The sequence below is a fragment of the Erpetoichthys calabaricus genome, chromosome 2 (assembly GCF_900747795.2).
Source record: "Erpetoichthys calabaricus chromosome 2, fErpCal1.3, whole genome shotgun sequence".
Lineage (NCBI taxonomy): Eukaryota > Metazoa > Chordata > Cladistia > Polypteriformes > Polypteridae > Erpetoichthys > Erpetoichthys calabaricus.
This window is the reverse complement of record NC_041395.2, coordinates 87373839-87518017: the sequence shown is the minus strand read 5'-3', so window position 1 is coordinate 87518017 and position 144179 is coordinate 87373839. Positions and strand designations below refer to the sequence as shown.

Here is a 144179-nt window from a genome sequence, read left to right as displayed (position 1 = left end):
GATAGATAGATAGATAGATAGATAGATAGATAGATAGATAGATAGATAGATAGATAGATAGATAGATACTTTATTAATCCCAAGGGGAAATTCACATTCACTAATGATCTAGATGAGTATTCCTATGTTCCGGGAAGCAGCATGTCTCAATTTCTCAGAACTACCTCACTTCTAATGGCAATGCAACAGGCTCACATTGACCGCTTTCTGCAAAGCAGACAAATGAGTGATTTTGATTGATGGCCTAAAGAAACATTTCTGTAGGTCAAGTGATTCTACTGCATCTCTAAGTGCAACACACTGAATCCTTAGTTCTGTTAACATAAGGACACAATCAAAAGAATTTGCTTCATTTCATGTTTGCAAGTCAAAAGAAGATGGAAGAAAATACAGAAAAAGATTTCATTTCAAGTCAACATTTGCATTTTAGTTCTGCATTCTAGGTGTGATCTTTTCAGGAGCTTAATAATAAAGTGCAGAGAGGCCAGAGGTTACTTTCATAACTGGGAGCAGTTATCAGGCCAGAAATAAAAGTTGAAAGAGTGGAGGAGGCCTGCTGCGGCCTAGTGAAGCAGCCTGTCATATTGTGTAAACAGGCAAGGTTGCCAGGCAACGCATGTTCTTTGTTGGCAGGGAAATCTTGCACACAAACAACAGGCCCAACTTAGCTTGATCAGAAACCACAAAGCCAAAACGTTTCCATGGCAAACTGAAATCATCAAGGGTTTGGTTTTTTTGAGACTTTTTGTATTGAGGATGTTGCTTAGAAGTGCCAATCCAAACAAAATTAGTGCTTGAGCTTTGAAACAGACATTGCTAAGCAATGAGTCAAGTAGAAAAGGAGTTGATTTCAGTAATAACCTCTGTTTTAAATATGAAGCTGAATTTTAACTCATTTAACATGTTTAAAAAGGGTTTACTTTGTAACTAAGACTGCAATTTTGTTTAGCATTCAGCACAGGTCATCAATGCTACAGTATATCGGTCATACTGTAACCAAAAACAAAATCACTCTCAGCACTAAGCTGAGTGGCTCAAATCACATTATGCTGTACGGTCAGCCCTCACCATGGCTCAAACCACATTACATAATAACTAAGGTTGAATTTGTTCTTACTGTAATTCATCCCTCACTATACTAAAGATGACATAGGATTCAGCCTTAGCACTATAAAGATCATGCCCACAGGGCCTTTAGTACTCAGCATGGCTCATCCCCTGCCAGACTGGAGCCAAGATTAGATTATGCCTTTGCACCCAGGACAGTTGCACCTCTGACGATATTGTAAATGAGATCAGGTTTACACATAGCTCCCATGATGGCTCAGCCCCTACTATACTGTAATCAAGATCAGATATGCCTTTAATGCCTTGTATAGTTAATCCTTCACCCTTGGCATCTGGCACAGCTCATCCCCAACTGCATTGCAGCAGATTATATTCATTCTTACTGAGCTATGGCTCATGGACTATGTAGAATCAAGCTCCAGCCATTCTGCTCATTTCTTGTACTGACAATAAACACAAGTGATCTGTGTGGCCAAATAAAAGAAAAATTTCATGCAGTTACAATGTAACACCAAGAGGAAGTCAAAACCTTCAAAAAAAACCCTCTAAAAGTCATATACACCAAAATAAAAATTTCATTTACGCATTCATTCGATATTAAAGAAAGAAGTAAATAATCTATAAACAATTCAGCAAAAATTAGAAGCAGGTAATAAATCAAAAATTAAAATAAAGAAAGTAAAGAATACAGTCATATGAAAAAGTCTGGGAGCCCCTCTCAGCCTGCATAATAATTGACTCTACTTTCAAAAAAAAAGATAACAGTGGTATGTCTTTCATTTCGTAGGAACATCGGAGTACTGGGGTGTTTTCTGAAGAAAGATTTTTAGTGAAGCAGTATTTAGTTGTATGAAATTAAATCAAATGTGATCAAATGTAATCCCATCTATGGGAGGGGCCAAGGAGGTCAGGTGCAGTGAGAGTTGGGTGGTGGCCGAAGGTGGGGACCTGGGCGGTCCGATCCTCGGCTATAGAAGCTGGCTCTTGGGACGTGGAATGTCACCGCTCTGAAGGGAAAGGAGCCTGAGCTAGTGCGCGAGGTTGAGAGGTACCGGCTAGATATAGTCGGACTCACCTTGACGCACAGATTGGACTCTGGAACCAATCTCCTTGAGAGGGGCTGGACTCTCTACCACTCTGGAGTTGCCCCCGGTGAGAGGCGCCAAGCGGGTGTAGGTATACTTATTGTCCCCCGACTTGGAGCCTGTTCATTGGGGTTTACCCCAGTGGACGAGAGGGTAGCCTCCCTCCGCCTTCGGGTGGGGGGACAGGTCCTAACTGTTGTTTGTGTGTATGCACCGAACAGCAGTTCGGAGTACCCACCCTTTTTGGAGTCCCTGGAGGGGGTGCTAGAGGGCATACCTTCTGGGGACTCCCTCGTTCTGCTGGGAGACTTCAATGCTCACGTGGGCAATGACAGTGACACCTGGAAGGGCGTGATTGGGAGGAATGGCCCCCCCGATCTGAACCCGAGTGGTGTTTTGTTATTGGACTTCTGTGCTCGTCACGGATTGTCCATAACGAACACCATGTTCAAGCATAGGGGTGTTCATATGTGCACTTGGCACCAGGACACCCTAGGCCTCAGTTCAATGATCGACTTTGTGGTCGTGTCGTCGGACTTGCGGCCACATGTCTTGGACACTTGGGTGAAGAGAGGGGCGGAGCTGTCAACTGATCACCACCTGGTGGTGAGTTGGCTTCGATGGTGGGGGAGGATGCCGGTCAGGCCTGGTAGGCCCAAACTTGTTGTGAGAGTCTGCTAGGAACGTCTGGCAAAGCCCCCTGTCAGAAGCAGCTTCAACTCCCACCTCCGGCAGAACTTCGACCACATCCTGAGGGAGGTGGGGGACATTGAGTCCGAATGGGCCATGTTCCGTGCCTCTATTGTTGAGGCAGGTGACCAGAGCTGTGGCTGTAAGGTGGTCGGTACCTGTAGTGGCGGCAATCTCCGAACCCGTTGGTGGACACCGGCGGTGAGGGATGCCGTCAAGCTGAAGAAGGAGTCCTACCCTTTTGTCCTGTGGGACTCTGGAGGCAGCTGATAGGTACCGGCAGGCCAAGCGGAATGCGGCTTTGGTGGTTGCTGAGGCAAAAACTCGGGCGTGGGAGGAGTTTGGGGAGGCCATGGAGAACGACTTTCGGACGGCTTCGAGGAAATTGTGGTCCACCATCCGGCGTCTCAGGAAGGGGAAGCAGTGCAGTGTCAACACTGTATATGGTGGGGATGGTGCGCTGCTGACCTCGACTCGGGACGTTGTGGGTCGGTGGGGGGAGTACTTCGAAGACCTCCTCAATCCCACTAACATGTCTTCCAACGAGGAAGCAGAGCCTGGGGACTCAGAGGTGGGCTCCCCCATCTCTGGGACTGAGGTCACCGAGGTGGTCAAAAAACTCCTTGGTGGCAGGGACCCGGGGGTGGATAAGATACGCCCGGAGTTCCTCAAGGCTCTGGATGTTGTAGGACTGTCTTGGTTGACACACCTCTGCAACATCGCATGGACATCAGGGACAGTGCCTCTGGATTGGCAGACCGGGGTGGTGGTCCCCCTCTTTAAGAAAGGGGACCGGAGGGTGTGTTCCAACTACAGAGGATCACACTCCTCAGCCTCCCTGGAAAAGTCTATTCGGGGGGTCCTAGAGAGGAGGGTTTGTCAGAGAGTCAAGCCCGGATTTAGGAGGAACAGTGTGGTTTTCGTCCTGGTCGCGGAACAGTGGACCAGCTCTACACCCTTAGCAGGGTCCTGGAGGGTGCATGGGAGTTTGCCCAACCAGTCTACATGTGTTTTGTGGACTTGGAAAAGGCATTCAACCGTGTCCCTCAGGGAATCCTGTAGGGGGTACTCCGAGAGTATGGGGTACCGGGCTCCCTGTTAAGGGCTGTTCGGTCCCTGTACGATCGGTGCCAGAGGTTGGTCCGCATTGCCGGCAGTAAATCGAACCCGTTTCCAGTGAGAGTTGGACTCTGCCAGGGCTGCCCTTTGTCACCGATTCTGTTCATAACTTTTATGGACAGAATTTCTAGGCGCAGCCAGGGCGTTGAGGGGGGTCCGGTTTGGTGGACTCAGGATTGGGTCACTGATTTTTGCAGATGATGTTGTCCTGTTTGCTGCATCAGGCCGTGATCTTCAGCTCTCTCTGGATTGGTTCGCAGCCGAGTATGAAGCGGCTGGGATGGGAATCAGCACCTCCAAATCCGAGACCATGGTCCTCAGCCGGAAAAGGGTGGATTGCCCTCTCAGGGTTGGTAGCGAGATCCTGCCTCAAGTAGAGGAGTTCAAGTATCTCGGGGTTTTGTTCACGAGTAAGGGAAGAATGGAGTGTGAGATAGACAGGCAGATCGGTGCGGCATCCACAGTAATGCGGGCTCTGCATTGGTCTGTCGTGGTGAAAAAGGAGCTGAGCCGTAAGGCGAAGCTCTCAATTTACCAGTCGATCTATGTTCCTACCCTCACCTATGGTCATGGGTAGTGACCGAAACAACGAGATCGTGAATACAAGTGGCTGAAATGAGTTTCCTCCGCAGAGTGTCTGGGCTTTCCCTTAAAGATAGGGTGAGAAGCTCAGTCATCCGGGAGGGGCTCAGAGTAGAGCTGCTGCTCCTCCGCATCGAGAGGAGTCAGATGAGGTGGCTCGGGCATCTGATCAGGATGCCTCCTGGACGCCTCCCTGGTGAGGTGTTCCGGGCACGTCTAACCGGGAGGAGGCCCCGGGGAAGACCCAGGACACGCTGGAGGGACTATGTCTCTCGGCTGGCATGGGAACACCTTGGGATTCTCCCGGAAGAACTAGAAGAAGTGGCCAGGGAGAGGGAAGTCTGAACATCTCTGCTCAAGCTGCTGCCCCCGCAACCCGACCTCGGATAAGCGGAAGAGGATGGATGGATGGAAATCAAATGTGAAAAACTGGCTGTGCAGAAATGTGGGTCCCCTTATAATTTTGCTGATTTGAATGCATGTAACTACTCAATACGGATTACTTACAACACCAAATTGGTTGGATTACCTCGTTAAGCCTTGAACTTCATAGACAGGTGTGTCCAATCATGAGAAAGGGTATTTAAGGTGGTCAGTTTCAAGTTGTGCTTCCCTTTGACTCTTCTCTGAAGAGTGACAGCGTAGGATCCTCAAAGCAACTCTCAAAACATCTGAAAGCAAAGATTGTTCAGTATCAAGGTTTAGGGGAAGGCTACCAAAAACTATCTCAGAGGTTAAAACTGTCAGTTTCAACTGTAAGGAATATAATCAGGAAATGGAATGCCACAGGCACAGTTGCTGTTAAACCCAGGTCTGGCAGGCCAAGAAAAATACAGGAGCGGCATATGCGCAGGATTGTGAGAATGGTTACAGACAACCCACAGATCACCTCCAAAGACATCTTGCTGCAGAAGGTGTATCTGTACATCGTTCTACAATTCAGTGCAATTTGCACAAAGAACATCTGTATGACAGGGTGATGAGAAAGAAGCCCTTTCTGCACTCACACCACAAACAGAGTCGCTTGTTGTATGCAACTGCTCATTTAGACAAGCCAGATTCATTTTGGAACAAAGTGCTTTGGACTGATGAGACAAAAATTGAGTTATTTGGTCATAACAAAAAAGTGCTTTGCATGGTGGAAGAACAACACCGCATTCCAAGAAAAACACCTGCTACCTACTGTCAAATTTGGTGGAGGTTCCATCATGCTGTGGGGCTGTGTGGCTAGTTCAGGGACTGGGGCCCTTGTTAAAGTCGAGGGTCGGATGAATTCAACCCAATATCAACAAATTCTTCAGGATAATGTTCAAGCATCAGTCACAAAGTTGAAGTTACGCAGGGGTTGGATATTCCAACAAGACAATGACCCAAAACACAGTTGGAAATCTACAAAGGCATTCATGCAGAGGGAGAAGTACAATGTTCTGGAATGGCCGTCACAGTCCCCTGACTTGAATATCATTGAAAATCTATGGAATGATTTGAAGCAGGCTGTCCATGCTCGGCAGCCTTCAAATTTAACTGACCTGGAGAGATTTTGTATGGAAAAATGGTCAAAAATACCTCCATCCAGAATCTAGACAGTCATCAAAGGAGGCGTCTAGAGGCTGTTATATTTGCAAAAGTAAGCTCAACTAAGTATTGATGTAATATCTCTGTTGGGGTGCCCAAATTTATGCACCTGTCTAATTTTGTTATGATGCATATTGCATATTTTCTGTTAATCCAATAAACTTAATGTCACTGCTGAAATACTACTGTTTCCATAAGGCATGTCATATATTAAAAGGAAGTTGCTACTTTGAAAGCTCAGCCAATGATAAACAAAAATCCAAAGAATTAAGAGGGGTTCCCAAACCTTTCATATGACTGTAGCTCAGTAAAGACTGAAACTAGCAAAAGAAACAAACAGCTTAATTGACAAAAAAGTCAAAGTCTATAAAAGGGCAAACAAGACTTTTAACAACTTCTAAACTGTTGAGCTCAGAAGTCAAAATATCAAAATCCAAAGGGTTTCAGCAATTCATAATCAAACAACAAGCCAAAGTCAAACCACTAAAACACTAAGAAAATGAAATGCTTAAGATTTACTTAGGACCAACAGAGGGTAATGCCAAAGCACAAAGGTGCAGCCAAGGCTGGTCCTCTTATTTCCCTCAGGTCACTGCGCTTCTAAGTGCCACTGAGCATTATGATCTCCAGCTGTGTTGTTGTCAAGGGGGCTTCAGTTGTTAAGCCTCTGATCTTTCAATTTCAGCCCAGGATCTTCAAGAGCCCCTCCATGTCCCCAACCTTCTCTTTAATCTGACATATATGTATAACTCCAGGCAAAACCTAAGGAGGGAAACCTGTTATTTGATCTTACATCCCTGTAAAACTCACATAAAACCAGAAGGGGTCCTTACCTTGCTCTTCAATCTGACATACTTTTATGTACAACACACATGAAAATTAGGAGGCGGTGGGCCTGAGCCCATGATATTGCTAATACGAACAACACACCTGATCTCCAATAATGGTGCATTTTTTGTGCTCGCTCTAGCATTTGTTTGGGGATATTATAGATCTATTATGGGGTTATAAAGTACAGAGAATCTGAATCTGTGATGTGCTTTTGTGTTGTTTGCCTCCTGGCAAAGTTAAATATCTCTTTATGTTCTATTGTGACACCATTTTGTTTTCATCCCTGGCACTATCACTCTTAGGTTGATTGTTTCCAAGGAATTCTGCCTCAGAATTCTCTGGGGCATACTTCTTAGTGACATCAAACAAGTAATGGTATAAATGTCATTCTCTTTAATTCTGGGTAACAAACCTATTTCTGGCGACAATCTCCATTTATCATTTGAATTCCTTGTTACAATCTCATGTTTTAACTCTGAATTTTGGATTAATGTTTTTTACTTTGTTCAAAGATCTCTCTGATTTCTAGTTTTGACCTTGACTATTGTATCTTCTGGTCATTTTCACTTTTTGCCCTCTGTCTCTTTTAAACAGAACACTGAGGGAAACTGGCCAACAAAAAGTCCCACCTGTATATTAAGTAAACTAAACAGGGAAACAAGTAAAGACATAAAGGGGTGATCATTAATGGGGACTGAATCAAACCATGACGCAGGCTCAGTCTAGCTACCTGTATTGTTGCAGGCACATATGTTAAACTCTTTTGCTAAGCTTTATGTCTGAGAGTGTATATAAAGATACAGAAAGTCTCGAGCAACCTATAAGCTCGACAGCTTTGTGGACAAGGGGAAATTGAAGTACCTCTTTGGTGGACGTTCTGGAGCAATCTCCTGTAGTGCTTCTGTGGACACAAACCCGATGAAAGCCCTGTTTCCTTTCCCAAGAGTTCACTCGTGTAGCCTCTGATCTCTCTGCATTGCTGCAACCCCACAACAAAATTCAAGAGTCAACCATTCCTAAGAGTGGAAGTGGCCCCTTTCCTTTAGAAAACGGCCATCAGGTGCATATCATCTTGCCACACTGACAAGGGCCAAAGAATGTAAAGCCCAGTCTCCCAGTATCGTCTCTCCAGCAGACAGAAAGAAGCAGGAAGACTGTGATGTAACATACTGCTCATTAAGTGCAAGTAACTGCATGCACCAAAGTGATACAATAGATTGGTATGAATAAACAATAGCAGCAGCAAAGTCATTGTAAGTCAAAAGAGATATTTATATAAGTGTGTAATCCAAAAATCAGGCACGGTTTAAACATAAAATAACAGGTGAAAAAGTCACTAAATCCAGCAAGGGCCAAACCAGATAGAATATTTAAAATAAGCAGGCAATAGGACAAAAATATGAATAAAACAAGATCTAAAACTCCACCAAATTTAAAAATTCAAAGACAGAAGCCAAACGGTTAGAAGACACTAAACGCTGGAAGGACTAAATTACAAATCACTAAACAACGTTGTTGAAGGTATGAAGCACATTGCTTAACCAAAAGCACATTCTGAGTTTCTATAATTTACATTCATATGAAAAAGTTTGGGAACCCCTCTTAATTCTTTGGATTTTTGTTTATCATTGGCTGAGCTTTCAAAGTAGCAACGTCCTTTAAATATATGACATGCCTTATGGAAACAGTAGTATTTCAGCAGTGACATTAAGTTTATTGGATTAACAGAAAATATGCAATATGCATCATAACAAAATTAGATAGGTGCATAAATTTCGGAACCCCAACAGTGATATTACATCAATACTTAGTTGAGCCTCCTTTTGCAAATATAACAGCCTCTAGACGCCTCCTATAGCCTTTGATGAGTGTCTGGATTCTGGATGAGGTATTTTTGACCATTCTTCCATACTAAATCTCTCCAGTTCAGTTAAATTTGATAGCCGCATGGCAGCATGGACAGCCTGCTTCAAATCATCCCATAGATTTTCAATGATATTCAAGTCAGGGGACTGTGATGGCCATTCCAGAACATTGTACTTCTCCCTCTGCATGAATGCCTTTGTAGATTTCCAACTGTGTTTTGGGTCATTGTCTTGTTGGAATATCCAACCCCTGCGTAACTTCAACTTTGTGACTGATGCTTGAACATTATCCTGAAGAATTTGTTGATATTGGGTTGAATTCATCCGACCCTCGACTTTAACAAGGGCCCCAGTCCCTGAACTAGCCACACAGCCCCACAGCATGATGGAACCTCCACCAAATTTGACAGTAGGTAGCAGGTGTTTTTCTTGGAATGCGGTGTTCTTCTTCCGCCATGCAAAGCGATTTTTGTTTAGATCAGATAACTCAATTTTTGTCTCATCAGTCCAAAGCACTTTGTTCCAAAATGAATCTGGCTTGTCTAAATGAGCATTTGCATACAACAAGCGACTCTGTTTGTGGTGTGAGTGCAGAAAGGTCTTCTTTCTCATCACCCTGCCGTACAGATGTTCTTTGTGCAAATTGTGCTGAATTGTAGAACGATGTACAGATACACCATCTGCAGCAAGATGTTCTTGCAGGTCTTTGGAGGTGATCTGTGGGTTGTCTGTAACCATTCTCACAATCCTGTGCATATGCCGCTCCTGTATTTCTCTTGACCTGCCAGACCTGGGTTTAACAGCAACTGTGCCTGTGGCCTTCCATTTCCTGATTACATTCCTTGCAGTTGAAACTGACAGTTTAAACCTCTGAGATAGCTTTTTGTAGCCTTCCCCTAAACCATGATACTGAACAAACTTTGTTTTCAGATCTTTTGAGAGTTGCTTTGAGGATCCCATGCTGTCACTCTTCAGAGGAGAGTCAAAGGGAAGCACAACTTGCAGTTGACCACCTTAAGTACCCTTTCTCATGATTGGACATACCTGCCTATGAAGTTCAAGGCTTAACGAGCTAATCCAACCAATTTGGTGTTGCAAGTAATCAGTAGTAAGCAGTTACATGCATTCAGATCAGCAAAATTACAAGGGGACCCAAATTTTTGCACAGCCAGTTTTTCACATTTGATTTCATTTCATACAACTAAATACTGCTTCACTAAAAATCTTTGTTTGGAAAACACCCCAGTACTCAGATGTTCCTAGGAAATGAAAGACATACCACTGTTATCTTTCTGGTTGAAAGTAAATTATTATGCAGGCTGAGAGGGGTTCCCAAACTTTTTCATATGACTGTGTGTCCCTCCCATCGTGTGATCGCTCTACAAAAGTGCTGCATAGCAACAGATATTGATTGGATGACATAGAGCACACAATATACAAAAAAGGAAGAGCAGAGGATGGCGCAGCAGCCCATTCCTGACACCCCCAGAAGGACCCCAGCTGTTCATAAAGGGGCATTCTTGTTGTGAATTCTGGCTTACAATCCCAAAAAGAGGCTTCAAACCACAAAGTAGGCTTAGCACTGAAAATCCAATTCAGGCTTGTGACCTGCACACAAAAAGACCAAGCTTACATTATCAACAATAATATTACAGTTTACTCATAAAAGAGCCATAAATAGTAGAACAACATACCGTTTCCTCAAATTAGGGAACTCAAAAAATGACCAAATCCAAAAGAAAACCCTTTCATAAAAGCAGAAACTCAAAAAATGAGAGAATCAAAAGTTAGAAATTGCAAAATCCAAAATGGCAACCAAATAACATAAGTAAGAGTTAAAGCCTCAGCACAAGGATGAGACACTTCAAGCCTTAAATAAGCCAAAGGAGTCACAAGTGCAGCATCATAATCTAAGAAACAAGGAAAATAATTCATGCAAGTAACGTTAAGAACACAAAGCAAAACTAATAAACAAGAAAATACTATTTAAAGCACAATGCAATGCAAAAAATAAGGAAATAGAAATATATTCAACAAAAGAATTTATTAAAAGACAAAAAAAAAAGAAAACAGGAAAGAAACTATGACATGTCTTCAGCCACCCAATGGCTTGGTGAAAATCTCCTAAACATCGCTTGTCCTCAATAACTTTTACAACAGCCCATAGAGTAGTAACTCTGGGGCAAACTGCCATCCTGTGTCTGTCTACGCACATCCCACTTTAAGACTCAGGTGGATTCTTCGGGGTCTTCCCAGTAATATAACAATGTTTTTACAAAAATATTATTTGTTATTTTCTCTCAAAAGCCAAGCAATCCAATAACAGATCATAATTATATCACAACTGAAGATTATCTGTATTCTTTTTTAATATTCCAAATCTTTATAGTCTCCTTCCCCCCTTAACAAATAGCAAATTAAGAAAGAAAAATGAGAAGAGAGTAGTTTGAGATCTAATATTGGCTTTATGTAAGTTGCCTTATTTCTTTCTAGTGTAGTCTCCATGATTTGACAGTGGAAGAGGTAAGCTGTTTCATTGCACATTCTGATGGAATTAATCCATTTGATATCTGCATTCTAATCCCCATTTGTCAATGCATGACTAGTGAACACTCCCTTCTTTATTTATTAGCTTTACACAGTGTTGAAATCTTTTGCTCTCAGCATGCCCATGTTTTGTTGCAGCATGTCATATGCAGTGAAATTAACAGCCCAACAGCAGAACACAAGGTAGAGGAGTTCAATCGTAAATTAACGTACTCACACAAGTATGTCCACATTCTTGTTTTAGGTATGTCTGGATAAATAAAAAATTCTATTAATGACAGAGTCAGGAATCATTTGGCCCTTTTTATTATTACTTTTTGTGAAAAACACATCACATTACATGACATCTTGCCTGAAGAAGGGGCCTGAGTTGCCTCGAAAGCTTGCATATTATAATCATTTTAGTTAGCCAATAAAAGGTGTCATTTTGCTTGACTTCTCACTACATCCATAATGGCTAACATGGTACAACACCCTAGTACTTCTAAATATTTATAAATTAATGTTCAATAGTTATTCTTCTCCCTTCATCACAATCCATAATCATATCAATACAAACATAAAACTAAGTGAAACAGCTTTTGAACCTGGCCCATGTATGTAGTTTGTCAAAATAATATTTTTGCTCAATTTTTTACATGTATGTTTCTTATTTCATTTATTTTTATGAACCCCCTAAAACAGTTCTTGGGTTTGATATTAAAATCACACCTGAAATAGGATGGAATAGAATTGTGAAAAGCCAAATTTTAATTGATGACTGACTATAAATGTCTAACTGCAAATGATTTTCTACATTTTGTGTCTATTTTCTAAATTTATATTTTTTTGTTCTGATTTGTTTCTGCAATCGTAAATACAATACAATACAATACAATACAGTTTATTTTTGTATAGCCCAAAATCACACAGGAAGTGCCGCAACAGGCTTTAACAGGCCCTGCCTCTTGATAGCCCCCCAGCCTTGACTCTCTAAGAAGACAAGGAAAAACTCCCAAAAAAACCTTGTTGGGAAAAAATGGAAGAAACCTTGGGAAAGGCAGTTCAAAGAGAGACCCCTTTCCAGGTAGGTTGGGCGTGCAGTGGGTGTCAAAAGAAGGGGGTCAATACAATACAATGCAGTACACAGAACAGAACAATTCCTCAATATAGTAAGAAATAAAAAATATAAATTTTAGAAGTACAGAGCAGAATTTAACAGTAGATGATATATCCCATAATAAGATTTGGATTTGTGTAGAGACCTGGAGACCTCATCCTTCAAGCTGCCTCCCCCATTTGGCCATTCCACGGCTGAAACAGTGCTGGGCCAGCCAATCCGATGAAAGGACCCCTCTTTCCCACGATTCCTGCGATCCTCCATCTGGGATGACTTTTCCTTAGGCAGGCAAAACAACTTGGCAGGTGGGCCGTGGCACCAAGTGCCACATTTGAGTACCGAGAAGTAAAACAGAATAAGTGAGGGTTATTATACAATTATAACTGTCATGTTACTTATGTTTAAGTGCTAATGACTAACAACAGAGATGCAGTCTGTACAGTTAATCAGCAGCTCTAGTCAGGATATGCTAAACTGAAGTAGTGAGTCTTCAGCCGGGATTTAAAAGCTGAGACCGAAGGGGCATCTCTTATAGTAGCAGGCAGACCATTCCACAGTTTAGGGGCCCTGTAACTAAAAGCTCGACCTCCCATTGTTATTTTATTAATCCTTGGAACCATAAGCAGACCAGCATCTTGAGATCTTAATGTGCGCTCTGGTTTGTAAGTCATGATAAGTTCAGACAAGTAAGCTGGACCTCGACCATTTAATGCTTTATATGTTAAAAGAAGGATTTTGAAATTTGCCCTAAACTTAACCGGGAGCCAGTGTAAGGATTTAAGAACTGGAGTTATGTGTTTGTATTTTCTTGTTCTTGTAATAATTCTCGCAGCCGCATTTTGGATTAACTGGAGGCTGTATAGAGAACAGTTTGAACATCCAGTGAACACCGCATTGCAGTAGTCAATCCTACTAGAGATAAATGCATGAATTAGTTTATCAGAATCCTGTTTATTTAAAAAGCACCTTAATTTCCTAACATTTTTAAGATGGAAGAAACATGTTTTGGACAACTTTGTAATATGCGCTTTAAATAACATGTTAGAGTCAAAGATAACTCCTAGATTGCGGGCTGATTCACTATAATTAATTGGGATTCCAACTGAGTTAAATGATGACAAAATATTGTTGTGATCAGCATCATTCCCTCCAACAATTAACATCTCTGTTTTATCTGTATTTAAAGACAAGTAGTTCTCATTCATCCACTGCTTTAATTCGCTAACACAACTAATTAAAGACAACATTGGAGAAACTTCATTTGATTTAAATGAAAGGTATAACTGGGTGTCATCTGCATACGAGTGAAAATTAACATTATGTTTCCTAATGAGAGATCCCAGTGGAAGCATCACCGAATCAGTGCATTGTACAGTAATTGTAGAATATTAATGACAGTGTTAACCCAGTGTCACACATGTGTGCTTGAGAGACAGTTTATGGACTTAAAAACCTCCATATTCCCGCCAGAGCAGGGGTTGGCCCTCTTTCTCCTCTTTCCCTGCAGACCAGCCGACAAACCCTAAATCCACTTCCAGTCCTCAGAAGACAGCCAACGTCACTTCTTCTTCCAGTCCTCAAGATCCCACCTCCATCTGATGTCATTTCCAGTTCCCAGAATTCCACCAACCCACTGCATCACTTCTACCAGCTATAGTATATATGGCACCCATGATCTCTTTTTCCCTGCTTTGAATTCACGTCTGTCAAGACCTACCATACCAACCTTTTTTCCAAGTATACTGGGTGGATCCCCAGACCTTTCACTTTGTTTTCTGCCTTCTTTTACACCAACTTTTGTGAAGTGTTGTAAGTCTGAGTGTCCCACCCTGATGCTTTAGATGACCTGTTTGCAGCCACCTTGCATCCCTCCACAACCACAGCATGCAGAAATATATGCCACTGTTTGTCAGCTTTATTTGAAACACTTTAACAAGTTTTGAACATTCAAGCCCAAATCACATTAAGTCTTGCTTTTTACTTGAGTAAAACTGAAAGGCAATCAATAAGAAGGCCAAGAGTACTCCGCATTTTCTACCCTGATTATACTGCTTTACGCAGCTTCGGTGGTTGCTAAGGCAAAAACTCGGGCATGGGAGGAGTTTGGGGAGGCCATGGAGAACGACTTTCGGACGGCTTCGAGGAGATTCTGGTCTACCGTCCGGCGTCTCAGGAGGGTGAAGCAGTGCAGTGTCAACACTGTATATGGTGGGGATGGTGCGCTGCTGACCTCGAATCGGGACGTTGTGGGTCGGTGGGGGGAGTACTTCGAAGACCTCCTCAATCCCAATAACATGCCTTCCAATGAGGAAGCAGAGCCTGGGGACTCGGAGGTGGGCTCCCCCATCTCTGGGACTGAGGTCACCGAAGTGGTCAAAAAACTCCTTGGTGGCAGGGCCCCGGGGGTGGATGAGATATGCCCGGAGTTCCTAAAGGCTCTGGATGTTGTAGGGCTGTCTTGGTTGACACGTCTCTACAACATCGCATGGACATCAGGGACAGTGCCACTGGATTGGCAGACTGGGGTGGTGGTCCCCCTCTTTAAGAAGGGGGACCGGAAGGTGTGTTCCAACTACAGAGGGATCACACTCCTCAGCCTCCCTGGAAAAGTCTATTCAGGGGTTCTGGAGAGGAGGGTCCATCAGATAGTTGAACCTCGGATTCAGGAGGAACAGTGTGGTTTTCGTCCTGGTCGCAGAACAGTGGACCAGCTCTACACCCTTAGCAGGGTTCTGTAGGGTGCATGGGAGTTCGCCCAACCAGTGTACATGTGTTTGGTGGACTTGGAAAAGGCGTTCGACCGTGTCCCTCGGGGAATCCTGTGGGGGGTGCTCCGGGAGTATGGAGTACCGGACCCCCTGATAAGGGCAGTTCGGTCCCTGTACAACCGGTGTCAGAGCTTGGTCCGCATTGCCGGCAGTAAGTCGAACCCGTTTCCAGTGAGAGTTGGACTCCTCCAGGGCTGCCCATTGTCACCGATTCTGTTCATAACTTTTATGGACAGAATTTCTAGGCGCAGCCAGGGTGTTGAGGGGGTCCGGTTTGGTGGACTCAGGATTGGGTCACTGCTTTTTGCAGATGATGTTGTCCTGTTTGCTTCATCAGGCCGTGATCTTCAGCTCTCTCTGGATCGGTTCGCAGCTGAGTGTGAAGCGGCTGGGATGGGAATCAGCACCTCCAAATCCGAGACCATGGTCCTCAGACGGAAAAGGGTGGAGTGCCCTCTCAGGGTTGGGAGTGAGATCCTGCCTCAAGTGGAGGAGTTCAAGTATCTTGGGGTCTTGTTCACGAGTGAGGGAAGAATGGAGCGTGAGATCGACAGGCGGATCGGTGCGGTGTCCGCAGTGATGCGGGCTCTGCATCGGTCTGTCGTGGTGAAAAAGGAGCTGAGCTGTAAGGCAAAGCTCTCAATTTACCGGTCGATCTATGTTCCTACCCTCACCTATGGTCATGAGCTATGGGTAGTGACCGAAAGAACGAGATCGCAAATACAAGTGGCTGAAATGAGTTTCCTCTGCAGAGTGCCTGGGCTTTCCCTTAAAGATAGGGTGAGAATCTCAGTCATCCTGGAGGGGCACAGAGTAGAGCCGCTGCTCCTCCGCATCGAGAGGAGTCAGATGAGGTGGCTCGGGCATCTGATCAGGATGCCTCCTGGACGCCTCCCTGGTGAGGTGTTCCGGGCACGTCCAACCGGGAGGAGGCCCCGGGGAAGACCCAGGACCCGCTGGAGGGACTATATTTCCCGGCTGGCCTGGGAACGCCTCGGGATTCTCCAGGAAGAGCTAGAAGAAGTGGCCGGGGTGAGGGAAGTCTGGGCATCTCTGCTCAAGCTGCTGCCCCCGCTACCCGACCTCGGATAAGCGGAAGAAAATGGATGGATGGATGGACTTCCCCTCTGCTGTTTGGTTATTTGTCAGAACTGTAACACACTTACTTTACCATTTGCATTCCTCCTTTAAATGTTAAAGTATTTAAGGTGCTTCAAGACCTGAAATGCAGGACTAAATTAAATAGTCAACAACTGGAGACCTGCTTTCATATATAATGTGGTCATGTTTAACAATAATTTATAAGGGCGGGGTCTCCATTTGCTTATACTTTGTCACTGTTTCGCAGAAAATATTACAAAAAAACTCCCAAAAGTGTAGATTTTCACTTTTTTCTCAGGACATAAACTTGCTTGGCAAAATGTTTTAGCTTTACTTCAGACATAATATCTTGGCTGTTTTTTTTTACCACACTATGTATTATTAAACTAGATATCATATACTATTTAGATGTAATGTACATGACTTTTCTAATAATAGCCTACACAAAAAAGTCTACGACCCATCATACATAAATGTGTCTTTTTCCACAATCAGTGCTAGCATTTTTATTTTTAAATTTCAGGATGTATCATTTTAAAATTGGATACAATGTAAATATCATACATTTGTACAGAAAATAATGGTGCATCCTGATAATAGTTTGGTTTTATCTCACAGCTGTGGAGTACAATTTCAATTCTAGTCCCATGTTTTTGTGGCTTTCCTCTAAAGCTTGGATTAGTGACTCTGATCTAGTCAAGTGTGAATGAATGCCAGTGCTGTCTTATAATGGAGTAGAATCCCATCTATGGCCAATTTTCCCAGAACAGGCTTTGGGCACACTGGGTTCAGAAAGTGGATGAATGAATCAACTGAAATACAACAACATAGTAATCTACATGCATGTTAGGTTAACAGGTGAGTTTTAATTGACCCTGCATACAGGAATGATGCCACCATTAAGGAGAGTTAGACATTCACTTAGGGTGCAGATCATAGTGGGGGGGGCAGCCGCAGAGTTTAGCTACTGAACAGTTGGTTGGTGCACTAATAAGCTTGGCCTAGGGCGCAAAATAACCTAGCACCGGCACTGACTGTATGTGTAACTGTGAGTGCGTCTTGTGATGGATTGGCATTCCAACTAGTGACGCAAATATAGGTGGTGTGGATAGGGCCATTACACCATTGCAGGTTCAGAAAGTGGATGAATGAATCAACGGAAACACTTCAGCATAGTAATCTACCATATAATAAAAAACTAAGATCTGTGTGTCCAGTCCCTCCAAGCAATCTGATTGGTCAGTTTGGCTTTGTTGTGAATGGTCAGTTTAGCTCTGAGAGACTCACGAGGAGGAGTTAAGGCGCACACTTAGACAGCTGCCTGCAAAAATGGAAAGTATAAAACTAAACAGGAGGTGAGAAAGGCACTTTGAAAATAATAACAGATTCTGAGAAGCAGGCTTTACGGAAACACGCTTGAGAAAAGGAACTTCAGTGAAGAGAAGTTCAGACACACGTGAATACAAAGGAAAGGCGCTGAAAGTGCACACAGTGCAAAAGATAGTAAATATACTGCTCAAAAAATTAAGGGAACACTTACCCATGACAGTCTAACATCAAGTCAATTAAACCTCAGGGATATCAGTCTGTCCTGTTAGGAAGCATAAGCGATTGTGAATCAATATCACCTGCTTTGGTGCAAATGAAAGTAACAACAAGTGCACTGGAGAGGCAACAGAAGGACAATCCCCAAAAAAGGAACAGTATTGAAGGTGGTGATCACAGACAATTACTCTCTCCTTACCCTTCCTGAATGATGTTTCTCTAGTTTTGCATTTTGCTAGTGTTCTTGTCACTACTGGTAGCATGAGGCAGGTAGTCCAGCTCCTCCAGGATGGCACATCCATACGTGCCATTACAAGAAGTTTTGGTGTATCTCCCAGTGTAGTCCCAAGAGCACGGAGGAGATGCCCGGAGATGGGCCATTACACGAGAAGTGCTTGACAGGGACGTAGAAGGGCATCAACCCAGCAGCAGGACCTTTTTGGGGTTGTCTTGCTGTTGCCTCTCCAGTGCACTGTTGTCACTTTCATTTGTACCAAACCAAGTGATGTTGATTCACAATCACTTATGCCTCCTAGCTGGACAGATTGATACCTCTGACTTGCTGTTAGACTGTGACAATTAAGCGTTAATTTTTTTGAGCAGTGTACTTTTAAAAATTAGTATTAGCTGCATTGGACAGGTACCATGGCTAGTTATTAATAGCAGAGTCTGGCACCCTGGTTACCATTGCTTCTTCACATCTCCAGTCTCATGGACATGAATTCTGGCCCAGGTGCTGTCTGTGTGGGGTTTGCATGTTCTCCCCATGGCTGCATGCCTTTCCCTGGATAATCCAGTTATCCTGCCACATCCTGAAGACATGCATGTTAGGTCAACTGGTGTGTTTTAATTGACCCTGTATACAGGGCCGACGCCAGCATTAAGGACAATTAGGCATTTGCCTAGGGTGCAGATTATAAGGGAGGGGAAAAACCCAGCTACCGAACAGTCGGTTATTGCACTAATAAGTTTGGCTTAGGGTGCAAAATAACCTAGCACCGACACTGCCTGTATATGTAATTGTGAGTGCGTCTTGTGATGGATTGGCATTCCAACTACTGTAGTGGCATAAATATAAGTGGTGTGGACAGGGCCATTGCACTGGGGTCCATGGGGTTTTCTCCCAAGACTTTTGATTTACATCCTTCTTGATATTAGAGTGTAAAGTTTAATGGTGTTATTCACACAACTTCATAAAGCTTAATCAGGACTGTTAACCTCTACAGTGCTTCAAATATTACATTGATGGTGATTAATTTTTCTCTGGATTCAATTTAATTTCACATGAGGGGCCCTCGTTTATTTTTTTGCACTCAAGCAAGATGTATGAAGGGGCCTGAGTTGCCTCGAAAGCTTGCATATTGTAATCTTTTTAGTTAGCCAATAAAAGTTGTCATTTTGCTTGACTTTCCACTACACTCAGGCTCATTAAATTCTAGTTATACCACTGGTTCCAGTCATGGTTCATTCCCCCTGGAACAGTCTCTGCCCCCTCCCATAACTTCAGTCACAAAAAGCTGGGCTAAGAAAATGTTAGATGTATTGAAAGCGTTTCAGGAAAGTAACCATTTCAGATAATGTAATCTAGCTAATATGTGGCACCTTAGCTAGTGATAGACCCTGGAGTGACTGAGCACCAGAATGTTTTATATAGTTTGTACATTCCCTCGGTTTTTTTTCTGGGTACTTGGGATTTCACCCTCAGTCCCCGCTGCAGTTTGTCCAGATGTTACCAATATCCATCATCAAGAAACACAGCAATTTTAGAAAAAACGATTAATAAACATAATACTCCATGTGTATTGATTCAAGGACTTCCTATTTAGTAATGCATAACTTGTTCCATATGCCACCAACAATTAATACCTGAGGTTCTGCTGCTCCTTCCTTTTAATTGACCATGAAACTGAAGATGACTTTGAAAAGGACTGTGCAGTTCCAACAAACAAGATATCAGCTGTTAAATTCAAGTGACAACAGCACAGAAACGTGACAAGTTAAGTAAACAACATTTAAGGACAGTAATTGATCATTGTGCTTGTACCTGGATTTTGTATGACTTTTTCTCGGACCATCTTACACTTTATCGGGGTGGATTTCCCATCATTTTTGACTCAGATGAGACAAGGGCTATCAGTGTAATTGCCTCGTCATTGACAGCAGACACTGTAATGCAGATAAAAAATAGTGCTTTTACAGTTCACTTAATACAACTTGTAATATTTAATTTTTACGTTTATTTTGTGTGTTTTATTTAAGATTATTTAGGTAGATGCGAATAAACTGTGTGCCCAGAGCTCATACAGGAAAGCTAGCATTAGCTCCTAAATCATCAGGGATCTAGAGAACTAAGGATTCGTAGGATGTTTTTCAAGAGAAATAAAATATGGGAAGGATAATGTGTTTTGCTAGAAGTCACCGGGCAGGCAGAAGACTTTGAGAAGCCATCAAAGGTCTGGGTTGAATATTATTCATTCAGTCACTCATTTTTATAACCTGCTTATCCAGGACAGGGTCAAGGAGCAGCTAAGCAGTCATCTGGCCAGTCCATTGCAGGGTCACCTTGTTGAGAGGCAGCAGTGCTACCACTGCATCACCGTGCTGCACGGTGAATATCATATTCCAAAGAAACAGTTAGATTCCAGTTTATAACAGTATGGATCTGCTTTAAGATTTCTTCTATACTTCCATTTCATTTAAAGCTAATCTAAAAAGTACTGACAAGCACATGAAGCCCATAGAGCCTTGTCTTTCCCATAGCAATAACAGCAGGATTATAAGACTTGCCTGGGGCAGGTTGAAACGTGACAAGCTGAACAGCAGAAAGCAAAGCAAAGCATCTGTAAATCCTGATCTCAGCTGCACCGAAGCACAGCTGACTGGAACAGTAGGAATATAAACATGAAGAAAATCGATTTAGAAGAAAAGGCAAATTATCAAAGACTATGAAGGTAAGAAAGCTGTACAATATATTAGATGGACATCAAATTCCAGGTAATGTTAGATGCCATAAATGCTTCTAACCACTGAGAAGAGGAATGTAAAGCTTTGCTAAAGAAGTTGTAGCACAACTGAGCTGATACTAGAAAGCTGGTGGTTACTTTGAATACCTCTAAAGACATTTCAGATAGAACAAAGATTTAACAAACTTAATGTTTTGTTCAGTGCAATAAGGTTTTTAACTCCTCCTTAAGGAAGAGTTGAAACTTGGCTTAGCATCTCAGATTAGTGAAAAGTCAAGCAAAATGACACCTTTTATTGGCTAACTAAAAAGATTGCAATATGCAAGCTTTCGAGGCAACTCAGGGCCCTTCTTCAGGCAAGATGTACAGTAAGAAGGGGCCTGAGGTGCCTCAAAAGCTTGCATATTGCAATCTTTTTAGTTAGCCAATAAAAGGTGTCACTTTGCTTGACTTTTCACTACATTCATAATGGCTAACATGGTACAACACCCTAGTACTACATCTCAGATTACAAACTCAAACCCAAAAAGACTTAAGGATGCCATCTGCTGGACCAACAGTCTTACTGTTAACATTGTTGCCAAGTGATAAATGTGTGGTGGATTTCTGTTTTTCAGTAAACTTCCTGTCTCTCTCTTTCTGCCAAGTATTCAAATGGCACAATAGTGTGTTATTGATTTTTTTTCTTGCATTGTACTTTGTTATCTTGCTGCTTTGTAGATGGTAGGCTCTATGAAAGCATACTATATTAAATAAAGATTGACTGAATACATGGAGAAGCCTTTAGACCTGGGATTGAAGAATAAAGATTGGGTGACAGCACAATGGTGTGTTGGGGCAACAATAAAATGGTGTTGTCTCACAGATTCAAATTTTCAATCCTGTTACTCCCTGTAAGGAATTGCATGTTTTCCACCCATATCCTGAAGATGTGCATGACAGTCTGGTGTTGGCATGTAGGTTTGTGCCATGTCATGGACTGGTGCCTCTTTCCACATTAGCTCTTGTCTTATGCTTGATGTGTTTTATTTTTGTGCAGCACCCTGCACTGGCATGTTATCAACTGATGTGGTTGAAGTAGGCAGTGGCATGAAGTCACGCAACTTCAGCAGGCATACCTGATTGGTCACCTCCAGTTTGTTGGGTGAGCCTTTAATTTTGAGTAGACTACCCATACCTTACTTTATGGTCTTTGCACATTTTTGGAACCCTCTATCTGGTAAAGAGGGCCCCTTGACTATCTGGGTGGCCTTTATTAAAGTAGGGGATGTTTTTTCCTGACATCCTTTTGCCCTGTACAAGCAAGTGCTACTCGGGTTCCCTTTAATATTGTCCAGGACCCTTTTGCACTGCGTCCCTATTTCAATATCCATTCAGACTTCACTAGTCTGGGTAACAGCCTCCATGACTCAAGGTCCGACCATGGGGAACCATTTTTCTAAATTTGTCGAATCTAATGTTACTTGATTCTCCCCATTGTTTTCAGGGATCACTTCACACTGCGTTCCTTTATTCCTTACCCTCCTGGAAATGCTTACCTCTATGGTCAAATCTGCTCCTGGCAAGCAATCCAATGCTTGAAAGCTGTAGATCCGGCATTTTGACCGTCTATTCAACCCCTTTCACCACAACTCCTAGAGTATTTATTACGGATTAAAGTACCATTACTGGTTTTAAAAATTTCCACATTTCCTGGAGGTCGATATGGCTTTCAGCCCGGTTAAAAAGGAGAAACTTTCACCTGGTCTGGTCATTAAGGATACTTGAGTGATGGCTCCGGCAATCTGGGTTTTCAAAAATAATGACCTCATAACTCCAGTCTTTGTATGCCTTTCAACCTTCCAGTCAGGATGTTGAAACACATAACAGATGGCCTGCTACAAGCTTGCTGTTTTCACATTTAGAGACTGCAAGATTTTCCACAACACTTTTAAGTGATTTTTGACCACTCAATGGCATGTGACTTGTTATTGTTTGTAGTGAGCAGTGCTCCTTTGAAGAGGCCATTCGGCATGCCTCCAGCAAGGTACTCCTCCTGCAAGTACAGCTCCCAGTCTTGGACCCAGTATATTGGTCAGCTGTCTTCTTACATCATGGAGCTTCCTGATAGTGACTGTCTCTGTCACTTCCCCATCTGCCAACTTTTCTGGTGGTTCTTTGTCCAATTTCTGGTCCTAGGTGTCGGCGCTAGATTTTTAGAATTAAGGTCTAGGTATCAGTTACAATGCACTTTTTAGGGCCCTGCCAACTGATGGCCAGGAAATCCAGCTGACTACTCCAATTATAACCATAAGGGAGAACCACTGAGCCCCAGGCTTCAGACACAATAATGCAGGAAAACAATTCCAGTTCAGATAAAGGATTTTATTAATCACAAACACCTTCTTCATAAGAATACCAGCAAAATACAGCAATTCACAATTCTCTTCTTCCACCGCCAAGAGTGTTGCCCACTATCTGCTGACTCTGACTCATTATTTTAAATTTGACCCAGGAAATTCTTCCAGTCTCTTGCCCCGTTCATCTGGAATATTTCTGGGTCATGCTGAAACCAGGGAAGTCCTATGGCAGTGTCCAAAAATCCTGAAAGGGCTGTGTTTCTCGACTCCAACTCTCATGTCACCCTGCGGGTGTCTGGATCTGGTCCTGCCTTGAGGAACACTGCCACCTGTTGTGTGAAGGGATGCACTGCTCCTGGTAAGCCCATTCTCCCAGTCCATTCATTATGACCTCCAGGCCGGGTATGAATCCATCCTTTATTCTGGCCAGAATGCCTGTAATTTCTCTCTGGCACCTACACAATTTTAATTCAAAGAAAACTGAAATGAAAAGTGTGGTGTTATTAATGTTAGATCACTAACGGTGCATCGTCCACAACCAGGCCTGCACAGTATGGAAACTAGTTGTTATGTTGTAAAATCTCAGACAGCAGCATTAATGTTAAAGGTTTTCCAATGGCTACTAGACTACAGTCAATTAAACTGCTGGGTTTAGAAATCTTGGAAATTGTGACAATTTCAATAAGTGACAGTACCAATGATCTGAAACAGCATCACAGCTCACGGGCCAATAGAAGACTTTAAAAGCCTTTCTCACATCCCCTCCAGTCAAAGTACACAAAAAAAATTGTTCACATTCACCGTCCTAAGATCCACCATAGCAAGATTAATTGGGTGACTTGATATTAAACTACCGGAAGTCAAAAATTAAATTAAAACCATTTACTTCACTGGTGAAGAGTTTGTGTCATCTGGCAGCTTTGCCTTCATCTTAGTCTATTCCATTTATTTACATTTTTGTACATTTATTTGCTTAGCAGATGCTTTTACCCAAAGTGATTTACAGAAGAGTCCAACATAATCGAGTAAACGTCAATCAGGGGAAATCCTTGGAAGTTTTACAGAACAAGTTTACATAAGTGAAAAGCTCAGAACAAAATACAATTTGTAGGTTACAAAAACCAAACAGTTTGAGAGAGAGAGACTTTGGAGGTGGGCAGCTCATTCCATCAGCTAGGAGTTACACATGAACTATCCATCCATCCATTTTCCAACCCGCTGAATCCAAACACAGGGGTCTGCTGGAGCCAATCCCAGGGCACAAGGCAGGAACCAATCCCGGGCAGGGTGCCAACCCACCGCAGGACACACACAAACACACCCGGGCCAAGAAGAACATGCAAACTCCACGCAGGGAGGACCCGGGAAGCGAACCCAGGTCTCCCAACTGCGAGGCAGCAGCGCTACCCACTGCGCCACCATGCCACCCACACATGAACTATTAGCTTACAAACCTTCTCTGCCTTACAAGTGTCACCATCATTAACCCACATCTTGGGTTGCTCTTAATACAGTATGTCATTTAATTTTGTTAAACTAATTTGTTAATCTCTTTTCTGCAATTGCTCCCTTTCAAGGAACTCTGCTTCCACGTGAGCATGTTTCCCAAGTAAAACTTTTCTTATCTTTTGTAGTTTGTGTGTGCCCTGATGGTTTTCTTATCACTAATCATGAAGTCACAGAGGCTTGTGTGCTTAGGGGTCTTGTAAGTGTTTGACAAGACATTAAAATCACTACTAGATCTGTGTTATGCTGTCCCTTGTCCAGGTCCATGTTTTTCTTGCAACTGGTTTCTCTTGTCCCCTTTCTGTTTTCAGTTCAGTGCTACATTTTTAAGACATTATATAAATTCAAGATGAAGGCGCCACATTTCTTTCAAAATATTCTAGCTACCCACTATTCCATTTCAAGGCCACAGGAGCTGGAGCCTATCCTTAAAGGATCCAACTCTGAATATCGTTCCAGTCCATTGCATGGCAGACTCATACACACACTTAAAATGAGCAAATTCAGAGTTGTCAATTAATCTAACATGCATATCTTTATAATGGAAAACCAGAATACTCACAGAAAAGCTCTTATGTACTTAGGGGGAACATGCAGAATCCACATAAAGAGTGTCCAGTCTGGGTTTCAAACCCAGGCTCCTGGTGACATGAGCCAGCATTGTAACCGCCCCACTCACAAATATCAGTGATCATTACTTAATCTTAGCTCCTGAAACCCAAATTCAAGCTGTTTATATCATTTAATTCCTTAACCTTGGCAATTCGGCTGTCTGCATAGAGTCTCATATTCTCCACAAGATGTTTTTGTGACTCCAATTTCATTATATCAGTTACACAATTTGGCTGTGCAGTAACATGTTCTTTCTTTTTTGTGATCATGGAAAACTACCAATTGTTCTGTCATTTTATAACTTCCGTCAAAAAAAAAAAAAAAACATAGGACAATGAATCACAAAAAAGGAGGAAACCACTCAGAGTTACTTGGCTTGTCTGGGCAAAGCTAAATATCAAGGGACCTCAATTTTATATGAAAGTGGAAACTGGCTGATGACCTTCTAACCAAGTGCTTATTTTAAGCAAGAAATATTGTTAATTTAAATTTTAAACAAATCCATTGTACAGCAGGGGGACTTGATTAAGAAATAAGAAAATCCCAAAACTTCAAAAAGAGTTAGAAACATATTGCAGTCTGACATTTTCAATACAATGATAATTATAAATTTTTAGAACTTCCATGATTCATGCTATTTTATGAATTTGTGCACTTGTATTTATTACTGTTTAATTTATTAGACCGTTATTCTGTTGACACAATTTTGTATTCTGTTTTATGGATGGTAACCCCTATCTTGTTACAATTTTTGCATGGTCACGAACATATTTTTCATGATCGATATGTCCATTTGATTTTCTCATGATACTGAAATCACAGGACACTGAAATCACATGACAAGTTATGTCATCATGGCCAACCTATAAATGATGGCGGCTCACAGCTTCTGATATAAGGGTATTTGTCCTTCCTAAAAATAAACTTTACAGTAGTGTTAGTTAGAGGAAAAAAACCAAGTTAGTGCTAAAACTCCTGGATTGAAATCTTAGTTTTTTGACATCATTCTTGTTCTTGTACACTGGTTTTGATATATCAGCTTAGTTTGGTCTCTTTCGGCCTTTGGGCTTCTTGCCTGTCCTTGCTTGTATTTTGCCTGTTCTTCTCTATTCCTTTTCTGTTTGCTCAACAAATATAACTGAATACCTGTATGTTTTATGGTTTTCACAACAAAAAGCATGCTTTACAGACATGTGATAGGTTGATTTTACTGGGTTTTTTATTTATGAAAGCTATTTTAATGCTCTAATTTCTTCCATATCAAGAGTTTAAAGTAAAATTCTAAACATTCTCTGCATATAAATAAACCCTTCTTTTGTGATCAACTTTATATTGTAAAGACAAAAAAATAGAATAAAGTTACATAAACAATTTTTGACCAATAAAATACCCAAACCAAAAAAAATCTCCTGTGGGTGCAGCCATTTTGTGATCTAGATATCTAGATAATGCTGTGAGGTCATCTTGTTCTTAAAACAAGAAATCACAGAGGAACAGTTCTGAATATTTATTGAGGTTCCATTGATTCACATGGCTGATAATTCAAGATGCAAAAGTTTATAAAAGGAGAAATCCCCGTATTCAGAGATAAAGAAACCACCTCTCTTCAGCAATATGCAAGGGATAAATAAACGTTTAAAGAAAAAATGGTATATTTATCCTCTTCACTTCCATCTTCTTTTTTCGGTTTGTTGTCTTCAAATTGAAAGCCAGTGGCCCTTATATGAAATTTTTTTAAAGATCTCTACCATTATTCTTATTATGGCAACATGACCTTTCTTCTTCGCCCTCCCCATCTCATGAAAAAGTATATTTAACAACATCCCTATGTCAGCATGTTTAGTTAAAGTTTGCCTGTACCTTACCTCTCATGTTTGACAGTTGATCCCATTTGTTACTTGTGTCCCTGGTACTTTTATTCCTGTATTTTTGGATTGTTGACCACTTTCTGCTTTTTGGTCTGCTGTGTCTTACTGCTTGTCTTCTTTGTTGTCAGTTAACATTCCATGTCTGCCTCACATTCCTTCTCTTGGACCTCTGTAGCCTAATCTTTATTTTTATCTAGCACAGACAATTTTGTATGAGTACAATTGCAAAGCTAAATCTGTAAACTTCTGGAAATCCTCTTCATTTAATTCAGTCTTGAATTTTCAGTGGCACGGATCATCTAGCTGCAATATTAGGAAGTGGCAGTCTGTCATGCGTTTGATTGATAGTTGGTAGACCTGCAGTTGACGTCCTGTCCCCAGTCTTGGTTTCAGATTTCTCTTTTTTATGCCTCTTCTCTGCTTTCGGGCTATCTGCATCTGTCAGTCCTCTCTCCCTGGTTTGCATGAGTATGAATGACATATGATCTTTTCTGGACCCTTTTTACAGGACAGTTGTGGGTAGGATAGATGGGGAGCTGGTGCCATGGAGGTATTACTACTTACCCTGATTGTTTGTGCTTGGTTTAAATGGATTTTTAAGTTTGTTGTACTCTTTTTGTGCTTCAGTAAAAAATGTCATCACAAAAAAAGAATAACTGATATACAGGAAATATTAAAAGAATTCACCCCTTTGGAAGTTTTCACATTTTATTATTTTACAACATTGAATTACAATGGATTTAATCAAGCTTTTCTATCATTGATTAAAAGAAAAAGACTCTTGAATGTCAAAGTGTAATCAGATCTCTGCAAAGTGGCCTAAATTAATTACAACTATAATAGACAGAATAATGGATTATACAGTATAAATATTCACCCCCTTTAATATGATACATGTAAATCATCACTGATGCAGGGAATTGGTTTAAGAAGTCACATAATAAGTTCAATGGAGATCATCTGCCTATTTGGGGTTGTCATATAAATCCACCTTATCTGGAAGGTCCAACCTGCAGTGAGTCAGTATTGGGACCTAACTTTATACAATGAAAATTCAAAAACAACACTCCAAGCAACTCTTGGAAAAAATGATTGAAAAGCACAAGTCAGGGGATGAAGACAAAAAAAATATCCAAGTCACTGAATATCCCTTGGAGTCCAGTTAAATCAATCGTTAAGAAACAGAAAGTGTATGGCACAACCATTAATCTATCTAGAGCAATCGTGGAAGAAGAAGACTAGTGAGGGGAGCCACCATAAGACCTATGAGGACTCTAAACAAGTGAAAAACTACAATGGAGGAGATTGGAGAGACTGTGAATACAACAACTGTTGACCAGGTGCTTCACCAGTCTCAGCTTTCTGGCAGAGTGGCAAAGAGAAAGCCACTATTAGAAAAAAATGCACTTCTCTCAGTTAAGAGTATGCCAGAAGGCACATGGGAAAAATCAGCTGAAATGTTTTGCCCATTGGGCTAAACTCCATGTTTGGTATAAGCCAAACACTGCACTTTATCAATGCCACATCCTCCCCGCTGTGAAGTGTGGTGGTGACAGCATTATACTTTGCGGATGCAACAGGCTCCGGAAGGCTTATGAAGGCAAAATGAAAATACCAAAATGCAAAGAATTCTTGGAGTAAAAGCTGACGCAGTCTGCAATGAATCTGCACCAAAGGTGCATTTACTAAATACTAACTTAAACGTGATGAATTATTTTTGTGTTTTATATTTGTAATTACTGCGGTGGGCTGGCGCCCTGCCCGGGGTTTGTTTCCTGCCTTGCGTCCTGTGTTAGCTGGGATTGGCTCCAGCAGACCCCCGTGACCCTGTAGTTAGGATATAGCGGGCTGGATAATGGATGGATGGATATTTGTAATTAATTCAGATTGTTTTTCCAAGAGCTGTTTTCACTTTGATATTAAAGAGTCTTTCTAATGATCAGTGTCAAAAAAGCCAGAGTAAATCCTTTGTGATTCAATGTTGAATAACGATAAAATATGAAAACTTCCAAGGGGTGAGTTCTTTTTATTGGTACTATATAGCAAAGGTGGCCAGTGGAAGGATAGCACTGGTCACACAATAACTCCATATTCACTCTGTACAATATCCACAAGATCAGACGAAATTGGACAGAACATGAAGTACAACCCCTGATCCAGGCTCTGGTCTTGTCATGGCTGGACTAATGCAAGTCTCTGTTGACAGGAGCACCGACATGTGTCACCAAGCTACTATAGATGATTTGAAATGCTGCAGCATATACGGTATTCAACCAGCCGAGGTGGCACATGTCACTCCTCTTTTCAGAGCAGGGGTCGCCAACTCTAGTCCTGAAAGACCACTGTAGCTGCAGGTTTTCATTCTACCCCTTTTCTTAATGAGTGACCTGTTTTTGCTGCTAATTAACTTCATTTGAACTAATTTGAATTGACTTGCTCTTGAAGACTCAGGCCCCTTAATTGTTTCTTTTTCCTTAATTAGCAGCCAAACAATAAGGAGATACAAAATGAGCCAAAACAACTGGTGTCCATCACACAATATCTGAAAATAAAAAAAGATGAAGGTCTCAGGAATGTCGATCTGCTCAGCTCCACAAAACATTTTAAGAGTGTGCTCTTAGAAAAGAGAAAATCAACAGTTTCGTAAATGTCTGCTATTGCACCACAAGACTAGCAACAAGCCACAGAATTAAAGCACGGGTTTGATTAACGACAAGAATCGGCACCTCATTAAGCAGCTGGTTGGAGTGAAATTGGTTGGACTTACTTGGTCTTCTGTTGGCTCCCTCACTTCACATTTCATTTCTCTTTGGGTGCCCTTTAAGGAAAGAAATGAAGCAATTTGGAGGAACAATGAAGAAATTCAGGGGAACAAATCTTAAAAAACAAGTCAATTAAAATTAATTCATAAGACGTTAATTAACAGCACAAACAGGGCACTTATTAAAAAAAGTGTTAGAATGAAAACCTGCAGCCAAGGTGGTCCTCCAGGACTGGAGTTGGCGACCCCTGCTTCAGAGCACTACACTGGCTTCCTGTAGCAGTACATATTAAGTTCAACTCATTGGTGTTTGCCTACAGAGTAGTAAGTGGATCTACCCCTGTATATGTGGAAATAATTGTGAAGTCTTATGCTCCTTCTCGACCCCTTAGGTCTGCTGTTGAATGATGTCTAGTGATGCCACCTCTGCTTAGTGACAAATCTTAGTCCAGCTTCTTTTCATATATCTGCTGATGGAACAATCTGTCCTCCTCCGTTTGAAACTCTGACTTCCTCAGTATATTTGAAATCTGTGTCGTTTGGTGAATTTCAATCTAAGTGATATTAGCTGTTTTTTGTAAATCTGGGAATTGTAACTCGCTTATATTTTTTTCTATGCTTTTCATTTATGGTAATCAATTTTGTAGCCTTGTCCTGTAACACTTTTTCTCAAACAGTCCCCAGGCTGATGTTACACAATTATGTTGACCTCTTTTAAAAGTCGCTTGGGATAGAAGTGCCTGGTAAGAAAATAAATGTAAATGTAACTGTTATGCCCTTTTGAGATTTTTGTGTGGTACTCAATCTACCCAGCCTACTAGCAGACATTCTGCATTTCCACAGCTCTCCACTAGATGCTGCTGTCCAGACTCTGCACTGATACATACTGTAGATTCACTCTTAATCCTTCTCAATTGGTCTCATTTGCACTTGGAAAACTCGAACACTGAATGAAAGTACACACTGCAAAAAAGGTAAATTATTTGTTAAAAAAGTGAAACTCTCTTTGTTTTTTCTGAATGGATGTAGAAATGTGTGCTGCAGTGTTACATAAAAGAAATAAACTTGCTGAAGAACAGGACCTGCCCTCGCACTCCACCAAAATGAATAAATTAACGATATATTAATGTGGTAGAAAATTCCAAGTACAATACATGCCATAATTAAACATAATTAGACACTTCCCTTAGAAGGGGAGACATACATATAGCGACATCAGTTTAGTGAGTCAGACTCACCAATTAATCTATCTATAGCAAAACTATTGTACCCCTTGAAAAGAATGAATGAGTTAATATTCCATGTTGTTCAACATATTATTAACAACTGAGCTTGTCATGAAATGAAAGTGCCTTTCTGTAAGTCAGGCTGCAAAAACACATACAGATAACCTATGTTTTATTTTTTAACAGCTGAAACTGGGAAGGTTGTGATCTCCTTGCTTAATGCGCTTAATAATAAAGTAAATATTGCTTTCAGAAACTTTGTTTCTCTGTCATTCTGGAAGATCTGGTGTAATCCTGTAAGCACCTATCATCGTATCTTCTGTGTGGCCATTTTATGCACAAGAAAAGAAAGTAGGAGCCCCAGAATGTAATAACTGTTTATCATGTGGAAATATTGCTAAAATGTCAACTATCCTTGAGAGAAACCATAACTTAAAATATTTGTTTAGCAATATGAAAGATTAAAAATATAAACTAAATAGTTACCAAAGTCAGAAATCTTGGCTGATACTATAAACTTTAAGGATTAAGTAACAGAGCATGCATTTCAGTGGTTGAATTATTTTGCTAATTAGATTTCTTTGGTTCCTTGTGATGGTAACAAAGCACCTTTAAGCACCTTATTATTATACTGTACATTTTATTTCTGGCTGCTATATTAGTTTATTACTACCTAGTCATAATGGAACAGTGTGGTTAATACTACTACCTCATGTTTCAAGAGTCCTGGGTTGAGTCCGGCTTCTGGTCTCTGATAGCATACGGTTTAGCTCTGGGTACTCCAGGTATCCCTTCAGATCCTGAGGATGTCCTAATCAGGTTAACTGATAATTCTAAATTGGACCTGTGTGGGTGAAGCCTGCAATGGTCTAGCACCATGCCGAGCATTGATTCTTGCCTTGTGCTCTGTCCCGCCATATATATATACTTGGGTTATGTCATCAGGTCATTAAGCGTAATTTAATGTGCATTCTTTCAAAGCTTTACAGACAAAGATTTAATTCATCATCAACTAACATTACTGTATTACATTAGAGTCACCTTCATTACTAAAGCAGTTAAGACAAATAATTACCTGTATTTAGCCTACATTTTTCATATCTCTCTATTATATAAAAAAATCCTTTTTGTAAGATTTTTTCAAGTCCCACGAGTCAAGACTTTGGCCATGAGATGTTTTCAAGTCACACCCTCCTCTAAACCATATTCAGCTACGCTTTCAGTACTCTCACCTCTCATTTGTGTGAATGCTTTTGACAGACACAGTTCTTGCTCTCTTAGCTCTTATAAATTTTTATGTTTTCCTCACTTTAAGTTCCCAATTAAAGAAGACATATTATGTCCAAATCTTATTGAAGAATTTCATCACGAAGGGTTATCAACCGTAACAATGAGTACACAGGCAATCCTAGCACCGAGAAATGATGAAGTCAAACGAATTAACGCCAAAAATGTCCATCGGTTACCTGGCAAATTGGTTAAATGTGTATCAATAGACTATGCTGAAACAGTTGTTGGTGATCATGTGGAAAATGAAAACATCAACTTACAATATCTACAATCTTTAACACAGGCCGGTCTTCTGCCGCACGAATTACTGTAGAAAGAAGGATGTATCCAAGAAAGGGGATAACATTAGGCAACAAAGGAGAACTTGCTATGCCATTCATACTAAGACGTTAACATTTTCCTGTTAGAATAGCTTTTGCAAAGACAATTAACAAATCTCAGAGCCAAACATTCGAAAAAGTAATTTTATTTAATAGAGAGAAAGAAACGAAATTCAATCACGGGCAGTTAAATGTTGCGTTGTCATGATGAAAGTCCAAACACAGAATCAAAAGTCAATGCGAAATTGACGAAAATGTAATTAAAAAATGTTTTTACTGAAGTTTTACAGTAAAAGTGTAAGTTTAAAAAGTTTTTGCGTGTTAATTTCAAAGCCAAACAGAACAAAATCGTATTACGCAACGAATTACTTGATAATAATAATAAACATAATTTACTTTCAAATTATTACGTTTTACTATTTTTTACTAATTACTCACTGTAATGTAAAATAGTTAGTAAATTGTACATCCCCATATGAGAGCTGCAGAACCACAAAGAGGCTAGGCACGGGAGTTTGTTCTTACTGTAGAAATTCTGTAACTTCTTAAGTACTATTTTACTTTTTCTCTTAAATATCCCTATTATATATGACTTGTCAATTATTCATCTTACCCCAATCTGCATTGTAAAATATGATTTTCCTTTGCTTAGTTTCACTCTTCACAGATCTACTCATAACTTTATTGAGTGTCATTTTCATTTTCAGGGACTGCTAACAGAAACACCGAGAAACAAAGAGATAGAGAGACAGAGAAAGAGAGATCACAGTGTACAACTATCAATGTCACCAAAACCGCCTGCATGTGCTCAATGACCTTGTCTCACATAGACTCTCTCAAAGTATTTCAGTTCAGCTGAGTTCAAGTTTTTATTTCTCATTCCAGCCATATCTAAAGCACAGTGGGATGAAATTGCTTACTTAAGACCAGAAAATGTGGGAAAAGGGAAAGGGGAAAAAAACACAAAAAAACTAAACCAAGACAGTGTTGAATTCAAAAAGTCCAACCAATATATGTAAAATAGTCAATTAGATAGATAGATAGATAGATAGATAGATAGATAGATAGATAGATAGATAGATAGATAGATAGATAGATAGATAGATAGATAGATAGATAGATAGATAGATAGATAGATAGATAGATAGATAGATACTTTATTATCTATTAAATACTACAGGTAACAATAAATAATTACGTGTATAAAAACTGCCTTGTTATGTGCATGTTACAGACAGTTTAGCAGTCTTATTATCCGTGGAAAGAAGTTATTGCACATTCTGGTTGTTCTTGATTTTATTGAGCAATATCTACTACCAGATGGCAAGAGATCGAACAGTCCATGAGTGGGGTGTGAGGAGTCTTGCACAATGCAGTAGGCTTTCTTCTTGCATCTAAACTTAAACGTGTCCTCAGTGGAGGGGAGAGAGAGACTCTGATAACCCTCTCAGCCATTCTCACCATACGTTGCAGAGTCTTCCTGTCAGACACACTGCAGTTTCATTACAAAAATGTAATGCCATTCATCAGGACACTCTCAATAGTGCCCCAATAGAAGATGGTGGGGACAGGTGGTGGGATTCTTACTCGCTCCAGCCTCCTAAGGAAATGCATCCTCTGCCGAGCTTTCTTGGCCTGGTGTGCTTTTGAGATTCCAGGAGAGATCCTCATTGATGCAGACTTCCAAGAATTTTGTGCTGCTGACCTTTCTCCACAGGGAAGCCACTGATAAGCAGTGAGGGATGTACAGCCTTTCTTCTGAAGTCCACAATCAATACTTTTGTCTTGTTGACATTAAGGGACAGATTGTTGTCCCCACACCAGCTCAATAACTGTCAAACCTCTGCTCTGTAAGATATTTCATCTATATTACTGATAAGTTCTACTACTGTTGTATCATCAGCAAATTTAATGAGTTGATTTGTGCTGGATTTGGCAGTACAGTCACGTGTTAGCAGAGTAAAGAGCAATGGACTGAGGACACAACCGTAAGTGGCGCCCGTAAATAGTTTGATGGTGCGTGATGTTTAAGTGCCAACATGTACTGTCTGTTGTCTTTCTGACAAGAAGTCCAAGACCAAGTTACAAAGTGAGGTGTTCAATCCAAACATAGAAAGTTTCACTATTAACTGCTGTCGGACGATTGTATTAAAGGCTGAGCTGAAGTCAGAAAACAAAATCCTGGCATAGCTGTTCTTTTTCTCCAGATGGAATAGTACGGTGTGTAGGACAAGTGGGATGCTGTCATCTGTGGACCGATTGGCACAATATGTAAACTGTAAGGAGTCCAGTGAAGGTGGGAGGCTAGCTTTAATGTGACCCATGACTAGTCATTTGAAGCATTTCATTAAGAAAGAGGTTAGTACCACAGGCTGGTAGTCATTGAGGCAGGTTGCAGTTGTTTTCTTGGGCATAGAGATGATGGTGGCAGTCTTAAACTGTTTAGGCTTGACAGACTGATGGTGGGAGATGTTAAAGATGTCTGTATAAACACCTGCTAAGTCAGCAGCACAGTCTCTTAACACCTGACCTGGTATGTTGTCAGGTCCCGCAGTATTGTGTGGATTGATGCTGCTCAGTGTCCTCCTCACATCATCTATACACCGTCTAAGCACCTGCATCCCCATCAAGGAGGGTGTTTTTCTTCTCTGGCATATAATTCAGTGTCTCAAACCTACCATAGAACTCATTCAGCCTGTCAGAAAGAGAAACATCGATGACCTCAACCTGTGGTGTTATTTTATAGTGTGCTGTGGCCTAAATCCCCTGCCACATGCATCTTGTGTCTCTGGAGTCACAAACGTTTTGTAAATTTTGGCTGTGCACTCCAGCTTAGCCTACTTGATGGCAAAGGAGAGGTTGGTTCTTGCCAGTCTGAGGGTTACTTTGTTCCCCATTCTGAAGGCAGCGTCCCTGATTTTCTATCCTTCTCCGGACCTCTGATGTTATCCACAGTTTCTGATTCACCCAAGTTGTGAAGGTTTTGATGACTGTGACATCACCCATGCATTTTTCTATATTGCCAAGATCAGAATCATTGTACTAGTTAATCAGTGTATTATTTACTAAGTAACCAAACCAGATACATTTAGCATGATTATTTTACTCAAACTGTTTGCTAACAAATACATATAATGTGGACACTAGTACCTAAGTTACTATTGGAAGACTGTGCAAGTCAGTGGTGGGTATTGAATTGCTTATTGTCCAAGGCTTTAGCTAGTAGGCCATCTACTGTATGTGCCCATACATGGCTGTATAATGTATCAAAGATCCCCAAGTCTAATATCAGAAGAGGATCTGATGTCTTACTGTAATGCAATATCACAAAATGTATGAGAATATCATTTCAGCAAATTCACAACCCCAACTCAGAAGAAGTTTGTACAGTATGGAAAATGCAAATATTACAGAAAGCAGTGACTAGTAAATGATAGTAAATGATCTTTAAACTGAAAACAATATAACAAGCCCATTATTTGATGTTACAACTTATAAATCCAATTGCTTTTTTTAAAAAGCAAATACTTATTTTGATTTTGATACTTGTGAAATATTCCAAAAAAGTTAGCATAGTAAAGAATTTTTACCACTATGTAAAGTTCCCTTTCCTTCTCACTTAATAAATGTTTAGCTGCTGAAGACACCAATTTATTGAGCATTTCTTCTTGCAAGCAAGTCTTGAGGTGTGCAACAGAATGGGATCTTCCTTGTTGAATTTTGCATTTCAAAATGCTCCCCACATCCACAACTGGGTACCGGTCAGGAATGTAGGCAGGCCAGTCGAGCACATCCTCTTTCTATACAGCCATACCATTATAATGCATGCTGAACGTGGTTTTGCATTGTTTTGTTTAAATATACATGGCCGTCCATGGACATGATGTTGTCTTCAAAGCAGCATATATTGCTCCAAAATCTGTATGTACTTTTTGGCATTAATGGTGCCTTCACAGAAGTGCAAGTAACCCTTGCCCAGGACACTGACACAATCCAATACCATGACAGATGCTGTCTACTGGACATTCAGATGGTAACAATCTTCATGGACATTTTTTTCTTTGGTCCATAGGACACAACATGCATTTCTTCCAAAAAAGACCTGAAATATTGATTCATCCAACATCAATACATGTTTCCACTGTGTGATGATCCATCCAAGATACCTCCGAGCCCAGAGAAGTTGACAGCACTTATCCATCCATCCATTTTCCAACCCGCTGAATCCAAACACAGGGTCACGGGGGTCTGCTGGAGCCAATCCCAGCCAACACAGGGCACAAGGCAGGAACCAATCCCGGGCAGGGTGCCAACCCACCGCAGGACAGCACTTATAGATACTATTAATATACAGCTTCCTTTTTGCATGGAATACATTTATAATCATGTGAAGGTATTTTGTGGTAGGCTGTGTCTCTGGTTTGGGACTCTACGGTGCATATAAATATGCTATTAAATATGCAATTTTAAAAAATGTCAAGATAGTGTATTCTAACCAGTTCAACCATTAGGCAGAAATACAGCCTTGGAGTATTCCTTAAATATTACCAGATTTAATAAACAGCATATAAATGATCTTTCTAAAACTGCTGGTAATGACAATGCATTGTGCTCAAAATATACGAAAAGAAACAGAAAGAAAAATATATGCATGATTCCAAAATCCACATCAACCCAATGTTGAAATAAGGATTGAAAATAAGATAAAGAACAAAGTTGCTGAAAGAAAAAAGTGATAAAGCAAAAGTAAGATTGTTAGATTAAAAATCTAAGTGTTTGTGAGTCTGGATCTTTACTGTTTAAAAAATGCCTAATTTTTTCACTTAAAGTGACAGCCAAGTTTCTCTAAATATCAGAGTCAGCCCTGGTCTTATTTGAACCTGGGAAGTTAAGAGCTGGAAAGCAATAATGTTGCCAATACAGTGTAACCAATCAACTTGATTACATGTTTTTGGACTGTGCAACGAAACCAAGCTACTGTGCATTTTATCATGAGAAAACAATGAAATACTTTATGTGCAATGGTGATGTTAAGAAGAAAATCAGTTACAAAAGTAATGAAGCAATCAATGATGTCAAAATCTGCACACAACCAAAAAAAAAAAGAACAGAAGCCTTTCAAACAAAGAGAATGTTCTTGCTCCCTGATGAATTCACTTCAATATTTTCTGCTTTGTGGGAGGACAGGGGATTTGGGGGTCCTGGCCTTTAGGGGTTGATGTGTCACGATAAAAATCTAAAGTAATAACCTATTCAGCCATTCGTCTTCAAATCCACTTACTCAGTTGAGGGTAGCAGAAAGCATTTGGAGAATCAGGCCATTATCTGACACACTTACAGGTAACATACTCACTCTGAAAGGGCCAGTCTCCAGACAGACACCAAAGAACCCGCGCTTGAAGAGCTGTAAAACAGCACCACCCTAACATGACAAATCAGCGCTGATGATCATGCATTAATTAGTCATTCAAGCTAGTGAACTTTATGAACAATAAACTTGAAGCCCATTCCATTTTGATTTTCTGTTGACGTTAAGAATAACAAACATGACAATAAATCTAAACGTTAACTTGCATGGTGCAAACACAATATCGTGTTACAGATTTCTTTTTTTAATACCCGGGATTTTCCTTGTTCGTTGTTTATTCCTGCAGGTGTGATCATTTTGCAAAATCCCTAAAGACTGTACGCAGCGATGTTTGCATCTGGGAGCACAAGAGTAGTCATCGCAAGCGGGCTTGTGACAGACATTGCACTGGGGACGAGGGAAGCTGAGCCGGAGTCGCTTTGCTGGGAGGGGGTGTGGGTGGGGGGGGAGAGAAAGAGAAAGAGAGAGAGAGAGAGATGGTGAGTGCGCGGTCCACACCTCCTTCTCTTGTGAGCGCGCTTCCAGACGACGTGCGCGCCGCTCCAGATGCGCCACCGCAGGAACGTCAGCGCAGACTCCAGCTTTCCGTCTTGCATGGAACTAGCATACGAGCATCTTTAACCAGCTCGGCGACAGACTGGGGGAAATAGAAGAAAAAAAAAAAAAAAAGCCGAGCAGAAACATTGCTTTTGCCGGCGTGTTGAATGAGGAATGGCAGAAGCAGAGGATTTCCAGACATTCACCTCAATAATGGATGCCCTCGTCAGAATAAGTGTAAGAATTCAGTATTTTATCAACACCTTGGTTATAATCATTCTCCGTTGGGTGGCGTGTATAGGTGACGGGGGATTTAGTACGGGGGGGTTGGGTTTGAGGGTTGTTTTCATATAGGTGCCTAGTCCAATAAATTAAAGATGCACGGAAGAATGCTAATGTTTTATTTCATAATAAAATAATGGAGTTACTATTAATAGAAAATAAAGCTAATTCAGGTTTACATAATGCATAATGCTCGGTGAAAAATTACACGCTATAAAAAAAGCACGTATAACGGTAAAAACAAAAAGGCCGTGTTTCCATACAGTAGAATGGTATATATAACAGAAGGGGCACTTTTCTTTTTAATTGCTTTATGGGTTAACAACATATATTATTGCAATAATCGCATTTCACAATTACAACAATGCTAATTTGAAGTGTATTCCTAAAATCTGGGGCGTTTAATTAAAGGACAGTATGTGGCCCAGACCTGTCAGCACCGAGTGCCTATCCGTCTTCCTTTGCCAGTCAGGGGCCACGTTCGGCCTGCGTGGCTCGCTGTCTCGTTCTTGCGCGGGGCCTCCCACGAGTTGCTTAGAAACGCCGCGCTACGCCCGAGCCCGCGCCCGCGCCGTGCTTCCGGACGTGTGCCTTTCACTGTGCAGGTTTTTCTCAGGTGCGAGCGCGGTGTCTGTTTATTTCAGCACTCACGAGCCAGAGAATGCGGTGTAAGGGACTCGTTATTTTTAATTAATGACCGTCATTGCGAGATTCCTGCGACCTGTACTGATTAATTAAAGGGTGCTAATTTACCAGCAATCCCAATCTACCTCCCAGCCAGTCATTTCTAACCCCTTTAATCCAGTTCAGTGCCCATTATAGGGTATAAAGAAGGAACACATCCAGGACGTCAACCGCACTCTTACTCACACTACCTCCCATACATCTACTCAACTCGACCAGTTTGTGGCTGGCAGGTTCAGTTAAATGTTGATTCTCTGAGACAATAATTATTGTTGGCAAATTAGAGCTAAATAAATAATAAGTGATGAAATCAAGGAACCCAAACTCATCTCAATCTGATTTCTATGCTGGCAGCACAAGGGTGCAAGTAAGAGCCAACCCTGAATGGGATGATGTCCGTGGTAAACTATAGTGTTTCACTCCAATTTAACATTTCCAATCAAATTGACAACAAATATTTGAACTGTGGAGGGAAATCCACCAGATAATAATGTAAACTCTCCATCCAGACAGTAAGTAAGTGAAAACAGATTCTCGCACTGCAAGGCAAAACACTGCTGCACCTTAATACCAACTAATAACTGTGGACCTCTACTACAAAATAATAGTATTGCATTGAATTCATAAAGATTTTGATGCATTATTTTTAAAACAGAATGCTAAGTTGCTCATGGTTAAAATCTCAACTCTTCACTGTGTTTGCAATGTGGCTGTGTGTTAGACTGCTCGATCTTTTCATCACATTTGCCTGAGTGGAGCACATTGTGTATTTGAGGGTAAAATATTTGGATCAAGGTAGAACATAAGAAGACAAGAAATTTGACAATCAAGATGAAACCATTCAATTCATTGGGCACATTTCTTTAGCTATAATAGCTAAGCTGTTTCAGTCATGGGTGTCTAACAGTAATAAGTGGCATACATCAACACAGTTAGATTTATTCTTTTTGAAAGTATCTGTGGTTAATGTTTCTGTTTCATAAGTGTCTTTTTCATTTGCACCCAGAGAAGCAGAAGGCATTGTTTAGATATGATTTCATAATTGATATCAATTATCTATCCTTTTTGGTAAACCTAGTATACCAATACAAGGTGACAGTCACAGATTATTCTAAGAGGAATGGGAACAAAGCAGGAACCACATTCTTGTACACAATACCTTTCTACAAAAATAGAGTTGCCAATCACTCTGATGGCAGGTCTGCAGATTGTGAGAGGAAACCAACAAATACACAAGGAGAATATGGAAACTAAGCACAGAAGTCACCACAGCTGGTTATCACATCATTTTGAGACTGTTATTAATAAATACATCTTTTCATACATCACACCTTTTAGAGTCAGAGTTATCAAAAATACTTTACAATCCAAATAAGAAGAATACTGGAAAAACACGAAGAGTGAAGCCATGAGATATGCAAACAGAGGAGTTGTGAGCCTAAGCATAAGACTGTAGGACCAAACATCAGAATTCTGGTAACCCTGCAGTGCTGCTGGACGTACAAGGGGACTTGACACTCAGGGGAGGACCTTGAAACAGACATACTGCTCTTTTTGAGGGGCATCTAGATAGGGTGCCCATTGCCACTGTCTTCTAGGAATTCACCCAGGAATGGCCATGGGAAAGATGGCCCAGACATTCCCTAGGAGATACATTCTAAATTAGTGTTTGGAATGTCTCTTTCTTGTTATGTAATTATTTTATTTAGTAGTGTGATTATTTTATGACCAGCATCTTGTCCAGTGTTGGCTCTTACCTTGCGCCCAATGTTGCCAGTGTTTCCGGGATAGGCTCTGATCCCCCTCAACCCTGATTTAGATTAAATGGATTTGAGGATATTATGTTTTCTTTTTGGTTTTAATAGATGGTCAAAATATTTTTCTTGTGTGAGTATTTCTGTGTTTATTATTTTACTATAATGATTGATTTCTAACATGGGTTTGCATTTTTAGAATGGCCACTTTCATCAGTCCCTGGGGAGGACCTGGTATTTGTTGCTAATATATGAAACATTTGTAATACCCAGCATATTACCACTATCACCCTTGCCAACATAAGCAGTATGTAAAATGAAGAGGTTGCAGAGCAAAACATTACAGAGTACTAAATCAAAACAGTTGAGCACAGTTTCAAATATGGTTTCTCTTAGTGAGAGAGATAGTTTTTGGGTATAGCAGAGAGGATATGAGTTTTACATTTGTATCTTACCTACTAAACACTGCATCAGCTTTGTCCTCATTGTTTTCAGATTCTGACTTTCCATCACATTTTTTTATATTGGAAATTACATTTTGTCTGATAATATTAGCCAACAGTGTCAATAAATATTATGTTCAGCATAAAGAATTTAAATTTGATTTGGATAAAACAGAAATAGCGGTAGTCATTGTAGTAGTAGTATTGTCACATAATACAGATAAGTTTTCAGTTGTATGTCTAATCAAGTTGCAATATATCACCTCTCTCTAGCACCATGATAAATACATGTTGTATCAACATGAATTCTTGGCACACAAATTTTTCTAAAGTTACCAAGAAATTTATAAACATATAACTTATCACAAATAATTAATGTAACACTTAATATTTGTAAAGTAATATTTTGTAAAAGACTCTTAATACAGATGTCAAGTGTCATCCAGTGCAGTGATTGGCCCAAAACAGCAAGGGTCCTGGAATGGTGGCTCTCACTCTTGATCAATGTCTCAGTCTGTCATCTTTTCTTCATTTAGGTTGGCAGTCTTATATACCTTTATGCCATATCTGAGAGTAGAAATCTGGTCCCACATTGTTAGTAGAAAATATCTTGGCGTAACAGATGTTTGAGTTAAGCAAGCATTGAGCAGGTGAAGTATTGGTGTCAACTGGCTCTGTGACTGCTACTATAAAGTATTAGGCATTACACATGTTACATTCGTGATTCAAAATTGAATTATGCAGGTACATTAAATGGATGGGTGGATTTACAAGCCATCTTTATTCAGTATTATTCATAATATAAGCATCAAAATGAAATAATTAGGAGGAACAATTAGTGTTAACAAGAATTGTTTGTACACTTTGATCATCTGAGAAGCTCCATATGTCTAGTAGACATTTTGTGTGTTATTTTTTTACCTGCTCCACATTCAATAACTGGCACTTACTTGTACTTTCAGCTGTGCTCATTGAAGAGCACTATACAAAAAAACATTGAATTGAATTGAATCTGACAAGACCCTTTCTTGATTTGCTTTTATGAGCGATTTGTCCATCCAGAATTGGTACATGTTTCAGTGGTTATTTTCCAAAAGGCTCTTTCTCTGAATTTTGATACAGAGCAGATTTAATGTGTGGTGTGTGTTTGTTTGCTTTAGTGACCTACAAATAAATACTGAGAACCACCCTATTACAGACACAATTATTACATGACTATCTTGGTTGCTTATGAAGGTTCTACTTTTCTAAAGGATGTTTTCATAAGTGTGCAATTAATAACCTATGTAACACTAGATGGAGCTATACCAGCACTTAACCCGGCACACAGACACTGACGACATGTTTTTAAAACACCAAGAAGTATTTTAATTTCTTTTGCCTTCTTGTATTGTGCCTTCAAAGCACCACAGCCACAATAAACAGAAATAAATCAAAACAAAAACACAATTCTTCTCTTCAGTATACCTCCCAGCAAGCTCCATCACACTCCTCCCTACTCCGGCTAAATTGCTGGTTGTCCATAAGTCTTTTATATAGTCCTCAACTTGGAAGTACTTCTTTCCTACCATCCATGTTATTCGTCGGCACTTCCAGGTCAGATAGAGAATTAAATTTTTCTTCAGCCCAGAAGTACTTTGGGATTCCCATCTTTGTGACTGGGGAGTACTTCCGGGCTATATATCTGGTACGAGTCCTTATGTCGTTTTTCAACTCCCCCTGGCGGCACCCAAGGCACCCAACAGGGCTGCGCAACCGAAGTCCAAGATCCAGAATGCCCTGTGGGAATCTGGGGCACCTCCAGATCCCAGGGATGCTGTCATTTAGCGTTTTGGGGGAGGCAGTGACCAGGAAAAGCTGCCTCCCCCCATCTTTCCATCAAAGGGGCGTCCTGGCCGGTATGAGCTACTGGCCATTCACCACATTGCCCCTTCCTCAGTTCAGCACTGTTGGGTGAAGCATTCAGTCCCGTGAGGGTTGGCCTTCTCCAGCAGGTGCTGTCTGCTGTGGCTGAAGTGTGGTTTCGTCCCGGAAAACATGAGCAAGAGAACGAGGGTGAGAAACTACTCCATAATCTATGATTATAGTCGTCGGCTCTCCTCGGACATTTCCTTCACAAATGACCTGGCTGGCGGCATTCATAACATAACCACCTCCCTCCTGATATTTGTGCCCTGCGAGACTGAAAGCAAGCAGGGAAAGTTTGCTCTACCCCTCTAACAGATGAAGGAAGACTGTCTCCCCGTGCTTGCGGAGAATGATCATCCGAGGTAAGGGAGCATGCCGCTTCACGCACTGTTGTATCAGGAGACCCCTGTTTTCTTTTTGGAATCTCCTTTTTAATCTGGAGCTTCTTGTCAGTCTGGATCTCTTTATGAGCAACAGAGAGACCCTTTACTGTCTGCACCCCTTTAGATTTACGGATGACCAATGCCGATGTTTCAAGGGACGAAATAAACCGGAAGTCAGCACTACCCAGACACACCGACTTATCTAACCCTTCCACCAAGCACTTGGTCATCACCCCTTTATCATTTGTAGGACAGAAGGTTACTTGGCAGCCAATATTAATCGATCGAGTTGCCCCTTCACTCTGCGTCCCCTTTTCATGTACGGTATCGGTTGCACTCATATGTAGTGCTGAATTCATTTTCTGTAGAAGCTCCCGACCAAGCCACTGCAGGTATTCCCTTACTCCTATCAATGGTGCCTCAGCTGTCGTCGTCAGTTCCTCCACTAGCTTCTTCATAGTGTTCATAACCTGTATGAAGCTTTGTATGGGCTGGATCAGCTTTTCCAGCTCCCGCGTGTCAATATTATAACATGAATTGGCCGGAGGTGGGCTCGAGCCATCATCAGCCCCACCTCCCAGCTGTGTGCCAGGAAACATGCCCATCTCAGGCGCATTAGTCGTCGGGTCACACAAGGACAGCTGCGAATTTGAGTTCCGGAGTTCAGCTAATGGCCGACTGCGATCCGCTTGTTTCAATTTATCAGTGGATCGTTCAGTCACATCCCGGAACTCCTTACCTTGTAATGTGGCAAGCGGTGTCTCGTTTGCCTCCCCCTTTCCTTTCAGGGAGTGCAACTCCGTCTGGGAACTGATGACCTCACTGACGGGATGACGCCGACCTTCTCCTTTCCCCAATTCCTCGGGGCAGGTCACGTGTCCCACTTCAGAAAGCTGTGGACAAACATCCTCATAGCTCAGACGCCAGTCGGAAAGGCCATCCTTGTCTTCAGGATTATTCCAGGCTTCGTGCCAGTCTTCCGGATCATCTTCATCTGTGAGGTATGCGGATGGGCCAACATTTATTAACTCGTATAAGTTATCAAGTTGCTCCCTGGCACGTACATTCTTCTGGACGGTGATATCCAGAAGATCTTTTCCCTGAAGACAAGTGTCTCTTCTTTATAGATGCCAACATCCTTGAGCACTTGTTTTTCCACCACGTTGCCAATCTGCCTTGTCTTCTTTTTTCACTATGACGTCTCGATGTAAAAGGGAAGGCTTTTTTTGTATCTCAGTGCTGTTTTGTCTAGTTGTGTTACAAATTTATAAATCAGGTTTCTGCCAAATGGACGGCCAGAAATCCTGCCAACTACGCCAATGTAACACTAGATGGCGCTATACCAGCACTTAACCTGGCACACAGACACTGACGACACGTTTTTAAAACACCAAGAAGTATTTTAATTTCTTTTGCCTTCTTGTATTGTGCCTTCAAAGCACCACAGCCACAATAAACACAATTAAATCAAAACAAAAACACAATTCTTCTCTCCACTACATCTCCCAGCAAGCTCCGTCACACACCTCCCAACTCCAGTTCCCTTTCTGGGTCTCCATCAGTCCTTTACTGTATATAGTCCTCGACTCGGAAGTGCTTCTTTCCTTCCATCCACGTGACTTGTTGGCACTTCCGGGTCAGATGGAGAATTATATTTTTCTTCAGCCCAGAAGTACTTCAGGATCCCTGTCCTCATGACTTGGGAGTACTTCCGGGCTATAAATCTGGTACGAGTCCTTCTGTCCTTTTCCAGCTTCCCCTGGCAGCACCGATGGCACCCAACAGGGCTGCGCAACTGAACTTCAAGATCCAGAATGTCCTGTGGGAATCTGGGGCACCGCCAGATCCGAGTGAAGCTGCCATCTAGAGTTTTGGAGGAGGCAGTGACCAGGAAAAGCTGCCTTTCACCATCCTTCCATCACAGGGGCGTCCCGGCCAGGAGGAGCTGACGGCCGTCTGCCATACCTAATTCTAGGTGACATGGTGCCACAGTGGCTTCAGCTGCTGTCTCAGGGATCCAATTACTTATGGAGTTTGCATGTTCTCCCCATATCAGCAGTGCATTTCTTAAATGTAGTCTGAGTGTCTTCACACATATCCAAACATTTGAGCATAAAGCTGACCTAAACTCTAAAATGGTCCAATGTGAGTGCGTGTTGCAGTGAGTCCTGAAATGGAATAGTATCCTATCCACAGTTGTTTCCTGCTTTGTGCCTAAAACTTTCAAGATAGGCTTTAGCTCCCAGTAATTCTGGACTGAACTGAAGGATTTTGGGAATGTTATGTTATCTTCATCCTTTGATTCAGTGTGGACTCATAACTTTCCACATGCTGACACTTATCAGAAGTAATTAGAATAGAAAATAGGATTTAGTTCTGTAATTAACCTTATGTAGTTATGGTTTGTTTATTGCAAGAATGATATGACTCTGCCAGGTAGAAAGTGCAGAGGTACATCTGGAGGAGTTGAATCAGACACAAGGAAAGTATTCAAAATTGTACAATGAATATCTATATGTTTTCACTAAGTCCATTGGGATACAACTAAACACTGAGTACATGTTCTTAAAAAATATTAGCAAACAACTTACTCAGTTATACATCCACTTTTTAAATTTGCTTACTCTGTTTTTGTGGTGATGGCAACAAACACCAATATTGTTTTCATCAGACGCATAGAAAGAATAAGACATGGATGAGACTTTTGCCCTTTGCAGAACACATTCATCTACATGCCGTCACAGAGTTGACAGACAGTCTGATCAGAATGATTATGAGATATTGGAGGAAACCAGAGAACCAAAATAAATATATTGTGGACACAAAGATGAGAAGAAAACGCTACACAATGAACAAGCTGAGGATTCTGGGGCTCTGAGTTTTAAAGGAGCCATTCCCATTAAAGCTATCCTCTGTGTTATTGAGAATTGGACTGTGAAGGTGGGACATGAAGCAAAACTGGACAGAATGGAAATGAGAACGATCAAGTGGATATGTGACTGCATCATTTAGTGAGAGGAAGATCAATGGTGAGTTAAGAGAAAGACTTCCTGTGGAAGCTTTAGGAGCTGTGCTGAGGAGATGAACAGTACACTGTATTGGAGGTGGAGGAGATGAGGCCAAGAAGGAGGTCAAAAAAGTCATGGTTGGAAGTGTTATTGGCTAATATGAAAAGAATGCCCAGGACTGTAGTAAACTGAATGAATTTGGTAAATGGATGTTAAATTGGTGATGATGTAATAATGACTCCACAGCTCTAAGGCAGCAGTGTTAAACACAGTGTCATGCGAGCCACTACAGCCCTCCTTATTCATATATATTATTGCAATTATATGAAGCACCTTACTCTGCATCTCAAGTAAAAACAACTCCTTGGTGCCTTTTAAGTTCTGAAACTTACACACCAAGTCAATAGAACTCAATGAACTAGGGTGCCCTCTGCAGGGCTGAAATGCTCTTTCTTATCAAAATAAAGCAGATTATCATCAGCAAGCTGTCTACATGCAATATCTGTTATTGGATGAGAAAGACTACGGTCATAATTTTAACTAGTCAAAAATATAACATTATCATGGCAGTTGCCATTGCACTGTGTGCCTTTTAATGTGGAAATAATGTAAATTAGATTATTTTATAAAGCACTGCACAGGAAGACGCATAAGAAGCATAACACAATTTACAAAGGACAGTAGACCAGTCTATCCACTTCATTTGATTATCTAAACTGAATTGCCTCAATGTCTTATTACTGAGAAAAAATCCTATATAAATGTAATGAATTATTTTCATTTTTATTTTAAAACCTGTGAAGGCTTCCATTTAAACTAGAGAACAGTAGTTTGTTCCATTTGTGTGAAGTTGTGCTTCCTGTCTCCCTTATTAAATGCACTTCTCATTAATTTCTGGCTTTGTTCTCACTATTTAAATTAAGAATGTTTCTGGATCAGCTTGATCAGTCACTCTGAGAATTATGATGACCTACGTTAGGTATGCAGTTAGGCATCTTTGTTTAAGACTGAAGACTTTAAATTCCCTTAGCTTTTCAGAGTCAGACAGGCCATTTAGTTCTAGAATATACCTGTTTTTTCTTCTCTGCATGTCTTTGAGTGATACCATGTCTTTTGTAGTGTGGTGACCAGGAGTCTCATTTATAAAACTTTGTATGGATTTGAGCATAGAAATATACACACATTAAAAAAACAGGAAAATGCGTACTGCAAAAAAAAAACAGATTTATAAAACCTGAGATATACGCACATTTCTACACAATGTGCGAGTAGCCACAATCACCTTGCACATGTAATGTGACGTGATTGCTGATACAATAATTAGTACAGCCCATATGAAACACTGAAGGTTCAACCAGTTACCTTACCAACAAGCTATTGACCACATGCAGTACTGTCATGTCTGCCAAAACTATTTTGCCTCAGAATAAATGAATCACAGGTCGATCCAGGACACTGAGACACAATGCTTATCAGCCACATTATGGTATCACAGATGACTTGTGCATTAATGAAATGCAACTGCTCACAGTTAACAAAAGCAGCTTCATTCTCTCTAGGTGCCTTTGTTGCAATATTAGTGCAGTACAGTTGCCCTGATTACATTAGGTGAGCTGCACATGCAGCAAAAATGCCTTTTTATGTTTTATGTATGTGTACCCAAGCCATAAGGAAACTGAATGTGGTGACTCGCCGGTCAGTTAATAGCTTCTAGCATAGCGGGCATGGTGGAGTGAAGCTTGGCTGAGATATTCTTTACGTGTCTGCCAGTTTCCTGATTAGTGACAACAAGTAGCCAATATAAACTGACAAAAAGCCAGAAATGTTCTTTAGCGCAAATATGCAGCATTGGCCCTCTTAAAAAAACTAAAATACAGTCTGTGCATCATATTCATTGTTATTGAGGTGTAACATGTTTGTCATGTCAACGCACATTATAATAACGGCTCAGTGCTGTGAATTATTTTATGTACGAACTTCGTTTACCTAGTTTGGTTGCATTTCCCTACTTGAGTCAAGGGTGTTGTCATTTCCCAGTTTTTCTGAAATGTTCTGTACACTAGGGTCATAGTTGTACAAAAACTGCATATTCACCCATCAACTTTTTTTTACATAAATTTTGATGTTTCTCTGGAAAGCTGCATACACACATTTCAAGCCTCTTGTTGTACATGAGGTCCCAGAACTACTGATACTCCACATACAGTCCCATGCATTATAGAGTCTCTAATGGACCATTAATTACTTTCAATAGCTTTTAACGTGGAACTTAGTATTTTATTTATATTTTTAATTACAGTACTCCTAGCATTGTTGTGTCAACATAAACCTCTTAAATCTTTTTTCAGGTGTTGCTTGTATATATAATCAATGTGCTTTTGCCTGCATATAACACTTTGCACTTGTCTATATTAAACTTCATTTTCAATGTGTTTAAAAATGTATGTAAATTCTTCAAGACTTTTAAAATTGCTTTTGCTTGCTCCTCATTATTTAGAATTCCTATAAATTTGGCTTCATCTGAAACTATCACATGTTTACTAGCTGTATTATAATTAACATTATTAATATAAATTAGAAAGAGTGAGGGCTAGAGGACAGATCCCTGACAGACTCCACTGATAAGGAAGTTTAACTTATTTGTACTCTTTGACACAAGCTATTAACCAGCTTAAAAATGCAATTTTGTAAGTTAACTATGGATTACTGTATATGCCCTAAATTAATCTTTGATGTAAAACTGTATAAAGGGCTTTTTGCCTTTTAATTCATTTCTGATTTTACTTTTGTTCATTTTATATGGGAACAATGTACATCTGATTGGTGTATAATTTCATGTGATCCACATTTGTACCATTGTATTCATCATGAACTTTCTCAGTTCTCTTTTTATTTTATGATGATTTTCTTAGTACATTTCTAAGGCTTTTTAAATTGTTTTTCAATATTTTCTTTTATTAGAGGGGTACAGGAAATATGTTTTTCTACTTCTCTTGGCTTACATTACAGTTTGCTTTGCGTGTGTTCTCTTTAGCGTACACGGTCTTTTTTGATCTCTGGTTGCAAATTCTGGTATTTCTCAAGGTTTATATATTTTTGCACTTTCCTGATATTTATATTGAGTCATCTTTTCAGTCTTGGCTTTTTAATAATGTCTACTTTCCTCCATTTGCATTCTGTTTTTAATTGGAATTGTTTTTGGAATACAATTATAATTATATATAATTATAATTATCTATCTATCTATCTATCTATTTAATTACTTTAATCATGAATTGCAGCATAAGTAACATAACGTATTGTTCATGATGTTTTGATTTTCCAGTTCCCCTTTGTGGACATTATGTTGGTGTGTTGGTATGCATCTGTGTGTTTTCAAAGACAATTTTAGACTTAAGCACATTGTGGATACTGTTGTTTCTGTTTTTATTGCTTTGTAATTAGGGAAGATGAGGTTTATTCAAAGATTGTTTTGGACCTGAGACAAACTGGGTGAGGAAGAAATCATTTGTCATTTCAGCATAATTTCAGTTTCCTTTTCAATATTTCCAAGTAAGGTCACCTACTTAGTAATTGGAAGGCTGAATGTACGTATGAGCATATGTTCTTTGTGGCATAAAATTAAAATTAATAAATATGCTATTGTCTAAGTATTAAAATTTTGTAGGCTGTACCAAACTGAAATCACTAAATATATTGTCAAGTCCAAGTCAAGTCCATTTGACTTTCATTTTATTGACTTAACAAGCATTTATTCAGATATTTCTTTTCTTTGTATTAATCAATTGATCGTGACATATACTGCCACATCTCTTCCTCTTGCACCTTGTTTTTCTGAAGTAGATAGAGCCACTAATATGACATTCTTCTCAACCACTTTTATTTAGCTGTGATTGTGTAACTCCAACGATATCATAATTCCACCATAACACTGTTGCTTCTAATTCACATACATCATAGAAGCAGGGAATGCTTAATAGAAATAAGAAAGTGCTTTACCATGTCATGTTGTGCTGGCTCAAGTTAGGTTAGCTGTCTTCTGATTTCTCTGGAAGTGGATAGATCTGCATGACTGATCTTGTCAGTTTTATAAAGGGTCTTGTGATGTTCATCTCTGGGAAAGTGTAGCATGAAATGGTGTTTGCTTGATTGAGTTTCTATAGTGTGCAGGTAGACTGAGCACTATATAGGCTTTAACATGATTACACATCTACTGTGATGAACTAGTGTCATGTTCAAGGCTGTTTCTCACCTTGTGTTCAGTTCTACTGGTTTTGTCCCCCACTGACCCTGAATTTGATTAAATGGATTTGAGAATGTCTGTATGATCAAACAGAGCTGAAGAGCACAACATGCACATTAAGTACTTTCACTTAATAGTGGCCACCCACGTCAGCCAGAAAAAAATTAAAGTTAGTCTGAATGTGGTTTATGTTTTAAAGAAGCCTTAAGAGCAGTTAACAGAAAACAAAGAAGTGCTCACACATATTATCATTTTAATTTTAATCAAATGTTCTTTGACACATGCTTTTCACTTTTATTTTTCTTTCCTTTGATTTACATTCTAAAACAAAGAACAATTTGGGCAGTAGTGCAGTCCAGAGGAGCGGTCATTATGAGGCTTTGCATATTTTTATTCAACAACAATAACCCAATTGTTAAATTTCATGGATCATGCTCATTAGACACAGATTTATGAAAACTAGAAAAATTTCCCATGATTCATATGCATGCAAAAGTAATGCATTCATCTATGGAAAGAACTTTTTTTTAGAAAAAGATAGATACAGTTGTGATCTTTATTTATTTTTAAGTCTTTGTAACTAACAGTAAATCATTACATAAGATTTACATTTGAAATCCATTTGTCCTAATGGTTCCTATTAGAGTTTGATTTTTGGTTTCTGGTTAAATTATTGAAGCCTATAAGTTTAATTTTCCAAAGTTTAGCATGTAGAGTTGTTTTATCGTGTAAAAGTGTTCATAAAAGGTACTTTAACTTCTAAAGTTTCTTTTTTTTTACATTGATGGACAATTTAATGATGGAAAGGCCTAAATTATTAACCTTCATTTACGTGGACACTCTTCAATACTTACACTTTCTAATTGATATTCACTCATCACTCATTCTCATCATAGAAAACAGTGGCTGAGGATGGCTACCTCACCTTCAATAACTTAGGAAGTGGCAGAAATAACTCCACTCACAAGCCACACATCTGTTGGGGACTCCTAAATTGCTAGCCCTAAAAAGGCTACATTTTCAAACTACTTCAGCAATGGCCAAGAGCCACTTCAAGAGCTGCATTACTGCCGAGATGAACAATTGTAGTGTTCCATTTTCAGAATTATTACCTTTAAAAGGCCTCACAAACCAAGAGCTACAATACCTTAGCAGAGACCAGAGAGATGTCTATATCCTTCAGCTCAGTCATTGTTAACCCTGAAAGGGCTGCACAGTTCTAATAGAAAGAGCCCAGCTCACACCTAAACAAACATGCAAGACATATTGTATATTCTAACAGAAGCCAGGAGGTTCTGGTTACCTTTATCTTTTGGTACTCTGATTGCCATCTTTGAAAGAACTAAACAAATGATGAATCAAATTCAATAAACAAGGAAACTTCATTAAGATAATATTCAAACTTTAATTTAAACTAGGGGGCTTTGCTGCTCGCTTCACTCGTCCACCCATCCCACGCTACATGCCAACCACTTCGTGTCTCTGCTGGCTGCTCGTATTGTGAAGAGGTTGGCTGAACGCATTCCAAGGAGATGCGATTGCTTCTCTGACACAACCTCTTAAACGGTGATACAATTGAAAACACATACAGTTTTTTTTTACCTCCTCTTTGCTCGATCAGCTGCTGGCTTGCTGCTGCTGCCGCGCCGTGTGATCTGCATTTCACGTGACGCACTTCTGTCATATTACCTATGTCCATATATTCAATCTCTTTTCGCTTTTACCTTTTCATCAATATCACACTGAATTTTGATTCCGTGCTTGGAATTACATCGTGACAACGCAACGTATAACTGCCCGTAAGTGAATATCGTTTCTTTCTCTCTGCAAGAAATGTGTCTGGCATAACCACGCAGGACTTTTCCAAATCTCTTTGCATAAGCTCTTGTCTCACAGGGCTTCCAGCCTTGGGCGTGGTTACATTGCTTAGTATGAAGATTCATCTCGCGGGACATGAAAGTGTCTCTGAGACAATCACGTCTCGTCTCCTTCCGAGATTTTTTTTTATAATAGAGAGACATTACTTATGTTTATTTGCAGAGAAAACTTTCAACCTGAATAATTCAAATCAATGTCCATGAAGAAAGCTTCAGCATAGTATAACCAAAAGAGAGAGATGTCTGTGTAAATTAAACAGTCCATTCTTCTTAGCACAACTAAGGCATTCTTTAAAAGTATGCACTGCCATGGCGCAACCTTTGTCCTGTCCTTCACATTTTCATTTTGTAGGTGGCACTGTATTTTCTTCCTTGGACAGCATGATGTTTTGGTGTGTCTTCAGAACTGCACAGAACATGCCTAAACTATTTAGTTTCTATACATTTTCAGGTTCTTCCATGTCTAAGTGGAGTTTTCCCCAGGTATTCCAGTATCCTCCTGTATTATAGATTGACCTATGTCTTAGGTTAATTGTTGGATTAAAACTGGCCTTGTAAGACTCAAGTGTGGGTGTTGCCCTGTGGTTGGTTGACACCCTATCCAGAGCTTGTCTAATGACGAATGAATGAGTGTATGTATACATAACATTCTCACACCAATTTAGTCCACTTTATGGTCAGGGAGGGCTAGAGACCATCCTAACAGTACCAGATGCAAAACATGAACCAGACCTGGACAGGGCACCAGTCCATTGCAGGGACCACTCTTGGATACTCTTATGCTAACACACAGTCACTTAAAAATGAGCAATTATCCTAAAATGCACAGCTTTGGGAATGTGGAAGGAATGGCAGGTAACACCAAGAAAAATGCACACAAACAATAGGAAAATGCACAAATTTGTGTTTAAAAAGGGTATATTTACAAGATTTCAATTTCAGGCTGGGTTCTGCCTTATTTGTTATGATTCCCTACAACAATTTAATTAAAAAGAGGGGTTTTATTTTTTGCATTAATCTTTCATGATACAGTATATAAAACAGACACTCACTGTGATTTAAATTGGAAAAACCCATATACAGTACCTAATGTGATTTTCAGCCTACAGCTCCTGCGCATAATACTAATGATATAAATCAGTTAACATTACACTCTCAAATCTGCTTCATCCACTTCAGGGTCATGGGGGACTGAGACCAATCGTGCCAGCACTGGACACAAAGCATTAAGTTACTCTGTATCAAGGTTTTATAGGGCTCATAAATGCACTGGCCCATACGGGCCCAATTTACTCACCAGTTAACCTTCCCTGTAGGGAATGTGGGAGGAAAACCAGATGACCAGAACAGAAACCTCTGCAGAAACAAGAAAAATGTGCAGACTCCACACAAGCAGTGAGTGAGTGCGCTTTTAGTCCAGGAAGATGAACCTATGAGGCAGCTTCATTAACCACTTTACATCTGTGCTTCTCTCAAAAGCAGGTGGCAGTCTCATACTTACATCATTCATTTCATTAATTATTTTATTATTTCACCTGATATATTTACTATCACGTTTCCTGTCCTTACAGCAAAATTACAATACATTACAGCAGAGGTTCTTAGCATGGGTCCTGCCTTACTTGAACAAGTTCCTGGATGTTACTGGCATGCAATCCCAAATCATTTGCATTGGTCATTCCTCAGCATGTTTATGTTTATTGCAAACTTAACACCACATTATATGAAAAGGCTTGTAATCGTCTAGTAAGCAGTGTGTCTGTCAGATTATTTTTTGAGAATTTTACACTTCAAGAGTGCTTCTAAAAGGGTATGCTTCCCTTACATACTGTACCATAAAATGCAAATGGCAGACAATGAGGAGGCAATGAGGTGATGGCAGTCAAGAGTTGGTGCATTCTACTCTCATCTAATCAGCATCAGAAAGCTCACTAATATATGCATTTGTTATCCATCTATCCATCCATTATCCAACCCGCTATATCCTAACTATAGGGTCACGGGGGTCTGCTGGAGCCAATCCCAGCCCACCGCAGGGCACACACACACACAAACACACTAGGGACAATTTAGAATCGCCAATGCACCTAACCTGCATGTCTTTGGACTGTGGGAGGAAACCAGAGCACCCAGAGGAAACCCACGCAGACACGGGGAGAACATGCAAACTCCACGCAGGGAGGACCTGGGAAGCGAACCCGGGTCTCCTAACTGCGAGGCAGCAGCAATACCCACTGCGCCACCGTGCCACCCTGCATTTGTTATTTATAAGAAATTAACAATTTTATTTAGAAAGCTTTTGAAGTAAATTGTAGAAGTTATTTTTAATCATTAATTAACTAAGCAGGGCTGTGGTTGGATTTCTTTTTACTAATTATAAAACAGTGTTCTAGCTTCTCTTTGTTCAGTGCTCTTCTCCATTGCATTTGTTTTTCATAATGATTTGATCTCAAGAAACTTAAACAAATATTGCTGTCATTACCAGGTAAAGATATATAAGAAAGTCTAACATAATGTCCTTTTCAAGAAAATATGTTGATTTCTTAGCTTGTTGATGACTAGAGCTGCAGCCCTCAGTAAAAAAGGTTGAGAACCACTGCATTGCAGTTATCAGCAGACAGGTTAAAATATAATCATGCAGCCTAGGGCAGAGGGCAACTTATAAAAATACAGTACATAGACCCTTGGAAGAAAAAGGATGACAGAACATTGTTATGCAGTGATGACCATGTGAGTAACAAGCAGTAGCTGGTGTCGTACCTTTTTAAGGCAGTGGTTTTTAAAATGGTGCTAACTTAAAATCTTTTTGGGAAGCTGTAGACCTATTTGGTTGCTTGCTGTTTTTACATCAAGTATCTTTGCATCACCAATCATTTAAATCATATCTAAGGTAATGCCTTTCATAGTCAACATAATCACTTGGTCTTTTTACAAAGTAAGCAATTTTGCCTTTCAAAGGAATCAAAAATGTCCAGATAGACTAGAAGGAGTAAATTACTGGAGGTACTGTTGGCACTGTTGTCTATATATTCAGAGTCCTAGGTTCAGATCCTGGCCATCTTGCTACCTTTGTTGATGCATGTTCTTTCCATATCGTGGGTCTTTGGGTTTTTCTGCTCCCTTGAATAACCCCAGTAGTACTAGAGTGTTGTACCATGTTAGTCATTATGGATGTAATGAGGAGTCAAGCAAAATGACATCTTTTATTGGCTAACTAAAAAGATTACTATATGCAAGCTTTCGAGGCAACTCAGGCCCCTTCTTCAGGCAAGATGTTATCAATTACATCTGAATTGCCTCAAAAGCTTGCATATTATAATCTTTTTAGTTAGCCAATAAGAGGTGTAATTTGGGCATGTCCCCAAAATGTTTGTGTTAGGTTAATAAGTTACCCTAAATTGACCTAAAATTAGTGAGTAGTGTTTTTTGTTTAAGTTGTACTTGCAATGGCACCCTGCCCATCTTTTGTACAAGATACAATAAGACCATGGCTTAACTGGATTAGGCTGGTTTAAAAACAGATGGATGGATCGATGGATGGATACAACCAGAGCAACACATTTTTTTCTTGCCTTCTGGGCTAGACATCACAGTATATATTTTCAAGGTGGAGGAAACTCCATAAAATAGAGTCTGCATAGCGCCACTGAGGTTTTCAGGCTAGGGGAACGATGCATTTGACCCTTGGTCTGCATTCTGCTGTGGTAACATAATGGAGTGTCGCATGGGGGGTGCATAAATTCACAAAATAAATAGGACAAACTGATGCTTACTCTTCCATATGTTATAAGTAAATGGCTGTGTCCTGCTAGAGAAACACAAACTTGGAGAAGGAGTGAGGAACAAACATTGATGTGAGATGAGAGAAGAAAAGGCATTTGTAGGGCAAAATGATGGCATACACTTTGTAGTTGGGGTAGACTGTAATAGTAAAGGCCAAGTTTGGGAGTCACATAATTATTATTATGAATTAATTATTCTTTGTAGATTCACTATTGTTACAAAATAAAACACTTATTTATGGTGTGTTTACAGGTTATTCAAAGTCCTGGTAGGTGACGACTGTTAGTTTTATGATAATAATAAAATAGCAAGGATATATTAAGACAAAATTATCTAAAACTGTAAAATTTGCCTTTGCAAATAAAATGTAGGATACGAATTTACTCTGACAGAAAAAATAAGCTGAACATCTTTGCTTAAAATGTATGCGTTGTGTGATGGGCAGTTAAGGCGCCAACAACAAGCAGTTGGGTCTTTCTAAGCCCTTTGAGAGTGACAGTAGTGAGGGGCATTGTCATTGGTGACACACATTGTTGGGACAGTGCAGGAGGACGTTTGGTGCGGTGCCAGTGAGCATTGACCCTTGTAAATATACCAGATGACTTGGAAAGGCTAAAGGCTGCATCAGGGAGGTAACAACACAGGTCAGAACAGGCCATCCATCTCAGTGTAACTGATCAATCCTTATTCACCTAGCTCTGAAAGATATCATCAAGTCGAGTAATACTATCTCACTAACTATATCTATATAGTTGAGTACTCTATTCTCTGAGGGTGAAGAATTATTTTCTAACATTCGTAAAAAATTTTACTTTAATCAGCTCCTTCAACTTCTGTGTACTGAATAAAAATGTATTTTAAAGTAATAGTTATGATTTACCCATCTAATTTGCTTCATAATACAAAACACTTCAATCAATGTCACCTCTTAATCTCCATTTGCTTAAGCTGAAAAGTTTCAGCTCCTTCAATACTTCCTAGTAGTGTATACTCCACATTTTAATCACCCTAGATTCTGTTCTTTGCACATTCTATAGGAGACAGTATTTCAGATTAAACTATCTGAGGTGTTATTATGTGGCTATTATGGTTTTCCTGTGTATCTCTTAAATAAACAGCCATACATGGTAACTGTTTTCTTAATAAGAAATAATGCACACAATATATTAGATGAGCTTTCACAAGAGTGTTGTATCGCCTAAGAATTATCTCCCTTGATTTGCAGTCGACACTGTGCTATGTAACCAAATATCCTAATAGCCTTCCTAATCACTGCAGTACATTTTTGGGATGTGGATCCTTCTCATAAAGTGTTTATTTATTTCCATCCATCCATTTTCCAACCCGCTGAATCCGAACACAGGGTCACAGGGGTCTGCTGCAGCCAATCCCAGCCAACACAGGGCACAAGGCAGGAACCAATCCAGGGCAGGGTGCCAACCCACCGCAGTGTTTATTTATTTTCTTTTCATCAATTAATTAAATTGTTCTTTTTTGTAGAAATTACCTCTGTTGAGTGATTAGGTTAAGTTTTATCATTTTAGTTTGGATGGCTTGGACGCCACAGCCTAACTCTGACAGCTTTGTACTGCAGTAGTGGTAGTACTCATAGTAGTAGTAGTATTGTCACATGTACTATAGAGTATAGTAAAATTCTTACTTGCATGTTCGACCAACATACAACATGCAATCACTTTCTTGCACCATTATAAAGAACAATACATTAGAATACATACATTTATTTTAACTTAATACAAAAACACTAATCAGTTTACCTGATGTACTTCATACTCCTGCTTCTATGCTTCCATTTCCTGAAATTGGTGTCTTTGTCCACCCATATTATTATGTTACATAGATATCGAACAGGTTGGCTCAAACAGCCTTTTGAAAATGATTAAATACCTAAATGCTTTACTTGATCCCAATGAGGTCACTTACCAGCTGTGGAAATTACATCATCTTGGTGCATGATGTTCAGGTTTTTTTTATCTCAGAATTTATAATCTTTATACTTTGGCTGAAGTCACTCGAACATAAACACTCTTACAACTCCTCTAAATAACTATGACATAGCTGAAGCAGCATACTTATTATATTATACATAACATCATTTTCTTACAGGATGTTCTAAATAAGGGGTTTCTAACTCCAACCCTGGAAGACTGCAATGGCTGCTGGGGTTCTTTTGCCACTTTCTTAATCACTGATCAATTTCTGTTGTTAATTGACTTCTTTTCCCTTTATTATAAATGCTGTGTTTTTTAAGACTCAAATGTCTTAGCTGATTCTTTTTTTCCTTAAATGGCAGCCAAACAGAAATGAGAAATAAAGTGAACTGACAGATGACCAGCTAAGATGGGGTCTTAAACTCCAACCAATTTCACTTCAACCAGTACCATAATTAGAAGTCGATTCTTATTGATAATTAAACTTGTTATTTATTTCCATGGCTTGTTGCTTCTCTCATGCAGCCACGGCAGACATTTCCAAAACTGTCTTCTTTTTTTCTAAGAGCACTGTCACAATGTTTTGATGACCTGAGCAGATCATTACTGAGACCTTCAATAGCCTTTATTATCAGCTGTTGTATGATGGACTCAAGTGGCTGGTCATATGTTGACTTGTTTTTGTATCTCATTATTGTTTGGCTGGAAATTACGGAAAAAATAAATGATTAAAGGGTCTGAATCTTAAATACCAAGTCAATTAAAATGAAGGCAAAAGAAGTTAAATAGCAACAAAAAACTGGTCACTAATTAAGAAAAGAAAATGAAAACCTGAAGCCACTGCAGCTTCAAAGGGCTGGAGTTGGGACACCCCTGTTTTAATTGTTTGCTTAGGCGAAAGCAATGCAGAATAGAGCTGAAGTTTAAAAATTAATGCCTTTGATAGAGTCTGGTATCTCTGATTGAGTCTGGTATCTCTGCAACCCAGAGTGTCCACCTTGGAGCTCCAGGTAGGTGGAGTTAACTTAATTGACAGTACTTGCCATTTTTTGAATAAGATAACCCTGCCACCATCCTAATCTTAACCATAGTGTAGGTCTGGAGGTTTGCAGCTAGACTCTATTGGCACCTGATGGAGCCAACTCTACCTACTTGGACTGCCCATTGGAATCAACTCCACCAACTTTGTGCTCCAGGGTGGATGCTTCTTACTGCAGATAGATACTTGCTTTGATTTAGTGTGTTTGATATATAATATATTCTCACCGAACAAATTAATAGGACCACTATACCTATACTGGGTAGTGCATCCTTTTGCTCTCAAAACAGTCTCAGTTCTTCATGGTATGGATTCCACAAGATGTTGGAAGCATTCCTTTGAGATTCTGTTCCATGTTGACATGATTGCATTATGCAATTTCTACAGATTTGGTAGGTACACTTCCGCGTTGCAAATCTCCCATTCTACCACATCCCCAAGGTGTTCTGTTGGATTTAGATCTGGAAACTGGAAAGGCCACTAAAGAACAATGAGTTGGTTGTCATGTTCACTAAACCAAATTGAGATTAATTTTGCTTTGTGGCATTATGCATTATCATACAGAAAGTAGCCATTAGAAGATGGGTAAATTGTGGCCATAAAGGGATGCACTTGGTCAGCAACAATACTCAATTAGGCCATGGCATTCAAACAAAGAGTGATTGATATTAACAGGCCCAAAGTGCCCCAAGAAAACATTCCCTTACATCACCACCACCAGCCTGATCTGTTGACACAAGACAGGTTGGCTGCATGGATTGATGCTGCTGGTGCCAAATTCTGACTCTACTATCCATGGGCCTCAGAACAAATAGAGATTAATCTAACCAGTCTATGTTTTTCTAGTCATCAACTGGCCAGTTTTGATGAGCCTGTGTCCACTTCAAACTCAGCTTTCTGTTTTTGGTTAACAGTGGAACCCAACGTGGTCTTCAACATGTTGTGCATTATGAGATGCTCTTCTGCTCACCACAGTTGTACAGAGCGGTTATTACAGTTACCGTAGACTTTCTGTCAGCTCTAGTGTTTTACCTGTATCTGCATAATTTTATGCATTGTGCTTCAACCACATTGGTTTTGTAGTGTGAAAGTATCCAGGAAAGGCACTTTAACCTCTGAGGTTCGTTTTATATTGGTGTGCGTTAATACTGGAAATGCCTAAACTGTTAGCCTTGACTCACATATACTGTATGTCCTACAAAACTTAACCTATTCAACATTCACTCAGCACAAATAAGCTCAAATACAAACCTAGAATATCTCAACATTGGCTGAGGCTAGCTACCTCAAATTCAACCTTACCAGGACCTAGAAGCCATTCTGCTCACGAGGCATCCCTGTCGGTATTCACTTATGTGTCGATCCGTCTTCAGGTTGCTTCCCCTGAAAGAGCTACACTTCAGAATACCCTAGCAAAAGCCAAGAACAGCTACTCCCATCAGGCTTTTGTATCCTGATGACTACCGTTGAAAGGGCAACACAATGTAACAGAAGCCAAGAGCTAATCACTTCCCCAGTACGTAACCTAAATGGACACATTTTATTTTATTAACTATCATTGATCATTGCTAAATGTCAGTAAATAAAAGGACAACTTTAACGAAGCAATACTCAAAACTATTTCAATCATTAATTATGTTAATTTGAAGGAGAAACCAGGTGTAAAAGTTAGATATATAAACATACAACCTGAATGATTCAAATCAAGGTCACACAGTAAGCTTCATTTCAGGTGGCTATACAGTAGCTTTGATTGTGGTAGTCTTTGTTTTCTTAAACCAGGCGTGATGCTTAGGACTGAAAGGGTAGGTGGCAAAGTCTGACTGCGAGGTCTTCTCTTTGGCAGTTATTTCACTCTCTCCCTTCCTAGTCCTGGTAGTTATGATGTCTATCTGGCTGTGCCTTTTACAGTCCTTTGAATTTATAGTGTCTTGCTTTTAGCCTTATGCAAGATATTGCATCAGTCAAAAATTTTGGACATCCAATAAGTTCCTGTGGTCTGGCTGATTGTTGATATTTGGCTAGACATGAAACATGTTACTGTTAAAGTCCCAAGCCTCCATTTCACATATTCTTTCATGCACACACACACTAGTCACTTTATCTAAGCTTAAATATATAAATCATAATCAACAATGACACTCTTTTAACAGGCAGCAGGGTGGCGCTGCTGCCTCGCAGTAAGAAGACTTCGGTTCGCTTCCCGGGTTTTTCCCCTGTCTGCGTGGGTTTCCTTTGGGTACTCCAGTTTCCTCCCACAGTCCAAAGACATGCAGGTTAGGTGTATTGGCGATTCTAAATTGTCGCTAGTGTGTGCTTGGTGTGTGGGTGGGTGTGTGTGTGCGCCCTGCGGTGAGCTGGCGCCCTGCCCGGGATTTGTTCCTGCCTTGTGCCCTGTGCTGGCTGGGATTGGCTCCAGCAGATCCCTGTGACCCTGTGTTAGGATATAGCGCGTTGGATAATGACTGACTGACTCTTTTAACAAATTATACTGTACTTATTTTCCCAGAATTCTTGTCGATGTCTATTTTGCATACAGCCCAGAATTTTATCTACTTCCAAAATCTGACACGTTTGAAAAAATACCTCATGAATATTAATGATCTAAAGAGGTCATTTGTACCTGCCTGCCATTTCAGTTACAGAACATTTCCCACATGAGCTCTGAGCCCATAACTTAAGAGTCATTTTCTAAATAATTCAGAAATAAAAGCACAGTAAAATACACAAATTAAACATTACAAATTGTATTTAGAATACTTTAAAAGCACAGTTTTCCAACAGCATTACACACATGATTGGCTGTTTAGATAATTGCATGGATAAGTAGCTGTTCATGTGTTTCTAATTATTTTCTCCATGTGTGTATATTTTTACGCATGTACTGTAGAAACACAAAAACAAAATGCAACTTGAAAACTTTAAACTTGAAAACCTCAAACATTTGTAAGATTAACTGTAGCTTTCTGAACATATTAGTACAGTAGAAAGTGGTGAGAATCCCATCTCACAGCGATAAATCCAAGAACCGAAAACATATCAAATTGTGATGCAGTCATTCCAGGGTACCATTTTAGTGCAGACATGGACAGCATGTGTTTATTTCTTTATGCAAGTATGTATATGCATTCGCTGCTTCACAGCTTTTTGGTACCCAGGTTTGAACCTCAAATGCTTTTCTGTTAATTCAACCAGCCAATCATTATCTTGCACAGAGATATTGAGAGAATGCCTTGTCATTCAGGAGAGCTTCATTCCACAATAATACCAAATTTACACAATAATCATTATTTACATTGAAACTAAAAAGGACTAACGCAATAAAAAATTAAAATTCATGACTAAGAGACTCCTGGAAGAGCAACTGCATTAGTCACATCGTTTAATGCACGACGCTGTGTTACATCTTCTGATCGAAAGGCATGTTAGGTCAATCGATATGGATGTGTGCCTGACAGCACCGTGCACTCTAAGTAGTTCATTCATACCGAGACAGTACACGGCTTCTTAAGACCCAAAGCGAATTAAGAGGATGGGTTACTATTTTGATTGAAAACACATTCCGCTGTAATGCAAAGTACTATAATAACAAACAGAAACGGGAAAGGTATACATTTGCTGTTGCCCCTTTTTGAACAATGTACAGTATATGCATGTTCAGTAAGAGGTAACCGCGGGAGTCTCGCTTTGCGTCGCTATGGTAACAGCAGCCACTGCCCGAAGAAGCTCGCTCCAGTGTTTGGCGCCGGCGCGCACGCAGAGCTCGTGCAGCACCTTTTGTTGCACTGGTGGCGGGGTTGCGCGTGAGCCGCACTTTAGATATTTATAACCTCGTTTTCTCTAAATCTTAAGTGTTAAATAAACTTACAGTGTAATCGTAATTTTAATAAGCATCCCCACAGACATTTGCACCACAGATAGCATTTTCAAAAAGTAGGACATACTAATTATAAGAAAGATAATTATTAAATATATAAATGCAAGCGCAAATCAGCGTGCACTTCTGCAGAAGAAGTACGGTAGTGATATGGCGCCCAAAAAGCCGTTTAAGGTGAGTGAGCAATGACAATGAGGGCCGTCTTGTTTTAGTATACATTTATGTTGACGATATTGGCCAGACTGGAAGAGAACGGTCGGTTTGATATGCGTGCTGATTACTGTACATTAATCGTTGCTGTTCTCCGGCTTTTTCGTGCATGATTCGTGCAGCCCACGAGCAGTAGCGATTCTCCTTGATTTTTTTACGGGCCTGCCGGTGCCGTATTTACCCTTGTAGCCTTAATATTCTGAGCGGCGGGCGCGATGAGATGTCGGTGCCGAAGTCTGCGTGGAGTGTGGCGTGGCCGGTATGCCTGTGAATCAACGCCACAGTGTTGGAGCTGACTTACTGCTTTTTGTAATTTACTATCCTGACTCCAGTATTCTCGATCAATGTTCAATTAAGAACATTATGTAGATAACAGTAATAAAATGAAACGGAAAAAAAGCTTGACAATTATGAGGGCGCTTAATTGAAATCGCTGAGCGGGGAATTGTTATAACATGCTAAATTGTGACTTTGATGAGGACGCCCCATGTCTGTGGATTAAATGTTACTAGAAAGTCCCATGTACCGCTCATAATAACGCCCCTGCTCCTAAAATAATGAAAAGCCTGGGAAAAGAAAACAAAAATTGTGTAACAGGAGCCTTTCTGTCAGGTGTTCTCTCACAGGCGCAGAGTTCAGTCAGCAAAGCTGTGACATCCCTATTTTATTACGTACGGCTTAAGTAATATACCTGTTATGGCTGTGTGCAATGTAAGGAAATTGTGGTAGCATAGCATATTTTAAGTTGACTCAGACAAACGTTTATGGCTTTTAATGCAGTGGTTCTCGTACCCAGTGGTCAAGGTCATTTGGCTGTGTTGCTTTTCTTTCAGGCCTATTTGACTAGGATCAGTCAAATAAAACAAAATAGAACATTAGTTGCTAAAATAAGCCTATCCAAAAATAAATGATGGTAAATCATAAATAGTTTAGCAAGACAGGGTGCAGTTTGGGCATGTTATCATTTGTTGTTTTTTATGTTTATTTAGCAGATACCTTTACCCATAGTGACTTACAAAAAACATACATAATAAATGCAATTTGATTGATTGTAAGGGGCAAAGTTAATAAATAATAAAATAATGTTCTCAAACCAATCCAATTAAGGGTCACATGGGGCCAGATCCTGTCCCAGCAGTACTGGGAACCAAAGCAGGAAACATCTCTGAAAAATGTGCCAAGCCATCGCAGGGGTCAATTTAACAATTAATGAAGAACAACAATTCTAAACCCAAGAAGTTCAGTACCACAGTTAGTCTGCAACTTAAGAAGGGCTAACTGGAACTCACTGTTAAGACTGCTTGGCAGTTAATTAACTCAGCACAAAGGCCGACATCCATGTGAACATCCAAGTAGTGCCAGGATGCACTGTAGAGAGATTTGTCTTCATGAGGCACCCGGACATATTGAAGGTTACGAGAAGTTCGGATATTCATGCAAACAGTTTAGGGTCCTGTTGTGACCCTTGGGAAAGTGTTAAAAATAAAATATTGTTGTACAACCATTGCTCATTAGATACACTCCAGTTATACTCACACTAAATTACAGGGTGATTCAAAAAGATTAATCTGGTTTCAAAATGATTTATTTCACTTGTATATAATTACAGAACAATGCAGTAAATTATAAACGGTATAGGTGAGCATAAAGTTTATTATGCAATTTCACAAGTGCTCAATATGACCTCCTCTAACTGTATGAGCAATATCAATGCAACAGTCAAATTCATCCCATTCTCGATTGAGCATGCCATGTGTCACTGTACTCCCAGCCCTTTCAATGCGATTTCGGAGATCATCCAGTGTTGTTGGGACTGGTGGCACATAAACAGAATCCTTAACATATACCCCCCCCCCACCCCCCCCAAAAAAAAGTCACATGGTGTGAAATCTGGTGATCTTGGGGGCCATAGGTGGATTGCCAAATTGTTGGCTCCAGCAATGAGGGAGCTCGTTGTTGAAAAATGCGCAGAGTGAAGGGAGTGATCTTCCGGTGACAGTCAGAAACTCTGTGATCCCCTCTTTCAGTTGGTATGTGATTGGTTTCTAGGCGCTTCACGGTTGGAAAAATATGGCACTTTGAGATCGGATGAATCTTTTTGAATCACGCTGTATTTTCCTGTTAGGAGCACATCAGGTTAACAAATGAATGAATGATTTATAGCTTTATGTTTACATAAAGAGTAGTAATATAATATAAAACATGCTTTGCCAGTAATGTTTCGATTTTGTAATATAAATGCAGTATTTACAGACAATACTGGAAAGACAATGTTGTTTTCTAAAGTAAAATTGTATCCTTGGTGTAGGAAGCAGCACCAGGCAGAAACAAATAATTCCAATAACGGAACTGTACCAGATAAAATTACCCACATAAAATACACTGTGCAATAGATGGAGTAAGTAAAACATATCCTCAGTATATAATAAAGAAAATTAATACACCAGCAATGCAAAAAAAAAGTGCTTGGACAATTGTTCTAAGGATATACCTTGAGTAAAATAAACTAATTTAGCTTATGGATTTTGGAAAAATGGCAGCCTCTTAAGGTAAAATGAAAATCTTTTTAGATATAAAATATGTTCTACTTAGTTACTGCTGTGTTTAGCTATGTAGCAGAAACCATGCCTTCTTCTGGTAATTAATAATTTCATATTTTCTCTTTAAAAAAACAAGCTTTTTATTAGTGTTTATAATGAGGGAGAAAACTGTTTCTTTAAAGTAATGTAACAGTTCTCCCAAATTAGCAGTAATTTGATGTGGATAGATACTATGTAAAAAGGAATTATCTGGTTAAAAGGAAATTGAGGATGTTTCTTCCTTGAAATTGCATTTTCATTCAAGGTGGTTTTGATTGATGAAGAGCTTGTCAACAGAATTCAAAAGAAACTGAAGCCTTTAAAAGTACATCTTGTAGTAAAGCAGTATTCACAGATCAGAAGACAGGAAAACACATATCAACTCCTTGTATATTTGGTGCAATGGTTTAGGCTTTGGACCTAAAACTTCATACCCAGAGGTTGTGGGTTCAAATCCCACTGCTGACACTGTGTGTCCATGAGCAAGTCACTTTGTTTGCCTGTGCTCCATTTGGAAAAACAAAAGAAATGCAACCAATTGTATCTTAAATGTTGTAAGTCGCCTTGGACAATAGCATCAGCCAAATAATAATAATAAGTAAAATTCTCAGAAAGATCATCCCACGTGAGAATTAAATTGGGATAAACGCAGCCAAAGTATCAGTAACAACATAATTTATTTTTTAGTTGTCCATTTCTGTTTCAGACTGATCAGATTATAGATTCTGAGCTTGACACTGTACGTTTCAATTTTCAAAACATCATCATTGCATGTTCTTCTGGAGAGGAGTTCAAAAACCACACCCACAACAAAACATGCCTGCCCTTCTGCACAATTGAAGCTGTGACAGTAGACAAAAGCAGCAACTAGATGAAAACGTAATGTATTATTAAATTGGCCGTATGTAATTATATAGTTTAGTAATCTTATTAACTTCTTTTAAATTTACTATGGTGAATGTTTTGGCTTGAAAGGCATGTGGCAGAGATTTTAGCATTCGATTGACAACAGTCAGAGCTGACTTACATTATAAACCAGTTGACGCTCATCAACAAAAGTGCAGCTTTCTGTCACCCATAGACATTTCCTAATGCAGGAAAATAGCAATGAAATGTAGAATCCATCTTTCCTTCTGAATAGGTAGAAAATATACAGTATGCACAGTCCATGATTTCCACCTTTGGACTCCTTAGGGATTTCTGTGTCTACGTTTTAAGTCAAAAATTAGCCCTTCTTCACTCTGTATATAAATGAAAGTGGGGCAGAAAGTGGGGCACACACTCCCAGAGGAAAAAGAAAACCAAAGGAAGCACTCTCCAGTCACCAAAGTCCCATCTCATAAACAGTCATCTGCTCCTGTTCAGCTTACTCCCAGTTGAGTGTCTATTAAATGATATCTTTTCTGCCAAATGCCAAATTTACTGGATTTATTTTTCTCCTCTAAAATGTAAAGTCTAAAATCTTAGGCATTGCCCAGTCTGGCAGGATTCCATAAAATAAATCTAAACCCTCTATACAATGAAGTGTATATGATTTATTCTGAATTTTAAACTTTGGAATTTATATAACTAAAAATCAAGTGGCATTCATCTTAACTTTATCATCAGGGATTCCTTAATCAGAATAATCATGTTACTCTGTGCTTTTGCATTGAATTTCTAATACAAAAAAGCCACAGTCATAATTTCAAAATATTATTTATATGCTAAACGTTTATGAAGTTATGCAAAAGTAAAATACTAGTGAGGATAAAGGGAAGTAATTTCGTAAGAAGTTTGTGTTTTACAAGGCTAATGGACAGTGTTATATTATTTTCAGTTGTTTAACATTTGAAAAATCTTTCCGTTTCAGAACTAGCTTTTTTTTTTACTCTTTTATTTTAGTGGTTAATTAACATTTCATTTTCAAATTTGATGCTGATACAGCTTTTAGGAACTATATAGAATACATTTTACAATTTATAGATCAGAATTTGATTGTCAATAGTCTTGTCTGCTGTAGTAATTTACTGAATACTCTATTTAGCAAACATGTTACTTAATTATATATTATTAAAGAAGATCTGTCCTAAAAGCTGGGTTAATCCTTGGGTAATGTATTCGGGGGCTCTGAAAGCAGAAGAAAAAAACACTATAAACATATATACAGTATGTGTGTATATATATATATATATATATATATATATATATATATAAAATATAGTATGCTAGTTGTGTCTCCATTGATCCAATATCAAAATCCTGTGCCCCGGTTGTTGTTTTTATGGAGTCAGCACATTCTCCCCATGTCTTGCACATTTTTCTCCAGGTACTCTGATTTTCTCGTCTGATCCCCAAGGAATGTGTGTGTGTTAGGTTAATTGATGATTCCAGGGGCATGGCATGTTGCTTCACCATTCCAGAATCCCATTTGAGTTGGAGATTACACTGCTTTGCCAACTGGTTCTTGATTCGGTGGAAACAGTGGATGAATGTTTATATTAATCTTATAACCACTCATCATGAGTGCAGATACCTCAATAAATGCCTCTTCTTGTATTAATAAAGTATACCCATTTCAAGAGTCTGTCTCATATATCTCTTGTTGTTTTTCCAATATTCATGACTTGGCCTTGCAAATTGATTCACAGTCAATTCTACCTCAGCTGTATCTGACTGCCATTGGCTTTTGTCCACCACAAGTAAATGCACTTTTATGGGTTTTTTCATCCTTCTTTCCCATCCACTTGCTCACGAGAATTTTCCAAATCATTAGAATCCTCGTTTTGAGTAAGCAGTTTGCCCAAAATGTCCAAACCAATCCTTCCCCAATCTTTTATTGTTGTTCTGTGATTTGACCCTGTATTTGCCACTACAGTTTTTATGACATCTCTGAAGTCAATTGTAATTACTTTTACTTTAATATTTCCCTAAAATAGTTTTTTTCTGCATGCAAAACAAATATGTTAAAGTAGACCGCAATAAAGAAAGCCAAAAACAATATTCTAGATGCTGAGTCATAATACTGTAGAATCGTGAATCTACAGTAATTTCTGCAGAGCGTAAATAAGCGCTTTTCTGTAACACTTGGTATAGCTCTATCAATAATGACACCAAAGAGTCCATACACATCTGGCTTGACTCAAGAAGGGTTATGAGTTATTTAGTATTCCTCAGCATGTCCTCACAATATCAGGTACTTTGTTTTGATAATGGTGCCAGGAGTACCTAAATGGCAAGTGACTTTCCCATTGAAGAAGAGAGCAAAGAGCATTCTTGTCTCTCTCTGCCTTGTAGCTGTGCCAGTGTCAGAAACAAGAAGAGAAAGTAATGCAATACAAAAAAATACATTATTATCATTATTTATCATAATTTAGGATTTCTGTACCTCCTCACTCATTTGTGATCATTTTTACATATGCTAATTTTGTATTTCTGACTTTCACACCCTTTGAGGCCATTTGAGGGATGACTTTTTCATAAGCTATTTTTAGACAATGATACACTTTAAAACTGATTTTATGTGTTATCTGTGCCGCTTGAGAACATTCCAGGTGTCCAAATGAAGCACTTCATAGGAAAAGACAGGCTCTGCATTCAGAACTAAACCTCTTGACAACTAAAGAAACAGAACAACTCATTTTTAAATCAAGACATCATTACTATGAACACGGAGAGAAAGCTAATGAGATTTTAGCTCAACAAATCCACAAGCAGGAAGTTCGCAATGCAATTCCAGCAATTACCAACACAAACAGAGACAAAATCATTGATCACAAAAATTAATGCACACATTTAGAGACTACTATAAGTCCTTATATTCTACTGAGCTTAAAGAAGACAAGACACAACCTAATGCATTTCTGGATGCATTACAAATACCAACACTAGATACTCTCAGTGCAGAAGAATTGGATAAACCTCTGGCACTATCAAAATTACTAGATGCTATAAACTCACTTCAGAGTGGGAAAGCAGCAGGCCCTGATGGCTACCCTGAAGAATGTCATAAAAATCCTCAATTAAGCTAGCTTCCCTTTTATTAGCAACATTTACAGGAGATAAGGACAATAAAATTCTACCTCAAACTTTTCGTCAAGCTCTAATTACCATCTTTCCTAAGCAAAATAAGGACTTATTACAATGAGCATCATACACACCAATTTTACTGTTGAATAACAATGTAAAGATACTTTTTAAATTCCGAGCTAGAAGGATTGAGAAAGTGCTGCCTTCGGTAATATCACAAGACCAAACTGGATTTATTAAAGGCAGACACTTCGCTTCCAATCTTCGATGCCTGTTTAATGTGATATATTCACCAACAAAGTCAAACACCTCAGAGATATTATCGTTGGATGCAGAAAAGCATTTGATATGGTTAAATGGAACTACCTTTTTACCATATTGGAGAAATTTGGGTTTAATCTAAACATCTGTGCATCGATCAAACTACTGTATACCTGTCCAGAAGCTTCAGTTTGTATTAACAACATTAATTCAGACTACTTCACACTAGGACAGGGTACTAGACAAGGATGTCCCTTGTCACCACTGCTGTTTGCAATTGCCATTGAGCCACTGGATGTTCACTGTTGAAATGCTTATGAGATAAAGGGGATTATCAGAGAAGGACATAAACAGAAAATTTCTCTATATTCAGATGATATGGTACTGTATATATGTGATCTACAAAATACTGTGCCTGCAGTCCTAACATCACTTACAGAATTTCAAAAGATTTCTGGTCTCAGAATTAATTTGAACAATAGTGTGCTCTTTCCAGTGAATTCTCAAGCACACAAAATGAGATTGGACACCTTCCCTTTTATCATCGCAGAGGGATAAACATCACCAGTAAACATAAAGCTCTTTATCAAAAAAACTTTGCTGTCTGCATGGAAAAAATTAAGCAAGACTTGCATAGATGGTCTACCCTTCAGCTTTAGCTGGAAGAATTAACATTGTCAAGATGAATATCCTTCCTAAGCTTCTTTTTCTATTTCAAAACATTCCAATATACATCAATAAATCATTTTTTAAGAAATTAGATTCAACCATAGCCTAATTTATTTGGAATTCAAAACATCTATGTATCCAAAAGGCGACCCTGCAAAGGTCTAAGGAAGAAGGTGGCATGGCTTTATCTAACTTTCAATTTTATTAATGGGCAGCGAATATACAGTACAAGCTTTAAAAACCTGGACATTGACAAAATAGGTAAGCAGACACAATTACCCCAATAAGTACAAGTCATCGCCAATATACTAACAATCCAATAGTGCTTCACTCACTCAGAATATGGAACCAATGTAGGAAGTATTTTAAGAAAGAGAAGCTTTTATCTGTGGCTCCTCTGCACGATAACCACATTTTTCCAGCCTCTCAAACGTACGCAGTTTTAATGTCTGGTAAACTTCTGGGATTAAATCATTTAGAAATCTGTACATATACAACGTCTTCGCATCCTATGAACAATTACAGTCCAAATTTAACTTTCTAGCAACACATTTCTTTCGCTACCTTCAAATTAGAAACTTTGTTAAACAAAACTTACCCAATTTCCCTCACCTCCCACCTACATTTATACCAGAAGAAATTTTGATCAGTCTTGAGGACTCAAACAGCATTTTTGTAATATATAAAAAACATTATTTAAAGTCCCTCCCTTTCAAAGATCCCAGAGGTCAGTTGGAAAAGAATCTCTCCCTCAACATCTCAGAAAAGGAATGGAAGGTAGCAATGCACAGAATTCCCTCGAGCTCCATATACGCAAAGCATACAATTATTCAACTTAAAATGATATATCGAGCGCATCTCTCTCATTTAAAATTGTCCAAGATGTCTTCAGGGCAAGATCCAACCTGCGAATGTTGCAATCAAGTTCGAGCCTCACTAGGCCACATGTTTTGGGCGTGCACCAAATTAACATAATTTTGGACAAAAATCTTTTAATGCCTTTCAGACAGCCTTGGTGTCATAATCTCTCCTAATCCATAAACAGCTGTGTTTGGTGTACTTCCATATGGGCTTAAAGTGGAGAAGGACAAACAAATCGCAATTGCCTTTACTACACTATTGCCACGTAGACTTATCTTGCTCAACTGGAAGAATCCTAACTCACCTCTTTTAAGTCAGTGGATAACTGATGTTATATGTTATCTAAAATTGGAAAAAAAACAAATTCTTACTTAGAGGATCTGTACAAAACTTGTTCAAAACCTGGCAGGATCTGATAAAAAACATTTTAGAATAAGCATTTAAATTGAGGAAGTGGATTCTCTCCCCTCTTTTTCTAATATATCTATCTATCTATCTATCTATCTATCTATCTATCTATCTATCTATCTATACATAGTTTTACTATTAATTAAAGGGCTACTCTGCTGACCTAGCTCTCTTTCTCATGGGTAGGGGTCGATTTGTTTCAAACCAGTTTTGCTAAACTTGACTTGCATGTATAGAATGTTTTCTGATTTTAATAAAATAAAATTTAAAAAATACATTATTATCATTTTTTATCATAATTTAGGATTTCTGTACCTCCTCACTCATTTATGATCATTTTTACACATGCTAATTGTGTATTTCTGACTTTGACACCCTTTGAGGCCATTTGAGGGATGGCTTTTTCATAAGCTACTTAATTTGAGACAATGATAGACTTTTGAAAATTGATTTTGTGTGATATCTGTACCACTTGAGACACTTACAATTGGCGTTTTTTATTTATCTCATTTTCAATCTTTACTTCAACTTTAGGAGAAACTCAAAAATAAAGAAATATGAATAGTTCTTTTAGTTCACTAGCTTCATGTGAATTAGCTTTAGAGAGAAAGAGAATATGTAACACAGCAGTCCATCTATAATTCAGAATAGTTAATTCACTCCAAAACAACATTTCTGCAGGCTAGGACAGCCTTCAGTAGGATTTATTCTTGGTCTCACCATTAGTCACAGATTCGACTATTGGATCAGGCTTGACTGTCCCATGAGATATTTATCAGACACTGAAAGAGAAAAGAATAATTGTGCAATTTGTCCTCTCAAAATGAAAAAGAAAATAAAGATATACTTAACATTTTTGGAAGACTGAGTTCCAATGCAGTAGCAAGACATTCTTTTATGTCATTTTTTTATTTTGTTTTTTGTTGTTTTTCTTCTGCTGTATTTTGAACAGTTCCTAGAAAGTTCTGACTTTGTGTCATTACACAATATGTCAAAAACATTTTTACCACTAACAAAGAAATAGTACTAGAAGACATAAGGCAGGGAGACGCATTTAGTAAGCACGGGTGTTGTTGTAACTTCGGCTAAACTTTCAAACTCCATAATCCTAAAAACACAAAACAAAAACACCGCCTAAGCATGATTTCACAAGACCTTATTTCACCAGACCAGACCTATAGAAATGGACACATGTCTGTCATATCTAGCTCCTCTGCAGAAAACAAAAAAGGAGATCATCAAACCCTGAACAGCACACTGAATGAAGGATCATGGTGAGAAGCAAAGTAATAATCAGACAAAAAGTGTTCAGCTAGTCAATGCTCACCAAAAGTGTACTTGTGTAGAAAAGCTGGTGTTGACAAGGTGTCTCAGGAAATCCCCATCTTGCAGTGATGCAATGTGCCTAATAAAAAGTGACATCAATGAGGAACCAAAAGAAAGGCAGAAGAGCTAAGAGGACAAATGAATAAATAAACAAATAGGCTCAGCTATCCACTGAACTTGACACCTTGCTTAACAGGTAATTTCTTGATTTAGCCTCACAAATCAGAAGACAATAACACTTTAAAATCTTGTGCTGAGAAATTCGAACTTTGGCTCCTAGATATTCTAGCTGATAATGATAAAGCCAAAACATCATCTGCGAGTAAACTGTTCCAAATTATCGTCAGCTGACACTGAGGAGCAAATGCACAGAAATGTGTTTCTGCAGATGGTAAGGCTAAATGTATTTATAAGATCTGCTACTTGAAAAGTGACAAAGTTTGTATGATTCATTTTAAGTTTTAAAATCGTAACTTAATCACAGATGCTATCACATAAACCAGCTGGGGCCAATTAGCACATGAAGATCATGGCCATAGCCTAAACAGAATTTCATAAATAATAAGTAAAAGGGAAATACAAAAGAATTCATTGTTGTTTTCTTTAGTATCTAGATTACTAAACATTTTTGTAAATACTTGATTTAAATGGTTCACAGGAAGCTTATAAGTAAATTGTTAGTTAAGTTTATATCGTACCCTGTTATTTTAGGTGTTGTTAATATGTTTAGTGTGCCATACTGTTAAGAAAAATCCATGCTGGCATGAAGTCACATAGGTGTCTTTTAAATTAACATACTTGATAAATAATTCTGAAAAGCTGTCTCGGTCACATGGACTTTGATTGGATTGATATCTGGTGATGTAAAGTCTGTAATGATGCAGAAATGATAAAGAAAGATGGTTTCCATATGAAGACAATGGAAATTGTACTGATCTAAGAAAGAAGCCTGTTTTCGCTTACTTTTTTTTTTAAACTGTCTCTCTTGCAGTCCAACATGAAGAGTATGGAAAGAGAACTGTTGTGCCCAGTCTGCAAGGAGATTGTGAAACAACCTATTGTTCTTCCTTGCCTTCACAATGTCTGCCTTCTTTGCGCCAGTGAAGTGTTGGTGCAACATGGATATCAAGTGCCAGACCCTGTTATCTCTGAGCCTTCATCGCCTGCCACTTCCCCCAACACTCGCAGTCCAAGACAAGGGCGCAGGCCACTTCCAAGAACTGAAAGACTTGACCGAGTTGTTAGATCAGGTAATTCAATCAAATTTTTCATTCTTTACTAGTTTAGCTGCTCCCGTAGGATAAACTATGCTATGGTGTACAGTAGCAATAACATTTTTGTTAGTGTCTGTATTTCTTTATTACAACATTTGTCATTTACCCATACAGGTTATGGCACATATCCTGGTCGCAGACGCAGAGAAGGCCCACCTCCATCTGTACTGTTCCCATGCCCTTTATGTCAGCACGATATTGATTTGGGAGAACGTGGTCTGATGGACTGCTTACGCAATCTGACTTTGGAACGAATTGTAGAACGATATCGCCACACAATCAGCCTTGGGTCCCCTGCACTGATGTGTCAGTTTTGCAAGCCACCTACATCACAAGAAGCCACCAAAGGATGCATCGACTGTCGGGCTAGTTTCTGCAATGAATGCTTTAAATTGTACCATCCATGGGGAACCCCAAGGGCACAGCATGAGTATGGCGGGCCCACTGTTTCATTCAGGCCTAAGGTATGATGTATAGAACATCTGGTAATGCTATGACCACTTTGTTATAGTAGAATTTAGGTGACTTACTTTAATATTCTCAATGGCAAACCAAACAGTTTCAGGCACCATACCTGGATGTAAGGTACAAAGAAAACTTTATATCAGCATTATGCCACTATCATTTATGTCTCCAGTACCACTATACTATACTGACTATATTTCTTTTTGCTGATATGTATTTAGATTAGCAGCAATTTTAATAGTAGAATGGATATTCAATTGTACTAACAATCTTTAGGAAGGCTGAGGTGGAAAATCAAGCAGTGGTTGACTCTATACAGTATAGGATTAACCAGCTACAATCAACTTTTGACTTAAGTGTGTTGGATGCATTACAATTATGTTAACAAAAACAAATCATTCAAAAATTATTGTATGGGTTAATTCCCGGTTTCCCATTGCCGTCCAAATTCTCTTCCTTCACTTTCTGCACATTCTTAAGAATAGATAGATAGATAGATACTTTATTAATCCCAAGGGGAAATTCACATACTCCAGCAGCAGCATACTGGTAAATAAAATATTAAATTAAAGAGTGATAACAATGCAGATATACAGACAATAACTTTGAATAATGTTAACGTTTACCCCCCCCACCCCCGGGTGGAATTGAAGAGTCGCATAGTGTGGGGGAGGAACGATCTCCTCAGTCTGTCAGTGGAGCAGGACAGTGACAGCAGTCTGTCGCTGAAGCTGCTCCTCTGTATGGAGATGATACTGTTTAGTGGATGCAGTGGATTCTCCATGACTGACAGGAGCCTGCTCAGTGCCCGTCGCTCTGCCACAGATGTCAAACTGTCCAGCTCCGTGCTTACAATAGAGCCTGCCTTCCTCACCAGTTTGTCCAGGCGTGAGGCGTCCCTCTTCTTTATGCTGTCTCCCCAGCACACCACCTTATTATGTCAGTTGCCACCACTTTTTCCTCACCTTTTCCTTCATGCCTTCATTTCGTCCACCTCTCTCATGATTCGAGCAGTCATTCGCTAGCTATCATATCCCATTCAAAAGCCACAACAGTCTAGTGTTATCCTCTTCAAAATGATTAATCATCTTAACATCAATGCCTTCTCTAAACTCTGAACTCACTCCTTTGTACCTCTCAATCAAAGTCTTAAAAACCACCAGATCATTCCTATCTCCTTTGCAGCTTTGGTTTATGATCTCCTTTAGTGGGCAAACTTCACTCCTTTCACCACGGAATTCTTCACACAGATCTCACAGAGTTGTCTCTTCAGTTCCAGATAGGCTGCTTTAGATTTCAGAGTGAGGGCTTTTATGACTTTTTCCATACACATCTTCACCCAGCTACTACTGCAGTCTTCATGTCTAGGTTTGTTCATAATGTCACCTAAGTAGCAGAACACTTCTACATTCTTCAGGAAAACTCTAATGCTAATGTGTAAGTTTACAGTTATTACATTAACATCTGGCAATGCTCGCTAGTTTTAATGATCACAAAAGTAGCACTTGCTTCCTTCACAGCACTACATTTTCTATCCCTCCTGACCTTTTTATAGCAACTGTCACTGTGATATTTTCTGTATTGAGTTTCTGACTTTTTCCTTTAATAAAAGCTTTTTATTTCAGTATCCTTTCCTTTAATTCTGGTTTGCTGCCATTAGGCAGTCTCTAGTTATCACCTCCATCAATTTTTCAAAAGTAGAGGACTGGATATGCCCCGTCCTCGTCTGAAAACTTTCCCTTTCCCCAGCACTTGTCCCGACTACTGTTCATGCATCTCTCAAGAACACTGATCTTTCAATTAAGCCGAATGTTCTTAATTCTAGCTACTTACTTATCAAACTTCTCAATCAAAAGACATTTGTGGATCTTTAAATGTATTATGCAAGTTTTTTTCATTTTGCCTGATGTTTTCCTGTACCTCTTAATAAACAACATTCAGTTTATACCTTATTCTATTTTCAACATATCACATAAATAGCAAAAATTATATGCTTTTTCTGAACTAATACTATTGCTGTATTGATAAGGAAGATGAGACAGATTATGGTAGTCAGGTGGAGAACGTTGTTTCTTGGTGCAAAGAGAATTGTCTGCAAGTAAACATCAGCAAAACTAAAGAACTGGTTATTGATTGTCGCTCCATTAGAGTGCCACTATGTCCAGTTACTATTTAGGGTGTGGATGTAGAGGTGGTCCACTCTTACAAGTACTTGGGAGACCACATTAATGACAGGTTGAACTGGTCTCATAACACTGAGGAACTATATAGGAAAGGACAAAGCTCTTTTTTCTTAAGAAACTACATTCCTTTAATGTGGGTAGTCGCATCCTTCACATCTTCTATAACTCTGTGATGGCAACTTTCTACTCTGTGGTGTGCTGGGCTGATAACATCACTTTAAGACAGCCCACCAAATCAACAAGCTAAAATAAAGGATAGGCTCAATTATGGGACTATCTATCTATCTATCTATCTATCTATCTATCTATCTATCTATCTATCTATCTATCTATCTATCTATCTTATATAGTGCTTTTCATTATCTAGCTATCTTATATAGTGCCTTTCATATCTATCTATCTGGCTTATATAGTGCCTTTCATTATCTATCTATCTATCTACCTTATATAGTGCCTTTCATATCTATGTCTTATATAGTGCCTTTCATTATCTATCTATCTATCTTATATAGTGCCTTTCATATCTATCTGTCTTATATAGTACCTTTCATTATCTATCTATCTTATATAGTGCCTTTCATATCTATCTATCTGTCTTATATAGTACCTTTCATTATCTATCTATCTATCTGTTATATAGTGCCTTTCATATCTATCGTATCTATCTGTCTTATATATTGCCTTTCATTATCTATCTATCTATCTATCTATCTACCTTATATAGTGCCTTTCATATCTATCTATGTGTCTTATACAGTGCCTTTCATTATCTATCTATCTATGTTATATAATGCCTTTCATATCTATCTATCGATCGATCAATCTAGCTATGCTTTCATTTATCCAGTAATTATACAAGGTAATGACCGGAATCAAAAAGATATGTGTTGTGGCATAGACATCAGAAGGAATTACTGAGCTCCAGGAAATCAATTCAAGAATTGACATTTGCTTGTCAAAATAATTGTTGTCTTTGAAAGTATAAATAATGTGCTTTCCAGTTTAAGTTTTAGTTCAGAGCAGTCCCTGATAAATTTTACTAGAAGCACAAAAATAGTTCTATTTTCACTTGATTCATATTGTGTTTCTCTTGCATTTGCCACACAGGTACTGATGTGCCCTGAGCATGACCAGGAAAAGGTCTCATTCTACTGCAAGACGTGTCAGAAGCTCGTCTGCCCGCTTTGTAAACTGCGTCGAATTCACGCTGGGCACAAAATCTCCCCTGTTGCTAATGCATATCAAGCACTCAAGGTACTTATGGAATTAGAATGGCACTAGGCTAGTGTTAGCAATTAATGTTGCATTAATGGTTTCTAACTTTGAAAGAATGATTTATATATTTAAAACTTAATTAAACGAAATTGTGTAGGTCTCCACACTGAAAACCATTTCATTTGTTTAGCATTCATCAGTGTGTGTCTGATATTGTGATGCAGCCCTTTAGTATCTCAGTGTAATTAAAATGTGTTTTATCTGTTTATGTGTGCAGTTGAAGCACTAGAGAATGCCTGCAGTACACGGTGTCAGGTGGTAGAGGGCTGCTTTCCTTCACTTTATGCAGCAGCAGCACTGTATCTGGTCAGGAATAAGCTGCAGATAATGTACACATTCTTGGGAATTTTTGCATTTTGCATTACATGAGATAATGAGACATAGATTAGTTGCCACTTCCTATGTATAGTATTTATAGGGCTTGTAAATGTTTAGGCTTATGAGGGTTATTTTATTGTCCACTAGCCATACTATTAGCAGACGGAATGGTAGTAAATTGTCAAAACAGTAAATTCATATTGTGGTATGTTGTTTACTTTCTATAATAACATTTTTACCTTTTGAGTGCCTTATAATGATGCTGTGAAATATTGTATATCGTATAAGAGTTAATTAATTAACATATTATTATGCACATGTTTAACAGATATTTTAAGAGAGAGCCAGAGCCAAAAACCAATTTGAAGAAAGAAATATATTAATAAAAAATTATCACTGCTATACTGTCACTTGTCTTGGTTTCTCCCTTAGATTCCTGGGCTCTGCAGTATTTATTTTAACGTACTTGCAAGCAAAGGCCAGCACAGAAAGCTGACACAGTGGAAACTCTGCTTCCCAAGTAATTTTTCAGTTCTGCCTCTTGTGGCACAGGTTATGGTCAGTTTCAGGCTAAATGCAATATTTCTGAAGAGGAAAAATTTGTTGAATCCATTTCCATCCATCCATTATCCAACCTATATCCTAACTACAGGGTCACGGGGGTCTGCTGGAGCCAATCCCAGCCAACACAGGGCGCAAGGCAGGAATCAAACCCCGGGCAGGACGCCAGCCCACCGCAGTGAATCCATTTCATTTGACAGTATTTTTCACTAATTGGAAAAATCATTTTGCCTAATGATCATCAATAAGACATCATGTATAGAAAAAAACTGCAAAAGGAATAAGTAGATAATATTTCTAATATCCTTTTAACCATTGCTATTTGTGCTCATATGCCTTATGGTTAGCACTGCCGATACGTTTGATATACTTATATACTTTCTGCAAATTTTTCCCAGCCACTGAGAAGTTCCTTAAATTCCCTGATGCTACTGCATTTTGAGATGAACTTCTCATATTTTATATAAAATACTCTTTTAAATAAACCCCATGACTCCTCACCTGTTTCTAAACCTAAGGAATTCTCTCACTGCTTTAACAAGGGTGTTGTACCCTGTTAGCTATTATGGATGAAGGTGCCTGAGTTGCCTTGAATATTATAATCTTTTTAGTTACCCAATAAAAGGTGTCATTTTGCTTGACTTCTCATTCCTGTTTTAACAAGAAGAGAGTAGAAAAGGAGGTGGTCAAATGGATAAATAACAGTACAATTTAAACAACATATACAGCTGAGGAAGTAGCAAATGATAGATAGATACTTTATTAATCCCAATGGGAAATTCACATTCTTCAGCAGCAGCATACTGATACAATAAATAATATTAAATTAAAGACTCAATTCATGAGTCATGTCTGTGAAGAAGTGATGAAACTTCACATATATTCAGGGGTATAAGAGTGAAATTCTAAAATATTTGTAGATTACAGAGAGAGGGGTGTGCTAGAATAGAAAAGTGAAATATCAAATACATGTCTTGAACTTGATAACGTACTGTATACCTAGTGATTATACAACTATGCACAAAGTAGAATACCGTGAATTCAGCAAGGTGCTGGAAGCATTTATTAGAGATTTTGATTCATCTGAACCTGATAGAATAACACATTTTCTGTAGATTTAATTCCTTTTATTAGCTGACAGGAGTGGAATCAGGGCTGGTCTTCTGCTGCTATAGCTCACCCACCGCATTGTGCATTTAGGGGTTCACAAGAAAGTATATCTGCAGAGTGTCAGAGAAGGCTGGTGCAGTCCACTGTTAAAAAGGCTTGAACTACCAAGTCTGGCATTGACGATCAAAACATGGTTCCTTTGGTTACTTCTCGATGTCATGCTCCTGCTATGAGTCGCAGCCACGACTAACTGTTTGACTGACTGATTATTTATGTTAATGAGACAGTGAACTTAATAAAGTGCCCCTGCAACTTATTGAGTTCCTTAAGACAAACACTGAGACATTGATAGAAGCTGGTTAAGAATAAATTACACACTAACATAAGGAAGGCTTTCTTCAAAGAGAACCATAAATATGCAGACTTAGTTACCAAGGATTATAATAAATACCAGTAGTTTGGAGACCTTCATATCTCTCCCAGATAGTATTTTTTTAAGTTACATGTATAAGGATTTACAAGGTTTGTTGAGCGTAACAGGCTAATCTCATAAAAAAATTTGTAATGCTATTAAAAGGAACTGCCTCCCATTGTTTGATGTTATTGTAATCCTTCAAGGAGAGCTCAACTCAGTATTATTAAATATATATATATATATATATATATATATATATATATATATATATTTGGAAGAGAAGGTCTGTGATATGGTTTGCATATTTGCAGCTGGCAATCCACAAAGGGAGAAAATGAATCACGTATCATAAAGTAGTTTTTATTCCTGAGCTTTCAGCCCCTACCAGTGGCCTTCATCAGAGGACGCTTAGACTTACAAGAATCAAGAAGGCAATATATAGCAAAAGTTACGTGGGGGGGCTAAGTCAGTGTGAACGGGGGGGGGGGGTTATTGGTTGTAAAGATTTTATTTATTATGAACATGTTCTTAATAGTCCTGCGGTGGGTTGGCACCCTGCCCAGGATTGGTTCCCTGCCTTGTGCCCTGTGTTGGCTGGGATTGGCTCCAGCAGACCCCCGTGACCCTGTGTTCGGATTCAGCGGGTTGGAAAATGGATGGATGGATGTTCTTAATAAGTTTTCATATGCTGGATTTATGTCCAAATGTCTGTTGATGGTGTTCTCATTTGATAGCCAAGATTCGGCCAGCTCTCTATCGCGTTTGGTACTGGCCTTAAATCTTACTTGTACATTGTCCCAGTTAAAAACATGTTCATAAATAAAATCTTTACAACCAATAACAATACCCCCCCGTAACTTTAGCTATATATTGCCTTTGATTCTTGTAAGTCTAAGCGTTATCCTCTGATGAAGGCCCCTGGTAGGGACTGAAAGCTCAGGAATAAAAACTATTTTATGATACGTGATTCATTTTCTCCCTCTGTGGATCTCCAGCTGCAAATATGTATATTTTTACAGATGAATGATCCATCACTTACAGCTTATTGGAGGAGTGATTTTCTAAGATTTTAACACACTGCACATAATTTACACTGTATCAAGATTTAATGCTGCCGAACAAGTCCAAAATCAAGTGTAACATATTATTGTTTATTAAAAAATGTTGGATTTCTTAGCTTTCTTCTCCTTCTAGGACAAGCTGACAAAAGGAATCAGCTACATCCTTGCCAACCAAGAGACAATTCAGTTGCAGATTAAACAATTGGAGGATCTTGTCAAACAGAATGAGGTGAGAAAAAAGAATATCAGCAGGTTTTATTACTGTAATAAAGCCCTCATTCATTAGTTAATAAATGCTAACACCAGCTGTAATATTCATATTAAACTGTTACAGATTTCCTAATTATTAAATTTCTTATAAAAGTCCTTATAATCATTACTGCTAAACTAAATGAAACATCTACAGCTGCCTTAAGCTAATGACCACACTGCAAAAAATAAAATCCAAGTAAGTGAAAAAGAATTTATATCATGAAATTAAATCTTGTTTTCCTTATTTTAAGGATTATTGACTTCTCAAAAAAAAAATTGTATTTATAATTACGTAGCTTACTTTAAGAAATCTTCTCAAGTAAATGTTGCTTACCCCATTGGCAGGTTTTTTTTTTGCTAAATAAAAGCAAAACAACTGCTATTTATTATTATTTTTTTGTCTAGTTTTTGCATATGAATTTTGTTTGCAGTACATGACCGAGTCATTGTATGAACCTTAGAAACAATAATTTAGTACAGGATGAATCTGAAAGCTGTGGATACTGTAGGGGTGTTATAGCTACCACCTCACTTCAATATTGCATGGAAGGCAGGACTAGTGATTTGGGAATGGCGTGTGTAAAAACTGAGGGTTAGGAAGATTTGTTTTATTTACTGAGGAATCACAATATTCTGCCTTCCTGGAAAGGTACTGAAACAGACACTCTTGGTGAAAGATGGACCTCAATGTGAATTCCACTCAACCAGTATCAGTGCAAATTAAGCAACAGACATTCATTTGTTATTAATGACAAGGGGACAAAAAAGCTCACAGCCCTACCTTGGCAAGGTTAAAGAATAGCATATATGAAATTGTTGCCCTCCTCCAGAATAGCGTGAATCAATCTCTGCTTCTTAGGAGGGTACTATTGTCCCAAGTGAAGGAGTTCAGGTACTTGTTCAAGATTTAGGTTAGATGCACTTGTAAGACTGACCAATGGGTTGGTGCTATGGCATACATTTTGCAAACATCATACCAAAGTGTGTTAATAAAGTGAAAACTAATTTATGGTATCAGACTCATTTTCTTCTGCACTCACACTCCATGAGTGAGGAGCGCAATATACAACAATAAGGGCAAACCTCAAAATTACAACCACTGCTTCTCCAGACAGAGAAGAGCCAGTTAAGGTTGTTTGGGCATCTACTGCGGATGGCCCCAGGTACCTCCTTCACATGATGTATCAGGTATAATTCACTGGAAGAAGACCTTCAGCTGAACCAGGATATGCTAGAGAGTCCATATCACTTGGCTGTGTTTGGAGTATCTGAGAGTTTCTTAGAAGAGTATGGTGACTGCTGTTAAAAACATTATGGTATGGTCTGTCCATCTTGTTCTACAAGCCTTGAAAGCTCTACTGTTTTTTATTTTACCATATTCTGTTTATTTGTATTGTGTTTCACATTATAGCTGTACTTTATATTAACTTGTCTGCTGCTGTATACTGTGTATTGTAAATTGTAAACCTCCTGACATTTGGCAGGGGCGTATTTCTTGCATTTTCATTAATGTACTGTTTAGTTGTTCATATTTGATCATTTAGTGTAATCTATTTAGCCCTGTAAAGTGGCATATGATTATACATGATGTTGGCACTACATTAAGTAAAAACTACAGAAATGGATAGATTGCATTCAGAATTAGCTAGAACTCTCTCAATGACAAGGTGAATATTCTGAATAAATGTTTGACACTGCAGAGTTTATTCATAAGCTCAATTTTAAAAGGTCAAGTAAATCATCCCCTTGTGGTAAGATTTATAACTGATCTGAACTATTAGTCTGGTTTGTAATTCAATTATATTGCAAACAGTTCTTTTTTACTGTACATTGTTGCCATGGCTAAATTGCTAAACAACCAATACTGCATTTTCTGTCAGATGAACAGCACCACAGCAAAGGATGAGGCTGCTCGTGCTTTTCAGGAACTAAGTGCTGCTCTTGAGGAGAGGCAAGCCATGGTTTTTCAATCTCTAGAAGAATCACGACACAGAAAAACAGACACTCTTTCCAGTCAGATCACAGAGCGTCAATCACTGCTGGAGAATGCTGGCCTAGTGGCTTTCACTCAGGAGGTTCTGAAGGAGACAGATCATTCTTGTTTTGTTCAAATAGCAAAGCAAATACACAACAGGTAAGGTACATTAATGTTTAGGCCCAGTTTGTTGTAAAAAATTAGATATCTATCCATTCCTTTTCCCAGTTGCTTAACAGTTTGAAACAAATAAGCCAAAATGACAGGTGGATACAGGTACATTACAGTGTGTAAAAGTTGCCAGTCAAGTTAAATGGAAGGAAACCAATATAAATATAGTGTGTGAGTCCTAAATTCACGGCAAGTTGGCCTGGAATTGAACTTGACGTTTAGCCACAGTAAAACAGTCTTGCCTCCTACTGTTTCTTGTTATATATGCTGTATAAAGTGTATATATAAAACTTTGCATGCTAAGTTGTGCACAGTTCTTTCCATCACATAAGGATTTTATATATCATTTAGTGAGACACATTAGATCCTGCTTAACATCCTTTTTTGTTAATTCTAACCTTAAATTAGCCACTTTCAATGTAAATCCAAGTTTCTTTTTCTTTCTTCTGTGTAAGTCACTCCTGATAGGCTCCCTAAATGTATGAGATTTGCAATGCTGTTTCCAACATAATTTTTTAAACATTTCTTGATTTCGTCATGGATGAGGACATCAGAGTACAAGCATTGCCAAATATTATTTCCTTCAAGGTGTACAACTAATCAGACAAATAAAAAGAATGGAACTCCAAAGTGCATTGGTAAGAATACAGAATCAAATGGAAAATACATCCATTGCTATACATATCAGATTACATCTGACAAAAAAAGTGTACTTAAAACAGGAAAATTTTCACAAATACAAACATTATAAAGTAAATATTTGTCCATACTAAAAGAAAAGTTAGAAAAAAATTAGTGCTTTCAAAAACCAAGGTAAAAATACTATATATATATATATAAAAATGTATGAGCATAAGAAATTTGAAAGATGAGGGGAGACCATTCAGTCAGTGAAACTCGTTTGTTTAGGTAATAGGTAAGCTGACCCAATTTCTCATCCACATATTTCTTGAAGGCTGTCAAGGTTTCTTCAACTAGATGACTTGATAGTTTTTCTAGACTCCTACAACTCTTTGTGTAAAGAAGAGCATCCTGGCTTCAGTCCTAAATGCACTTCCCCTTAATTTCCACTGGGGTCCTTGAGTATGCAATTCGCTATTTAGTGTAAAGAATTCTGCTTGATTTATATTGTTAATGCCATGAAAATATCTGAAGACTTATATTAGGTCACCATGTAGTCTCCTCTGTCCCTAATCAAATCAGGTTTAATTCTGTGAGTCTGTCACAGTAGGACAAGTCCTCAAATCCTGGGACACACTTGGTTGTTCCTCTCTGCACAGCTTGGAGTCTTTCTATATTTAGGGATTTCTTTGTAAAGGTGCTCAGAATGTGAAGTGAGTTACAAAGAAATTGGCCATTGTAGCCCACAGTTCAAATTAAAGCATTGACAGATCACATAACAATTATTACAGTTCTTACTAATATTCCTGTTTGAGATGTTGACTGTTCTTCTATGGTAATCATCCATCCATTCATTGTCTCCCGCTTATCCGAGGTCAGGTCGCGGGGGCAGCAGCTTGAGCAGAGATGCCCAGACTTCCCTCTCCCCGGCCACTTCTTCTAGCTCTTCCGGGAGAATCCCAAGGCGTTCCCAGGCCAGTCGAGAGACATAGTCCCTCCAGCATGTCCTGGGTCTTCCCCGGGGCCTCCTCCCGGTTAGACGTGCCCGGAACACCTCACCAGGGAGGCGTCCAGGAGGCATCCTGATCAGATGCCCGAGCCACCTCATCTGACTCCTCTCGATGCGGAGGAGCAGTGGCTCTACTCTGAGCCCCTCCCAGATGACTGAGCTTCTCACCCTATCTTTAAGGGAAAGCCCAGACACCCTGCGGAGGAAACTCATTTCAGCCGCTTGTATTCGCGATCTCGTTCTTTCGGTCACTACCCATAGTTCATGACCATAGGTGAGGGTAGGAACATAGATCGACTGGTAAATTGAGAGCTTCGCCTTGCGGCTCAGCTCCTTTTTCACCACGACAGACCGATGCAGCGCCCGCATTACTGCGGATGCCGCACCGATCCGCCTGTCGATCTCACGGTCCATTCTTCCCTCACTCGTGAACAAGACCCCGAGATACTTGAACTCCTCCACTTGGGGCAGGATCTCGCTACCAACCCTGAGAGGGCACTCCACCCTTTTCCGGCTGAGGACCATGGTCTCGGATTTGGAGGTGCTGATTCTCATCCCAGCCGCTTCACACTCGGCTGCGAACCGATCCAGAGAGAGCTGAAGATCACGGCCTGATGAAGCAAACAGGACAACATCATCTGCAAAAAGCAGTGACCCAATTCTGAGCCCACCAAACCGGACCCCCTCAACGCCCTGGCTGCTCCTAGAAATTCTGTCCATAAAAGTTATGAACAAAATCGGTGACAAAGGGCAGGTCTGGCGGAGTCCAACTCTCACTGGAAACGGGTTCGACTTACTGCCGGCAATGCGGACCAAGCTCTGACACCGATCGTACAGGGACCGAACAGCCCTTATCAGGGGGGCCGGTACCCCATACTCTCGGAGTACCCCCCACAGGATTCCCCGAGGGACACGGTCGAATGCCTTTTCCAAGTCCACAAAACACATGTAGACTGGTTGGGCGAACTCCCATGCACCCTGCAGGACCCTGCTAAGGGTATAGAGCTGGTCCACTGTTCCGTGACCAGGACGAAAACCACACTGTTCCTCCTGAATCCGAGGCTCGACTATCCGACGGACCCTCCTCTCCAGGACCCCTGAATAGACTTTTCCAGGGAGGCTGAGGAGTGTGATCCCTCTGTAGTTGGAACACACCCTCCGGTCCCCCTTCTTAAAGAGGGGGGACCACCACCCCGGTCTGCCAATCCAGAGGCACTGTCCCTGATGTCCATGCGATGTTGCAGAGGCGTGTCAACCAAGACAGTCCCACAACATCCACAGCCTTGAGGAACTCCGGGCGTATCTCATCCACCCCCGGGGCCCTGCCACCAAGGAGTTTTTTGACCACCTCGGTGACCTCAGTCCCAGAGATGGGGGAGCCCACCTCCGAGTCCCCAGGCTCTGCTTCCTCATTGGAAGGCATGTTAGTGGGATTGAGGAGGTCTTCGAAGTACTCCCCCCACCGACCCACAACGTCCCGAGTTGAGGTCAGCAGCGCACCATCCCCACCATATACAGTGTTGACACTGCACTGCTTCCCCTTCCTGAGACGCCGGATGGTGGACCAGAATCTCCTCGAAGCCGTCTGAAAGTCGTTCTCCATGGCCTCCCCAAACTCCTCCCACGCCCGAGTTTTTGCCTCAGCAACCACCAAAGCCGCATTCCGCTTGGCCTGCCAGTACCTATCAGCTGCCTCCAGGGTCCCACAGGACAAAAGGGTCTTGTAGGACTCCTTCTTCAGCTTGACGGCATCCTTCACCGCCGGTGTCCACCAACGGGTTCGGGGATTGCCGCCACGACAGGCACTGACCACAGCTCCGGTCAGCTGCCTCAACAATAGAGGCACGGAACATGGCCCATTCGGACTCAATGTCCCCCACCTCCCTCGGGATGTGGTCAAAGTTCTGCCGGAGGTGGGAGTTGAAGCTACTTCTGACAGGGGGCTCTGCCAGATGTTTCCAGCAGACCCTCACAACACGTTTGGGCCTACCACGCCTGACCAGCATCCTCCCCCACCATCAAAGCCAACTCACCACCAGGTGGTGATCAGTTGACAGCTCCGCCCCTCTCTTCACCCGAGTGTCCAAGACATGTGGCCGCAAGTCCGACGACACGACCACAAAGTCGATCATCAAACTGAGGCCTAGGGTGTCCTGGTGCCAAGTGCACATATGAACAACCCTATGCTTGAACATGGTGTTCGTTATGGACAATCCGTAACGAGCACAGAAGTCCAATAACAAAACACCGCTCGGGTTCAAAGGCCCCTCCTTTAACCACCACCTTATCGTAGTGGAGGGGTTTGCGTGTCCCAATGATCCTAGGAGCTCTGTTGTCCGGGGCTTTATGCCCCTGGTAGGGCCACCCAAGGCAAACTGGTCCTAGGTGAGGGATGAGACAAAGAGCGGTTAAACAAACCTCCTATGATGAAAAACAATTTTGGACGGCGTTTTCCCTTGCCCAGACGCGGGTCACTGGGGCCCCACTCTGGAGCCAGGCCTGGAGGTGGGGCTCGATGGCGAGCGCCTGGTGGCCAGGCCTGCACCCATGGGGCTCGGCCGGGCACAGCCCGAAGAGGCAACGTGGGTCCCCCTTCCCATGGGCTCACCACCTATGGGAGGGGCCAATGAGGTCGGGTGCAGTGTGAGTTGGGTGGTGGCTGAAGGCGGGGACCTTGGCGGTCCGATCCTCGGCTACAGAAGCTGGCTCTTGGGATGTGGAATGTCACCTCTCTGAAGGGGAAGGAGCCTGAGCTAGTGCGCGAAGTTGAGAGGTACCGGCTAGATATAGTCGGCTCACCTCGACACACAGCTTGGACTCTGGAACCAATCTCCTTGAGAGGGGCTGGACTCTCTACCATTCTGGAGTTGCCCCCGGTGAGAGGCGCCGAGCGGGTGTGGGTATACTTATTGCCCCCCGACTTGGAGCCTGTACATTGGGGTTTACCCCGGTGGACGAGAGGGTAGCCTCCCTTCGCCTTCGGGTGGGGGGACGGGTCCTAACTGTTGTTTGTGCGTATGCACCGAACAGCAGTTCAGAGTACCCACCCTTTTTGGAGTCCCTGGAGGGTGTGCTAGAGGGCATACCTTCTGGGGACTCCCTCGTTCTGCTGGGAGACTTCAATGCTCACATGGGCAATGACAGTGAGACCTGGAATGGCGTGATTGGGAGGAATGCCCCCCCCCCCCGATCTATGGTAATCATCAGTGACAAATTTACTATGTTTGTGTGTATGTTTAAAATCTGTTAAAATTTAAATTTACATTATTTCACATTGCACCGTCCTTATTTTATACCTCTCTCCCCCATTATCTTTTCAGTGCTTTGTAAGTAAGTCTATCAAATAAGACTATTTAATTGTATCATATAATATGAGAACATAATTTTCTTCCACCATAACCCCTTCTGTGTTTCTTGCCATTTCAAATACATTTTTCTAACATACTATTCTAATATTAGTTGGATTTACTTTCTTCCTCTAACATTAGTAGGAATTACTTTCAAGAAAGCTTATCATTCATAACTATTATTATTAGGTAATATTTTCCAAAAAACCTATGACAATTTATTAAGCTGGCGGCACTGAGCGCTAGGTAGGAATTAGCCTTTAACAGGGCACCAGTTTGCTCACAATGCCCTCTTACGCACATACCCACTGAAGGCCTATTTGGAACTGCCAGTTAAACTAACGCAGATTGAGCAGGGAGAATGTGCAGACTCCAGGCAGGTGTGGCATTTGCACCTGGGTCGCTAGATTCACTGCACCATTACGCTGCCCTGTTGTTAATGTTATTATCAAGTTGCACACACATAAATGTTGAGTGTTTGCCTACAACTGTTTAGAACAGGGGTCTCCAACACGTCGCTCGCGAGGTAGCAGTAGCTCGCAATCCCTTTCCAAGTAGGTCACCAAAGGGTTAATGAATCCTACATAAGTTTGAAAACTTGATTAGTAAAATCAGGGGTGGGCAATCTTTCCAAAGAATCATATGCAATCAACACAAAATCATGATCCACAATCTGAATTGCAGTCAATCTTTTCAATGTGGCATACACTTAAGAGAATATCCGGACTCAAACTCATTAAGACCTAAGTAACACTTTATTTTAAATATCAAACAAAGTTGAATTCAATTGTTCTCTTGTTTGCTAGCTAAGCGGAGTTAAGGATTACTCCCCGAAGCTTACGAGTGAGTGAGGAAGGCCCCTTCCCTCGGCCCGCTGCATGATTCTTGGATTCGCACAAATAAATTGGTACCACAAGCGAACTATGATACATAGCGAAATGAGTGAAGTCGCAAAATCAACCGGAATGTTCAAGCAAATGATAGAAAAAAAAAAAAAAACCTGATCTAAATCCGTTAAGTAGTTCTCGCGTGAAAAGCGGACAGACATACAGAAATTGGATTTTATATATTATATATTAGTAAACCTTCAAACTAAACATGCAGTTAAAGTCTCAACAGCATTCTCAGCATTTCTGGAGCTTAGCAGAGCCAGATATCTATAATAATCTTCACCAAGCAGTTCTGAAAATGTCTGCTTTGTTTTTGTCTCCATACCTCTGTGAGTCTGCCTTTTCTGACATGTCATGAAATCAAAGTTCAGAACAAGACTGACAGATGACAGATGAACATTTAAATGGCTACACTCCACCATACACTCTCTTGTTGACTCCATGCAGTGCCAGTCACCTGACTAACTGAAAAACACATGACCCATGCAACTGGACATGGGAATACTCTTGTGAAGTGAAACAGCGACATGTAACAAAATGACAAATGAATAAGTCATATCTGTGTATTTGGAATTGCATTGTTTTGTTGCGACAGCATTCATGTTTTAATTCAATAGTGTGACTGTAGTACTAGGGTGTTGTACCGTGTCAGCCATTATGAATGTAGAGAAAAGCCAAGCAAAATGACACCTTTTATTGGCTAACTAAAATACAATATGCAAGCTTTCGAGGCAACTCAGGCCCCTTCTTCAGGCAGGATTACATCTTGCCTGAAGAAGGGGCCTGAGTTGCCTCGAAAGCTTGCATATTGTATTTTAGTTAGCCAATAAAAGGTGTCATTTTGCTTGGCTTTTCTCTACATTCAATAGTGTGAGATACACTAGAAAATGCATACATGCATACAAAATGTACTTGCAGGTGAACCAAATATTATTTGTGATGTTTTAATGCAAAATGTGAGTTGTGGACACCAACATTTTGTAAATGTTCAGGCAAAACAAGCTTATTCAGTTTGTTTGGGTTGAAATAAGCTATGAGAATAAACGTTAGAAAACATGAGTAGCTCTCGGCCATTTTCATTTTGTAAAAGTAGCTCTTAGGGGGGAAAAAAGGTTGGAGACCCCTGGTTTCGAGTATTTGAACTTGTAGAGCCAGCAGATTCAATGCTTAAAGGTGTACTGCATACCTTCTATGTAGTCTCACTGGAAAACCTCAAAATTCACATGTTAAATGACAGAGATACCTAGAGGGGTGTAACTGGGCGAACAGCTTTTTGAAGAGACTCTGAGTGGTTAATTATTAATGAATTTTTGTGCTAGTCATGAATGCTATGTTCAAACACAAGATTGCTCATACGTAGTTGTAGTATTGTTATGTCATCATTTCCAGAAATGTAACCTAATTAGACATTTGTATCATAATATAGAAACTCACTGAGCCTCTTTACATCAATCTGATCAATAAACTCTTTTTACTGCAGTTTGTTAGCCATATTTTCTCTCTCTCTTTGAATTAAATCTCCAAAAAGGGATTCATTTAACTCCTATTTTTTTCAGGATGTTAAAAGCTACAGAATCTCTTCAGAACTTCTCTCCTGCAGCAGATCCTTCCTTTAGGCACTTCCAGCTGGACATCAGTCAGGAACTAAAGCTTCTAAGCAATTTAAGCTTCATCAAGTGTGAGAGCATATTTTTCTTTTTGTGTATTTTTTTATTGTCCATTGCTTTGTTGTGTTCTCGTTTGTACAGTACAGTCAGTTTACAGTCACTCCTGCTGCCTCACTGTTCCTGGCTTGACTCCTAGCCCATGCACTGCCTATCTCTGCATGGGATTTTCCTCCAGATACCCTAGTTTTCCAGCTCTATTCCAAAGGTATACTTGAAAGGTTAATTTGCTAATATGAATTGACCCAGTGTGATTATGACTACATTTGGTTCATGACATGCACCCAAATGGATAGACACTGACTCCTGGTAACCCTAAACTGGATAAACAATTACACAAAGGACAGATGGAATGGCATTTGATTGCTGAACTGCTTTACATCAGAAGCATACAAACATATGATAGATGTGATGGTCTGTGCTCAGCACATTTAAAATTTATCTGGACAATGTAATATTAATTTATACAGTATTTCTGTCCATCGATTTTTCAAATCTACTCATTTCAGTTCAGGCTTACAAATATGTAAAGCCAATCCTAGCAGCACCATCATCACACAACAGAAAAAAATCAGGGGCTCATCCATCAGAGGAAGGTTGGTGCGCCTACCACTCGACGAACCACCTCAGGATCCCAAATTAGGACCCAAGCACAGCCGTGTAATGGAAGACACCTCAGCACCACACTAGTTGAAATGGAATGGAACAGTGTGAGGTTTCTGCAGTGACTGGAATGCCAATCCTTCCACCAATCCCGAAGTTTTCCCTGCAGGTTGTCCGTTATTTAATTTACTAAATATGAATGATAAAATCAATCCATTTTGAGTATGATTTTACCAAGATGCAAGAAATATCTTTATAAATATCTATGTGTCCACTTACTTTTTGTTGTTGTCCATGTAACATATTTCTGATGCTCACAGAGGGCATCAAATCTCTGTAGAAGAATGGTTGACATAAAGCACTGTAATGGCCTACTACAGAATCACCCACCTACTCAGATTTATTCTGCTGGGCCTTCCAGATCATTCTGAGAGCCCTTTGGTGACCATTAGTTGCCAGCATTGTGCCACATCAACTTCTGCTGTGGTATATGAGGCAGACTAACATACCATTCAAGTATCCTGACAGAACCTAATATGACCTTGTCTAGTTATTACTTTTAATGCCAAGGCCAGTGGGTAGCTGTGTAGTGGAGAATGTGTGGGCAACAGCCACGCGACCCTAATCATTTGTACACCTGGCCTTGCTAATTTCCCACCATGGCTTTCCTTCAGATTGTATCATTATGTTTGGGAACAGCTACTTTATTTTGTCAGAGTGCCAGAGTTGTATTAGTATTATGAACTTTAAAGTAAGACGTGTTAGAGATGTGTTTGTTTCATTTTATCTGACATTTCAAAGCTACAGCAATCTGTATTATTTTTCAGATATCCTTCTCATTATACATTATTTAGTAGAGTCAAGAGTATAATAAAAAGTGTTACAACTACAATAATGTCAGTTTTAATACAGCAGTTTACTCATGTGAATTCTAGCGCCATACTCATATGGCTTTTTATGGGGGCTGTAGTATTCATAGTCCATGGAAATGCTACCCAAAGATATTCAGTGACTGAAAAATGTTCTATGACACACTGCTGCATCGTAGATGGTCCTGTTTGACCTGTGAAGTTTCCAATTATACAATTTAAAATTTGGTAACCAGATGCTCAATATTTCATGGCCCAGCTTTATATTTTATTCCCAAACTAGTTACAGCAATATAGATTTAAAATTAATTTGTTTATATAGCACTAGCTGAAATACCCGGCATTGCCCAGGAGGAAAATAAACTGTTTTTTTTTTTAATTGTTTGAGAAAAATATAATTAAAATAAACCCCACAACTTTAAAAATCAAAACAAATTAACAAACAGTGAAGACTCACTCACGTACTTGTCTTGCAGTCTTGTATGTATGTTATCATCCAGATGACGCTCAGAACCGGCGAACTCTACTTAATGTCAAAAGCAATAGGCGGCAGTGGAGCTCAAACGTAAAGAATTCTGGCAGTCACCTCCAGTTCGCCCTCTGGTGGTCGTTCCGAGTGTCAACTGAATGATAACATGCATACAAGAACACAAGATTATCCCCCACCCTACCCAGAAGGGGGCGGGTTAGGGTTAATTTGACCCTACAGTGTTTTTAGTCGACCAATGAGAAATGTGTAACAAGCTCCTGCCGTTCGGAAGTGATGCTGGAACATACATACATACATACATACATACACATACAGTATACATTGACTTTTATATATTTAGGCTTTGGACATGTTTAATTTGCCACCAAGGTACTGTAACTTTTTCAGATGTTTTTGCACACAGAACTTTGAAAGTTGTTGGTGAATGTGCCACTGTATGTTTTCTTACTTTATTTTGACTAGAGCTAAAGTAGACAAGATGTCTTGTGAATGCAAAGCTCAAAGCTGTGTCAACTTGCACCCTCGTCACATAGACACCTTTAGCTATGTGTACACTAGGCAAATGAAGACTTCAGGTGAGAAATACAGAAATCTGTCAACATTGCTGTTGACTACCTTTTCTTGTTTATTGTAGAAGTACACCACATTGTCTATGGGGTATTGATATCTTCAATTTCGTTGTTCCTTTGTAAAAGTGACAATGACAATAAAGATCTATCTATAAGATTTTCTGTATGATTTGAGTGCCTGTGTAGAACCTCCGTCTAGCTCTGTGTAGTTGTCATATATGGCAGTAGTGTCACTTGTTCTAATACTGACACTATAGCAGACAATTCCAAAATATAAATGTAAAAGAGCCAGCTGATTGAGAACCACTCACTGTCCCACTAAACCACTCAATGGACCACTAATCATTCCATTCTCCATATATTGCATTGTTTGAGGGGAAAATCCACACTAGATCAGCTTCTCCTTTTTACTTGGTGGGGTTTGGAAGTGCTACTCGTTGCTACATACAAACTGTAAATGTGGATTTTCTTTTATCCCCTAGCTCCATTAGCACCAGTGATAGACACCCAACGTACAATGGCTTATGATCAGCTCTTCTTGTGTTGGCGCCTGCCTGTTGACTCTGCTCCAGCCTGGCACTTCACTGTGGAGTTCCGGCGCACTGAGATTCGTGGAGGAAAAGTTCCTCGTCTGTGGCATCGTCTAGAGGAAGTGACGGGCACCAGTGCTGTAATCGATAGGCTGGAAGTAGACAGCGTATATGTGCTTAGAGTGAAAGGGTTTAACAAGGCTGGATTTGGAGAATACAGTGAGGAGATCTACCTGCATACTCCACCAGCTCCAGGTAAATACGGTACTTCAATTTAGAAGAGTAATGCAGAACTTACTAATGTCATCGTACCCACCTTGAAGTTATTGTACAGGCAGCTGTGAGTGGTAAATATGAACATTGTTAAAGAGAGACAGGCACATCTAAAAGAAATACACATACCTAGAACAAATATAAACTAAAGATGCAATGTCAGTGATATTTGGTACATGTAATTGGCCAATAAGATGTGTAATTTCTGTGATGTTCAGTGAAATCACACACCTTGTGTCCCTTCCAAAGTGTTTGACATTATCTCTCTTTCTTCCCCCCTCTCTCTGTCTTTCTCTGCCTCTCTAATAATTTGCTGCCAATTAAAATGGTAACCCTTTGTAACCCTCGCCAGAAAAATATGTCCCAAAAGTTGTTTCAGTTACTTTCCTAGCTCTTTCTATCCCTCTCTCTTTCCTTTTCTCACTCACTCTCTCTTTCTTTCCCATCCTTAATTTTTTTTTCTATGGCATCCAGTCCATTGTCTCAAGAATGAGCAATAGACACCACTGAATGAAATGTATGCAATTTAACAGTTTTAATGCTGTAAATGGGATGTTAACTCGTACAAGAAAAAAGATTTCCTGTAGAAAAACATTATTCCTTTGCCTGCTGCTTGTCCTATTCCTCTGAACTGTTCCAGCGGCCAATGCTGCTAACCTTTTTTTCTGCCAGATTATCCCTACCTGCTTTTTCCTGTTTTGGTTCGTAATCTATTTGTGTTTTTCCTACCCTTCCTGACTCCTCCTGTCCTTCATTATTCCCTCCTTCTTTTACTGTTTCTTGATTTTTACTTACCATTTGCATTTCCTGTTTGTCAATGCACATTCCCATTTGGTCATTACTGCCCTGGGTCTCTGTATCCATCAATCGATCCCCCTTCCTTAACCTCTCTCTTGCACCCTGCCTACCTGTCCTTTGGTTCCCAGTGTTGAACTTCTTTTTGGATGGCCGCTGGGGTTTTCATCGAGACCGACTGATCCTCAACAAGGACCAACGAGCAGTGCGCAGTGTTCCTGGAATCCCGTTGCTGCAGGCAGCAGAGCGCGCCCTCACTTCTTGCCACTTAACCTCTGACCTCCTCATTGGGGATGTAGCAGTTACACAGGGTCGTCACTACTGGGCGTGCTCTGTGGACCCAGGCTCTTATTTGGTGAAAGTAGGTGTTGGCCTGGAATCACGGCTGCAAGAGTGGTTTCACATGCCCCAAGATGTCACCAGCCCACGGTAAGATCATTTCCTTAAGCACTTCAGAACGACATGATGTTAAGTACAATACTAAAGTAGAGATTTGCAAGCAAAATTACCCAGGGGTCTTGTAGTTTGAGAAAGTCAGAATATAATATAATTTGCACCAAACAAGTAATATACTGCTATAAAGAAACATCATGTCCTGGAATGAGAACATTCTAGTTGCTAGACACATGAAAGGTGTTTAGGTACACTTTGACTGAATGAGGTCCAGGTAGAGCATTATGCACTTACGTCTGAGCAAAACAAAGCCCACACTTAGTTGTTTACTGTGCATTCCATAATGCTTTGAATACAGTAGAAGCAGGGGAGAGGGCCATTGGGCATGCTGCAAGCAAGCATGTCCTGATCCAGCTTTGCCAGACACTATGGATTAGGCTGCTCCATTGTGTCCAGATTGCAGGTAAAGTTTCAGCAGATAGGCAAGACAGATGATTGTCCAAGATCTGGTTGAAATCGAGTTACATTACCAGAAAATGAACGACACATCACATTATATTACATATGAGAGATTAAGATACTGGTACTGAAACTGCCAGCAGACACAATGCCCCCATCAGTACAAGGACAGTGACAGATAAAATCCATTCTGCTTTCCTTCAAATAAAGTGATATGTCAGAGGCTTACACTTTATAATGTCCTGCCCCTACAGTAGGACAGTGGCAGGTTACACACAGCTGCTATGGTCACGTGTTTGAAGGAATTCCGGTAAGTCAGTGCTGCCTCAGCCTTCCTTCTCTCCTTACCTCTACGACCAAAGTGTACCTTTGGGATATCCACAAATACAACATCTGCAGATGTGACCTTCTAACTTGTCAATAGCCAGCAGCTTCACCAGGCCCTTCTGTAGGAATGGGATGACAACCTATAACTGCAATTTCAGAGGTGCACAGCCCTTGTGTACCACAGGGTTCAAGCAGTGGCAGCTGTCTCACAAGACACTGAAAAGTTACAAGATACCGTAATTAATGGTTGTTGTTTTCCTGGTCTTTCTTAGTACAGTGAGAGAATACAACTTTTCCAAAAAAGAACAGAGCTAACAATAAGGCTTGGGTTTAAATGTGCTTCTTGTTGGTTATCACATTTGTAGAACTATAGCACTGTAATTTTTGTAGAGACCACGGTGGTCAGTTCGAGTAGCATTATTACTTCTAAGTGTTACTGCTACTATTGATAAAAGCAAAGATTAGTGGAACAACCAACTGCCAAATGCAAATTTTAAAATAAAGCTTGACCAATTTTGAAATACTTACTAGATCTGGGACAGGTAGTCATTCAGGGCTGTCCTCATCTTTGACAAATAGACCCAAGCCAATGTTGTGTCATTCATTTTGTTCAAGATGCTTCAGAAGATTGAACAATGGAGTTGCAGACATGACGTGCAGGTGAACCTGTACCAGGCAGCAAATCTAAAAATTTCCTTGATATACCAACTCAGCAGCCTGTGATTATGAGAGTTATTTCAGTGGGGTGGTCCATACCTTAAAGAAGGGAAGGCTAAGATGACGGACCAATTTAAAATTAAGAATATGTAAGTATGGAAGAATGTGGGCTGCGATGGAGTGGCACCCTGTCTAGAGTTGGTTCCTACCTTATATCCAGTGCTAAGTGGGTTAGAAAATCAGTGGATCATTGTGTGATAATTTACATTGGCATGCCAGACCCAGAGAACCTGCTAAAGCACACAATGTTACAAATAAAGTTGAGAAAACTCAATTACAGATAAAGCAGCTTACAGAGACAAAAATACAGTAAGTTACAAGAAAAACATTTTGGAAAGCCTGAAATAAGCAGAACTTCCTGCAGTTTGTAGTTGTCTGAATACTATAACATTTTAGGTTTTACTGTTACAAGATCAGAGGTCAATATAGAACTAACGGTTTTCTAAAATGGAATTGTGTATATTGAGTATGGAGTTTGGAGAGTACGGTGTACAGAAGGCTTTAGACTCACTTTACAGGGACCTCCAAACTAGCACAAAATGAAGCATTTTAAATTGTTAATCAGAGCTGCTTTCTTGATCTAGAGGTTTATGTAAACATTTCATTCTCTGAAGACTAAAGTATTGGTTTTAAACATAATCTTCTATCTTTCACAGGTATGACCCAGACAGTGGCCATGACAGTGGAGCTGAAGATGCCACCATGGACACTCCACCACCTTTCTCTTTTCTCACAGTAGGGATGGGTAAAGTACTTTTACCACAAGGTAGTAACTCAGCCAGCAATGCAACAAGTCCAAGTGCTGGATTACAGCATACAAGGGACCACACGACTCACTCTTCCCCCAGCTTGACCGTCCCGTTGCCTCCTCGTCTGGGAGTGTGTTTAGACTTTGAAAAGGGCCGTGTTTCCTTCTACGATGCTGTATCTCTGAGGCCCTTATGGGAGGGCCCAGTGGATTGCTCAGCCCCAGTGTGCCCTGCCTTTTGCTTCATTGGGGGAGGAGCTCTACAGGTACAAGAGCTAGTAGCCAATCGAATCCCAGATCAACAGCCCAGACGTGTTACAATTCAGTCACGAGTGAACTGATTTAATGTTCAAATGTGTCATCCAGCAGTAATTATAAAAGCTATTAGAGAGAAGCAGACTGACTGACTCAATGCTCAGATGAAATCGTCATGGCCACAGCAGCCCAAATATCTGTAGGAGCAGTAATTTGTGATTATTATTAAATAACAAATGAAATACGAATACTTGTAAGGCACAGATCATATGGATAATCAGGTCTAATCTTCATATATGAGATTGGCAGTAACACACCACCAAAGTAAAAGGCTGGTTGTGGATTTGTAGCATTTTTTTCTATATTAGATTTTTTTTCTTTTGTATAGTGATGGCAATTGAGAACAGCAGATAACAATCACAAGTGTTTAAAATAACGCATTAAGACGTACTCCTCGGGCTGTGTTGTGAATTGCCATTGTCAGCTCACTGGCTGGTAGCTCACATATCATTTCTGTCGAAGGTCTGAATGAGCAGCTTGCATTGTTTGTGGTCACTTGTGCAGATGCAAATGCAAATTTAAAATAAGTTGTCAGTGAAACAAAAGGAAAGACTTCGGGGCTCATCAGTCAAATCTGAACACCATCCATGCTGAAATTCTTCTGTCACAAACACAATTTTGATTGTATGATAAAACTGACTCCTACAAATATTCCTGACTTTGCGTACAGTGGGAAATGAATGCTCCTTCTTACTGAAAAAGCTGTAGGCATCAGTTTAAATAAACACTCCTACTGTCACAGGGTATACCATTATAGGGCTACACTCCCATACTACGTACAATCCGATCAAACCTACAGACCAGACAGAAAGTAAAAACCACAAAATTAAGAAACATAACAGTAGATAATGTAAATATTTTGCTATTTTGTACAGTTGCTGATGATGCTCCAAAGAACCACATAGCACAGCCGTTAATTAATGCCTTTGTAGTCATACTCATTATGAAGGCACTGTATTACATACAACTTATTTATTGCTATACTCTAGCGGTTTCATTTATTTATTTTTATGAATGAATAGAAAGTCATGGCTTTTCTGGAACCTACAAAAACAGTTTTCTAAAATGGATTTAGATGGGATTTGACTTTGAGCATCTTTAAAAGCTTACAGAAATAGCAACAGTACTTTATTGTTAATCCACTGCACAACTAATACTAAAAGACAAAAACAATCTGACTATTAAGAGAACTTCAAACTCAGACTCTTGTTTTATTTTTTCTTATTCCTTCGATTGTCTTTTATGGTGAGAGCCACACTGACTAGGGTATTTTCTAGCAGTGGGTTTTCAATAATAGTGCCTTCAGGTTGGAGTTATAAATTAACTGTTTGAAGATGTATGTGTGTTCATCAGTATCAGATGTCATGTATTACTAAGTGAACAAACGGTTTACCCTCCAGTCATTTTAATGAGGGCTGCAGGTGCAACATGGCAGCTTAGGAAGTTAGCATAAACCCCAAGGTACTTCTGAGAATTTAGAGATACTTCCAGGGCTGCCAAGAGGTACAATCCCTGCAGTGTGTTTGGAATCTGCTCCTCCAGTTAGTAGTGCTCGATACAACCCTTGGGTGGCATCCTATTTGCCCAAGCAAGCCCAAATAACTCAATCTGGAAAAGCATCACGTTTACTACCAAGGTCCTCCCAGTCCTATATCACAGAATGAACCCATCAACCCTGCACAAGAAACTAATCTTGGTCACTTATACTCAATCTCATTCTCTCAGTCACTACCCAAAGCTTGTGATCACAGGATGTATATTGGCTAATCTCGCAATTAATCTGACATTAAATCTGTGTACAGGCTTGTCTTGAGCTCCGATTTATAGTAATGATGATAATAATAGTTACCTATATCAGAGTCTGCAGTCTCCTAGCTGGGAATATATTTTGCAAAGCCCATTTATTATTCCATACTTGCATTCTGAAGGCCCAGACCTCTCTCTGAATCACAGCAGCTAAACTGCTTTACTGCTACCGGCTTTGGCCTTACCACATTTTTACTAGAAAATGCCCTTTCCTAACATGATGCTTCTTGGACTTTCAAATACCAAGCCAGGTGGTGAGTATCTGTGGTTTTACTGCAGATTGTCTATTCAGTAAGGATATTTGTTTTTAATGTCGGTGTGTAGAACATTCTTTGAGATATACAACACTCAGCATCTTTTAGCAGTTAGAATTCATATAAACGCCCCGTATTATACCCCAGTCTCGGTAATGTGTACTGCTTTCAACTAAATGAAAAGAAACACACAAACACTTTAATTAATTAATCTTTCTTGAATGATCTGCATTACTGCTGTAGTTGTGAATGGGAAGAACTGCTACACAAGGAAGAATAAACTGGATGATACAGCAGCATTTTTAAGCCAACTTAATCAAACTTTGAGCTTTGTGGGGGATGAGTTTCCTAGCTGCCAGTCTATCACAGGGCCCATGTACACATCCACCCATACAGGGTAAAATCTGCGTTTGGCAGTAAACTCAACATGTGCATCTTGGACAGCATAGGAGGGACACTTTAAACAAGAGCAACAAGCAGGCGCAGGATAAAACCCAAGATGATGGAGCAGTGCATACCAGTATGCCTCTGTACTCTCCATAAACTTTATGCTTGTGTTAAATATCACCAAATTTTTTGGAGTATTAGGGCCTTACACTCAAAAATATTAATTACAAAGATGATTGATGGTATTATTACCGCATGTAATAGTGTCCTAATCGGGGGAGACCTATTCATATTCTTGAAATGTGTTTGTCGAAGAGATGAATGGCATTAACATGTCCCAACATTTGCTGAATATACTATGTGTATTATATTGTATGTGTAATTACTTGTTTGAGTTGAATTATCTTCCAGTGTAAAAAGGCCAAGATCTTATTCCAGTCAATCAGCATCTTCACAGAAGGGTGACTTTACTGCACAGAGGTAGAGCAGCTTAATGACCAGATATAAATTTCCATTGTCTAGTTTGCGATCTCTTTAACCAAAAACAAAATACTCTAAACTTCTTTTCTGGGTATCTTGATTACAGCCATAGATCTGTAAAGTCCTGTAATTATCTTTATTTCTGAAATTAATGAGTTTTTCTTGTATACAATTGTAATATCATCAAACTGTAATTTGGTATAGTGTCTTGAAAAAAGTAATTAGCCCCAAAACTCTTTTTCATTTTGTTGGCCCACATTTTGTATATGAAATTAAGATTTTTACCTCTGCAGATTACACATTTCTTCCCCACCTTGGCATTGCAAAAGGAAAAATGTCAAAACCTTTCAGCAGTCTACACAAAATGGGGAAAAAAAAAAGTTATTCATAAAATTAAAGAAGTATTCATTCCTTTTGTGACTACAAGAGCACAGTGATTACAGGATTCTACCTCAACCAGTCATAAATTTGTTGATAGATTCTATGTAAGAAATTCAAACATTACCTAGTTTAGGGACATCAAGAATAAATGACCGGTCTCCCTCCATACAGTTCACCAGGAAGCGGACGTCCATGGAATGGCACAAAATACATTTCAAAATGGGGGTACTGAATATCCCCCAGAGCTCAGTGCGGTCCACTGTGCAGAAGTAAAGAAATGAATACATCATGGTCAGTTTATTTTGCGTATAGTATACACTTTACACATTACTAAATACAGAATCAGTACACATAAAGGCAAGGATTTGTTTTAACAAACAGGAAACTAAGTAGTTTGAAACTGGTCAACATAATACAGACCAGCAATATGTGTCAATTAACTGCTGAAATATGAACATTTGACAATGGACGACAGTAAAACAAAAGGCAACTGTAGGCAGCAGCAACTATGGAGAAAATAAGCGTCTGGGAGGTCCACAGTCAACTGTAATTCACTGTCTAGATGTGGTAGCCCCTTGCCATAAAACAAAGGCTTTTCTTAGAGAAGCCAGTACAAGACCAATTGTGATTTTGAAGGAGTCACAAAAGTGAGTGAATTTCATAGAATGGCTATCACCAAAGCATCCCGGCCTTCACCGGACTGTGGCAAGGAAACACCAAGGTCTGTGAAGTTAGTGAGGAGACTAAACTGAAACATGTTAAGTGGGACAAGTGTGTGAATCAAACAAACCAACCCTTCAATGATATCAGGCTGGAGGAAATGGTAGTCTTATAGAGGGATATATTCGTTAAAAACCTGCACCTCATTGTCAGACCACTGAAATCAGCAAAAACTCTGCAGACCAGTGATCCCAAGTACACCGTGAGATCAGCAGTAAGGGAGCCAAAGATAAAGAATTGAAGTATCAGGGAGATGCCCAGTCAATGTCAGAAGTCTTTAGCAAAACATCAAATTGCTGTCCATCAAAAGGTACCAGTAAAACCTGATCTGTAAAGACTAGTGGCTGACATTGTGACCAGGGACAACTCTTCAAAGTCCTGGCCCATAGGATTATTTAAAGTACAAAAAAATGCAATTTTTTTTCTGTGCATACATTTCTTAAAGCATCTAAATCCAGGGGCCTCATGCATAATGCAGTGTGTAGAATTCACACTAAAACATGGCATATGGACAAAAGCGGAAATGTGCGTACACACAAAAAAAATCCAGATGCATAAATCTATGTGTACCCCAACTTCCACGTTCTTACGCTACATAAATCACGGTCAGCGTGAAAAGTAACGCACGTGCACGCGACTGCCGTTCCACCCTGACTTCTCCCAGAATTACGCCTCTTTGAATATGCAAATCAATATAAACAGCCCTTAAGCTCAGCGTTCTGTGACAAGACAATGGCAAAAGCACAGGGGGGAAAAAAGAAGAAGTTCAGCGAATACCAAGTGGAGGCAAGGAAAAACGTACTATTTGTTGGTTTAAACAGCTGTATAAACTACAAAAGGAAGTTGATCGAGTGACATAGCATGTCGGAGAAACTCAAAAGCTCAAGTTCACAAAGTCGCACAGTGCCCAAAATAAAAAAAAAAAGTTGCCAGATATCAAAGTCCCTGTTAAAAAGGCGAGTCGTAGCCCACCGTCTGAGTGTCATATGAAAGCTCATTAGGGTACAGAGAAAATAAAAAAAAATAAAAAATAGGCACACAGTGGGGAATAAAAGCACGGAACTTTAATCTCGAAATTTCCACTTTAATCACGTAGTTTATTTTGTTATTAAAGTAGAACATCATAAGCTTAATCTTAAAATCGTTTACTAGTTTCTCAAATCCCATCATAACTAAAGTAGCACGTTAAATGCTTTGTTTTGTATTTAATCTTCTATGTGCTCTGTGTGTGTGAATCACTACGTGCTTATTAAACGTGCTCTCTTCCACAGGACACAGAATCCATTACATTCGAGATATTACAGTTCTCTAAATAATTAAAATACTGAGATGTATACTTGATATCATTTTCATGATGATAGGAGTTAAGGCATGTTATTAAACATGGGAACACGGTGGCGCAGTGATAGTGACGAGCTGGCGCCCTGTCGTATGAGAGCAGTTCAATAGACTGTGTGCATGGCTGAGGCAGCGTGTGCTTGATGCTGTATACTGATAATTCCCTTTCTGATCTGCTGCTGTACAGCTGTTATTCCACACTCAGAGACAGTGATATAAATACTCCGAGTGGTGCAGTGAGAGTAATATGGAAAAAAGATGATCAGCTGGGCAACCCCTAAACGGGAGCAACTGAAAGAAGAAGAAGAAGAAGAAGGTGCAGTGAGAGTAACAATGCTAAAGCAGTTATGGTATTTAGAATAGTTTGGCCATTCCATGGACCATTATATTGTTACAGGTTAATTACAATCAGATGCCTTAAACTAATAAACAATATGCTGTTAATTTCAGTGTATATAATAAAGCTGTGTTGGGGATCTGGATCTAAAAAAAGAAAGGGAAACCACACTGGAACAAAAGCACTGCTTTAACGCTGGGTGTCACCAGTTTGCAAAAACGAATGGAGAACTTGCATACACCAAGGATTTAGCTGGCATGAAAATGTGCATGGCTTTACGCCAAGTTTTACTTTTATACATCGCGATGTGAGCATGGAACCGGAAATACACAACATTTTTGTGCGTACGCACCATTTATACACAAGGCCCCAGGTCTGTGTAGCGGGCAGCTTTAGCCCATTCTGGGAGCGCTGTGCACAAGTAAGGAACAAATTGTGAACTGGGCACCAGTGCACTGCAGGGCACACTCACCTACACTGGGCAAATTTTGAGTCACCAGACAACTTTACCTGTAGCCACTTGATGACTTGAGGAATCAAAATGAGGATGCTTGATCCATTACGTAGAAGCACCCACCACTGCTCCGCAAAGCCATTTGTTTCATTAATTTATTGGTTTGTTTGTATTTGGGAGGAACACTGTGAAGTAACCAGTGAAATGTCCTCATCTACAGCTTTGGAATGCCAGGCTGTGAAAGAGGGAAGGTGGATTTCTTTTTCTAGACTCCATAAAACTAATGTATATTACATATTATAATGTAGCTGGATACTGACTTCCCCGATTGTTTCTTTGATGAGGTAGAAAGCAAGTGGGGTTTGCCTGAAATGCCAACAGCAGTAGATGCCATGCCATGTTGACACCCACGCCCGTTCACACGCAAGCAAATCATGTCACTCTGCACCAGGAATCAAAATGAAACTGACAGCCTGGGACCAGGATTTTTCCTATTGAAAGTCAGACCTCCAAATTTCCAAATTTTGCAAATAAAAGCATAAAAAAAAAAAAAAAAAAAAAAGAGCTGATTACTTGAGGAAATACTGATGGAGTGGTGCTAATTTTTCTTTTCGCTGTTTGATTTTTTTTTTTTGTTTTTTCCATCCAACCTCTACCATATTCCCCTATATGCAGCACTCCATTACAAATGTCATATTGAACACTGTCAGTAAGTCAGTCTTCCACAGCTTTGATCCACTTGTTATTCAGTTTTGTATAAAAAACAAAAAAAAAAAAAGCAAACAAATTCATATTTAAAAAAGCATAAAGAGATACAAGGTATCAGGCACACAACTGCTTTCTGCATTTGTTACTGAATACTGTGGGGTAGCACAGTGGCACAAATGGCAGCTCTGTTGGTAGAAAGTAAAAGGTTACTTACTACTTAGAAATGACTTGCTCCCTACATTTGAGGAGGTTTCTTCAAGTAGTTGATACTTAAATGACACATTTCCCTTTTCCACTAGCAACCAAGAACTTAGCTGAACCACTATATGCCTTGTTCACACTCCGCTTTCTATCACAATGTTTCTGAAAGTTCCTGATATGGACTATGGAATTTTCTCTGCACCATGGCTTCCAAACGAGCATGTGTTCTGCACACTGACCTCAAAACATCACGGTTATGCTGTGTTGTACCATTTACTGCCTGTGTGGTCATGCTTCACAAACTCCCCCATAAATGTTGCATTCCATGAAAAGGATTTCAGTTTTAAGAAGATGCATGGTGATTTTTCTAGGTCCAGTACTAAAAAAGAGACGCGACTCTAAATTGAGTTACTTTTATAGAAACAATAGGAACAAAAAGCAAATGTAGTTTAAAATGTTTCTTATACAAATACCAGTTATGTCAATATTTATATTGTTAAAAGCAGTGGATATTCGAATTATGCAATGTTTGGAATATAAGGACTTTATTCTGGACACAAGTGGAATTTCCTATTCCATGCCTTTAGGTTTACATTATAAGCAGACTGTTACTTGTGTGCCATCAACATGTGTGTACTTGACTTCACTGACCAGAATGAACAACACTCTCTTATATAGTGCCAACCCGAGCCTCAGTTGATAAAAGTGTAGCTTAGCCTTCCAGACAGACTACACAACACATACCGTCGCCCTCTGCAGGCAGGCCAGTTAAGATGTCTGAGGACTAGTACATCCCAGCATGCCAAACATGAATGACACAGAAAGCAGCAACCTCAACACTTTCAGTTCACCCTACAAACCACTGAGGCAGGTCAGAGAACAGATGTTAGTGTATTATATTTGATGTCAAGCAAATGGCTTTATCTACCTGAAAGGTGTGTGTGTGTATGTGTGTGTTTGTGAATGTATTTGGTAATTTGCCCCCTGGTGCTGCAACGATAACTGTGGCTTATTTCCAGTACAAAATCTTAAAAACTGTCAGGGCAATGCATGGCCACGATATCCGACACTGAATATACTTCCATAAATGGCAATAGCGTTATGGTAGTCTACACATCTACAGTAGAATGCAATGTCTTAACAAGATGAGACTATTATACCTACGTTGTCTTAAAAAGCGAGTTACATAGCTGCTGTACGTGTTTGAAATATTGACATTAAGGACTTCTTGGTAGCACAGCCTTGTAAATTCATGTTATGTTTGAACTTCTTCTTGCAAGTCTATGTTGGGCTGACACTCCAGGAATCTTTAAGGTGATTCTAATTGTAATTAACGATTAATTTTCAAGCATGAAAGAGCATAACATTCATTGATCAACAGACAACACTACTTTATTATTATTTTTCACTGTGGTTGCATTGTCTCTTAACAGTTCAGAAATGGATGCTTAGCATCACTCTCTCCATCTAACTCTGAATAAGAGACTCCAAGTGTTCAGGCCCCTTGATTTAACCCTGAGCAAATTTCAAAATACGATCTGGGAACCCTTCTTTGAGAATGTCATTCTTTGCCAAACATTATAATTTAAACAAAATCAAAGGAAGGAAGTTCAGCCATAAGACACTGGAATAACAGGACCTTGCAGCCCATAAGGGCAATCTTGAAACATTTTGGTGCAGACTTTTAATATTTTATTGTATTTGGAAAGCAGAGAAGGCAGTTATGCTGGTTCTGTTGACTGTAAAATGGCAGCTGTTTGACTATTAGAAATGCTGTTCATGGACAAGATGCATTTTTTTATGAATGAAGTCCTTTTGGTATGGCTGAATGTATAGCATACAATAATATGAACTTGTCATTTTCTTCTTTAGTGCTATGCTTTTGATTTTTCAGACTCTAAAATGCAAGCAGCTCTCAGAGCGATCAAGAATGCTGAAATAAAAAAAAAAAAAAAAAAAAAGTGCAATTTATTATTTTGGTTTGTTCCTCACTGCTAATGACTGCAGTGCTGCTAAACTCTGAAATGTATGGATATTAAGGTGTGCAGGAGGAGCAGCAGGACCTCCGCTATACAGGACTTACAAAAACATGCTGGGTTCAAGAATTGTTTTTTTCCCCCACTCCAAAACTTGGATTTATTTCTACTTTATTATTCTACTACTTTATTTCTTCTATTGACTACATAGATTAATCCCAACCAAACATGCTGACCTGCGTTTTCCAGTCAGACACTTTTTAACTTTGGGTTTAAACTGCCTGCAGAGGTCATTAAATAGAAGCCACAACTGTCTGAAAGGTGTCCCAGGATTACTAAAAGTTATTATAAAACAAAAGTTTGTTGAGAAAAGGAATGTACTACAGAAATGCTCACAAATGTATGGCAGAAATGAAGTTGAATCCTCTTCCAGAGGAAATGCCTACAAACGCTACTCTTTACAAAGAAAATGGGATCCAGGGTTCTTGGAGTATGACTAACATGGTAATTGCTTTAGAACAGAGCTGATTTATTAGTAGGTATAGGTGAAGTGTTTGGGTTTCTGATTAAAACTGAATTCTTATTCTAGACGTAGTTGGTATTCTTTGTGTTCACTAAAGCTATGTAATTGTGTGTGGGGGTACAGGGGGTGTATTTTTAAAGAGCAATTAATGAAGCTTTAGCTTCTGTAATAAAGGTGCCTAAACTAGTTTGAATGACCACATACAGAGGCCTCTTCCTCAGTCAACCAACTTGTAAGCCACATTTAAGTGTACTGTCACGATAGCATGAATTTGCAAGTCACTAACATCGCATTTGCTGCATTAAACTGAAACGTTTATGACCAATGGTATTGAGACCTGCAGCAGCTGGGGTCGGACTACAGATGCACGGTCTCTTGTCATTTTCAGGTAGATGACTTCTGTAAAATCTTGCCCTCTGAAACTGCATCTTATTTGCTGATGACTACATGGGAAACTGCACCTAGAGCCAGTGTGACATTGATTTCAAGATTGTATTAAGTGCTAACTTTTTGCAATTGTCACTGCATTTTGGCTGCACATTCTGTTTTACTGTCTATTGCCCATTAATGGGTAAAAGAATGTATACCCTAATCCTGCAATCAAATAAATGGTGGCTTATTTTGCTATTTACAATCACAATATACTTAATTAAACAGAGTCAGAGAGTGAAACTGAATTAAAAACTTGTGTTCACCTTGTTTATCTGTCCACATTTCTGTAAGAGCTATTGAGTGTGTGTTGCCAGCAGACGTGTGATGTGGTTTTTGTACAAGATCACAAAATGATTTAACTAAATCATTTTTTTTGTCTAAGAATCAAGTCTATTGACCTTAAAATTTTTAACTGTTTGAGAAGCACTAATAAAATTAATAAATGTTAATAAAACTTCTCCACACTGATTAAATGAAGGAGCCATCTGGGTATTCCTTTTGTCTCCAACTTCTAACCACTATTTCTATAAGGGCTGATCATGGATTGATGTACAGAATCTCAGTAAGATCACAGCTATCCCTTCATACGAGAACTGCTGGGTTTTAAATATGTACATTATATGAAAAGGTTAATCTTAAATAAACATGATAGCACCAATAGTTAAAGGGATACTCAAACCCAGCGTTGCCATTTTTTATGGGTTACAAACCCCATGTTGTTTGAAGTGATGGACAAGATAATGTTTAATGGAGAACAGAAAACAATGAGCTTCAACTTGGGCTAATGCTAAACAAGAGCAAATAAAAAAAAAAAACTCAAAAATTACTCATGTCATATAATCCAAATGTTGTATGTTCGCAACTCTGCGAACTACAGTGGAGTGCGTTACAATGGGATGATGATTTTGAATTGAAGATCTACCTCTCCCCTCATTTGTTGGCGTAAAGGATTCCAAACGGCAGTCTGTGATACCGCACCAGTAAACAGTAGCATCTCAGATATGCACAAATATGAGGCGTACTTCTCACATGTTAATGTTTTCACTCTTTTCTTTAACCTCCCAAACCACACCCTGAAAGGTTGAGATTACAGGAAGTGTCACGTCATCCAATGAATGCACTCTTACTGTGCGGGACAGACCAATGAATAAAGGGGAAGGCAGGTCCTTCAATTCATAAGCTCAACCTTATCTGAGGATGTTCTACTTTTGTTCATAAGAGGATTTTAAATTTTACTTAACAGTATTTTGCAAAAATGCGTTTGGGACATTGTGAACAAATAACTGGATACCTGGCAAACTGGATTATCATTCCAGAAATCTAGTTTGGAAAAGTCCCATTGGTAAATAAAGTCTTTAAAAACAAGGCAATTAAGTTAAATCTGCACTAGTTAAATATAAAGTAACCACACCACTGAATCAAAATAAAATGGCATTGCATTTCAAAATAGATGACTTAGTTATGCATTATTTCAAAAATGATTGACTTCTATTCCAATACTTTTTTCATGTAATTATTTCATAATTGCCATTTTATTTATTTAATTTTGGCACAAATGGTATTCCATAGTAAGAATGGAACACATGCTACACCTGATCTCATGGAGCATCTCTACATATTTATTGTTCAGGCCCTAAAACTCAAAGGGAAATGCATTCAAATGAACAAAAGACACAAGATTTTGTAGGACTAAATATTCACAAATCTTATCTTTTTACAATATCATTGTGGGTTATACAGTTGTTATAGGTTTCTAAGGTTATTATTGTCTTATGTACAGAGTAAAGTGAAATTTTTACTTACACATGCTAATCAATATGCAACCCATTGCCAGTGCCCACCATTAGTGAATAGAACATTTTCTTCAAAAGTTACGTCTTCTTTACCTAAAAAAAACTTCTGAACACATTTGTCCTATTATCATAACAAAAAAGCACACAAATACTGAAAAATGCCTTGCTATCAAGTGTATCAGTCTACCTGCACTAACTGAAATAATCTAGAAATATATAAATACAAATAATAATATAAACAAATAAATAAATACAAATTTCACACAAAAGCAAGGCATTTATTCTAATTTCCTACCATTTTCAAAAAACACTAGTGTTGTTAACTGATCTTGTTCAATTACAGAGTCTTTCCGTTTCCAATCATAACTTGTCTTATAGACACATTTTACTATTACTATGCAAGACACCCTTTTAATTGCATTTGTGACTATACATTGAGGACTATAAAAAATACTGCAAAAAATAGAGAAAATATTCAAATAGATGAATTGTACTATTCAAAATGAATAACAAAATCAATCTTTCACAAAATTTTTAAGAAAAAAGGTAAACTCTACAGAATTATTGTGAAAAAAAAAAAAGACAAGACATTTAATAAAAGGCAAACACTGCCATCAGAAACAGCATCCAAAAAGCACCCAGAGATGAATTTGCTGCAGTCGTCTAAACACAGAAGTAGAAAGAAAAAAAAAAAGGCAGTTTCACATAAAACATTTTAATATACGTCAATGTATTATTTAAGCATGTGCTTCTGAAATACAAAACATTTCTGCTGTGACCTTCCAAGTGGTAGCTATCACTGGGAGAATTCAGAGATAACTGTTACCCGAAGTGGCAGGCTTGTCTCATTATCTACCCAATACAGAGCTGTCATCTCATTTTGTTATATAAAATATGGAAAGGATGAGCTCAGCCAGAAATGGTATCCTTTAGTCTCATGTACTGTATGTGGAGTGATGCAATGCCCACTTAACACATTTTCTTTGCAGGTTTGTTTTCAAGAAAAGTAACACAGCAAACCTTCAATGTTTTAAACAGATTTAGCAACAAATCAACAGTGCTGTAACTTTCCTCCCAAAATTCCCACTAGAAATGGACATGAACAGAATGAATCGGAAAGGTCTGACATTAGATAGTAACGCCAAAAACTCCACAGCTGGTGAACACAACATAAAAAACACATGCCTTTTGAAAATGGAGAAAAAGATTAATCCAAGCAAAGAGGACACTGAAAATATAAATTTTATTCATAGGGTATTGTTCTTTACATTCATAAATAGTATTTTAAAATATTTACAAGGTTTGAAGCAAAGCAGGGTAATACTTGGAAAACATATTTTGAAAATCAATATTTTATTTTGCCATGTACTGCATGGAAAAAGAAAGCCATGGCATATGTGTGTTAAGGCCTGCAAGGTGTAATATAATAGATACCGCACATCTCAAATCAGGCCAGGCCAGCAAAGAGCTATTAGTTATTTATATTTCTCCATTCAATATAATACAAAATTTGTTTGGTATGATTTAAGAACTGCTGGGAAAGGACTTAAAGTTATTTCAATTTATTGGCCAAAATCTGTAATGCAAAATTAATTTCACAGAGAGGTCCACATACTGTACATAAAAACAATAAAACTGATATTGCCATTCATTGAGTGTTTTGGAGTAAGAAAATTAGTCTTTAAATCTGGTGCCAAGAAACAGTTCATATGTCCGCACAATCAGATGAAATGAACATTCTATTTGTCCATTAATGCAATTGAAATAGTCTATCTGCTGGAAAAGAACCCCCTGAAAAACTCTGAAAATATGGATTTGTCACCTTGTAAATCTGGGATGTCTGAGTCACACTTCTTTCCATCACCAGTAAATTGCGAGGTATCACCTAACACAAAAGAAAGCAACACCACCACAATTAACACAAAAAAGAAAAATATGTCTGTTAAAGTTCTCAACTAAACCTTCTACAGTGGATGGATTACTTCAGTAATACAATTTGACACTGGACACATTTCCTTCACCTAGGAACCCACAAAGAAGCAACATTAGATCCAACCCATGTGAAAGGCTAATGAAATATTAAATTCTCAACATTTGTGCATTTAAGTTTCAGGATTTCAAACATTTCTGCGATTTTATTTGTAACCTCTTTTTTACTTTTACATTTGCAACCTCATACATTTGTGGGTTTCATGCACAGTAGAGAGAAAAATTAAATGCAATACATGCAAGTCTGAGGAGCAGATAGTATTCTTACTAGGCACTTCATTGATCTTCTTCACCCTACTGTAGTAAACTGCTCCCCGTGCATTTGTCTGGTCTTACAATTATGTCCCCAAACTGTAGTGCAAGTCCTCTGGGCTCTAAGCCCAAATGTGCAGTGTGTGATGCAGCCTAGTGAGAAAAATTTTGTGCTGGAATGTCAGCAGCCTCTGCCATGTTCCCTTATGCCAAGACCCTTTAGGATCTTAAGCAGCAAACGAAGCAGGCGCTGCTATTATAGTATTTCAAGGCAGAGTGTCCTTCACAATCTCCAACACCATCTGCCAGGCGTGTAGGACAGAGAGCTGCGGGCAAGGTCAAGAGCTCTCCAGTCAAGGCATCTTCCAGCAGCAGAGACTAAAGTTTTTTTTTTCTTCATTGAGATGTTAGCACAAAAGTTCACAGAGTTCTATAAAATGACTGTAGAGAAAACGGTTTTGCATGTTACCACTTGTATTTTGTGTACTGCATTTAATGGGTTATTCCATGGTTACTACGTTATGAAAAGTGCATATTATAAAGAACTTCAGCAATCTTGCAAAAGATTAGTTTTTGGTTGTCACTGGAACTTAATCCCCTATTCCTGTAAGTTTAAGGTATTAACATTCATGAAATTTCCTAGGAATGCAACCCCCCACAAAAGCTGAGGATTGACTGTTTAACAGCAAAGAGGGGAAAAAAAAAAACACACTTCAGTCCAAGGGTATTACAATCACACTGCATACTGTGTAAGTAAGGACGCATCTGCTTACAATTCACCTCACAAAAAGATACAGCAGAACTGGAAGTTGTGTATAGGGAAATGGCCAATTGCATTTTCTACTATTGTACGATAGGGCGGCACGGTGGCACATGGTAGTACTGCTGCCTCGCAGTAAAGACACCTGGGATCGCTTCCCGGGTCCTCCCTGCGTGGAGTTTGCATGTTCTCCCCATATCTGCGTGGATTTCCTCCGGGTGCTCTGGTTTCTCCCACAGTCCAACTACATGCAGGTTAGGTGCAATGGCGATTCTAAATTATCCCTAGTGTGTGCTTGGTGTGGGTGTGTGTCTGTGTGTGCCCTGCGGTGGGCTGGCACCCTGCCTGGGGTTTGTTCCTGCCTTGCACCCTGTGTTGGCTGGGATTGGCTCCAGCAGACCCCCCGTGAACCTCTGTTAGGATATAGCGGGTTGGATAATGACTGACTATTGTAAGATAAGAGGCAGACTTTTTTCATTTTGACTAAAGTTTCACAGTGGGCTAATCAAGAGATTCAATATTCTCCATGGCGACGTTAGTCAAATATAACTGTTTCAGTTAAATACTGAATCACAAAAAGGTTATTAAAAATACTGAAGATACAAAGACATGTGCACTCAAGGCAGAAAAGAGGGGAAAAAAAAAGGTATTGTTAAAAGAAAAATCCACCCAAAAATGATTGTTTAAATGTTACTTGCCCCATGTGTTTTATAGTGACAGCCGAGAAAAATATTTAATCTCATGTTCTCTTATAGAACAAGATAAAAATGTTTATGATGCAATAGAACAGCACTGGTGACCAGTCTGTGCAACAACAATGTGAAAAAGTCCATGGAAAATGTTTGTGCTTCGTGAAACACAGTCATTAACTGAAACAGAAACAGCTGTGTAGGAGGCTTAAAACTGGGTGAGGAACAGCCAAACTCTGTTACCAAGGCGAGGTTGTGGAAGACAGTTTCATGTCATGGCAAGATTGAGCACAGCAACAAGACACAAGGTAGTTCTACTGCATCAGCAAGGTCTCTCCCAGACAGATTTCAAAGCAGACTGGGGTTTCAAGATGTGCTGTTCAAGCTCTTTTGGAGAAGCACAAAGAAACGGGCAACGTTGAGGATCGTAGACGCAGTGGTCGGCCAAGGAAACTTAGTGCAGCAAATGAAAGACACATCAAGCTTATTACCCTTCAAAATCGGAAGATGTCCAGCAGTGCCATCAGCTCAGAACTGGCAGAAACCAGTGGGACCCAGGTACACCCATCTACTGTCTGGAGAAGTCTGGCCAGAAGTGGTCTTCATGGAAGAGTTGCAGCCAAATAGCCATACCTCCGACGTGGAAACAATGCCAAGCGACTTAAGTATGCACAAAAACACAGGAACTGGGGTGCAGAAAAATGGTAGCAGGTGCTCTGGACTGATGAGTCAAAATTTGAAATATTTGGCTGTAGCAGAAGGCAGTTTGTTTGTCGAAGGGCTGGAGAGCGGTACAATAATGAGTGTCTGCAGGCAAACAGTGAAGCATGGTGGAGGTTCCTTGAACGTTTGGGGCTGCATTTCTGCAAATGGAGTTGGAGATTTGGTCAGGATTAATGGTGTTCTCAATGCTGAGAAATACAGGCAGATACTTATCCATCATGCAATACCATCAGGGAGGCGTATGATTGGCCCCAAATTTATTCTGCAGCAGGACAATGACCCCAAACATACAGCCAAAGTCATTAAGAACGATCTTCAGCGTAAAGAACAACAAGAAGTCCTGGAAGTGATGGTATGGCCCCCACAGAGCCCTGATTTCAACATCATTGAGTGTGTCTGGGATTACATGAAGAGATAGAAGGATGTGAGGAAGCCTACATTCACAGAAGATCTGTGGTTAGTTCTCCAACATGTTTGGAACAACCTACCAGCCGAGTTCCTTCAAACTGTGTGCAAGTGTACCTAGAAGAATTGATGCTGTTTTGAAGGCAAAGGGTGGTCACACCAAATATTGATTTGATTTAGATTTCTGTTTTGTTCATTCACTGCATTTTGTTGATTGATGAAAATGATTAACACTTCCATTTTTGAAAGCATTCTTTGCTTACAGCATTTTTTCACACCTGTCTAAAACTTTTGCACAGTACTGTGTGTGTGTGTGTGTGTGTGTATAAAATTATATACAGTGATCCCTCGCTATATCGCGCTTCGCCTTTCGCGGCTTCACTCCATCGCGGATTTTATATGTAAGCATATTTAAATATATATCGCGGATTTTTCGCTGCTTCGCGGGTTTCTGCGGACAATGGGTCTTTTAATTTCTGGTACATGCTTCCTCAGTTGGTTTGCCCAGTTGATTTCATACAAGGGACGCTATTGGCAGATGGCTGAGAAGCTATCCAGCTTACTTTCTCTCTCTCTCTCTCTCTCTCTCTCTCTCTTGCGCTGACGTAGGGGGGTGTGAGCAGGGGGGCTGTGTGCAGCTGCTTCCTGAAGGACATGCTGCACGGAGCTTCGCATACTTAAAAGCTCAAAGGGCACGTATTGATTTTTTTTATCTGTCTCTCGCTATCTCTCTCTCTCTGTCTTCCTGCTCCTGACGGAGGGGGTGTGAGCTGCCGCCTTCAACAGCTTTGTACCGGCGGTGCTTCGCATACTTAAAAGCCAAAAAGCCGTATTGATTTTTTTTTTTGACTGCTTGCTTTGCACTCCTTTGAAAAGGAAGATATGTTTGCATTCTTTTAATTGTGAGACAGAACTGTCATCTCTGTCTTGTCATGGAGCACAGTTTAAACTTTTGAAAAAGAGACAAATGTTTGTTTGCAGTGTTTGAATAACGTTCCTGTCTCTTTACAACCTCCTGTGTTTCTGCGCAAATCTGTGACCCAAGCATGACATTCTAAAAATAACCATATAAACATATGGTTTCTACTTCGCGGATTTTCCTATTTCGCGGGTGGCTCTGGAACGCAACCCCCGCGATGGAGGAGGGATTACTGTATATATATATATATATATATATATATATATATATATATATATATATATACACATATACACACACACACAGTATATATGCACACACACGTATAAATAAATCCCAAGTGCTTTCCTTGCTGGCTGCCATACTCCGACAAGCCTCACTTTGTATTATTCTTTAGCTCCCTAATCAACCGTAAACACAAAAGTGGACCACTGACCTCCTTTACTCCGAGTCACTGTCGCCTCCTCATTGCCATTGCTATCCCTTACAGTTCTTCTCTCTTCAACAGTCTGAATACAACAATGGGGAAAATGGAATTCAAAAACAAAAAGTGCATCATCATATATTGCATTTCAACAAAGTATTAATTTTCCTCCTATCCCATTGACTCAAAGGATTACTCTTCACACACAGTAAATGAAAAAGGTTACAGTACTGCCTACTATTGTTGCTAACATAAAAAAATAAACTAAGACATTCCTATTAGATGTCTAATCTTTGATATTCTACCCAAAAGAAGTATTTTTATAGTTTGAAAATACTGTTTCAGTTTAAACAGCTGTCACACCTTCAGAATTATATTATTGTCTAGATTAGAAAATGAGGAGAAATACAGGAGTACCAGCTTCCCAAATCAAATACTTAAGTTTACTGAAAATAAAAAGACGTCTAACTCAAAGTTTAGTTGAGTAGGTACGATATTTCTTACAGAAGGATCTACTTTCTCTCAAAGCAATTAACACATAAATCACATTATTTATGATAGTAGCACATCAAAACTAGGTAAATATGTCTCATTCAAAACTTGTCTCTTCTCTTCCAGACACCATGTAAACCACACACACTAAAAACACAAAAATCAAACCATCAAAACAAGTCATATTTTAATAGAACAAAATACTGTACTTTAAAGGTCTGGCAAAAAAGTACAGATTCTGTACTAAAACAACCGCCTTCTATTATCCATAACAATGTAATGCTTTCTCCATTCATAAATCAGGTGGTAGCCTTTGAAAAGTGTACAAAGAAAAATCACTGAATGCATAATCCCAGGATTTTAACAATAATAATTTTTGGGTCTTAAATTTACCTAACTTCAGGTGCATGCATTATTTAAACATTTAGCTTCTATAGCATTTACAAGACTGCTTTACTGTTTTTATTGTAAAATAAAAAATATTTTAAATCCTCCCTCCCTGTTAAGCTTTTCTTTGCAAAAAATAATGAGGCTGTCGAATTAGAAACACAAGCCTAATTTTTTTTAAATTAACATTTATAGTAATTAAAACATCTATGTCTTCACAAACACACTTTACATAAAGCAACTATACACGTGATCCAAAAAATAAACCTGCTCACTTCCACAACATAAAATGTCATCATACTTACACCATCAGGAGCTATTACTTTAGTAAATGAGTAGCTCTTAAAGTAGGATTTCACTTTCGGCTCAGGAGGCCTCAAAATTTCATCAAGCCCTTTCTCAGAAACCTGGGAATCTAAAACTAAAAAAAAAAAAAAAAAAAAAAAAAAAAAAAAAAAAAAAAAACAGCTAAATTAAAACATTAAAAAAAGAAAATGGAAACAATGTGCAAAAGCAGTGCAAATAGTTCCAAATGATTTAGAACAGTGGCTCCCAAACACGATCCTGAAGACCCACTATGGCTACAAGTTTTTGTTCCAAGCATCTTCTGTTTTTCACTGGACTCCTAGACTAATCAAGTCAGCTATGTATTTCACAGTTTCTGTGTTGCAAGGTCAATGTAGAAATTATAAAACTAAGCTTAGTAAATTAAATATTAAAATATACAAAGCAGCTATATGGGGACATGTAATTTTTCTTTATTCTAATGCAATTTCCATCTTGCTTTTTAGTATGTCTGGCACTGAAGTAGTTGCAGCCTTTTTGTCATTTAGTGTTGTTTGCCCGGGTGTCTGTTCTGCTCAATTTTTAATTGTCATCATCATCTGCAACTGTAGGGGAATCCCACTTCTCAGCCTTCCTGTGAAGGCTAATGCCAAGATTCTGAAAAGGAGCATCTGGCTGTTGGTCGAACCTTGGTTTAGAAGGAACAATGCAGATTTTGTCTTTTTTGTGGAACACTGGACCAGATTTTTACCATCAAAAGGATTCTGGAGGGTTCATGTGAGTATGCCCAACCAGTACACAAGTGTTTTAAGGACTTAGTAAAAGCATTCTCAAACCCACAATCTAATTCAGGGTCATAGTGGTTCAGAGCCTATATACACCAACAGAACTGGAGACAAGGCAAGAAAAAGCCTTGGCTAAGGCACCAGTCTATGTCAGGGGTGTGATATAGCGGGTCCGCGGCTCTGAAAGAATAGCCAGTTTTTAAATAAATAATCACTGCACTCGCATCTTAAGGCGGGGGCATGGTAGTGCGGTGGGAGCAGTTTCCGGGCACGTTGCGGAGCACAGGTGCGGGATCGCCCGTGTCCATAATTGATGCCGGGACCTGCTAATCGCCACATCCCCATTATAAAAAGGAGAAACCCAAGATCAGAGAAAACAAATAAAAGAAAAAAGAACGGAGAAGTAAGGTTAGTGAAGAGAAGAGAAAGGTGGGATGAGAAAGCCAGTGCAGGAGCAAGCAAGAGAGAGAGGCTCCCAAATTGGAAGAGGTGGCATCTAGCAGAACCCGTACCATCACAAGGGGCCACTAACGCATGCATACATGCACACAGGCAGGATCAATTTGGAAGCATTAATCATCCTAACCAACACATTTCTGGGGTTGTGGGAGGAAAGTGAAAACAGGCCCGAGGAGAATGTGCAAATTCCACATAGACAGCATTTGGGCATGGAATTCAAACTCAGGATACTGGATATGTGGAGTGGCAGAGCTGCCTACTGCACCACTTTGCCGCCCAGTTCTAAAATGACCCACAACAAAAATGTGTTATATGTATACATAGAAGCCTTTAATAAGGGATTAAAGTAATGAGTGTAGTCAACATTCCAACAGTTCTTAAACTTTTTTCTTATAAACATCCAAGATACAGCAGTACATGCAACACAAACCCTTTAAATCCTCCTTCTGCATACCTTTATCCTCTTTTACAGAACTATCTTCCTGTCCTGAATGGATATCCCTCCAAGCATCTTCAAACTAGAACAAGAGATAATTCAACAAGTTCAGGGAAAATTGTGTAAACATGGAGTACAGTAATCCCTCCTCTATCGCGGGGGTTGCGTTCCAGACCCCCCCCGCGAAAGGTGAAAATCCGCGAAGTAGAAACCATATGTTTATATGGTTATTTTTATATTGTCATGCTTGGGTCACAGATTTGCACAGAAACACAGGAGGTTGTAGAGAGACAGGAACGTTATTCAAACACTGCAAACAAACATTTGTCTCTTTTTCAAAAGTTTAAACTGTGCTCCATGACAAGACAGAGATGACAGTTCCATCTCACAATTAAAAGAATGCAAACATATCTTCCTCTTCAAAGGAGTACGTGTCAGGAGCACAGAATGTCAGAGAGATAGACAGAAAAAAGCAAACAATCAGAAATCAATAGGGCTGTTTGGCTTTTAAGTATGCGAAGCACCGACCGGACAACGCAGCTGCTAGGAAGGGAGCAATGTTAAGGTAGCCTTTCAGCATTTTTTTTTAGAGGTGCATCCGTATCGTCTAGTGGTGTGAACAGCCCCCCCACTGCTCACACCCCCTCCCATCAGAATGTCAGAGAGAGAGAGAGAAAAAAAAACAATTAAAAATCAATACGTGCCGTTCGAGCTTTTAAGTATGCGAAGCACCATGCAGGAAGCATATCGCTTGACAAAACAGCCACATTTAAGCCCAGCAAGGAAGAGAGCAATATGAAGGTAATCTTTCAGTGTTTTTTGAGGAGCGGCCGTATCTTCTAGGGGTGCGAATAGCCCCTGTGCTCACAATATATTTGAGGAGTTTTATTTAATACATAATACGCGCTCTGGTTGGGTAGCTTCTCAGCCATCTGCCAATAGCGTCTCTTGTATGAAATCAACTGGGCAAACCAACTGAGGAAGCATGTACCAGAAATTAAAAGACCCATTGTCCGCTGAAATCCGCGAACCAGCAAAAAATCTGCGATATATATTTAAATATGCTTACATATAAAATCCGCGATAGAGTGAAGCTGCGAAAGTCGAAGTGCAATAGAGCGAGGGATTACTGTAACCCTCAAAAATACAAAACTCAAAATTTACTAGATATTTTATTGTTCAAGGCAATTTAGTATTGCCAGAAAAAAAGTTTGGAATAAATGAAATAACACTTCATTAATTTATTAATTTTAATTATTGCTACTGATAGATCTTGCAACTTTGTCATGATGTCCCATTGTCTTCTAGTAGTTTGGGGGAGGAACGATCTTCTCAGTCTGTCAGTGGAGCAGGACAGTGACAGCAATCTGTCGCTGAAGCTGCTCTTCTGTCTGGAGATGACACTGTTTAGTGGATGCAGTGGATTTTCCATAATTGATAGAAGCCTGCGGAGCGCCCTTCGCTCTGCCACAGATGTCAAGCTGTCCAGCTCCATGCCAACAATAGAGCCTGCCTTCCTCACCAGTTTGTCCAGGCGTGAGGCGTCTTTCTTCTTAATGCTGCCTCCCCAGCACACCACCGCGTAGAAGAGGGCGCCCGCCACAACCGTCTGATAGAACATCTGCAGCATCTTATTGCAGATGTTGAAGGACACCAGCCTTCTAAGGAAGTATAACCGGCTCTGTCCTTTCTTACACAGAGCATCAGTATTGGCAGTCCAGTCTAAATTTATCATCCAGCTGCACTCCCAGGTATTTATAGGTCTGCACCATCTGCACACAGTCACCTCTGATGATCACGGGGTCCATGAGGGGTCTGGGCCTCCTAAAATCCACCACCAGCTCCTTGGTTTTGCTGGTGTTCAGGTGTAGGTGGTTTGAGTCATACCATTTAACAAACTCATTGATTAGGTCCCTGTACTCCTCCTCCTCCTGCCCACTCCTGATGCAGCCCACGATAGCAGTGTCATCAGCGAACTTTTGCATGTGGCAGGACTCCGAGTTGTATTGGAAGTCCGATGTCCGAACAGGATCGGGGAAAGTACAGTCCCTTGTGGCGCTCCTGTGTTGCTGACCACAATGTCAGATGTGCAGTTCCCAAGACGCACATACTGAGGTCTGTCTTTAAGATAGTCCACAATCCATGCCACCAGGTATGAATCTACTCCCATCTCTGTCAGCTTGTCCCTGAGGAGCAGAGGTTGGATTGTGTTGATGGCGCTAGAGAAGTCTAGAAACATAATTCTTACAGCACCACTGCCTCTGTCCTAGTGAGAGAGGGATCGATGTAGCATATAGATGATGGCATCCTCCGCTCCCACCTTCTCCTGATATGCAAACTGCAGAGGGTCGAGGGCGTGTTGAACCTGTGGCCCCACTTTAACCCCTTGTGCACCAAGAGGTATTTGGCATTATTGCACCTAAATTACATACCCAAAAATAAACATCAATTACTAGTATATTGTAATAAAGGAGGTGCAAAAGGCTGAAGAATAGCGAGTACAACACTTCAATTTTTTTTTTTTTTAAAGAAAGTATTTATAGGATTAAAACCTTTGTTGACATCAATATTAACTAAATAAAACACAAAAAGTTGGGGCTTTAGGAATTTCTCTCCAAAAAACTGGATTTAACAGTACATAACAACAACAACATCGTATGATGCACAACCCTGGAATCAATTTTCACATTTGTCACATTCTGTGAGCTATTATTGTATCAAGTTCAGCATCACAACATTGTAAAGTTATACTATGGCACAAGGTGCCCCCCTGTTTGGAAACATTGTCCCTTCTTTTTGGAAACATTTAGTCTCTTGCACCTAAACAATCTCTCAAAACAAGTATTTCAGTTATCCATCCATCCACTCATTATCCAACCCACTATATCCTAACTACAGGGTCACGGGGGTCTGCTGGAGCCAATCCCAGCCAACACAGGGTGCAAGGCAGAAAACAAACCCCGGGCAGGGCACCAGCCCACCGCAGAGAACACACACACTAGGGACAATTTAGGATCGTCAATGCACCTAACCTGCATGTCTTTGGACAGTGGGAGGAAACCGGAGCGCCCGGAGGAAACCCACGCAGACATGGGGAGAACATCCAAACTCCACGCAGGGTGGACCCGGGAAGCGAACCTGGGTCTCCTAACTGCGAGGCAGCAGCGCTACCACTGCGCCACCGTGCCGCCCCTATTTCAGTTATCTTCTATCTAAATATAAATATACACACACTTTATATACAGTAACTCTAAAGCAATAAGAACAATTTGCAACTACAGTTAGGTCCATAAATATTTGGACAGAGACAACTTTTCTAATTTTGGTTCTGTTCATTACCACAACGAATTTTAAATGAAACAACTCAGATGCCGTTGAAGTGCAGACTTTCAGCTTTAATTCAGTGGGGTGAACAAAACGATTGCATAAAAATGTGAGGCAACTAAAGCATTTTTTTAACACAATCCCTTCATTTCAGGGGGTCAAAAGAAATTGGACAATTGACTCAAAGGCTACTTCATGGGCAGGTGTGGGCAAGTCCGTCGTTATGTCGTTATCAGTTAAGCAGATAAAAGGCCTGGAGTTGATTTGAGGTGTGGTGCTCGCATGTGGAAGATTTTGCTGTGAACAGACAACATGCGGTCAAAGGAGTTCTCCATGCAGGTGAAAGAAGCCATCCTTAAGCTGCGAAAACAGAAAAAACCCATCCGAGAAATTGCTACCATATTACGAGTGGCAAAATCTACAGTTTGATACATCCTGAGAAAGAAAGCAAGCACTGGTGAACTCAGCAATGCAAAAAGACCTGGACGTCCACGGAAGACAACAGTGGTGGATGATCGCAGAATCATTTCCATGGTGAAGAGAAACCCCTTCACAACAGCCAACCAAGTGAACAACACTCTCCAGGGGGTAGGCGTATCGATATCCAAGTCTACCATAAAGAGAAGACTGCATGAAAGTAAATACAGAGGGTGCACTGCAAGGTGCAAGCCACTCATAAGCCTCAAGAATAGAAAGGCTAGATTGGACTTTGCTAAAGGACACCTAAAAAAGCCAGCACAGTTCTGGAAAAACATTCTTTGGACAGATGAAACCAAGATCAACCTCTACCAGAATGATGGCAAGAAAAAATTATGGAGAATGCGTGGAACAGCTCATTATCCAAAGCATCCCACATCATCTGTAAAACACGGTGAAGGCAGTGTGATGGCTTGGGCATGCATGGCTGCCAGTGGCACTGGGATACTAGTGTTTATTGATGATGTGACACAGGACTGAGGTGTTCAGAGACGTACTGTCTGCTCAAATCCAGATAAATGGAGTCAAATTGATTGGGCAGCGTTTCATGATACAGATGGACAATGACACAAAACATACAGCCAAAGCAACCCAGGAGTTTATTAAAGCAAAGATGTGGAAAATTCTTTGCTGGTAGCTCCGAGCACAGGGAAGGAAAAAAGCAGCCCTAAGCCACAGAGCTAGTCATACAGACACATGTACCTAAACCAGCGTTTCTCAGACACTTCGGAGTCCCAGGAGGCCGTTGCCAGCTAGCGAGCATATGACACTTCCTACAGTTTAATCTGCCCCGCACTTTTTACCCCAATCAACACAGACTTGCAAGATTTTTTATTTTGTTTCTAATTGTGCTCCCTTTAACCCCGTGAACTACCCAGCCACTGTTTAATATTTTTTTCCCCCATTTGTAATCGTACTTAATTCTCCCTTCTCAGATGGGGCGGTGATGGGAATATGCCAGTAGTGAAGCTGGATAAGGATGAGATCCGGACAATTATTTTGAGGATAGTGAAATCGGTTAGTTGGGTCCTGTTCTCTACTTTGAAGTAAGCTTTAGCTTCAGGAGCAGCAGGTGAAGGACTATTTTATAAACGCTTTGACACGTATGAACAGTCTTAATTACGTGAAATTTCTTCTGCCCTTATTGATCATCAAAGTTCAAAGCAGCTGGATAACCGCCAGTAAAAAATTTTCAAGCTATTAAGTGCCTCTTTCACATAACTTAGGATGGTCTAATATAAAGAAGTACATTATGTTATACACTAGATTTTAAAAACCTCTTTGAATTTGCTCCTGGTGCTGTTTCCTGCCTTAAAAAACCAATATGACTTAGAGATGTTAGAAACCAAACACTGGAACTGTTCTTGCATTTAAAAATGTATTTGTGTCCAAGTCAGTTCTGTAAATTGTTTTTTTATATATATTTTCTATATATACATATTTATCAATATTTTCATTAAAACTACATGAAATGCTTACAAGAGAAACCTTACCAATACAAGAATTAATATGGTCTGAAGAATAAAATAGCCACCTAAGTGTGGAGAATATAAATGAAACTTAAGGAATGCTATCCACCAAGTCTTTGACTGCTAACCTTCAGACTTCATTAACATTTTCTTTCCATTGGAACTATGAACAAGGTCTCTACCTCTGTATTATCAAAACATGTATGACCTCCTGTTTGCAGCACTGCTGAACAGCTAATCTTGCAGGTATAAATACATTAGTAAACTGTAAATGAAACATTTGCTTGCTTAACAAAAAACAACTGACAATGACTTAAGTATTACTTATCAACAGTGATTTGCATAATACCCATACTTACCCTTCTGAAGGGACTTCGAGGCCATTCGGTGGAACCTGAAGGCCCTGGTATATGGTGAGGCTGGTCAGCTGCACAGCTTTCATCCTTCTGCGAGTTAGGGAGGTGGCTGTCAGGATATTTTAACATGAAGTCTCGGAGGGAATGTCTTCCCTTTCTAGCTGGGCCTGTTCCATCTCTAAATGGTTGTTGAGCAGGCATTTCTATGCTTGGAATTTCTGTCCATAATTGAGATAAGATAAAAGAAAGAAAAAGATTGCATAAGACGAGTTGTCTGATTTTAGTTACAGATACATAAATGTTTACAAACTTACTTGTTTGAAGAAATAAAACTGAATGAAGTACTTCAAGATGAAATGTAAAGAAACAACTACTGTATGGAACAGATTCCATACTTTTTAAAATGCTTCTGTCTAAATAGAAGTATTTTATTATTATTTATTATTTATTATTAAGGAAATATACTCAGTGTAACCTAAACATCAGCCTATGTATTTTAAAAATAATGGTAAGTGTCAATGACCTTGTATAAGCATGTGTCTGTGCACATGTGGGAATGGTGCCCACAGGTTTGGTGCCTATTGCTGCTTTGAAAAACTCCAGCCTCCACAACAGTGAAGTGGATGAAGCAAATTAAAGAGTATTTTGCAAATATGAGTGATCCCATAGTCTGATTTAAATTGGATTAAATTGCCTTACAGCCCCTATCACTCAGATATGAAACATGTTCGGTAACTTATGCCTGACTCGCGAGATAAGATTAGACTATAGGAAATACAGCAAGTATCCAGAACACCATGCTAGCCAAGCTCACCAAGTTGAGGTTGAATTTGGCAGAAAGTCATAAGATTTTAAACAAATGGAAAGTCACTCCACATCCAAGCGCAAAATCACAAAATGTAAAAGGCTATGCATGCAGCGCATTTGTTTGGCAAAAAGGACAGCGATTTTTTTTTTCCTTTTTAGCTGTGAAATGGAACTTTAGTTAAAGACATTTTTTCTAACCAAAACGTGCATCATAAAACCAAAAGAAACTCCATAATGGAGTTTCTCTTACAATGTGGCTTCTGGCCATGCGTGTTAATATACAGTATACTATACCAGGGTAGATGAAAATGCACCGAAAAAAATTACATACCTGCAAAAACAAAGAAACTGAATACAAACTAGCCCATACAATATGTGTTAAATGACATCATCTCTGGCAAAAATAAACAGGCTCTAAAGGCTCTTGATTCTAGAAAAAAAAAAGTTTGCATCTGGCAGGCTTGCTCCCAAAAAAGCCATTCAAATAAATTTCTTACTACAGGGATGCTGAATAACATCAAGAAGAATACTTTCCTTTGTACACAGATTTGATCTCAAATTCCATGCATCTTATCTTACTTGAAAATTTGTGTACAAAGAGGTATTTATAAAACCTATTCCATTTTTTGGACATTCCACCTTAAAGACTTTTATTCATTTTATTTTATTCAGGAAGCATACACACTTTTCTATAAGCACTGCTCCAGTAGGCTGCTGCTCTCTTTCACTTTCTCATGATGGTAAGAGATTTAGGCAAAAGCAAAAAAATATTACAAATAAACAAATAAAAACTATTCATTAGGTTTAGCTAACGAAATGTAAAAACCTTAAAACCTAAAGAAGAAAATGGACTGATAAAATGCAAACGCCATTATCATACTAATAAAGACTCAACAGCAAACACTAAAAAGGTGTGTTTGTATAATCCTACTGAAATAAAATCAACTGCAATACTAAAATAAACTGCATTGACTTTGTAAAATAGTATAGACATCCTTATAGACGTACTATATGCAAAAATGCTAGCTCTGTGCTTAGGTCTCTTTACAAATGGACCTTTGAAAGCTATCATTCAAACAGCCTGTTCTCAATTGAATCTACGGTAACCTGATTACCTGAATCTGGTCACCTATTGCATTGACTATAACAACTTACCCCAAGCAATACATTTTAACATACCAGTAACTCTTAGTACTTGAGTACCAAAATATTTGCTGTGACTTCTGCCTCTGTTGTCAGAACCTCCATTTCATTTGAGGGAAAAAATAGTTTTTCCCTCTTAACTTGCTGTTCACTTGTTATTTTAACAAGGCTGGCAGCTCCTTTCTGTTTATATAGCATAATATTATGTGAGGATGTTATCTGTGTGGAGACAAGCAGCCTACATGAGAGGGATGCGTTTCTCTATATGGGCCGTGTTCAAGCATGGATCTGAATCCAAAACTCTAGCAGCAGCCCTAACCACTCTGACATAACTTTAAGCGTTAGGTGGAAAAACCTCTCTAGGCATTTACCAAATTCTCTGGATGGCACATCCCACTTATCCATTCTTTGAAAAACTCCATCTATGTCACGAAACAGCTCTTCAAATCCAAAGAACTCATTAAAGCCTCTTCCACCTGGTCCAAAGTTAAAACCATACCGGAAATCTTCACCAGTACGAGAGTCTTGGCCATCTTCATTGTCATCATCCTCATTCATCATTCCTTCAAAAAAGAGGTCTCTGAAAGAAGAGATAAAACAGAAATTGTTTCACAAATGTTTTCAAACATTAAAAGCTGGAAATGTTGCTGGCAAAACAGCAACACAGACCATAAAGTTACAACTGATAATATGCTTTTAGTAGCATTTCTACTACTGTCTGAACAAAGACAGGTTGATTACTATTGATTTTCAACAGTAACTAAAATAAAGACAAACTGCAAAAAGCAAACAATTATATTTAAGACATTAGCACATTTTTGGATCCTCCTCTGGAATTTAAGGAGCCTAGAAAATATAAAACCGTTACTGAAGACAAAGGCACTTATATTCAGTTATACATTTAAGACAGCTTTCTTGTTCCTTTATTATTTTATCTGCTTGCATGGAGCACATCAAGATTTAAAATTCAATGCAATGTATGAACACCTTTATAGATATTCTTCATAAAGATTTACTATCTACCTAGTCATGTGATAATCTTACATTTTACATTACAGCTGTTTTGTCAGGATAACAAACTCATCTCCACTAATTTATACAGCAGTGTTGTTTTTTTGAAGGTAGTAGTGAAGGACAGAATAAAAACAAAACTGAGTGCCACTATGAACAATTCTGCATATCATCTTTAAACACACTGGAATATGCCTGGATAAGGCCCCATTGTGACTGTATCTGCCAAGAACGAGGTCTACTTTCTTTTTTGTCATTCTGATGAATTTGTGAGAGGGGTTTGTTCTTCCTCATAATATAGTAATATTGTTAATTTATTTAGTGAGCTTCTGAAAAAGAAAAAGGAAAAAAAAAAAAACTAGATTTCCCCCAGAGACAAATAAAGTTCTATCTAAGAGTTTACAGATTCACTACATGCAACACAAATGACCAAATGTTTTGTGGTGATTATAAAAGGAACTCTTTAAAAAAAAAAAAAAAAAAAAAAAAAATTGTAAAGAATGACCATATGAAACCGATTCATATATTTTCTCACAAAACATAGTACAATAGGTTTACACAGATTATAGTAAAAAAAAAAAACAAAAAAAAAACAAAAAAAAAACATTTACTCTTTTGATAAGATTTCAAACTAATTTTAAAAAGGGTTTAAATGTTTATGACAAGAGTGGAGTGTTAACATGATTTTAAAATTCTAAAACATAGCCACAATCAAATATTGGTACTAATGGCTAAAGAAATGAGCCATAAACCACAAGGCTGTTCCATTTATCATATCTTCAGTTGTCTCTGCTCTAACTATTCAAAACTAAAAAGCAAACAATTGTAAACAAATGAGCAATAAATATGTTGGTGTTTTAAAATACATTATACATGACAAAAGAGTTAAAGTAGCAAATACAAATCAGCATTATACTCCAACTCACTTACTACAATTTAAGGTCTGACAGGGCTAGGTTTTATTCCAACAAGACTGTATGCAATGCAGGAAGCAACTCTGGACTGGAAGAACGTCACTGAAGGACCAAATTATGTACCCATTTGCAATGGGTCAAAAACAGTGGTTTTGAAAAAGTTATGGGGCAGCACAGTGCCATAACATAAGAATCCATGGCCTATAGTCTGAATCTTTGTCCGATTTCTATTCTTTGTGGAGTCTCCATGTGTCTTAAATTGGTTTTCCCGTATTAGGTATGAATGTGCACTGCAATGTATTGACACTTTATCCAGTTATTCTTTATTTACACCCGACGCTGCAGGACTACTGTCCTCCACAACTCTGGGCTGGATTATGTGGTAGGATGACTGTTTTTCAAAAAAAAAGGACAGATATGGGGGACATTTCTAAGGATAGTAACTAATGATCAACACAGTACATAAGTAACCTCAATTACTATGCTCCTGTCCTCCCACTAAGGTCCACCATTTCTCGCAATCTTGTCACGTCCCTGACTAACCTGTGCCCTATGGGTGAAAGGGCCTTCAGTTCTTTTGCACCCAGACTTTGGAAGGAACTCCCTAAATTAACAAGATCAGCTGACCCAATTCAATCTTTTTAATAAGGCACCTTAAAATTCATTTGTTCAGGAAGGCAATTAACTTACCCTGAAATTCTGATTCTCTCTGCTTACTTGCTTTGTCCAGGTGGTTAGATTATTTTGTTTTTATTCTGATTTATTGTCTTTCATCCTAATTCAAAGCTTTGTGTTTCTAGTATTTACCTTTTATTTAGTGTTTTATGCAGATATCACTTTGTATGTAATGTTGTATTATGCCCTGTTCATTTTGAATTTGTGTGCTTTGAGCATGGAAAAAGGTGCTATATAAAAATGTATTATTATTCTTACAAAGTAACAAATCTTTATTTTTTTTGAATAGAAAAAGTAATAAAGTTAATCAAATTTGCACTTCTTAGTAAATTTATTAAACAGCTGGCAATATTGCTATTTCTTTCTCCATTTTGATCTTAGTTTTGTTTTTCCCCCTTTCTAACACAACAAAAAATCTTAGCATCTGATGGAATAAGACAGTTAATTAGGTCAGGTCAGATTAGGAAGACTTTACTGTACCGAGGGAAACTTGTTTGCAGCAGAAATGTACAAAAACATAAGGCATTGTTACACAGATCTAATAAAATAAAGACAACAACTGACAACCGGCGTTATCATATATACACACACTCAAGGTTAAAGAGTAATTACCTTCAACAATGCGCAAAATAATAATTAAGCATTTAGCAGCATCCTTACAAATAACAGAATTCAAAATACATCTAGCTCTAGGAATAAAAGTGCTCTTCAAGAAATATTTTGCTGTTAAAAGGAACGATAACACCATTGCAACAATTCACTGGACAAAAGGTCCATGTCTGTCTTCTTTATCTTGTAGATGACTCACAATGGCAGAGTCGTCAGACAATTTCTGGGTAGGCCTATCCTTATGTGAACTCCTGCAGTCATTTGTTTGCTAGAAACACAAAAAAATGATAAACAGCAACCTTGGGATACCGCAAGATATCCTTAGGTTATCACAAAAATAGACATTAACATGCGTCGAGGTCAAGAAGAAGCGTGATTATTTTTAACTCGTCTTCAAAGTGAATTGTTTTTAAAGTGACGTTTGTATTGGTTGTGCTGTTCACTCCTAAAGCTAATCTGTCCCGTCCTCCAGAGAAAAACGTACCTGGCAGTTTGACTCAAAACAAACCTCTTACTGATTTCTAGAAACTTCTTCGTCAAGTTACGGCGTGTGTTAGTTTGAAGTGTCTACCAGCACTGACTTTTTCAAATTACAACACACGTTCTGTTCACAAGCAATAAAAAATCCCGGACAATCGTAGGAAAAATAAAAAATCCGGACCGGACCGATACTTCAGGCATCTAAAAGAGTTCATGTTCGAGAAAAAGAGCATGTCTGTAACTGTTATTCGTACACGTTCACATTAAGTTACAGAATGTATACAGAAACAGCAGTATTTTCTGTAAGCGTTTTACTCTTTAAAATTGGCAATAAAAAGAAAAAACGTCTCCGTCAACGTCTTCAAAGGGGACACCACACAAAGCGAAATATAAAGATGTCTATTGTTTTTGAAGTATGTTAATCTTCGTCACCACGTAATACAAAATCATAACTTGAACGCGGTATCTTTGCTCCTATGACTTTTACTGTGCGGTCCATGTATTTTCAACTGTCTGAACTTAACTAAATATCTAATAAAATATAAGTTTGCTTACATTCTTCGCTGTCCATGAAAACCATCCCTATGGAGCCCAAAGAGTCCCCTGAATAAATCCAAGATACTCATTGTGTTACGGCTCACGCAACAACAACCCTGTCATTACCCGATCTGCGTGCCTACTGATTTGCACGCGCAGGCCTACTAGAAGCCTAACATACCGTAAAGTGTTCACGCGGGCGTTAAACAGATTGGGCAGCACCGTAAAGTGTGTGATGACGTAGATTTTCAATACGCATGCGCACGAAGATTGGGCCCGCAACGGGAACAAGAGTATCCGGCTGCAGGCAAGAGTATCCGGCTGCAGGTCGCAGACTTGGCCTTCCACGCCCCTGGCCTTCCACGCCCCCGGCCTTCCGCGCCTCCTGCCTTCCACACCACGCCCCCATCATTCGCGTGCGTCCCCTGTCACATCGCTTTCGTTGAAAAACTAGTAACGTTGATTTACCATGTAACCGTAAAAGACGATATTAATATGACTTCCTGCAATCACGAGGCAAGAATCCGAGTTTCTCTTTATGGTATTACTGTCGTGTTTACTTTTAGAAACAAAAAACAGTTTTATAATTTATGAGTCAGGATTCGATAGTTAAAAGAAAGAGGGCATAACATATTTTTAGATTAAGGAAACCCCATACTAAATTTAAATGTGGATGCTCTAACTGCTATTATAGTGAATTCTATCATTCAAAATATTTGAAATTATTTTTATGGTACTTTTGTACTAAACGGCATGTCTGACATTATTTCTGGAACCTCGTTCAATAAAGGAAAATTCCGTTAATGACATTAATTTATTATGTTACAAAATAAATGATGATCAATAACACAACAAAGCAATCAACAGGCATGAAAATGAAGGTCTAAACTTTCGAGTTTAAAAGAAACTTTTAAAATTGTTTATATTGAACAATTTTTTAAATGATCCAGCTTACTAATACAGTTCATACTTTCATTTCCATTGTCTGTCTTGAATTGTGTTTTCTTAATTTTGTTCTACGCTGCTGCTATAATGTTGATAAATTTCAAGTGGAGTTATTAAACTTTCAAACGTTTACCTGATTTTTAATTTTAATGCATAATTGTTCTCCCTGGGACCCAAACTTATAAATATGTACTTATCAAAAAAAGTGAAGCTAATCTCTCAAATTGCTTAACAGATATTATATCGTTTGTTTTTCTAAAGAAATGCAAACATTTGAATTATTGAAAGTTGCACATCCATAAACCGTCGTTTTTATTTATTTTGGAACTGAACTAACAGATTTTAAACGTAACTTTAAAAATGTTTTGTTTGGGTCGATACAATAATTACAAATCAATTTTTTAGTGATTTTAAATCATTTAATCGCCATATACCATTTCTTGTATTAGGAATTTGTCATTTGTTTCATACCCCAACTTACTCTCCAAACGGAGATTTACGTTTTTGTAAATAAGATTACCGTTATTAGGTCATCGGTGTCACTGCCTGCTCAGGATTCTTCCCATAGTGTGTTCAGCTGTCTTTGACCACTTTGTGCCTGCGTGTGTCATCGTCTCTGTTGTCTGATTTGGTGTAACGCCTGAATCCTACAAAGTGTCCCCCTGGTCAGTGTCCCCTCTTGATTAGTTAAGGGGTTTTTTGATTCTGTCAGACCAAGTATTGTTACCTTAATAAATGCTAGCTTGATTTCTGGTTGTGTTCCTTCTGCCTTGAAACACGCTGTGGTGCAGAAACGTATTATAAAAAACAAAATAAGGACCCTCTAATGTGTCAGATTTCAGGCCAATTTCTAAACTGCCTTTTTTATCTAAAGTCTTTGAAAAAGTTGTCCTACCTCAAACATTTCTAGATGAAAATAGTATTCTGGAAAAATTCCAATCCAGATACAGATGTTCTTGCAGCACTGAAACATCCTTGTTAAAGGTTAACAGTGACCTCTTCCCAATTACTAATCCTGGAGATTCTGCCATTCTTGTACTGCTAGATCTTACCTCAGCTTTTGATGCTGTGGATCTTATGATTCTTATATCCTGCCTTGAACAGTATGTAGTCATCCAAGGTAATGCCCTGAAATGGTTTAAATCTTATCTAAGAAATAGGAATGTTTCTATTCATTTGGGTGAGTTCTCATCCTCTGTAGCTCCTCTTACTTGTGGGGTTCCATCCTTGGACCAGCTATCTTTTTGATAGGCATGTTACCTTTAGGCTCTACTGTTAACAAGTATGGCTTCTCTATACTGATGACACTTAAATATATTTGCCACTAAAATCAAAGCAAGAAAATACAGACCCTCCATGTGTGCTTGAATGATATTAAAACCTGGATGGCAATGCATCTTCTTAAACTAAATGATAATAAAACTGTGATCATGGTGTCCAAGAGTTAAGAAAGTTTGAGTGTCTCTGATATTGCTCTTGGACCCCTTTCCATATACGTATCATAAAACTTCAGTTAGCCCAAGTGTGATCTGTGACAGCTCATTCAAACTCGACAAACAGATAAATTGTGAAGTTAAATGAAGCTTTTTCCAGCTGAGACTTTAAGGTAAAGGCTTTTCTTTCTTTCTTTGATCTTGAAAAGGCCATCCAAGCTTTTACAGCATCTCGTTTGGACTATTGCAGTTCTTTGTATGTAGGTATTGGTCAAGCCCTGTTACGACGCCTACAACTATTCCACAACTTTGCTGTTCACTTATTGAAGGCTCTCGTAAGTGTGGCCATATTTCACCAATACTGACCTCACTTCACTGGCTATTGGTCCATTTCAGAATTGATTTTAAAATTCTGTTTCTTGTTTTCAAATGTTTGAGTGGATCAGCCCCATCTTGCCTCTTGGAATCTCTTCACTTGTATGTGCCAACAAGATCCCTGTGGTCTACTAGCCCGATGCTCTTAGTTGTGCCGAGGTCAAGGCTGAAGCAAAGGAGGAATCGGGTGTTTGTGGTGGCTACTCCTTTTTTCTGGAATGGCTCTCCTTATTATATTAGGTCTGCTCCATCACAGGCCATTTTTAAGTCATCATTAAAGTCTTATTTCTTCTTGCTGCCATTTGACCCTCCAAAAGGTTGACATTTTTGTATATGTTGGCTCACGTACATTCAGGATTATAAATATGTATATATGTATTTTAAGTTTATCTTTTATGTAATGGCTAGTTATTCTTGCAGTTTTGTGATGTATACATACAGCACTTTGGTTCAGTTCTGGCTGCTGTTGTAAATGTGGTTTATAAATAAATATTGCCTTGCCCTGCTTTATAAAACATTATTTTAATACATAACACTAAGACAATGGACTGTAAAGATGAAGTTGGTTTGAAACATTTATTACAAAAAAGTTAAAGAATATATAAAATATAGAACAAGAATTGTAGGTTGTAACTGAACAATGAGGGACATGTATGTTTGTTACATTTTCTCACAAAACTCAGTCATTTTCCTTTTTCCTCTCACGTTAATCTAAAAACAGATGCATGTCTTCCATATGTGAAAAAAAAATATGTCTAAAGACATATTCCCTCTCCTCTTCTGGAAATTCAGATAGCAAATCAAATTTCTGAAGGGCCTCCTCAGTGTCGTCTTTGTCCATTGACAGTAACGGAGGGAGTGAGATTCGCCCTCTGAACACAGAAATGTTCTCAGCACACCACTTCTGTGCCTCGGTGAAATGCTGAAGGATTCCATGCTGCTGTAATACATTATATTAAAAAAGAAAGAAAGAAAATTCTTTAAATGGTCATCATAAAGCTCATAGCCTTTTCCTCCACATTTACAAGGAATGTAAGGAAAGTAAAAAAAATAATGTACAGCAAATTTAATTTATTATACATTATTAACATTACTGCTTTCGATCACAGATTCTACAAGTCTTCAATGTTTCTTACAATACACTATTATTAATACAGCACACAATGCATTTCAAATGTTTTAAGGCCTTTAAGAGTTGTACTAGTACTCCAGTTTGTCAGAAGATATAAAACAGGCTTTTAGTCTTTTGGGCTTTGACTCCTACTGCTTAACGATTAACAGTCGGCATCTGAGACAAGCATTAAGTCTTTTTATACATTTTATTCACTATACCACAGGCATTGTAAGCCAACATCAACAAAATGTAATTTATCTTTCTTATGGAAGTTTATAAAATGATGTGTCTGTACCTGCTCATCAGTGCCCTGTGCTGGATGTTGGAGAAGGGACGCTGATGTTTCTTCTAAAAGAAAAAATATGAAATCTGCAGAATGCAGTGCTATGGAACAGAATAGCAAGACATTTGTTCATTTCAGATGTAGTGCCAAGTCTTTACTCTGTCTTCTCATTAATGGCTCAATACAGTCTAAACCTAAAAACATAGAAAATAATATTTACCTAAGGAAATGTTAAAAAAGAACCAAAAGAATAAGCACAAAAAATTACCCTGTCCTGGCTGTTCATTGTTTCTGTACCTTCTAATTTTTTGTTTGGTTCTTGGCCTTCATTTAGAAAGGCGTTTGCTCGCTCAGTCTGATGTGAGCAGTTACTTCAGTGATTTGAAAAAGAAGCACTAAGTTTATACTGGTAAACATTTGGACTATTTGTCTTTGATTTACAATATGGCTAAGTATATTTGCCACATTGCCGCAGAACTAAATTAGAGTTATTAAAGGAAATTTTAATTTCATTTACCCCTTGGTGCTGGAGTTCTCAAGTAACATTCTACACCAGCTCTTCCACAAAGCCAGCATGTCATTCTAAAGAGGACTGAGCAGAGTCACGTTGTTAAAAGGAGTTTAATGTTACAAAAATATTTATACAAACCATTAAACATACATTTAAATGATCTGGATTTTGAAAGGTAGGCATTTCTGGAACTTCAAAACCACTATGGACAGTATGTTGAAATTAAAAAAAAACCAAATATAATAAAATAAGTTAAACATAACACAAATATCCAACACAAATTGTAGAAGGTGACAAAAATCGGAACCAGCAACCAGATATAATCCTCCCTCTACAAATACTACAATGAAAGAAGGGAGGACTAAAGTTGAGACATAACTCATTAAAATTGAAGGGGGCCTCGAGGATGAAATACAGAGACACCACAAAATGGTCCTTTGGAAACCTGGACACAACATTAAATACTGACATACAAAAAATGATAGTTACAATATGAAATGGTCATACCATCAACATGGAAAGTCCACAGCCATGGCTATTCATCTGACTTGGAAGGCCCTAATACATCCATCCATCCTTCATCCATCCTGCTATATATCCTAACTACAGGGTCACGGGGGTCTGCTGGAGGCAATCCCAGTCCACCGCAGGGCGCACACACACCAAGCACACACCAACACACCAAGCACACACTAGGGAGGCCCTAATACAAGGGGTAAAAAAATTTAATCAAAGAAAAATATTAAATACTGACATACAATAAACTGTTGACAATGACTTTTAAACAAAAACAACAATGGAATTGGCCACTTGGGACACACCCTGTGTTACATCTGTAAATAGTAAAACCTGCCAAACAACGGAAAATGCTCAGCTTTTTAACCTGTATTTAAAAAAAGTTCCAGTTCAGAAATCTAAACGTCAGTATTGTTTGCAAGCACACACTCTTAGCATACCCTGTATATATACTACCTGCATACTTGACAATGTGGCCTTCATGACTCTGAAGGTGACGTAGCAGGATGCTGTAGTCTCTGTGCTTTTTACAAAGAGGGCACTTGGATTCATTTGGATATTTAATCAATGTTATCAAAGTTGTTTTTATATTCTCTGCCTTTATGGTGAAATGTGACTGTGGAAATCAAGACAAAAATAATATGTAATACTAATTTGGCAGAAAGCGCTAACGTGCTTTTATAAATAGCTAACTTAACTAAGTTAAGATAAGATATTTAACATACGTTAATGACGACGATAAACATAAATACCTTTCATATTGTACACTAACATTGCAGATTCTCTACATAGCATCTCATAAATAAGTGAAAAAGTTAATATAGATGAAATAATACGGCAAATATTAAAAAGAAACAATACAAGAGGTAAAAAATAATTAAAACGATATGCTTAAAAATAGGATATGTCAGTAATGACGATAAACAGACAACACTTGGATTCACTATACTGTATATAATCGTACATCTCATTAGTTTTGTTTAATGGATCTAAAGTTTCTTTAAATATACTGAGCTTTTTATTCTGTGAGTCCATACCTGGTTCTGTTGTGCCATTGTTCCGTGTCAGAAAACGTTTTCAGCTCCTTTTCTTTTTCGAATTGGAAAAACTGTACAGCAGCTCTTCTTCTCTTTCTACGGACTATAGACGGTTGTGGGGCGGACTGTGGAAGGCAGGAGGCGTGGAAGGCCAAGTCTGCGACCTGCAGCCGGACCCTTCTCAACGGGAACCAGGTGGTGACACACACCGCATGCGCTTAATGAAAAAAACATTAAAAACAAAAAAAAAACAAAATCCACTTTACGGCACGGCCCGATCGGAACTGTGCATGCAGTACAACTTGATATTACGGTTTATTTATTTTAGTTCCACATTAGTTCACCATAATGAAAATATTCATCCTGCAAAATAAACGAAGCAGTCTTTGTGGCGTAACGTTGATGTCCAATGTTCTATTGCCGTAAGAGGAAGCTTAGGTGTGCACACCTGATAAGCCCCAATTAGGGCGAAACACATGCTGTTTAGTCTTTGTATTATTTATTTATGTGAATTTCCCCCTGGGATTAATAAAGTATCTATCTATCTATCTATCTATTTGGCAGGTACTATATATATATATATATATATATAGGGTGACCAAGCGTCCTCTTTTGCCCGGACATGTCCACTTTTTACGTCATGTCCGGGGCGTCCTGGCGGGTTTTATAAATTCACGAAAATGTCCGGTTTTTCATTGGACCATTACGCATGTACGTAAATTGACTGGCGTTTTGCACACAATACTAGGGTACTACTTTTTTGCGCGACGTAATTACCGGGAGGCTGCCTTGTGGGCAGGTCTGCGCCGCGCGCGCAAACACACAGACACAGACAGGGATCAGAGCAGAGAGCGGAGCAGTATAGCAGGGAAAATGCCGACGCGTAAGTAAGTGCAGCTTCACCGATGAACTGCAAAGAAAATTTCCCACATACCGTCCCGGTCGGGACAAGTGGGAGGCGGAGTGCACCGTGTGCAAAGCCGGTACATATGTCTCGGTATCCAATAAAGGTGCTGGGGATCTGAAAGCCCACGTGGACACCGAGAAACATAAAAAAGCTGTGCGAGGTGAGACTAGTTCATCTGCAAAGTTGACAGTTTTTTGTCAGACCAGGAAAAACGAGGATGATGTAAATGCAGCAGAAGGTGCAATGGCTTTTCATACAGTGAAACATCACAACAGTTACAGGTCCATGGATTGCACCAATGCTTTGCTTAAAAAGGCATTTCCTGACTCTGACATTGCAAAAAAGTTTAGTAGTGCTCGCACCAAGACCGAAGCCATCGTCAATGGTGCTATAGCCCCCCACTCTGTTAAAATCACTTATGAAGCACTCAAAGAAATCCAGTACTGTGGTGTTTCCACAGACGGGAGTAACCACGGAGCAGTGAAAATATTCCCAGTCATAATCCAGTATTTTGACCTTACGAAGGGTGGCGTGCAAACAAAATTGATTGAAGTTAAAGACACACCCAATGAGACAGCAGAAACCATTGCAAAATATCTCACAGAAACCCTGGCAAAAAACAATCTGTCGGAAAAATGCATTGCATTTACTGGAGACAATTGCAACACAAATTTTGGAGGAATCCGACGTGATGAAGCTGGAAAGAATGTGTTTGCAAATTTGAAGAGTTTGCTGCAAAACAAGACTCTGATCGGTGTGGGTTGCCCAGCACACATATTGAATAATTGTGCACAAACATGGGGCAGGCACAATAGAAATTGACATTGAGAATATCATATTCAAAATCTACCAGTACTTTCACATTTACACTGTGCGCACTGAGAGCCTGAAGGAGTGTTGTGATTTTGTTCAGATTGATTACAGAAGGATGCTCTCTCACAGCAAGACAAGGTGGCTGTCATTGTTCCCAAGCATTGAGAGGATGTTACAGATGTTTCCAGCTTTAAAGGCATATTTTCTGTCTCAGCAAAAGCCACCCATAGCACTCAAGAGTTTTTTTTAAAATGATTGTGCTGAAATCTACCTTTGGCACATGCACACACTCATGTCTGTGTTCCACACCCACATTCAAGAAATGGAACAGGAGAACATGTCCATTATGGAAGTGAAGAAGATATTAAACAATATACATACCATTCTTCTTCAACGCAAGAGCAACAACTTCATGTCCCTTAAAGTTAAGGGACTACTGGCACAGAAGCGCAAAGATGGACTTGACAAAGGCTGTGACCAGTTCTGTGCAGATGTGCATGGCATGTACAGTGCATGTCTGGAGTATCTGGAGAAGTGGATGACTCCCATGGAAGAGTTCTCAACATTCATGTGGATGGATCTGAGTGAGCCACCAAACTGGAATGATGTGGAGGCATGCATCAATTACCTTGGAGAGAAGGGGGTGGCAGTCGATGATGTTAAGTGTTTTGACCAGGTCACCAATCTCAGGAAATTCACAGAAACGTGCAACCATGATGAGGAGTTCAGTGGCCTGCAGGTACACCAGAAGTGGACCAAATATTTTGAAAAGGCAAAAAGCATTGCATGTTACTCAGAGCTACTGACAATTGCACAGTTTGTCTTTGCACTTCCCTCTCACAATGCAAATGTTGAGAGGGTTTTTTCACTAATGCAAAGCCAGTGGACCAAGGAGAGGAACCAGCTCTCCGTAGAGTCACTAAAGGGGATTCTACTAGTTCAGTACAACTTCAAAGACATGTCTTGCAAAGACTTTCATGCTTATTTGTTAAGCTATCGAAAACTGCTAGGAAAGATCAGCTCTACAGCAAAATATGGATGGGCTGACAAGGAGGATGAAGAAGAGAAGCAGGATGAAGAAGAAAACTAAAGATGAAAAGTCTAGATTCTTTTTAAGTTTTTTTGTCTTTGTGAGACTCTTCTGTTATTTATTTTATTACATTTAAGAGATATATTGTTGAAGCTGGAACAGAATAGTTCATATTTAGAACAATATTTAATTATTTATTTGAAGAGTCTAAGAGAGCTATTATTTTGTTATAAGTTTTTACAGATTTCATTTTATTTTATTACAGAGGTTAATTCTGCACCATTGAAGTATAATAAATAATGTTTATCAACCACCAAGAAGCTTGTCTGAATTCGTCTGGAGGCTGTGCCAATCGTCCTCTTTTTTGGAAATCAAAATATGGTCACCCTAATATATATATATATATATATATACAGTATATATATATATATATAAAATATGTAGTGTTTTTATTTTCCCACTGACGTAATAAATCATATAAAGTTTCCTTTCCGTTTTGATCTATTGTTGCAATTTCCCTCTTATGAACAAATTGTGTTTGTTTAAAAATATCTTTAGACATCAATTATTAATAAAATTGTCATTTGTCTTAAGGCATCAGGTTTACAAAACCTAATGCATCCAATCAGTCTTATAGAAATATATGGTCCTTTTTCAAAAAAAAAAATAAGAACACTGTGTTGCATTGCATTGTGCTGACTGTCCCCCTTAGTATTAACTGTGACTGTCCACTTACTAAAATTCTTTAATTCGTTCTCAGTTGTGCAGTTCAGATGCTGAACAAATGAAGAGCATAAAGCCACTGGTTCAAATCCTCATTTATTCCAATGGCTATTAATCTTACAAACAAGTTTAACTTTATATCCACAGACTTAATAAGGAAGTGAGCTGTTATCACTTGAATCAATCTATTTGATCTATTTTTTTTTTCAGTAGGTGCTTGCTGCTATAGTTTATATTTGTAATACGTTTGTTCTTAGTGACATGTTTTTAATGTTATTTCAAGGCGTCTCTGTAAAACCTGCTGAGAAACCAACTTACCTATTAATATAATAAAACACTAAATTTAACAGCTGTAAAATAAAATATTCTCCATTAACTGAGCAGAATTTAAACAGCAAGAAATAGTTTAGTTTAAGATGAACACCATGTGGACAGAGGGCAGTGATATTCTTTCTTACAAGTTTAATCAACATAACACACCGCTATTTGTGTGCAGACTCGTCTCATGTCAATGGTTTTATTCACCCATATTGACACAGCGCCAGTTCATTTTTATAACTTTAAAAAAGGAAATACAATACACTTTTTCATATATTTTTTATTGAATAAATAAATGGTATGTTTAAAAATAACAAAAGTGAAAGATCAGTGAACAATGTTTCTGAAAAAAAAATTATACACACACCCATATTTATATGTATATATACTGTATATATATTATGAGTAGAAAATTCAGTGATCATAAAGATGTATAAATGGTAAATGCATTTAAGTAAAACACAACTACAATGAAAATGGCCAACAAGGGGAAGTGTTAAAAATTATTAGGGAAAAAGAACACAAATATGTTTACAGATTTTTACCTTACTATTTAAAAAAAAATGTTAGCCAAGGTTTTGAACACAGTAAAAGTGAATCATTAAATTTGTCAAAAAAGGAAAAATGATATTTTAGCTTTATGAACAAGATGCTACTCAGAGTCAAAGAGTTATTATCCAGCAATATTACATCAAAAATGTGTTCTATTTAAACTTGACATTTTTCCTGATCTGTCCCTTAACATTTGTTCACTAATAATATTTCTATATCACCCTTGCTTACAAGTATAGCTCAAATTGCTCTACAAAAATATACAGTTACAAAGAAAATTGAAGGCATTATAAAAGTAAATAAGAAGCAAATGGAGGGGTCCTTGTCCTTTGTAATAAATACACTGCCTGGTCAAATGGCTGGGGACAAAGACAAACTTGCAGCCTTCAAGGATACTGGAGATAATAAACCTCTGGGGGTCCCAAGCCAAAGCCCACACAGATTCCTCTGCACATCCCAGCATACATAATTGTGGCGTCTCACTCCAATCACAATTCCATTTCAGGACGTCTTGTGAACTTTTCTTCTGTCACAGGCAGTTGGAGTTGATGTAACAGAAGGTGGAGACACAGGGGGGCACCATTGCAATAAACTGGAAAAAAACAACAGAGAAAAACAGCAGAGGTTAGTGCCCAGTGCAGAGCTTACAAAGTGTACCCAGTACCATTTCTAATCTACTACAACCAATGCCAATAATTAAGAAAAAGCCAAATTAGAAAAGTGGGATTGTTGAAGTTTTTCAAAATGCTTGACATTTGTAGCCTGGCACTTCTCTGTTGGCAAAGCATTCCAGATTTTGTTGCACGAGTACAGAAAGCTGCCAATTTTTATGGTTGATCTTGGAATAAAAAGCAAAGCAACGTTTGAGAAAAGAAATGTTGGGAGCAGACACTCCAAAATACACACAGGGTCTAAAATACTCAAAGCCCTCTAATTATTTGATAGAACCTTCAAATCAATTCTATGTGAGACAGACAGCCAGTGTAATGAGACCGAGACAGTTTTCAGAAGAAAAAAACCAAAATAGTCCAATACCTCCTGATCACTTGGCAAAGGCACAGCACATCAGTGCAGAGGTTGAGATGAAGGATTCTAGAAGAGCGGGCAGGAGGACCAGCCGATACTTCAA

The 144179-nt window shown here is 39.2% G+C and overlaps 2 protein-coding genes and 1 long non-coding RNA gene across 5 annotated transcripts in view; 1 reads left to right on the top strand and 2 right to left on the bottom strand.

Moving 5' to 3' along the window:
- Positions 1–38638: 38638 nt before the first annotated feature.
- On the top strand, positions 38639–101882 carry trim46a (tripartite motif containing 46a). 3 transcript variants are annotated; one of them, XM_028794045.2, is made up of 10 exons: positions 38643–38902; positions 75209–75467; positions 75606–75955; positions 79247–79393; positions 83013–83108; positions 85012–85265; positions 92701–92822; positions 95822–96124; positions 97069–97366; positions 99490–101882. In XM_028794045.2, exons 1-10 carry the CDS (start codon positions 38840–38842, stop codon positions 99920–99922), a joined length of 2325 nt encoding a protein of 774 aa, XP_028649878.2. In that variant the 5' UTR covers positions 38643–38839; the 3' UTR covers positions 99923–101882. The 3 variants fall into 3 exon arrangements, with proteins under 3 accessions (XP_028649880.2, XP_028649878.2, XP_028649879.2); XM_028794046.2 differs by lacking the exon at positions 38643–38902 and adding an exon at positions 63801–64069; XM_028794047.2 differs by lacking the exons at positions 97069–97366; positions 99490–101882 and adding an exon at positions 96495–96944 and having other exon boundaries at positions 38639–38902.
- Positions 101883–112910: 11028 nt separating this feature from the next.
- Positions 112911–132678, bottom strand: hax1 (HCLS1 associated protein X-1). Its single transcript, XM_028794048.2, has 7 exons — positions 132512–132678; positions 128639–128847; positions 126321–126535; positions 120710–120773; positions 119032–119147; positions 117860–117932; positions 112911–113571 (listed from the first exon to the last, which is right to left on the bottom strand). The coding sequence occupies exons 1-7, from the start codon at positions 132580–132582 to the stop codon at positions 113456–113458; spliced, it is 864 nt and encodes a 287-aa protein (XP_028649881.1). The 5' UTR covers positions 132583–132678; the 3' UTR covers positions 112911–113455.
- Positions 132679–142970: 10292 nt separating this feature from the next.
- Positions 142971–144179, bottom strand: part of LOC127526746 (uncharacterized) — a 2143-nt gene continuing 934 nt past the window's right edge. The window contains exons 2-3 of the long non-coding RNA XR_007934177.1: positions 144086–144179; positions 142971–143642 (exon numbers count right to left, since the gene is read on the bottom strand). The exon at positions 144086–144179 is cut by the window's right edge and continues 76 nt beyond it. This is a non-coding gene — a long non-coding RNA (uncharacterized LOC127526746). The remainder of the gene's footprint in view (positions 143643–144085) is intronic.

Bases quoted from the DNA above. Each gene is read 5' to 3' on its own strand.
- trim46a (XM_028794045.2), top strand. From the start codon at position 38,840: ATGGCAGAAGCAGAGGATTTCCAGACATTCACCTCAATAATGGATGCC. The intron at 75,468-75,605 runs GTAATTCAATCA...TTACCCATACAG, and splicing joins TGACCGAGTTGTTAGATCAG to GTTATGGCACATATCCTGGT. The intron at 96,125-97,068 runs GTAAATACGGTA...TTTGGTTCCCAG, and splicing joins GCATACTCCACCAGCTCCAG to TGTTGAACTTCTTTTTGGAT.
- hax1 (XM_028794048.2), bottom strand. From the start codon at position 132,582: ATGAGTATCTTGGATTTATTCAGGGGACTCTTTGGGCTCCATAGGGAT. The intron at 128,848-132,511 runs GTAAGCAAACTT...CTCTTCTTTCAG, and splicing joins TTTCATGGACAGCGAAGAAT to AGACCTCTTTTTTGAAGGAA. The intron at 113,572-117,859 runs GTCAGTGGTCCA...CTTTTGTGTTAG, and splicing joins AGTGACTCGGAGTAAAGGAG to GTGATACCTCGCAATTTACT.